The sequence below is a fragment of the Schistocerca gregaria genome, chromosome 6 (genome assembly GCF_023897955.1).
Source record: "Schistocerca gregaria isolate iqSchGreg1 chromosome 6, iqSchGreg1.2, whole genome shotgun sequence".
Classification (NCBI taxonomy): domain Eukaryota; kingdom Metazoa; phylum Arthropoda; class Insecta; order Orthoptera; family Acrididae; genus Schistocerca; species Schistocerca gregaria.
In genome coordinates, this window is record NC_064925.1 from 99,642,482 (window position 1) to 99,786,660 (window position 144,179).

Here is a 144,179-nt window from a genome sequence, read left to right on the forward strand (position 1 = left end):
TACCATTCCTAGACCGGCAAGGGAACTTGCTGTTCCAACAGGACAATGCACGTCCGCATGTATCCCGTGCCACCCAACGTGCTCTAGAAGGTGTAAGTCAACTACCCTGGCCAGCAAGATCTCCGGATCTGTCCCCCATTGAGCATGTTTGGGACTGGATGAAGCGTCGTCTCAAGCGGTCTGCATGTCCAGCACGAACGCTGGTCCAACTGAGGTGCCAGGTGGAAATGGCATGGCAAGCCGTTCCACAGGACTACATCCAGCATCTCTACGATCGTCTCCATGGGAGAATAGCAGCCTGCATTGCTGCGAAAGGTGGATATACACTGTACCAGTGCCGACATTGTGCATGCTCTGTTGCCTGTGTCTATGTGCCTGTGGTTCTGTCAGTGTGATCATGTGATGTATCTGACCCCAGGAATGTGTCAATAAAGTTTCCCCTTCCTGGGACAATGAATTCACGGTGTTCTTATTTCAATTTCCAGGAGTGTAGAATGCCCTAACCTTGTCAGATTAAATAAGTAATTTTTTTCTTGCTTCGTTAACAATAGGGGCATGAAAGAACAGGTAGCGCACTGACACCAATCTATCCCAGAGTATGGGAGGTACAAATAAACTTGTCCGACACATTACTTAGCTATGTTGCAATTTGAAGAAACGTTCCTTACTGTAGAATACTCTGGTAAATCTCGATTCACAGTTGATGGAATGAAACGGAACAATGAAACATTCCACAGTAGTTTTCAAATGGCGACATTCACACAGGTCGTCAGCGGAACACCAGTGAACGGAACGTCAACATTAATGTTTCTTGGGAACAATTAGATTTTACACTACAATACTGGGACAAGGAAAGGCCTAAACCATGCGTAAATAACAACTTACATTAATAAAAATATTTTTTACATGAAAGTAGTTCCAATAGTGAAAAATTATGCACTTCTAAAGAAGAAAAACAACACAACTTACGTTTGACGTAATGGTAGGCGTGATGGAATAACTTTGGTAGCGACACTAGTTTCGTTCGATGGAGGGTTAGCTATTTCTGTATATTTCAGCTTCATGCTGCAGAGAAATTATCTAAGCTATTAGCATCTAAAAATATCAGCATCGGAATCAATGTTGTCCCACCAACATAATGTCTGGTAGCGTAGGGAACATCCGTGACGTACTGCCATACTCCATGGCATACGGTCGGCCACGACGTGCGAAACTCCACGCGTGCCGGGTGTGTGGGCATGGGCCAAGGTTCGAACCACCTGGTCTTTGTTCGGGTCATCTCGGCGAAAGTGCTTGGCACAGCGCGACATTTCATTTAATATTGTGGGGTAGCATTTTTCGGTCGGAACGACTCTCTTGAGTTCGGCAGAATCGTGGTGTCAGCAGTGTTTACCCATCGCTATTTTTTCTTTGTATGAAAGACAATCACAGATCCAGTGGTTGTTTGCAGACATTGACTCTAGCGATCTATCGTCACAAGCGTTAAAAAATGACTGGGAATGACAGAAGAGACGGATGACAATTTTCAGTACGTGTTATGCAGTCGCATATGTGACGTGCACTGAAAATTTGCAATGAAACAATATTACAATACCATCCAGAAAGAATTTGAAGATCTACTTGACAACGAAAGAGTAAAAAATTACAGTGCTCAACGGACGGGATTTATCGTTCTCTACATCAAGAAGCACTTTTTGCTAAATTAGCAGGCATACAGCACTTGAAGAAATTAGTTGCTCGCATTATTCCACTGTCAGTTGCAACAGTTGTCGATGGAGATGAACGATGAGTATTTTCACTGCAAAGCACGTTGGTTCAGTCAAGGGCCATGCCTGGACGATTTTTCAGTTTAAAACCTGTTATTGTTGAATTTATGAAGGAAAAAAGAGTGCAGGAAATAATATTAGAAAATCCGGAAGACATTGCAGACCTTCCATACTGCCCACAGTAAGACACTGCAAGGGGAGTATTTTAAAAGAAAATCGAGTTATAAAAGGGACATAAAAGGGACATATTCTGACAAGCACAGTACAGATCCCTAAGCTCACTGCCAGTAAAGAATAGGGGAGAGCTAAAGAATTCATTGCAGCCTTGAAAGAATTAGGACAGTTCCGTAAAAGTTTTGAGGACACTACCAATGTTTTCAAGACCATTCACCACCTCAGTTGATAGTGCACCTGTACGTGTGCATAGGCCTATTTAACTGACTGACCTGCAAGGTAATTCCTGCTTTAATGGCAAATGCTTTTACATCAAAACAATCCAGGATGCCTACTTTGCTTTCCTCGGGTAAAGGTTCCTATGTATCCATAAATAGGTTGCAAATGTGCTACATTACTTCGATCGACATATTTTTGTGAAAGACATTTTTTTGATAATGCAAGTAAAAAAGTCACAACTATGTGAGTGCGAAAATCTGTGATATTTTCCTATCTGTCCATGAAGCTTATAGAGGATAATAATTATGTTATGTCTTGAGCCTGCCAAAAACAGGTAAATAATGCTGAAAATTTGTTTTGCCGTGATCTATGTTGTTGTGAAATATGAAATATAAAAAAACCGTCATGTATAGTGGGGCTGCATTGCCATTTAAATGTGGCGCACTTAAAGTTTCCCACTCTTCCCTCTCCTTGCGCTCAGACAACCTGCTGTGGTGGTGGGGGAAACGTGCCGTGACGCTGGGCGCTATGCCACTCGTGCCAGAGCACGGCTAGTGAGCCGAAGTTTTGGTCGTTCCTGAACTAAATAAAGTAGAATGCCGTCCACAAATAACTTGTAGCGATGACGACACAGCCAATCGCCGAGTGCTTGAAATTACACACAAATCTGACATGACAACAAACTCATGAAACATTTATTCAAGAATGTCGTCACGAGCAACTGTGTTCTGACATTTTCTTACTGCTTCATTTCTCGATAGTTCAGTACGCAAACTTTAAGGAAATCAGTTGTGAATTTTGCTTTGGCCCTTATTTCTTTACCATTGTGGGACCTCAGATTCTCTCAATGTATAACATGTTCGAACAATTTATGAGAATGCTTCCCGGTGACGTCTTCGACCACCACCGATGTTTGGACAGGTGGACACTGATTTATTTCCAAGGCAAAAGTGCAATGAGGGAGCGCTGCATAAGGCAATTTAAGACCTTGATGTGTGGGGCTATTCTGAGCAAGAATCATATTACAGCATATGCAGAAAGACAAAACGCTGTCTCTCTCTCTCTCTCTCTCTCTCTCTCTCTCTCTCACGCACACACACACACACACACACACACACACACACACACACAAACGTGCCTGGGCGCACGCATCCACCCACACACAGTAAACAAATTCTACCACCACACAGTCTAAACTAGTGTTATTTATTGTGAATGTGTGTCACCATCACATGAGCAGCTAGGATTAATTCTGGCGCTCTGTTTCTTGCCAGGCAGAGAGCTAGATTACAAACGACCATTTCCTTCAATCTGGTACTATATTCTGTCTTTTTGTACCATATATTATATGTAATAAACGTAGTTTGACTGTTGGGCACTGTGCTAAACGAAGTGACGTTGTATTTCTACACCATTAAATGTAAATGCAGTGTGAAATGGACAACCAACTCGAACTCGGATTTCCTACCCATAGTGAGCAGTCATCTTGCCATTTCTAGTTGTGCACGCATTATGGCCAGACTCAAACTTCCATACATTGTCAACTATGCGACTACAGCCTGTACTTGTACATACGTTATGTATATTCTCATACAGGTGAGACATGATAGCTGAAAGTAGCTTGCGCATTGGGAGGCAGTGTCGGCGGATACATACGATATTACAGTGTCTGTGTTATTCAGAATACGATAGAAAAGTACCCTCGCAACTGTGAATACATCTATTGTACTTCATAACGGCTGCAGACGCTGCAGTGTCTTTTCCTTTGGACATGCATGCATGCTCAAAGGAACTTTGCATCGTAATTCCCAATAACACAGGCACTGCAGTATCGTTTTTGTCCGCCGACATCGGGCAAACGACCTTCAAGTAACACCTCTCAGCTGTACGGGAATGTACATAACGGATGTACGAATACAGGTTGTAGACACGTAGCTCACGACATATGGAAGTCCGGGTCTGGCAGTGAGTCACGCGTGAATGACCAAATGGCAAGGCGACCGCTCGCAAGTAGGAAAACCGCGTTCCGGCACAAATTTTACTGGCGTCAATCCATTTAGAACATTTAGAAGCTGATTGTTGTCCATATTCGCAATTTCGTCACATTTAATGTGTTTCATAACGGCTGTAGTCGCCACAGTGCCTATTCCTTTGGACATGCTTTCATGTCCAAAGGAACCGTGCAGCATAATTCAGAATAACACAGGCACTGCCATATCGTATTCCTGTTCCGTCTAGTGTGAAGACACCATTCAGGGGCGATCCGCTGACGTCCAGTGTGAATCGACTGCAAAACCGTAAGGGCAACTGAAAGTTTGCAGCTACGGGGGCCACTCCAAAAGAAATGCACACTATTTTTGTAAAAATACAGTTTTCATATTGCATGTGTGAAAGTTTTACAATGTGTAGATACATCCTTCCCGCTTGTTTTCAAACTTAGTTCAACCTGTTCCCGTTAGTGGCGCCGTCACAGCATGTCTTCAAGTTGGCTGCTGCACTTGACGTTCGTCAGAAGCAACGTGCTATTATAGAATTCCTGTGCTGTGAAAACGAGACAGTGGGAAACATCCACAAGAGGTTGAAAAAGGTGTATGGAGATGCTGCTGTCGATAGCAGTACAGTTAGTCGATGGGCAAGCAGGTAATGTGATGAAAGCGGGCACGGCAATATTGAGGATTGTTCTCGCAGCGGCAGGCCTCGTACTGCACACACTCCAGACAATGTGCAGAGAGATAACGAATTGGTGACTGCCGACAGATGCATCACACTGAAAGAATTGTCACGCTACGTTGGGATAGGGGAAGGAAGTGTTTGCAGAATACTGAAAGTGTTCGGGTTAAAAAAGGTTTGTGCCAGGTAAGTTCCCAGGATGTTGACAGTGGCTCACAAAGAAAGAAGAAAAACGGTATACAGCGAAACTTTGGAACAGTACGAGAATGGTGGAGATGAATTTCTTGGAAGAAATGTGATGGCTGATATCAGGGCTCCATCATTTTTTGCCAGAGACGAAGAGGCAATCAATGGAGTGGCATCATGCAAATTCACCCAAGAAAAAAAGAGCACACCTTTTGCTGGAAAAGTTATGGTTAGGGTGTTCTTCGATTCCGAAGGACTCTTGCTTGTGGTCATCATGACAAGTGCAACCGCCATAAATTCTGATGCTTATGTGACGACACTGAAGAAACTTCAAGCTCGACTGAGTCGTGTTCGACCACATCGGCAAAAGCAGGATGTTTTGCTGTTGGACGACAATGCACGGCCACATGTCAGTCAAAAAGCAACAGAAGCGATCACAAAACTCGGATGGACAACACTGAAACACCCGCCTTACAGACCTGACGTGGCTCCATGTGACTATCATCTATTTGGGAAACTGAAAGACTCTCTTCGTGGAACAAGGTTTGAAGATGATCACTCCCTTGTGCAAGCTGCCAAAAAGTGGCTCCAACAGGTTGGTCCAGAATTTTCTCTTTGGGAAACTGAAAGACTCTCTTCGTGGAACAAGGTTTGAAGATGATGACTCCCTTGTACAAGCTGCTAAAAAGTGGCTCCAACAGGTTGGTCCAGAATTTTGCCGTGCAGGTCATACAGGCGCTGGTTCCAAGATGGCGTAGGACAGTTCAGAGGGATGGAAATTATGTGGAGAAATGAAAATATTGTTCCTCAAGGATGTATGTACACACTGTAAACCTTTCGAACATGTAGAATAAAAGATGGATTTAAAAAAAGTGTGCATTTCTTGTAGAGTGACCCTCGTAAATAACTTTTTCGACACAATCTTCTCTCAGACCGAATTGGAAGGAATGTTATCTCGTGGGATGAAAGTAACTCGAAACCCAGTGACTGGCTGGGACACCATTGAAAGCACACTGTCTTCCAGCTCCTCCCTGCTCGTCCCCGGCAGTATACGGTAGCGGCGCAGAACCGTCGCTAGGACGACCTTCATCTGCAAAACTGCGTACCTCTCCCCCACGCACTTGCGCGAACCGATGCCGAATGGGATGTAGCTGTAGGCTTTCCTGGACTCGGCGCTGCCGCCCTCCAGGAACCGGCCAGGGTCGAACTTGTCCGGCTCTGGGAAGAGCTCTGGGTGACGGTGCATGAGGTAGTAGGCGATCAGCAAGGTGGTGCCTCGGGCTGCGATGTACCGGCCACCTGCCAGCGGCACATCTTCGGCCGCCACGTACAGCATGCAGGGCACCGTCGTGAAAAGTCGCCCAGTCTCCTGCCAACACGGAAGAGGGCAGGTACAGCAAAGCAAACATGGGCAGGGTGTCATTGTGGTTAGGACCCCTGAAACGGCATTCATTTAAAGGAGTTTATACGCTTGTAAGCCAAAATTTATGGCTCTGAACACTGCGACGTTGGGTATCACTTGGTGGGCCGGCCGGTGTGACCGTGCGGTTCTAGGCGCTACAGCCTGGAACGGCGTCACCGCTACGGTCGCACGTTCGAATCCTGCCTCGGGCGTGAATGTGTGTGATGTCCTTAGGTTAGTTAGGTTTCTACATCTACATGACTACTCTGCAATTCACATTTAAGTGCTTGGCAGAGGGTTCATCGAACCACAATCATACTATCTCTCTACTATTCCACTCCCGAACAGCGAGCGAGGAAAACGAACACCTAAACCTTTCTGTTCGAACTCTGATTTCTCTTATTTTATTTTGATGATCATTCCTACCTATGTAGGTTGGGCTCAAAAAATATTTTCGCATTCGGAAGAGAAAGTTGGTGACTGAAATTTCGTAAAAAGGTCTCGCCGCGACGAAAAACGTCTATGCTGTAATGACTTCCATCCCAACTCGTGTATCATATCTGCCACACTCTCTCCCCTATAACGTGATAATACAAAACGAGCTGCCCTTTTTTGCACCCTTTCGATGTCCTCCGTCAATCCCACCTGGTAAGGATCCCACACCGCGCAGCAATATTCTAACAGAGGACGAACGAGTGTAGTGTAAGCTGTCTCTTTAGTGGACTTGTTGCATCTTCTAAGTGTCCTGCCAATGAAACGCAACCTTTGGCTCGCCTTCCCGACAATATTATCTATGTGGTCCTTCCAACTGAAGTTGTTCGTAATTTTAACACCCAGGTACTTAGTTGAATTGACAGCCTTGAGAACTGTACTATTTATCGAGTAATCGAATTCCAACGGATTTATTTTGGAACTCATGTGGATCACCTCACACTTTTCGTTATTTAGCGTCAACTGCCACCTGACACATCATACAGCAATCTTTTCTAAATCGCTTTGCAACTGATACTGGTCTTCGGATGACCTTACTAGACGGTAAATTACAGCATCATCTGCGAACAATCTAAGAGAACTGCTCAGATTGTCACCCAGGTCATTTATATAGATCAGGAACAGCAGAGGTCTCAGGACGCTTCCCTGGGGAACACCTGATATCACTTCAGTTTTACTCGATGATTTGCCGTCTATTACTACGAACTGCGACGTTCCTGACAGGAAACTACGAATCCAGTCACACAACTGAGACGATACCCCATATCTCCGCAGCTTGATTAGAAGTCGCTTGTGAGGAACGGTGTCAAAAGCTTTCCGGAAATCTAGAAATACGGAATCAACTTGAGATCCCCTGTCGATAGCGGCCATTACTTCGTGCGAATAAAGAGCTAGCTGCGTTGCACAAGAGCGATGTTTTCTGAAGCCATGCTGATTATGTGTCAATAGATCGTTCCCTTGGAGGTGATTCATAATGTTTGAATACAGTATATCCTCCAAAACCCTACTGCAGACCGACGTCAATGATATAGGTCTGTAGTTAAATGGATTACTCCTACTACCCTTCTTGAACACTGGTGCGACCTGCGCAATTTTCCAATCTGTAGGTACAGATCTATCGGTGAGCGAGCGGTTGTATATGAGTGCTAAGTAGGGAGCTATAGTATCAGTGTAATCTGAAAGGAACCTAATCGGTACACAATCTGGACCTGAAGACTTGCCCGTATCAAGCGATTTGAGTTGCTTCGCAACCACTAAGGTATCTACTTCTAAGAAACTCATGCTAGCAGATGTTCGTGTCTCAAATTCTGGAATATTCCATTCGTCTTCCCTGGTGAAGGAATTTCGGAAAACTGCGTTCAATAACTCCGCTTTAGATGCACAGTCGTCGGTAACAGTACCATCGGCACTGCGCAGCGAAGGTATTGACTGCGTCTTGCCGCTTGTGTACTTTACATACGACCAGAATTTCTTCGGATTATCTACCAAATTTCGAGACAATGTTTCGTTGTGGAACCTATTAAAGGCATCTCGCATCGAAGTACGAGCCAAATTTCGCGCGTCTGTAAGTTTTAGCCCATCTTCGGGATTTCGCGTTCTTCTGAACTTCGCATGCTTTTTCCGTTGCCTCTGCATCAGCGTTCGGACCTTTTTTGTGTACCACGGGGGATCCGTTCCATCTCTTACCAATTTATGAGGTATGAATATCTCAATTGCTGTTGCTACTATATCTTTGAATTTGAACCACATCTCGTCTATATTCGCATAGTCAGTTCGGAAGGAATGGAAATTGTCTTTTAGGAAAGCTTCTAGTGACACTTTATCCGCTTTTTTAAATTAAATTATTTTGCGTTTGTTTCTGATGGATTTGAAAGAAATGGTATTGAGCCTAGCTACAACAACCTTGTGATCACTAATCCCTGTATCAGTCATGATGCTCTCTATCAGCCCTGGATTGTTTGTGGCTAAGAGGTTAAGTGTGTTTTCGCAACCATTTACAATTCGCGTGGGTTCGTGGACTAACTGCTCGAAATAATTTTCGGAGAATGCATTTAGGACAATCTCGGAAGACGTTTTCTGCGTACCACCGGTTTTGAACAAGTATTTTTGCCAACATACCGAGGGTAGGTTGAAGTCCCCACCAACTATAACCGTATGAGTGGGGTATTTATTTGTTACGAGATTCAAACTTTCTCTGAACTGTTCAGCAACTGTATCATCGGAGTCTGGGGGTCGGTAGAAGGAGCCAATTGTTAACTTAATTCGGCTGTTAAGTATAACCTTCACCCATACCAATTCGCACGGAGTATCTACTTCGACTTCACTACAAGATAAACCACTACTGACAGACACAAACACTCCACCACCAATTCTGCCTAATCTATCTTTCCTGAACACTGTCTGAGACTTCGTAAAAATTTCTGCAGAACTTATTTCAGGCTTTAGCCAGCTTTCTGTACCTATAACGATATCTGCTTCTGTGCTCTCTATTAGCGCTTGAAGCTGAGGGACTTTTCCAGCGCAACTACAACAATTTACAACTATAATTCCGACTGTTCCTTGATCCAAGCACGTCCTGTAATTGCCATGCACCCTTTGACATTGCATCCCACCCCGTACTTTCCCGAGGCCTTCTAACCTAAAAAACCGCCCAGTCCACGCCACACAGCCTCCGCTACCCGTGTAGCCGCCAGCTGAGTGTAGTGAACTCCTGACCTATTCAGCGGAACCCGAAACCCCACCACCTTATGGAGCAAGTCAAGGAATCTGCAGCCAACACGGTCGAAAAACCGTCTGAGCCTCTGGTTCAGACCCTCCACCCGCCTCTGCACCAAAGGTCCGCAGTCGGTTCTGTCAACGATGCTGCAGATGGTGAGCTCTGCCTTCATCTCGTAAGCAAGACCGGCAGCCTTCACCAAATCAGATAGCCGCTGGAATCCAGAGAGAATTTCCTCAGATCCAAAGCGACACACGTCATTAGTGCCGACATGTGCCACCACCTGCAGCTGGCTGCACCCTGTGCTCTTCATGGCATCCGGAAGGACCCTTTCCACATCAGGAATGACTCCTCCTGGAATGCACACGGAGTGCACACTGGATTTCTTCCCCTCCTTAGCCGCCGTATCCCTAAGGGGCCCCATTACGCGCCTAACATTGGAGCTCCCAACTACCAGTAAGCCCACCCTCTGCGATTGCCTGGACCTTGAAGGCTGAGAATGATCCTCTGAAACAGGGCAGGCAGCTGCACCTGGCTCAGCCAGAGACAGTGCCTGAAACCGGTTTGTTGGACGCACCGGGGAGGCTTTCTGATCAGCCTCCGGGGACGCCTTTCGCTGCCTGCCACGCCTTGGAACGACTTCCCAATCAACCACAGGCGAGGGCTCAGCCCCACTGCAGGCAGCAACCGGGGCAACCACAGCGGCAGACCGATCTGGGGACAGACGGGACGAGGTTGACATCCCCGTGATACCCAAGTCCGGCTCCCCACAGTGGTGCCCATTGGCAACAGCCTCAAGCTGCGCGACTGAAGTCAGCGCCGAATGCAGCTGTGAGCGAAGGAATGCCAAGTCAGCCCTCATCCGAACACAGCAATCGCAGTCCCTGTCCATTCTAATCTATATTTAACAACAGTTACTGAAACACGAGTCCGTGCCTAGATAACGCAAGCGAAACACGCAAAGAATGTATCAACTAACCTGTACAAATGCCTAACGACTGCGCTACAATCTGCTGAATTTACGATTACAGTAACTAAAACTCGAAATTGCACCTCCTCTACGAAACTCACACGCAATTTAATAAGAATCTACCAAGTAAACACTAAAGCGCGATGCTACCACTGTCAAATACTATAATACGCCCGAAATATATGAATTAAACAATGCAAGTACCCAAAAACACGCAAAGAAATTAATTAAACTATCTAACAAATAAGTAAGCTAGGGTTGTACGATTTGCTGCTGCAGCTGCTTATCCAACGGCGGCAGGGAGTTTAAGTGGTTTTAGGGGACTGATGACCTCAGATGTTAAGTCCCATAGTGCTCAGAGCCATTTGAACCACTTGGTGGCGTTTCGGGCACGTGACGCGTTAGCAAAAGAATATCGGTGGAGCAGACATGGACGGGGGAAGATGTGGGCTACAAATGAGGAAATGCACTGAGGTAAGTGACTTTGACAAAGGCCAGTTTATTATTACACAAAGCCTATGAACGAGTACCTCGAAAGCTGCGAAACTGGTCGAATGTTGAAGTGCTACTGTGGTGAGCATCTGCGGAAAGAGGTAGAAAGACAGTGAAACTATCACTAGGTACTAAATGGTTGGATGTCCAGTACTCATCACGGAACTTGGGGATCGGAGGCTTGTCTGCTCTCTAAAGTGTGATGGATGGTGATCAGTGGCATCTCTGCCGAAAGAGCACAATGCTGGTGAAAGCAAGAGTATTTTGGAGCACACCGTTCACCATACTTCGTTGAACATGGAGCTCTGTAGCGGACCGCCCACTAACAACCCTGCCACAACAAAGGTCAAAAATTAATTATGATTTGTAGTGTTGCTCACGCTGATAAATATTGCATTTTCGAGCAACAACAAAGTTATATTATGTGGCAGGTGTCATTACAGCACAGTTAATAAAGTCGTTTCATGAAATGATGGATAAACTAGGCATTCATCTTTTCGTGTTTCCCACGCTGGTCTCGTTGTAAATTCATGGCTCTATCGTCGAAAATCTAGGTGATGATGATTCCAAGCTCGGGTGCAAAGAGGCCCAGGTTTTATTCCGCGATATTCAAAAGTTTTATAGATGTGTTTCATAAACCTTTCTTGAAGATTAAACCTTTGAAAGTTAGCGCAGTGGTGATGTAAAAAAGTAATCAGCACTCCGAATTTAAGTTATACTTCCTTTTTATTACTTTTGTTACAAAATCACGTTACACACAAAACATCACTTCACAATAGAAAACATACTTGGAAAACATCTTCCTCATTGTTAAATACCTTTTATAAGCTGACTACAATATGCGTCTTTTCAACATGACGTCCAAGACTTGCCTTTCTAGTCTCTAATAACTGCTTACGCGCCCAAAAATCAGAGTTACAAACACGATAAAGAGCATAGTGACAAAAGAGAGAATTCACATAAGAATAATATCATTGCAACATAAACATATCGATGTATCAAAGTACCTCTACATTAATGAAATCAAATCTGAATGTTCTCTCAGAAACACGTTAACTACTTTACGGAAACACAGTAGAATATTGCTGGTATCGAGAGGTTCAGGTGAGCTGCCGTAATGGTTACGTAATTCAAGTACCATTACAGCCCGTACGTGTTAACAGTTGACGCAACAACATCGTATATTACGATTGCAGTCCATTACGAATACCATCAGAATTCGACCGTCGATCAATGGAAACATGTCGGCTGGGTGAATCACATTTTTGCTATGCTAGGTCGATAGTCGTCTCCACGAACGCTGCCATCGAGGTGAATGGAGGCTCTAAACATGCAGCGCGCCAAGAATGCAGGCTCGTGGGAAGTATTGTGCTGTGGGAGACATTCCTGTGCTTAAATGGAACCTGTGGTAGTAATCCCACAGACGCTGACAGCTGTGAATCACCTGTATCCCCTCATTCTTGATGTCTTCCCTGGCGGTGGTGTCATCCTTCAGCAGTATAATGGTCCATGTCTCTGAACCGAAACCGTATTACCGTGGTTTGAGGAGCATTATAGTGAACTCACGTTGTTGTCTCGGTGACCAAATTCGCCTGATGTAAATACCACACAAGCAGCTTGTAATCAAACTGCGTGCTTAAGGAAGATCATCTCAGTTATGCGACTGGATTCGTGATATCCTGTCAAAGCTCGTAGTAACTGACGCAAAGTCATCGAGTACAACAGAAGTAGTTTCTGGAGTTCTCCAAGGTAGTGTTGTAGGCCCTCTGCTGGTCCTAATCGACACTCCTGGAAATGGAAAAAAGAACACATTGACACCGGTGTGTCAGACCCACCATACTTGCTCCGGACACTGCGAGAGGGCTGTACAAGCAATGATCACACGCACGGCACAGCGGACACACCAGGAACCGCGGTGTTGGCCGTCGAATGGCGCTAGCTGCGCAGCATTTGTGCACCGCCGCCGTCAGCCAGTTTGCCGTGGCATACGGAGCTCCATCGCAGTCTTTAACACTGGTAGCATGCCGCGACAGCGTGGACGTGAACCGTATGTGCAGTTGACGGACTTGGAGCGACGGCGTATAGTGGGCATGCGGGAGGCCGGGTGGACGTACCGCCGAATTGCTCAACACGTGGGGCGTGAGGTCTCCACAGTACATCGATGTTGTCGCCAGTGGTCGGCGGAAGGTGCACGTGCCCATCGACCTGGGACCGGACCGCAGCGACGCACGGATGCACGCCAAGACTGTAGGATCCTACGCAGTGCCGTAGGGGACCGCACCGCCACTTCCCAGCAAATTAGGGACACTGTTGCTCCTGGGGTATCGGCGAGGACCATTCGCAACCGTGTCCATGAAGCTGGGCTACGGTCCCGCACACTGCTAGGCCGTCTTCCGCTCACGCCCCAACATCGTGCAGCCCGCCTCCAGTGGTGTCGCGACATGCGTGAATGGATGGACGAATGGAGACGTGTCGTCTTCAGCGATGAGAGTCGCTTCTGCCTTTGTGCCAATGATGGTGGTATGCGTGTTTGGCGCCGTGCAGGTGAGCGCCACAATCAGGACTGCATACGACCGAGGCACACAGGGCCAACACCCGGCATCATGGTGAGGGGAGCGATCTCCTACACTGGCCGTACACCTCTGGTGATCGTCGAGGAGACACTGAATAGTGCACAGTACATACAAACCGTCATCGAACTCATCGTTCTACCATTCCTAGACCGGCAAGGGAACTTGCTGTTCCAACAGGACAATGCACATCCGCATGTATCCCGTGCCAACCAACGTGCTCGAGAAGGTGTAAGTCAATCTTGCGATTTCCGGATCTGTCCCCCATTGAGCATGTTTGGGACTGGATGAAGCGTCGTCTCACGGGGTCTGCACGTCCAGCACGAACGCTGGTCCAACTGAGGCGCCAGGTGGAAATGGCATGGCAAGCCGTTCCACAGGACTACATCCAGCATCTCTACGATAGTCTCCATGGGAGAATAGCAGCCTGCATTGCTGTGAAAGGTGGATATACACTGTACTAGTGCCGACATTGTGCATGCTCTGTTGCCTGTGTCTATGTGCCTGTGGTTCTGTCAGTGTGATCATGTGATGTATCTGACCCCAGGAATGTGTCAATAAAGTTTCCCCTTCCTGGGACAATGAATTCACTGTGTTCTTATTTCAATTTCCAGGAGTGTATATAAACGATTCAGGAGACAATTTGAGATTATTTGAGGATGATACTGTGCTTTATCGTCTAGTAAAGTCATCAGAAGATCGAAACGAATTGCAAAGCGATTTATAAAACATATATGTATGGTGCCAAATTGATAACTGACGCTAAATAATGAAAAGTGTGATTTCATCCTCATGAGTGCTAAAGGAAACCTGTTAAACATCGGTTACTCGATAAATCAGTAAAATCAAAAGGCCGTAAATTCAACAGAATACCTAGGAATTACAATTACAACAACCCAAATTGATTGGCAGAACATTACTAGATGTAACAGGTCTCTTACAAAGACTGCCTAAATTACGCTTGACTGTCCTCTTTTGGGGTACTGCTGCGCGGTGTGGAATCCTTACCAGGTAGGACTAACGTAATACATCGAGAAAGCCCAAAGAAGGGCAGCGTTTTGTATTTCCGAGAAATAGCGGCGAATGTTTCATGGATGTGATACAGGATGTGGGGTGGACATCATTAAAACTAAGGGGTTTCTCGATGTGGCGGGATCTTCTCACGAAATTTCAATGGCCAACTTTCTCTTCCGAATGCCAAAATATGTTTTTTGAGACAGGCCCACACAGGGAGAAACGATCAGCGTAATAAAATAAAGGAAATCGGAGCTGGCACGGAAAGATATACGTGCTCGTTTTTTCCTCGCCGTGTTCCAGAATGGAATAATAGAGAATTATTGTGAAGCTGATTCGATGAACCCGTGCCAGACACGTAAATGTTATCTGCTGAGTATTCATGTAGATGTAGATGTAAATGTAGATGTAGACAGAAATTGCAAAAATTTTTCAAATCCGTATTTACTGTATTTTTCATTACAATGACATTTTGAAACCTGTGTACAGTTGAGATCTCTTATTATTCCACACATGATTTTTGTGTTAGGAAGGTAGTGCTTGGATCCGCCATGGCGTAGTTAGTTGCTTGAAGTGATTTTTTGGAATTAAAATGTTGCAGAGTGTGACTATATCAGTGAAGGTTTTGTGTGTATTTCGAGTTATTGTACGGTATTCAGTCATGGTAATGATGAAACGTATGTGTTGTACAGTACTAGACAGTGATGGCAGTGAAGACAGATACTATAACGGACGTAAAATGTGTGCTATGAATGATATTTGAGTGGATGATGTGAGCTATTCTTATTCTTCACTATTTGTCTGCAATGAATGCGATTCATACTGAATGCATTCTTATGGGCAGCACGCACATCCTGGCAAGAACACTGAAGATTAATGATAGTCAACTCTGTCACCGATGGAAAAAATCATTTTGACGGTGAGAAGAATATGTGTTCCTGATGTACATGTCATGGGCAGTCTTGGGCAGAAAACACAGGAGCCGATATGTCATTATGTCTGACATGCACTTCATTTCGACATCCTGCTACTACTTGTTGGATGGTGGATGAAGTGAGTTGGGCCACGAAGACGTCATGAAGCGCAGTGCGTGTCACAAAGCTGATTGCTGTCACTGGAGATCAATGGCCCATCTTCACCGAGATGCATCCGCGGCCTAGTGTGAGTGAACATTGAACCGTGAAGTATGGATACTCTGCAACTCAGGCTTCGTGTGAACATGTGTGGGTTTTTCTATCAGTGTACCAAAGGCAGTGATTTGTTATATCAGGAGGTGTGCATTTATTACAGTATTCTGTTGTTATTGACGTGTGTTAATTTTAATCATTCATACACCTTAACATTTTTTGGAAATTTATTGTCATATAACACCGATTTGATGAGTGATATAGACCGACCTTACGTAGCTAGCTCCTTAAATTATTGATTATATAATTACATTCTGCTTCTTTTTAATCAATATTGGTACGCAGCATGCTTTTCAAATATTTTATCGCCAGGGATACATGGTGGTCATTCTTTATCCACAAATTTAGGTACCTTTAATTGTGCTTTGGTGTACCTCTAATCATGCTTGCGTGATTCGACATTTCATAGATTTGAATTATTTGATCCTTCATGATAGGGCTTTTATGCAATTTTGTGTGTGACAATGGATTTTTCCCGTCACATTTGGATGTGTTTTTTTCACTGCATTTCATATACATATGAAAGTTTTGTTTGTCATTATGTAGTCATGTATTTAATACACTTTTCTTTAAATGTTTCAATTTTTAAGACGGGTATTATAATGAAGTTTGTTGCAGTAATATCTAGTACTTTGTGTGTTTCCTTTTGATTTCGTTAGTCCATTTTCCGGACCAGATTAATGATTTTCTTGAGTGTCAAGATACTATTCTAGGAATTTTCAGTTCATTTTATCTTACTTGGTGACAAGACTTTCGTAATTCGTTTATATAAAATGTGTTTGAAATTATGTCTCTTTATGCATATATGTTAAATTCTCCTTATAAGTTTCGCTGCGTGGAGTGTTTCTTTTCCTCTGAGTCATACTGCAGTGTACTTTTAGTATGATTAAAAGAATTAATACTTGGTTCCTACATTCACAGCCCTAATTGATGCACTTCAGACAGTTCTAAAATATGTTATGGTTTTGAGGGCACTGTGAAAGAAAGAAATAAGATTTTTTTTCGAAAATGTTTTGAACTATTCTTCCACGGCAAAGCTACTTCCGACGTATTTTCTTTTTGGAAGGTGTGGTGTGAATAGACTACGCTAGCAGAACCAACTCTTGTAAGTCATTCTGCTCCACGTTATCGCTTTCTAACTGTCTGTAAAGGTAATAAGCCTCTGCGAAGCAAATGAATCGATTTATTCTCTATATTCATCTTCATATTTGTGTACCTGTGTCTTTCATATATCCTTTCCATGTTATTCTGTTTGAATGACACGAGTGAATAACAACAGTAGTAATTTCCGTCGGAAGGCAGAACTATTTAACATTACCGTACATCGCTTGCCTGGACATGTATATACTTAAGCTGGCAGGACCGACTGTGATCGTCTCTGGCTACCCACTCCCCACTGAAAAGTGGAAGGCACTCTCTGTTCACCTGCTAAGTCGCTCAGGATTGACCAGGTGTCCTCCAGACACTCTACTAACTGGAGGTATTGTAAAGTATCTACTGTGTAACATTTAACCATCTTTATTTGTGCCATTTTGGACATTTGGGGAAAATTATGTTGTTGACTGCAGGAGACGTTTCAGAGATGAATTTATTATTTCTTGTGCATTTGAGAACATGTACTTTGTGTATGTGTGAATTGCCCGCCACGTAAGATGTAGTACGAGGAAACTTCATTCTCTCATACAGTTACTAAAATCAAAGTGCTTTCAGTGTGTAAAATAAATTCGTGGGTCGTAATTGTGACAAGCATGGGGCTGAACTGCATTTTTTTCATAAGTTTTCGGGATTTGGAAGTAGATGGTTACACTTAGCTTGAATGTCACATTGGCAACCTTAGGATCTAAATTTGCCCTTATTTAACTTTCAGTAAAAGCTTCCACCTTCAGTGCGACAGTGATTTCTACCAACCTGTCTAAATTTAAATTGATTTTTCTTTCGAAAACAAACGGGGTTTCTTTGTGTGAATCATGGCGTGTTACACAATATATTGCTCTGAGTACAGCGTATTGCAGTTCCTTATTAATTATTGGATGGATCTTGGTTTGCAGGGCACACAAATGGTTACATGGTCAACTCTTTCTCATCGTTTCGGAGTAGTGTAATTTATTTTTCGCGGTTTGTGGACTTAGCCAAACTGAGTTCCTTCTTTCGTTAGTTTCGCAGCAAACACTTACGCCTTCAGTATTTATGGGATATTTGGGCATAGAACTAAATTTCAGTTTTATTTTATTCAGGAAGTTATGGGGTTTATTTGTGTCTACAGTGGCATGCTCAATCGCATGTTGTTCGTAGTGCACTGATTTGCAGGTTCTTATAGTTTGTCGGACGGATCTAAATCTGCGAAACGTATGTAGCACCTACACGTGCAAATTATTTTTCTTTTCATTCACTTTATGGAATTTAGTAGATTTCTCTTCGTTTGCCACTGGCTCCAGGTTGAGTTAAGATCCTCTATGCTAAGTTGGCAGTGGGCTCCATAATGGTATCAGCAGTGGAAAGCAATGCTTATCTCTGTTTCTTGAGGCATGAAACGAAGTGTGATTATGGAATTTACATACCACTTCAGGCCTCCTTTGGACTCGTATTCGGAAGGATGATGTTCCGGCCATCCTGATTCCGGTTTTCCGTGACTTTCCCAAATCACTTCAGGCAGATGCCGGAATGGTTCCCTTGAAACCGCACAGCTGATTTCCTTCCCCATCCTTCCCTCATTCGACGGGACCGATGACCTTGCCGTTCGGTCTCCTCCCCCAAATCAACCATCCAGCCCCCATCGCTACTCAATTTGGTGCAGTGATAAACTTAATTTAACTCTCATATGAAGTAATAATCAAAACGATGTAAAATGTTCATAAGTATTCTTTTATTCCCTTTTCGTGGATGTACATAACTTTTGTGGTGAAAAAATCGTTTGAACTGAATGTTTAAGAACTTATCATTCCTGTGTCACTCTCGCATCTCCGCCTTTAATCCATTCGTGGTGGAGTAAGACAAAATTTTTATTAGTGAAATTAGATATTTTGATTATTTGGTTGAAGGAACTGAAGACAGTAAAGCCATTAGTTGCGTTTTCCTAGATCCACTGCCACATTCATCCCATGTATGCTTCAGGAAGACAACTAACAAAAATAAAGAGCAGGAGTATATTACGGTAACGGTTCGATTTTTGACGATACCGTAAAGACATTTCCGTTAGCGACTGTTCCCAAGACTACAGCTTTTTCATATAATGGCGACCTGTGACAAAATCCTGTTATGTGTAGATGTATTTACCTAACAATGGTAATTACTCTCATAGTATTTAACTAAAAGTGTTGTAACACGTGTATATTTCTATTGTCTATTGTCAAACCACAATTTATGAAAGATGTTTATATTTTATTAATAAGATTAAGTAGGAATAATTAATATTTGTCATTTTGGAAATAATTGTGGTAGGAGGGAATGTCTGCACCAATGTATTGTTGGCGGGAGAGACCGCACATTGATATAATTTTAAAAAAGGGCGGGAGAGACCGCGTGTAGATACATTTTAAGAAAAGAGCGGGAGAGACCGCGCATTGATACATTTTGTAATGGTAGCAGGTTTTGTCTGCACCAGAAAGCATTGTTGGCGGGAGAGACCGCACTTTAGCATTCGTAGGAAGTCAGTAGTAAGCGAGATGTGAAGCGAGTCGGTAGCAGGTCTGAAGCGAGAGGTTGACAGAAGCGGTGTGCCTGCCAACCACCAGCTATGATTTACAAGAGATTATATCCGGATGTACAGGGACATCAGCTAAATATTATCATAAGAGGAACTAATATTATTGAATTACTTTTTTTGAGAAACTCAGGACTATTGAAGGTATGTTTGCGCAATTCTAGTTGCAAGATTATTGTAATAAGTAAGTCCCATTTGAACGTTTGTAAAATCGTTTCATTACCAGCAGTAAATATTTGAAGAAACGTTTCCAGAATATAATTAATTTTTGCCAGCAATATTGCATTACTGATTATAATCCATCCCAAAAACAATCAACGTAAAACTGCAAAATTATATTGATGTCAAGAAAAAGTTTAACTATGAATTACGTAACTTCAGTCAAATGAATTAAAGAATAATGTCAGCTTTGCTATTAAAGAATAACGACAGCTTTGGTAATAAATGCAGCCACTTATTATGGCAGCCCACCAGCAGCTAATAGAGTATAGTAAAACAGAGTAAGTATGTTTTCATGTCACAGTTCGATGTAGCAGTCAAATGGAGGTCCAGTAACAGTAAAAAAGGTAACTAACAGTTTTGGGTTATTGCAGGTAATGACTGAGGGCCACGACGACGACACACTCTATGTTTCGTCGAAATAATCAGCAAATCACTTTTAATACGCAGCATTTAAATTTGTATGCGAAGATTGCACTTATTATTATTGAGAAAGAGCATTAATTTCAAAGGGAAGATTTCATTTGTTATTATTAAGCAAGAGATATAAATCCTAAGGTAAGGTTTCATAGGTTCCTGTAGAAGGGAAGGTTGCGTAACAAAAGAGATACAGAGGAGACTGGAAGGTTTCAGTGTCACTTTTGTTATTCTCATAGTATATTTCTTTTCCTTCTGTGCTATACTGTAGCAGTTCTTTCTATGTTTGGTCCAAGTTACACTTTTGGTTTTTGTACCGAAACAAGTGCCATCTCCTCAGAGTCATCTATAAGTTTGTTACCGGAAGGGAGAGAGGACTGTCCATGGCAAAGATTCCTATTTGCTCAAAATATTCACTGTTGAAAAATGTAGGTTAAGTATAGGGCATGATGAAATAGCGTTGTTATATCGGCTTGGAACTTTTTGCTGATAGGGAACGATGAATGCACGCGAGGGACTCTAGCAAAGAGTGAGACGATGTCGGAGCTTACTAATAGGTCGGACTCATTGAGTTGAAGTGACATCACTCTATTAATAAAGTCGCCGGAGTTGTGAATATGATGCCAGAACTTTCCCATCTAAGGTCTCACTTTTAAGTAGACTCCCCCTCACGGGAGCTCTCTGCACAATTTACAGACACATCATGCGAAAGTTAGTGTCGTCTTTAAGTTCTGCGCTCAAGTGTATTTCTGTACTACAGCGTACGAAATTGTTATATACAGTTATTTGCACTCTTTTTGAAATTGCAATTTCATTAAACGACAGAGCATTTAATAATTGCTCACATATCATTACATCCTGTAATATTATTGGCTTCCGTCGTATGAAAGCTGTGAGTACTCTTGGCAAGGCATTCACTTAGCTGTGTATTAAATGATCAACTTATGAGATGAGACCTATTCTTTGAAAGACATTTGTTTTACATAATTTTCGTAACTGTAAAGATGCGAATCTAGCGCGAACACTAATACATGCATTGCGCAGTCAAAGAAACATTTTAACAGAACCTGAACTGAGCGCTCCGCTTCGATCTATATGTAAAAACAACCTTTGTAGATCTTCAGATTTTATAGTACTTCTGCTTGTAATGTGAAAGCGTAAAGAAAGTAGTCCTTAAGCCATAAAAGTCAGCGGCCTTGCCAGCGTGCAGACAACAGTTATTAATCAGTAAAATTCAAGTAATTTATGTTCGATACTGTAAATCGGCAAGTTATGGTTATGAAGGTGTTGAACGGTGCAAGAATTGTCTCGAAGGAAGGAGAAAATTAACGACTGTAATTTGTGACAAAAATGTGAACCAATAAGCTAGCACAGGACAGGCTGAAATCTGATCGCACCATACAGTCAGAAAATTACTTAAGTAAGCTATACTGTCTATAAATAAGCCTTAATTGCTTGTGAGAATTATCTGAATACATTTAGTGTTTACCAGATTTCTTAATCTTTTCTTTTCCTTTATTTTTTTTACCTCAATTTCATATCATTTTTATAAATGTCAAACAGCCTTTACTACAGCAGAGAATACTGCGGCGACCTGGTCGTAGACAAGCCCGCTCCTTGTCTTCTATACAACTCATAGCTGCCCCATTATTGATGATTTAATTTGCAAATGCAATTTTTTCATTGTTCATTGTTAAAGGTCCCTTAGGTGATTATAAATTTCATACTGATTACGTAAAGGAATCCGGGTTGTTCTTTTCCAAATAACAGAAGACTTTGCGTAATCACAAACTAGCCTCCTTCTGACAACGATCAGGAGCCGACCAGAAGACGGACGTCTTCGACCGCTTTCGTGTTTCCTGTGGCAAAGCTGTGCCAAACTGGGAACACAACATTCTAGTATGAAACACAATATATATATAAAACTGAAAAAAATTGAAAAACATTTAATTTATTTAAGGTACTTAATGTGTGATGAGATAAGAACAAGTAATATTTCACGACCATAATTGCTGAAACTGCTTAATTTTGTATGGTTGACATGCGGTAAAACCAACAATAAAATACTGTCTCCACAGTTAGCAGAAAACTGCCCTTGAAATTTACTATTAAAATTTTCGCAAGGAAAGAATCATTAAAATTAACTGAATCCGCGAGTACCTTTAGAATGGCGTCGATGACTTTAAGCTGGGAAAGGTCTGCAGTGGTGACAGGTCGTAAGTAGTCGTCCCCAGTTCCGAAACACTCGTCCAGTTCGCGCTGCGCCATCTCTTGCCACTCTGGGTGGAGCCCGAGCAGAGACAGTGCGTAGCCCATCGTGCTAGTAACGGTCTCGACGCCAACCGTCGCCATTGTCGCTGCCTGAGAGGGGAAAAAGCTGTGAGAATTCACACCGTCACACATGTTGCAGTGCAGAGTTACACACCGGCTGATACTCTTCTACTTCATATAACACATACAAGGTTTCTCAACTCATTTGCTTATATTAGATCGAGGACCAGGGTGTGCTTAATTTCGTGCTGTAGAGTGTGACAGTGACTGTGTGAGGAGGAAAATTTGTTAAACAAAGTAGTCTTCTTTTGCTCCTCTTTACCTCACAATGAGACCCATAAAATAGTTACAATAACAGCGGAAGGATTCCACGTCCTCGAATGAAAGGAGTAAACGCAGTATTTTTTTTTAATCGCCAGCTGATCCCTTAAACATTTTCTGCTTCTTTGTAGAAAGATCTATTTAATTATGCTGAAATCTGCTTACTGAATGTAGATCATTCCTGGAGCGCAATTTGTGCATTTTTATCACTGTTGTTATTGACGTATGGGCTATGCAAACCCTGCAATACCGACCCTTTTGAGTTTATAGGCTTCGAGCTCTGTAATCCCTGCTAAATTTCACCTGCCTTTGTACCGTTTGTCAGACAATTCTAAGCCAAAAAAGGAGTCACCACGAGGGAGTTATACAAATTGGTATTCATACAGGTATCGAGGGCAAATGCAAAATTGTAAATTTTGGCAGCCGATAGATGAAGGTGTGCTGCTGCAGCGCAATTTCACCGCGCAGCTGGCAACGATAGTAAACAATGGACATGGTGATAGCAGGGCGTAAATTCTAGCCGAATTTCATTCCGTGCACTCAGTTGGACAGTAGCTACACCGCCCAAACAGACGCGTAAATAATACACGCACATGTCACCAATTGACCCAGGACATCATAATTTGCCTCCATTCCCTGAGGAGGGCATCTATGAGGGACGTTTGAAAAGTCCGTGCAAAAACAAAAACTACTTACGTGTTTGGGGTAAACCTTTATTACTTTTCGACATAGTCTCCTTTTAGACTTATACACTTCGTTTAACGCTGTCGTAATTGGTTGATCCCTTCCGAATCATACGAATTGTCCAAGTCTGCAAAATAGCTATTAGTTGCTGCAATCACCTCCTTGTTTGAATGAAATCTTTGTCTCGCTAGCCATTTCTTCAAATTTGGGAACAATAATAGTAGTTCGAGAGAGTCAAGTCTGGAGAATAGGGGGGATGTGAAAAGAGTTGGAATCCTATTGCCATTAATTTTATTACCAAAACTGCTGAGGTGTGTGCTGGTGCATTGTCGTGATGGAAAAGGACTTTTTCGGAGTCCAATCACCAGCGTTTTTCTGGCAGCCCGGTTTTCAAACGGTCCAGTAACGATGATTAATTTGCATAGTTTTACCCTTTTCCAGATAGTCGATGAGGATTATCCCTTGTGAATCCCAAAAGACAGTCGCCATAACCTTTGCGGCCGAAGGTCTTCGACTTTTTGGTGAAGATTCTCCCTTGGTAACCCATTGTTTAGATTGTTGTTTGGTCTCAGGAGTATAGTAATGTATCCATATTTCATCCACAGTGACGGAACGGTCTTGCGGATTCTTCCTCAACAGCTGCAAACCATCCTTGCAACACTTCTCACGATTCCGTTTTTGGTCAAGTGTGAGCAATCGCGGAACCCATCTTGCGGATAGCTTTCTCATGCCCAAATGTTTATGCAAAATATTATGTACCCTTTGATTCGAAATGCCCACAGCACTAGCAATCTCATGCACCTTAACTCTTCTGATATCCATCACCATATCACGGATTTTATCAATGATTTCTGGAATCGTAACTTCCACAGGGCGTCCAGAACGTTCAGCATCACTTGTGTCCATATGGCCACTCCGAAACTTTTAAAACCAGTTAGAAACTATTCTAATCGAAGGTGCAGAGTCACCGTAATGTTTCTCAAGCTTCTCTTTAGGGTCCCGAGGCGTTTTGCCTTTCATAATGTTTAATCACCACATGAAATGCTTTTTCGTCAATTACTCGACTTCCTTGAGTCACGCGAATGCCAAACATAAAGAAATAGACGACTATGGCTGAAAATTGGTGTGCGTTTTTTCCAAAGATGCTACTAACCAAACATGACCTCGATACGCGCCGGTGGTTCCATCTCTCGGACTTTGCACGGGCTTTTCAAACGCCCCTCGTAGCAACCTTTGTCAATGAGTGCCAAGCCGAATAACTGCTTGCATAAGAGCGAGAGGTGAACCAACGCGTTATTGACCTGCTCATTTGTGAAGCTCTTTCTCTTCAACAAAGCATTCAGTTTTTCAGAAAATATAACCATTTGAAAAGTGAGAATTTCAGAGACTTTACTGGTCTCATACAGATATGATTTTATACTTATAGTCTGAAACAGAGAGCGAAAATTTGTACCAAGGTCGGGAATCGAACCCAGGTTTCCTGCTTACTACGCTGGTCCGTTAACTGCTAAACCATCTACGCACAGTGGTGCATACAATTGCACTGATTACCCTGACACGCCAGCCTCCTCAATCCAAATTGTCACTGCAGCCCCAGTCTACTTTAAATTCTCCCTTAGACACGAACAGAACTGCCGAGGCTCTCCATTTTCTGGAACAGCACCTCATCATCGAACGTAAATGGGGTTCAAATGGCTCTGAGCACTATGGTACTTAACATCTGAGGTCACCAGTCCCCTAGAACTTAGAAGTGCTTAAACCTAACTAACATTAGGACATCACACACATCCATGCCCGAGGCAGGATTCGAACTTGCGACCGTCGGTCGCGGGGTTCCAGACTGAAGCGCGTAGAACCGTTCGGCCACATCGGCCGGCGTACATTTTATGCACTACCATCGTAGTCTGCGTGCCAATGTTCTCTTTCGCCATAGCAATAATAAATAAATCCTAAGAAGTAACCTAAAAAGATTTATATTAATATGTTTACTGTTTCCTGCTCTACTGATTTTTCTGATATTATTTTGTAGAGGATATCTGAAATTCAAAAGCTGTGGTCGAAAAAGAAATTTTATGCGTCAAATCTATTGTAATGTTATCAGTTGACGTTCAAACAGCTAGCATATTTAGTCAGTTTTTTTGTTTAATTAGCTGCAAATGACACAGTCAAGTGTCGTTGTCTCATAATCAACAAAAATTGTAGAGCCTCACAATGTTACATGACAGGTTTTCTCTAAAACTGACACAACACATTTCAGGATATTATATACTCTGCTACGGTACTGTAGACAAAAAACAGTACCACGAGTACCTGACCAGTCAGTTAATTCTCCTTTTCCCTTCTTTTACTACAGTGAAGGACTGCAGACTTGAAAGCCTTGGAGTTGGTTGGGAAGAGAAAGGTGTTTTCTTAAAGAAACAGTCATCACCATGAACTTATAAGAGATCTGAGCTGCATTTCAGTGCAGGTAGCCAAAACAGCATACACTTTGTACAATTCTCGCACTCTAAAGAACGAACAGGAGCAGCTGTGTGGCAAAAAATAAAACTGTCCGAAGAATCTTCTTAGAAAGATAAAAATCTTAGCCAGGTGTAGCCTTCCAGAGGGCAACATAAGAAACGCTGTTGCATCAGCAGCCACACCACAATCGATAGTTTTGGTTTAAATTTCAGAAGAAAGTATTCCTATTGGCTCGTAGTGTTATTTTCTCTAGGGCACACATTTTCTCGAGTGTGCCTACATGCAAGACTTTCGATAGATTCGCTTCATAATCATATCATAGAGTTAGAGAATTTCCCTGCCTTCATCCCCAGGCCACAGCACAATCGGTTTGTAATAAAGAAAACAGCAAGCATAGGAGTTTGTGCAACTGTATTACAAATTTCTTACTGCATGGAACTCGCATTGCCTGCAACTACTGGTCAGTGCCATTCCGGCTCTGACAGAGACTACCAGGTTCCAAAGGGTAAAGACAGAGAACGCTTGCTTCTAGGTGTTCATGCAATGAAGATTTACAGGCCAACAATAGAAAAGATAACTTATGAGGCGAGCCTGGCTGTCATATAGAAGGATGTTTCCACTTTAATACTGAGTATAGAGGGCAAGGTGAACTCATAACCAAGGTCGCTACTTCTGTTGGCTTCCACATTTATGCTGGCAAAAATATGCCAGTAATCGGTCAGTGTTGCAAGCACTGATGTGGTAGGGACACGATGTGAGTTAATTTTCTACATGAGCCAGCTGCATAGTTTTAACTCTTCGCAGCCAGATAATTGCTTTCATTGTGCACTTTGGCGATTTATTGGTGTTTGTGCCCTTTTTCCGTAGTCTTTCTGTAACCAAACAATCGCTTTTGCATTCATTGTCATATCCACGAATTATTCTCATAATTATGCTGTTATCATGCCCACCAACCCACGCCAAGGTTATATTTCACAATTATAATCCTCTGTATATTCGTTAAATGTTCACTGGTTATTCGTAGTGGGTAATTCAAGTGTTACTGAGCTGCGATAATCAATTTGATTGTTGTCGAGACCGCTTGTTTCCGCTATAGATAGATTATGCCTTCTGTCATTAATATATCTTAGTGTAAGGTGTGGTGCACCGATTTTCATACTTGGGCCTTTGAGAAAGATATTTCCGTTTATATGGCGCTATCATTTCCTTCAAATTAATTTTCTTGACCCTATGGGATGCTTCACTTGTCGGTGGATCACAAGAGATTGGACTGTAGCAACTTAGAAGCAAGCTAAACAGCACAACTGATACCCGATAAAAAGAATGGTGCCTTAACTTTTCAAAAATTCATTGCTTACAAGCCTACCAAAGATAGTTTCTGATATCTAGTTCTGTTCCCTGTTGGACATATAATGCATAAGAACACCACAAACGAGTCACTCTTGTAAGACATGTAACAAGTATGGAAAATTTACTTACATCTCTGGAGTGAGGATACTCACTTCATCATGAAGTTCCTTGTCAGTAAATATAGTTCCTGAATTCTTTTCTTTAAGAATCCAAGCCAAGAGCGTTCTTTCACTGGCCTTTGAACTATCAGGTCTTTTCCTGCCTAAGGCGAATACACGGTCAGTTATGTGTCTGACAACAGTTTTGAATTTTGTCAACATCCGACCTTCTCTAGTCATCCACCTGGTCCAGCTGAATACGGTCATTGGACGGTATAAAATTTCCTGTCAACAAAGACATGTGAGTTTTAGTATTAGAAAAGATCTGTTGCGCTAGGCATTCATATTACTCATCAGTTATAATGGCCCAAAGGGATAATATTGTAACCTGAAGTGATTTATATGAGAAGTTTTGATAGTCTCAACACTGAAATGAATTTGTTTGAAATATTCAGTATTATAAGGAGTATAAAACGAGATACATTTTACATAAACTGTTAACAAATGTTGTTATAAATATGTGTGGATATAAAATATAACTAGAAATCATGTTCTACTTGCCACAGTAGGTTGTAAAAACATGTACTTCTGCAAACAAATAAATATTGTGGAAATAATAATAGAGAAGTTAGGGTAATAGAGAAGTTATGTTCAAAAAGACGCCCTACAAATTTTACCAGAGTATACTAGTGTACTAACTTTTATTTTGGTTAACATGGGTAAAAATAAGCACATGGATTAAAATGAATTAATATACCATCCTTACCTCTATATTTGAATTGTCTCAAATTTAGTATTTGATTTAAAAAAACAGTTCTGTTTTCACAAATAAAATACGTAACTCAAATAATGTGTTATAGACTTGTGCAGTACACCTATAATTATTTATCTGGTCATATTAACGACATTTTCAACACAAACATACTCACTATCAGCTACAAAAAACTTTTCACAATCTTAGTTTCACATAATGTATGATTATCAAAACTCTCATAGCTTGATTTTCTTAATCTTCTTGGTTTCTACGGATTTGTAATTTTTTCTGTATGTATAACTAGTAAGTTGTAATTGTTTCATTGCCCAACAATTCAGTCACAGATAGAAAAAATATATATTGAGGGATTATGTGAAATTGCTGAAAATAGTAGGACTGCTGAATTTGTACTGCAATGAGGTTTCTATATCAAAGCAAGAGAAACTCAAGTGGAATCCATAATTGTGTAGCTTCTGCAGCCAGTGTCATGATGATTAGAATTCTTCTAGGTGTTGTTCGATGTCATTGTATAAAAACCTTTAATTATAAATTGTAAAACTAACGTTTTGACATTGTTACAACCAGGGTAACACTGGCTGACGTATTGATACCGATCGCCCGCCATAAACAGAGACCCCTTTCCCCCACCATAGCAGTCTTGACCTGATGATGGTCATTGTAATACACTTGAAATGTTTTTTTTTACAATTTATAATTAAAGTATTTCATACATTGACATGTTACAACACTCAGAAGAATTTTAATCGTCAAGTGAAATAGTTTACTCAGATAATCGAATTATACAGTATTTCATTAAGTTTTGCAATTAAAGTATCATATTCAAATAAACGTAATAACATCAATATTATTATACAGAAGTCATCTGAAGAAGCTTCAGTACATATTTATTTTTAGGTCCTGTATTAGTGTACTAGATTCTTAATAGATTTTCTAAATTACTCTGACAAAATGGCTTTCGTTCTCCTGTTGCTTTGATATAAACAACGTCTTACAAACATATTCATCTTGCCTGAGTTCATCAGTCATTAAAGTTGTCTCGATTGTCTCTGTTTTTCCTTCTACTGCTCTAAAAGTTTTGCAGTATCGTTCTTTCTAAAAATTGGAAGTTATATATTCTCGCTTATGGTTTTATACACATCATTTCCTTTTTTATTTACATATTTTAATCAATTCTGCACCATGAAGAAATACCATTAAGAAACTAATAAATGTTCACAACATGAGTAAATGTCTTTTGTGTTATCTTGTTTAAGGTGTAAGTAGGCTGTTTAGGTTTTCTTATAGGTAACGCCACATAGCGCTCTATATGAAAAATCACTGGCTGTGCCGTGTGCAGTCTGTGGCTGGTTTGCATTGTTGTCTGCCATTGTAGTGTTGGGCAGGGGCAGCTGGATGCTAACAGCGCGTAGCGTTGCGCAGTTGGAGGTGCGCCGCCAGCAGTGGTGGACGTGGGGAGAGAGATGGCGGAGTTTTGAAATTTGTAAGAATTGGTGTCACGAACTGATATATATACTATGACTATTAAGGTAAATACATTGTTTGTTCTGTATGAAAATATTTCATTTGCTAACTATGCCTATCAGTAGATAGCGCCTTCAGTAGTTTGAATCTTTTATTTAGCTGGCAGTAGTGGCGCTCGCTCTATTGCAGTAGCTTGAGTAACGAAGATTTTTGTGAGGTAAGTGATTTGTGAAACGTATAAGTTAATGCTAGTCAGGGCCATTCTTTCGTAGGGATTTTTGGAAGTCAGATTGCGTTGCGCTAAAGATATTGTGTGTCAGTTTAAGCACAATAATGTATAATTTTCCTAAGGGGACGTTTCATTTGTCGACCCTTAACCAAGGATACCTCACTGGAATCTTCTGATATTTTCCTTGTAGTTTGTGTAATTAGTGTAGATTTTGTTTATTGCTAGCGCGTAATTGTAGAGAGAATCTCCTTTGTAGTTGTAGCCTTTCATTGTTGTACAGTAAAACAGTTGTGGCATGCATGTAGATTTGCACCAAGTATTTCGCAGCTACGCTTGCAATTAACTAGATATTATTTTCAGTGCTATGTTAATGTGTTCTCTTATTTTTGTTCTTCAAATTGTGTTTTTCTGTGTTGTCGTGTGAAAAATTGTGACAATAATGGCGTGTGAAAAACGTAACACTAGGCTCCAAAGTAAACTGAGAAATGACAGTGAAGACGAAAGCAGTGTGTTAGCGTCACCATGTAATGAATTCACTAACGTTCAAAGTAGTAATTTGGTAATAGCGCATAGGGAAATGGAGCGGGTTGCAAATAATGGCGTAGGCAGTGAAACAATTAGTGAACAGGGAAGCACTATCGATCGATCGGTCGGCAACAGCTCGCCTCAGGATTCCGAAATGACAGGGCACAATCTTGCAAATACTGTAGATTCAGATTTTGCGTCCTCACCGTTTTCTCAAATAAATCAAGACACATTTTCCGCTTTTCAAAATGCGAATATTGCTGGTTCAAATGCACTGCCGAAAAGCACTGAGGAACATGTTTCAGACACCAGTGCACTGTTATTACAGTTAATGCAACAAATGGGACAAAGGCTACAAAAGTTAGACACAACGCTTGAACAAAATCAGAAACAAATGGGACAAAATCTTCAAAAGTTAGACACAATGGAACAAAATCTTCAAAAGTTAGACACAATGGAACAAAATCAGAGACAAACACAGCAACAGTTGGACACAATGGAACATAATCTTCAAAAGTTAGACACAATAGAACAAAATCAGAGACAAACACAGCAACAGTTGGACACAATGGAACATAATCTTCGGAAGTTAGACACCACACTTGAACAAACACGTGACGATTTAACTACTGAGTTACATAACATTGAATCGAAATGTCAAAAAATCTGTAATGACGTAAAAACACAAATTTGTGAGCATTTTCAACCTATTTTTTCGCGGCATGAAAACTCATTACAGAATCACGAAGCAGCCATAAAAGAATTGCAAACTGTTGTTCGTGAAAATCACGACACCTTGCAAGCTAAAATGGACTCAGTTGCATCCACCGATTCGGTTACGCAACTTGCAAGAACTCAGGAAAACTTAAAGGACACAGTAGATTCGATTTCAACACAAATGAATCCTCTGAAACTTGGTTCAGAAAAACACACTGAGGAAATGTGTTCACTATCGGAGAAAGTAGCCGAACTTTCGGATCAGTTCACTAATTTATCTACGAAGGTAGATGATAATCTGAATGACACAAAACCGGTAGTCTTTAATGACACAGAAGAGTTCGAACAAATTAGGAAATTCAAACAAAATCAGAATCAAATTAATACGCAACACCAAAGAGAAATCCGGGAAGTACAAGATCAGCTGACACAGGTAATACAAGAATTACGTATTTCAGAGGACACTCGCACTCCAATACGGGAAGAGGGAGATAAGAATACGGAACTGCCACAAAATAACAACACAGGGCACTTTGGAGATTATGAAAGAAATTGGCAAAGTACACCGAATTTTGAGATGGAACCGCCGAAACGACGTAACAATGACCGATATGCGACCCGCCGACACGATGATTTTGACTATAAGCTGTTCATTACTGCACGTAAATTCAAATCATTTAAGAATTCTGGCAACGACATTCATCCACAAGCGTGGCTCCATCAATTCTCTCATTGTTTTCCTCCCAACTGGTCATTAGCGCACAGATTAGAATTTATGTGTGGCTACTTGGAGAATGAACCAGCTGTAAGAATGCGATCGGTCATTCACGATTGTCATAGTGAAGGAGAATTTTATCATGCCTTCCTGTCAGCATATTGGTCTCAAGTTACACAAGACCGAGTAAAACATGGCATCATAATGATGAAACATTTCGAACAATCTGAATTTTCCAGTCTTGTGAAATATTTTGAAGACATGTTGCTTAAGAATCAGTATGTTTCAAACCCATACAGCCCCACAGAACTCATCCACATTTTCTTAATGAAATTGCCTGAACATTTACGACATATGATTTTGGCGGCCGTTGCAAAGATGACATTGAAGCTTTTCAGGGACTCTTACAAGAATTAGAAATTGACACTGACAATCGCGGAACGCGAAAACAGGAACACAACAATTACAGGTCACATCCGTCGCAATTCCGCGATGAAAGAAATGATAACTGGACACGACAAGACTATTCTCACAATACAAATCGTGACCAAAACAGACACCACCCGTATGACAACCGTTGGCAGAGTAGTAATAATTACAGGGAAAGGTCACCTCTCCGCGGTAGTGACTATCACAGACACAATTAGAGAAACAGACAATATGGGAACAAAAATAATTACTATCAAGGGAGACAGAATAACTTTAGACGCAACGGTCCAGCGCGCAGTTACGGTTCAGAGAGAAATTCTCCACCACGTGACCGACAAGAAAGAAACTATGGAATCTACCGACATGATGACAGACGATATGATCGTAACGACAGACCTGAATTGCAGCAGAACTGGCGGGAATCAAACAGAGCAGGGCCCTCTCGGCAAGGTGAATTTGTAGAAGTTAGGTCTCCTAATCCCAATAACGACGCGCGCCAACAAAGAGACAGACAATGACTCGCACCGCAGGCAGCCGCGTGCGTCGGCTGTCTCAGAGAAAAATAACATAAGCTAACCTTGAGCAAAATTCCAGTGTTCCTTACCGACGTAACCACATGATAATTGCTTTTCAGTTGACAGTCTGCGCACTAGGAAGAGTAAAGGTTTACACCACATTTCACATGTAAAACCATTTATTGAAAGATAATCTGCTTTTTAACTTTGTCTTTGCCATAAAGCTGTTCACATCACGTCACTAGTATACTTTGTCACACTAAGAATCTGTCAACATGCAACAATGTTTTGAAGTTAACTATCCAGTCTAGAACTTAGAGAACTTATTTAAACAGTATTTACGAGTGCATTGTTATAGTGAACAGACGTCACACTGTTATTGTGCATGTACATTCTTGCTTGTTAGTTGCACGATTTCGTAACGACGATAAGGCTTACATACTTAGAGCATTTACCAGTACTGCTAATGAGATTTTAATGCAACATTTTGGTTTACTTGAAAACACATTCTTTATTTGAAGTTCATTCGGTGAGATTAAAGATGACTTAGCATTTGGTTTCTCTAATAGCTACACGATTATATCACGACGCTACTAATATGTGACACGATTTACATTGTTGCTTTTGCGGTGTATCTGTTTTATATCTGCACAGTTTTTCTGTATTATTCTAGAAAGTAAAACATGTTTTAGTAGTAACTTTTGTGGTATAGCTACAATGAGACAGCCTTTATCGTAGCACAACAATACGTTACATTATAGTACTTTCTAGATCACGGTAAGGTATGTAATAACTACCATATCTATACGGAAAACATTTCACCTTCGTTTATGACGAGGTAAGTACATTGGCTTCAGCTGAACTTTGCTTACAGAGGACGATAACTACGACAGTTCCACAGAATTATCTTAGAGCAAAACGCACATTTAGCACTACAGGGCACGCATTTGAGTGATTAATTTGGTACTTAAACCATTTATTTATCAATATTGTAGAATTAAAAAGAAAGTTTTTTGTTATACATTTCATTCCATTGCTGTAATCTGCAACACCTGAGGATACAATTGCATTAATCGTCAGGGGGGTACACGCTTACTTTGTGTACCATGTGTTTGGCAAGCACAAGGAGCCCTAGCTAATATGGTATTTGCTTATACAACTTTACACATCGGTACCGTATTACTCTAACACATTAATTATACAGCTATCTGATCATTTAACTGGGAGACACAAACATTCATTTTACTACATCAGTGACAGATGTTTACGTAATTACACAGTTGGATAACTTCACACTTACGAAATTGTATTTTGTCTGTACTTTGTGAACTGTTCATATTTTTTCAGAACCATTGTGATACTATAGGAGCTTTGAATGACATATTTGGTATGAGATAATGATTTTTAAAGTACATTTGAGGCAGATGACACTTGACATGAGCAGAGAATTTTTTTTTTTTTAGGTTTTGAAATTAGTGGAGGAAGCTACGACGATTTTGAGAATTTGACTGAGGTGTTATGATATTGTTATGATGACGATGTGTATTACGCTGTTGCGGTATGTTTATGATCAATAAGCTGATGCTATATGAGTTATTTGGTTATGCTACATATCTGTTATGATGAAATATTGAAGAAGTGTCGACGAATATATATGTGTGTAATAAGGTAAGAAATAATGAGTAGTGGTTAGGGACTCTGATTTGTGAAAAAGGATGTTGGAAACCGAGAATCGTACTTTAAGAGTTATGAAATGAGTGTATATGCGTGAATGTATCACTATGCTGGCGAAAATTATTTGGACACTATTCTATTTAAAGGATTTTGTTTCTACATATTTGTAACGCAAATTCTTGACCTGTGAATTTTTTTATATGGGACTGCCACTGTAGCGGAAACTGGTGTCGTAAATATTTCGATAAGACAGTTAAGTGACCACCTGCATGTAATGCGTCGTGGGCACCCAGCTGCGCGACAACCACCTGACAAAAGAAAGCCATTAGTGTGTGCCTGTCAGAGGCACAGGTGGAGAAAAAAAAGAGGTCATTATCCTCGCTATTGACATTCCTTTGTAGAAAGCACCGCAAATACGACACGCTCATTACTGAGAAAGATACTTACATCTGACACCTGATTATAACAAACGTCTTTCTACGAGAGTTGAGAGAATTCTACTAACTTATGAAATGTCACATGACTATTGAATGATGTTTTTGTGCTTTGTCCATAGTTGCTTATTTCATTTGATATCTGTTTTCCAGCTGTGTTGCATCACTGATTTTATAAAATAAAATTAAATGCATTTGCTAATGTGAACACTTTCTGCCAACAGATCTATTAAATAATAATTTTATGATCCATATTCTTCGAAAAAGGAGCACTTTGAATAGAAAGAACAATAAGAAGGGATTAATCACAGTAACTGAATACAAAATTTTCTTTTCAAGTACACGGTAATATTTTTTTACAATAAATTTTTGTGTTGCACCACTTTAATTACATAGTCATTCAGATGTGATTATAACTTTCCCTTATCTGCATTGTTGTCTTTAGTGCACTATTTTTTCTGCTTGTGGGTTTGTCATGTTTAGGTATAAGCTCTTACATTTATTGCTGCTTGCTTTGGTTACTTGCACTTTTTTGTCATTGCTGTTTGTATTAATTGTTTCTGCTGCATTGCCTCGTCCCTTAGTTTAGCATCTGAGCTCAGTAGGTTTAAGTTAGCTTAAGAGGGGGTAGACTATATAAGAAACTAACTATGATGAATTGGAAGAAAAGCATTGAGAAGCTATAAGAAAATGGTTTGGCCAAAAAAGCAGTGTACAGTGGAGAAAAACTATTTTTCAAAGAGGATGTGAACAGAATACAGAAAGCAGGTTTAGATAGGACTTTTTGGGAATAATGATGAACTAAGGGAGATCTCTATGCAAAATACTGCAGTAAAACAAACCCTGTCCTTTCCTTGTGTTATCCCACTACGTGTTTGTGTACCCTTGTGTATTTGTTTTCTTCCTGTCTCTGTGTGCTGTTTCATAGAATTTTTTCTCTTCCAATACTAAGCTACATTCACTATGATGAGGAATACTGTTATCCTAAAATATAATTTGCGTTAATAACATGTTATTTACTTCGTAAAGATGTTTACACATTATTTATTCTGTTTTGTTCTAATGCTCATGTGTGAAGTTGATGTTTCAAAAGTTATTCTGATCTTTTATGTATGTACTTATGTCGTAATTTTTGATACGCTGATGTATTTGCTATTTCCATTCTTTTGTAAAGCCTATACTACTGCAAATGTTATCTGTATTGTTATGTTCTTTAAAGATGTATTTTGTACCTTTGTTATTGCATTCTTATGTTGTTGTTGTTGTGGTCTTCAGTCCTGAGACTGGTTTGATGCAGCTCTCCATGCTACTCTATCCTGTGCAAGCTTCTTCATCTCCCAGTACCTACTGCAACCTACATCCTTCTGAATCTGCTTAGTGTACTCATCTCTCGGTCTCCCTCTACGATTTTTACCCTCCACACTGCCCTCCAATGCTAAATTTGTGATCCCTTGATGCCTCAAAACATGTCCTACCAACCGATCCCTTCTTCTAGTCAAGTTGTGCCACAAACTTCTCTTCTCCCCAATCCTATTCAATACCTCCTCATTAGTTACGTGATCTATCCACCTTATCTTCAGTATTCTTCTGTAGCACCACATTTTGAAAGCTTCTATTCTCTTCTTGTCCAAACTAGTTATAGTCCATGTTTCACTTCCATACATGGCTACACTCCAAACAAATATTTTCAGAAATGACTTCCTGACACTTAAATCTATATTCGATGTTAACAAATTTCTCTTCTTCAGAAACGCTTTCCTTGCCATTGCCAGTCTACATTTTATATCCTCTCTACTTCGACCATCATCAGTTATTTTGCTCCCCAAATAGCAAAACTCCTTTACTACTTTAAGTGTCTCATTTCCTAATCTAATTCCCTCAGCATCACCCGATTTAATTGGACTACATTCCGTTATCCTCGTTTTGCTTTTGTTAATGTTCATCTTATATCCTCCTTTCAAGACACTGTCCATTCCGTTCAACTGCTCTTCCAAGTCCTTTGCCGTCTGTGACAGAATTAGAATGTCATCGGCGAACCTCAAAGTTTTTACTTCGTCTCCATGAATTTTAATACTTACTCCAAATTATTCTTTTGTTTCCTTTACTGCTTGCTCAGTATACAGATTGAATAACATCGGGGAGAGGCTACAACCCTGTCTCACTCCTTTCCCAACCACTGCTTCCCTTTCATGCCCCTCGACTCTTATGACTGCCATCTGGTTTCTGTACAAATTGTAAATAGCCTTTCGCTCCCTGTATTTTACCCCTACCACCTTTAGAATTTGAAAAAGAGTATTCCAGTCAACATTGTCAAAAGCTTTCTCTAAGTCTACAAATGCTAGAAACGTAGGTTTGCCTTTTCTTAATCTTTCTTCTAAGATAAGTCGTAAGGTCAGTATTGCCTCACGTGTTCCAACATTTCGACAGAATCCAAACTGATCCTCCCCGAGGTCCGCATCTATCAGTTTTTCCATTCGTCTGTAAAGAATTCGCGTTAGTATTTTGCAGCTGTGACTTATTAAACTGATAGTTCGGTAATTTTCACATCTGTCAGCACCTGCTTTCTTTGGGATTGGAATTATTATATTCTTCTTGAAGTCTGATGGTATTTCGCCTGTCTCATACATCTTGCTCACCAGCTGGTAGAGTTTTGTCATGACTGGCTCTCCCAAGGCCGTCAGTAGTTCTAATGGAATGTTGTCTACTCCGGGGGCCTTGTTCCGACTCAGGTCTTTCAGTGCTCTGTCAAACTCTTCACGCAATATCGTATCACCCATTTCGTCTTCATCTACATCCTCTTCCATTTCCATAATATTGTCCTCAAGTACATCACCCTTGTATAAACCTTCTATATACTCCTTCCACCTTTCTGCCTTCCCTTCTTTGCTTAGAACTGGGTTGCCATCTGAGCTCTTGATATTCATACACGTCGTTCTCTTCTCTCCAAAGGTCTCTTTAATTTTCCTGTAGGCAGTATCTATCTTACCCCTAGTGAGATAAGCCTCTATATCCTTACATTTATCCTCTAGCCATCCCTGTTTAGCCATTTTGCACTTCCTGTCGATCTCATTTTTGAGACGTTTGTATTCCTTTTTGCCTGCTTCATTTACTGCATTTTTATATTTTCTCCTTTCATCAATTAAATTCAATATTTCTTCTGTTACCCAAGGATTTCTAGCAGCCCTCGTCTTTTTACCTACTTTATCCTCTGCTGCCTTCACTACTTCATCCCTCAGAGCTACCCATTCTTCTTCTACTGTATTTCTTTCCCGTATTCCTGTCAATTGTTCCCTTATGCTCTCCCTGAAACTCTGTACAACCTCTGGTTCTTTCAGTTTATCCAGGTCCCATCTCCTTAATTTCCCACATTTTTGCAGTTTCTTCAGTTTTAATCTACAGGTCATAACCAATAGATTGTGGTCAGAGTCCACATCTGCCCCTGGAAATGTCTTACAATTTAAAACCTGGTTTCTAAATCTCTGTCTTACCATTATATAATCTATCTGATACCTTTTAGTATCTCCAGGGTTCTTCCACGTATACAACCTTCTTTCATGATTCTTAAACCAAGTGTTACCTATGACTAAGTTGTGCTCTGTACAAAATTCTACTAGGCGGCTTCCTCTTTCATTTCTTAGCCCCAATCCATATTCACCTACTATGTTTCCTTCTCTCCCTTTTCCTACACTCGAATTCCAGTCACCCATTACTATTAAATTTTCGTCTCCCTTCACTATCTGAATAATTTCTTTTATTTCATCGTACATTTCTTCAATTTCTTCGTCATCTGCAGAGCTAGTTGGCATATAAACTTGTACTACTGTAGTAGGTGTGGGCTTCGTATCTATCTTGGCCACAATAATGCGTTCATTATGGTGTTTGTAGTAGCTTACCCGCATTCCTATTTTCCTATTCATTATTAAACCTACTCCTGCATTACCCCTATTTGATTTTGTGTTTATAACCCTGTAATCACCTGACCAGAAGTCTTGTTCCTCCTGCCACCGAACTTCACTAATTCCCACTATATCTAACTTTAACCTATTAATTTCCCTTTTTAAATTTTCTAACCTACCTGCCCGATTAAGGGATCTGACATTCCACGCTCCGATCCGTAGAACGCCAGTTTTCTTTCTCCTGATAACGACATCCTCCTGAGTAGTCCCCGCCCGGAGATCCGAATGGGGGACTATTTTACCTCCGGAATATTTTACCCAAGAGGATGCCATCATCATTTAATCATACAGTAAAGCTGCATGTCCTCGGGAAAAATTAGGGCTGTAGTTTCCCCTTGCTTTCAGCCGTTCGCAGTACCAGCACAGCAAGGCCGTTTTGGTTAATGTTGCAAGGCCAGATCAGTCAATCATCCAGACTGTTGCCCCTGCAACTACTGAAAAGGCTGCTGCCCCTCTTCAGGAACCACACGTTTGTCTGGCCTCTCAACAGATACCCCTCCGTTGTGGTTGCACCTACGGTACGGCCATCTGTATCGCTGAGGCATGCAAGCCTCCCCACCAACGGCAAGGTCCATGGTTCATGGGGGGGGATTCTTATGTTATAAAATAGTAATTGACACCAGTTCATCTAATTAAGTAACATGTAAGCATTCATTTCACTGCACAAACTTCTGTTGGTCGTAGTATCTGCACAATATGTGAGAAGTAGGAACTGATAGTGTTTGCACGTGTGTTAATAATTCAGTAAGGGACTGGATAACAGCATTGCTGGTTCTAAGGACATTTCAAAAACAATTTTTGTGAGTGCACAAGTGGTGGTTATGGACTTGCTATATTATCCGCAATTCTCTTCAATGGTGATTGTGCACCTGCACAGTCAAACAGATGGCTGCTGGCCATCTCTACAAGGACTGCAGTGGGTCTACACCTTTGATGACTCACCAATACCATTATTTCTACAAGGACTGCAATGGGTCTGCACCTCTGGTGGCCCACCAATACCGTAATCTCTACCAGGACTACAGTGGGTCTGCTCTGTGGTGACCTACCTACCGATAGTCTTCAATGTCGACTGACTCTGTTGTGGCCCATTACCTGTCTGCATGTCTTTCGTTGGAAGGACAACACTACTTCTTCAAGACTGCATGGAAATCCACTACTTCCGAGTGCATTTTCTTTTATTGTGCAGTCTTTGAGAAAAACACTGCAATTTTACTTTGATGAATGATCAGGACTGTCTTTATGGACTGTGAGAAAATTTTAGCTTTTGACCAACATTGTATCGATAAGTGTGTGCATTTCATTTCTTTGTCATTGTAATTATGAAAAAATTTTTCAAATCTGTGTTTGCCACTGCCCAAAACAATTTGTAAATTTTTTTGTGGGGAGCATGGGGGCTATGTAAGTAGGCTGTTTAGGTTTTCTTATAGGTAACGCCACATAGCGCTCTGTATGAAAAATCACTGGCTGTGCCGTGTGCAGTCTGTGGCTGGTTTGCATTGTTGTCTGCCATTGTAGTGTTGGGCAGGGGCAGCTGGATGCTAACAGCGCGTAGCGTTGTGCAGTTGGAGGTGAGCCGCCAGCAGTGGTGGACGTGGGGAGAGAGATGGCGGAGTTTTGAAATTTGTAAGAATTGGTGTCACGAACTGATATATATACTATGACTATTAAGGTAAATACATTGTTTGTTCTGTATGAAAATCTTTCATTTGCTAACTATGCCTATCAGTAGATAGCGCCTTCAGTAGTTTGAATCTTTTATTTAGCTGGCAGTAGTGGCGCTCGCTCTATTGCAGTAGCTTGAGTAACGAAGATTTTTGTGAGGTAAGTGATTTGTGAAACGTATAGGTTAATGCTAGTCAGGGCCATTCTTTCGTAGGGATTTTTGGAAGTCAGACTGCGTTGCGCTAAAGATATTGTGTGTCAGTTTAAGCACAATAATGTATAATTTTCCTAAGGGGACGTTTCAAAGGTTTTCAATTGGAGTAAATGAATTGTATATAAATGAAGTATTAAAGTGGACCATACAGTTTTCGTTGCTGCAAGATCATAAACAATCTGCACTGGAAGATAACAGCGCGGATTTTTCATTGGCACCACCACCTCAAAGAAATTTCGTCAGTTGCGAAAACAAAAGGTGAAAGCTAATGTAAAACGTGAGCTAGCCGTCTGAAATGGCTGCTTCTACCGACCCCCAGACTCTGATGATATAGTTGCTGAACAGTTCAGAGAAAATTTGAGTCTCGTAATAAATAAATACCCCACTCATATGGTTATAGTTGGTGGGGACTTCAACCTTCCCTCGATATGTAGGAAAAAATACTTGCTCAAAACCGGTGGTAGGCAGAAAACATCTTCCGAGATTGTCCTAAATGCTTCCTCCGAAAATTATTTCGAGCAGTTAGTCCACGAACCCACGCGAATTGTAAATGGTTGAGAAAACCTCCTTGACCTCTTAACCACAAACAATCCAGAGCTAATAGAGAGCATCATGACTGATACAGGGATTGGTGATCACAAGGTCGTTGTAGCTAGGCTCGATACCATTTCTTCCAAATCCACCAGAAACAAACGCAAAATAATTTTATGTAAAAAAGCGGATAAAGTGTCACTAGAAGCCTTCCTAAGAGACAATCTCCATTCCTTCCGAACTGACTATGCAAATGTAGACGAGTTCTGACTCAAATTCAAAGATATAATAGCAACAGGAATTGAGAGATTCATACCTCATAAATTGGTAAGAGATGGAACTGATCCCCCATGGTACACAAAACAGGTCCGAACGCTGTTGCTGAGGCAACGGAAAAAGCATGCGAAGTTCAGTAGAGGGCGAAATCCCGAAGATTGGCTAAAATTTACAGACGCGCGAAATTTGGCACGGACTTCAATGCGAGATACCTTTAATAGGTTCCACAACGAAACGTTTTCTCGAATTTTGGTAGAAAATCCGAAGCAATTCTGGATGTATGTAAAGTACACAAGCGGAAAGACGCAGTCAATACCTTCGCTGCGCAGTGCCGATGTTACTGTTACCGATGACTGTGCCGCTAAAGCGGAGTAATTGAACGCAGTTTTCCGAAATTCCTTCACCAGGGAAGACGAATGGAATATTCCAGAATTTAAAACACGAACATCTGCTAGCATGAGTTTCTTAGAAGTAGATACCTTAGGGATTGCGAAGCAACTCAAATCGCTTGATACGGGCAAGTCTTCAGGTCCAGATTGTATACCGATTAGGTTCCTTTCAGATTACGTGAAACTATAGCTCCCTACTTAGCACTCATATACAACCGCTCGCTCACCGATAGATCTGTACCTACAGATTGGAAAATTGCGCAGGTCGCACCAGTGTTCAAGAAGGGTAGTAGGAGTAATCCATTTAACTACAGACCTATATCATTGACGTCGGTTTGCAGTAGGGTTTTGGAGCATATACTGTATTCATACATTATGAATCACCTCCAAGGGAACGATCTATTGACACATAATCAGCATGGCTTCAGAAAACATCGCTCTTGTGCAACGCAGCTAGCTCTTTATTCGCACGAAGTAATGGCCGCTATCGACAGGGGATCTCAAGTTGATTCCGTATTTCTAGATTTCCGGAAAGCTTTTGACACCGTTCCTCACAAGCGACTTGTAATCAAGCTGTGGAGCTATGGGGTATCGTCTCAGTTGTGCGACTGGATTCGTAATTTCCTGTCAGGAAGGTCGCAGTTCGTAGTAATAGACGGCAAATCATCGAGTAAAACTGAAGTGATATCAGGTGTTCCCCAGGGATGCGTCCTGAGACCTCTGCTGTTCCTGATCTATATAAATGACCTGGGTGACAATCTGAGCAGTTCTCTTAGGTTGTTCGCAGATGATGCTGTAATTTACCATCTAGTATGGTCATCCGAAGACCAGTATCAGTTGCATAGCGATTTAGAAAAGATTGCTGTATGGTGTGTCAGGTGGCAGTTGACGCTAAATAACGAAAAGTGTGAGGTGATCCACATGAGTTCCAAAAGAAATCCGCTGGAATTCGATTACTCGATAAATAGTGCAATTCCCAAAGCTGTCAGTTCAACTAAGTACCTGGGTGTTACAATTATGAACAACTTCAGTTGGAAAGACCACATAGATAATATTGTGGGGAAGGCGAGCCAAAGGTTGCGTTTCATTGGCAGGACACTTAGAAGATGCAACAAGTCCACTAAAGAGACAGCTTACACTACACTCGTTCATCCTCTGTTAGAATATTGCTGCGCGGTGTGGTATCTTTACCAGGTGGGATTGACGGTGGACATGGAAAGGGTGCAAAAAAGGGCAGCTCGTTTTGTATTATCACGTAATAGGGGAGTGAGTGTGGCAGATATGATACGCGAGTTGGGATGAAAGTTATTAAAGCAAAGACGTTTTTCGTCGCGGCGAGATCTATTTACGAAATTTCAGTCACCAACTTTCTCTTCCGAATGCGAAAATATTTTGTTGAGCCCAACCCAAAAATAAAATAAGAGAAATCAGAGCTAGAACAGAAAGGTCTAGGTGTTCGCATAACACGCGCGCTGTTCGGGAGTGGAATGGTAGAGAGATAGTATGATTATGGTTCGATGAACGCTCTGCCAAGCACTTAAATGTGAATTGCAGAGTAATCATGTAAATGTAGATGCAGACGTAGAAGATGAACCGGTCGGTTCGAAACCGGTAAAGGTGCTTTTTAAATAAATAAATAACACTGTAAAAAGGATTGGACGCTGTTATCTTTTAGGTAAGTGTCAACCTACATAGTACATCAATAGTTAAACACCTCATTTTATTGATTCATTCTTTAATAACTCGCTGTGATATAGCTCAGTTAACTACTATAAAATGTTCAACAACTCCTCTTTTATGGCACTGACTTTTTTCTTTTTTAGTGATGTGTCCAGCTTTAAGCAATCTAATGATATTCATATTGAAGTTTTTATAAACTGTTCATGTAGTTACTGTAAATCCTCTGCTAATGAGTGTAGAGCACCACACGTGGAAAATAAGAGACATAGACATACTACTTTGTGTCGTTTTCAACTATTCGGTTCTTTTGCAATTTGGTTTCATCACTGACCAGTTTTAATCATGGGATTATGTTTCAGCATTTCACACTTACTATTACTGAATGTTACAGTTTCTAATCTCTTGCTTATTCATCTTTGTCTTTTGGTTTCTCCTTTAGGAAAGGTGAGCAGATCTAGATTACTTTCGGCTCTCATGTAGCATGCAACTGAAAGAAATGTAGTAATGATCTCTTCATCGGAAAAAGATAGCAGATCAGTAACCTATTTGGATCTCAAGGAGGTAATTGCAGAGGGAGAGGTGAACACGTAGGGGTGGTCCTCTGTGAAGTTCCAGGTTCAACAGTTTCCGACGACACGTGTGCTCCGAAACACTTGTGGGTTCGCCAGCACTGTGCTCTTTCGTCAAAAATGTAACAGATCACAATCTGTTCTACTTTACAGACCAGATAAGTCTCCCAAACCCATGTTCTGTGACGAGTCGTGGAGGTCCAACCGTTAGCACCTAGTAGTAGCCTTACTTTCCTTCTACGTCTTCCGGTAGATGCTCATGAGAGAAGCACGTGAACATTCGACCAGTTTAGCCGTTTTCGAGGTACTAGTTCACAGGAACTGCATAATAATGATCTGCTCTTTGTCAAAGTCGTTTACCTCAATGGATTTCCCCATTTGGAGCCCATATCTTCGGTAGAGTGATCCCCCGTTCGTGTCTGCCCCTCTTAAACTCTTGTTACGGCGTCACGTTCCAACAACGCCACCACGTGGCATCCAACGTCGCGGTGGGCAGTGATCAAATTGTTTTGGCTTATCAGTGTATGGCTCCGGTTGCTCGGAAATTTGTTTATGGAGAAAAGTGTTTGAGAATGGGGTCGGGGTGAATTGTACAGGAAGACAAAGGTTTAACTATAGAGTGCAGCTTCAAACGGTTTATGCAGAGATGAACAGACGTGCGCAAGATAGACTGGCAAGAAGAGCTGAATCATATCAATGTTCACAATAAAGACCATAAGGGCAGCATTACGTCGAGTTGGCAAAAGTTTACATTATGAGCTTGAAATTTAACGGAATGGGGTTGGATAAAACGGAACTACCTATACGTATTCCAACCAGGGATTACAATATTCATCCTGCGTGTTGGGTTAACTCACAGGAGTCAACTTTTGCGGCATATACGTAAGTGTATGATGCAGTAATACATTTATACTGTTGAAACTTGTAATTAAAAAGTACAAAGATCAGAATATTCATTTCTATAACTTTCTAGATAAAAATGAATAGCTAACAAGAACATAGTAAATATACGATATCAAAGAAAGTACTAGGATCGTTTAGTTCACCGTAATGCCACAATAACTCATACTCATATTCCTGTAATTGTTATTGTTTACATAACTGAGAATCGGAACCTCGATGGATTTATGAAATTATTGTGCCGTAAAGACCTTTGGAAACTGCCAATGATATTCTCAACACAAACTTTATTAATTAAGTAAACTGTCAGTGTATTTTCATTAAAAGTAAGAAATTAATAATGTAACATTACCGCAAAAGCGGCGTGGTTGAGGGCATGTCAGCGGTAGTAGTGGTTCGGTTTTCAGAGGCGAAGTCGGCATTGTTGGGCTGTGTAAATTGTTTCGGAAAATATAATTACTTCCAAAATTCTAAAACTTGGCCCCTGTCTGATTCTATAAGTAGATAATGATCCAGAAGCTGTATGGAGACTCCCAGGACATGAAGAGTTCTGCAACGAACAAATACGTTCCACTCGTACAGGCATAAGACGAGAATCAGTCACAAATGAAGTGTGCTGGTTGCAATCGCGTTTTAAACTGCTCTTGGCACTTGCAGTTGTCACGTTACCAGGAATTCTTTTTATCGTTACGTGCTACCGTCTTTTCCTAGCAGAAAGCATTCAAAAGAAAAAAGGTAGGTGTTCCGTGCAACAGAGGCACTGACTGAGCCAATGCATTGTTAGAAAATTCGACAAATGATACGAAAGCTACCAAAATATTCGGGCGTAAACAAGTCGTAACGCCAAGAGTAAGAATTAATTTGCCCGAAACTGTAATTAACTGGCTTTAAATTTTTATGCTGTCGGATTCAGTTTCGAGGATTCTAGTTTGATCTTCAGACGTTACCGTTCACATGAAACAATAAACCAGTGCATACATGAAATAATTCCATTATTTGTTGAATGTGTGTTAACAAATCGTTTGATCTATTCGTGAGTTTATCTAATGTTCTGACGTTAAAGTCAGAAATGTACTTAAATTTTCAATTTCATATAGTCATGCGCTAGGAAAAATAATACAATGATATAGTCCAATGTAGTTATGTAAAGCATCATGTAACGGTGTTACCAGTTAGTTTATGCCTTAAATTGGCAAACACCACAGCGTATGTGGAATACTGCAGCATTGTAACGGGTTTTTGTGCAGAAGCAAAGTCAATACCATATGATTAAACAGGGAAACGTCGTGTTATAAAAGCCCCAGTTGTTAACGTATAGACAATAAGCAGTACAATTGTCTCACGTATTCTGTGTGTTACAGTAATACTGTAATTATATAATGTCAATGGGTACATCAAAAGATGAGGCTGAAATCTTCGGAATACATCATTGTAAAACAAAGTGAAAGAAGCAGTCTGAGGAAAATTCATTCTTACGTTCATTTTATCGTTGAATGACTGCAATCCCGCTGTTCCGTCAGTGATGGAAAATTTAAATATAAGTCAAAGGATATTTCATCAACTTACCGATAAAGCTTTTCCGAAATCAATCCATAGATCAACCACTTCAGACTGCCGCTCCCGATCTGGAAAGATCGAGTTCAGGTCAAGATCGAAAATAGTGGCTATAGCCGAACGGAATGTAGTGTGAACGAGTGAGTGGGACAGTTCAATTTCTGCTCCTTTGCTTTCTGCTAACTGCTCGCACAGGAAGAGCCCAGCGTCGTTGAATTTGTCCATGAATTTCTTCAGCTCCTGTGGAGAAGACAACCAGTATCAGAGACACTAATGCAGTACTGTTTTCAACGACTAATAGACAGTTCGAAATTTGTGACCTTGCCATGTAAGTCTATTGTCGCCGTGCTTCACATGTTTCTCCTATTAATATTTATTTGATGTTGAATACGTAGCGTAAAGTACCTAAAACACCAATTTCGTAGAAACTAGCATGCATGTCTAAATGAACAGACACTGATGTCGATCCACAGCCGTACGAAATTAATTTCAAAATTATTACGCTGACTGCGAATTTCTAGTCATCTGTATCAGGTACAGATTTACCACTCGATAGTGACACATGAAAATTTGTGCTGGACCAGGACTGTAGCCCTTATTTCTGTCGCCGTAGCTCCTTTTTTCCTCTCACATCTCCCATTATACACTGAAGCGCCAAAGAAACTAGTATAAGCATACGTGTACGAATACAGATATGTCTAGACAGGGAGAACACGGCGCTGCGGTCGGCAACGACTATATAAGACAAGCGTCTGGCGCATTTGTTACATCGGTTACTGCTACTACAATGGCAGGTTACCAAGATGTGGACACAGTATCTCCAAGGAAGCGACGAAGTGGGGACTTTCTCCCACGTCAGTTTCACGAATGTACCGTGAATATCAGGAATTCGGTAAAACATCAAACCTCCGGCAGCGCTGCGGCCGGAAAAAGATCCTGCAAGAACGGGACCAATAACGACTGAAGAGAATCGTTCAACTTCTGCAAACTGTTGCAGATTTCATTGCTAGTCCATCAACACGTGTCAGCGGGCGAACCATTCAAATGAAATATCAGCGATATGAGCTTTCGGAGCCCAAGGCCCACTAGTATATCCTTGATGACTGCACGACAGAAAACTTTACGCCTCGACTGGGCCCGTCAGTGCCGACATTGGACGGTTAATGACTGGAAACATGTTTCCTGGTCGGATGAGTCTGTTTTCAGATTGTATTGAGCGGATGAACATGTACTGGTATGGAGACAACCTCATGTCAGCAGGGGATTATAATGACGTGGGGCGTGTGCAGTGGGTCCTCCATGTGCAAACTGCCAGTTAAAAGTAAATTTATAAATACTTATCCTGTGTAAGCAAGTGCCATAATATAAAACTAACTGTAGAATCTATAATTCAGAACAGTAGTAACCTACATAAGAGAATAGCAATCACTTAATAAACAATGATGAAAAGCAATTTCGTATTAAATAGGATCCTTCAGCTCACATAAATATTTTTAACGAATAACATTCCAATATGTCACACAGCGCCCCTTGTGCTTCGCGTGGTAGAACGAACGACTTTACAAGAGATCAGACAGTTCTGTTTGCGTTTCCCGCGTTATTACCGTCTACTGCGCGTGTGCGCCAGATATATTCTGCGTGAACCAGTATGTACTTACAGATGTGCCAGCTTGGGATGCTGGTCCATAGGGTTATGGTTTAGGTGCATCTTGTAATAGGAGCTTCTACAGGAGGCCGCTGGACGCCCCAGTCGCACTGCTGTCGCAATGTTGAACAACGATGGGGAGCCATAATACAGGTAGATACCTTAGTATTTCTGGCTGTTTGTCTGGCGCTGTACGGCGCCTCTTGCACTCCTCTACCTCCAGACATCTTCAGAGGATTCGTCAGACCACCAAACTATTTCTCTATCGTTCGGATCTCGGAAAGTGTGCTGGAAAACCGAACACACAAATGTTTTTGTTGTGAGTACTGATTTCTGCATGCTCCCGACTCCATCTCCTCAAGCTTGTTTCCAGCTGCACATGGGGTCTGCACCCCTCCACTATCCTCCACACCTATAAATCCCTCATCCGCCCTATCCTCTGCTACGCCCATCCCACCTGGACCTCCGTCCCTCCTACCTTTTACAAATCCCTTCAAATCCTACAACGCCATGTGCTCCGCCTTGTATATCGTATCTGTCTCCCCTCCCCAATGCGGATCCTGTATGACCTCATCCCATTCCCGGCCTACCTCTTCTTCCTCGAATGGATATGGATCCTCTACACCTCCCGCAAACTTCATCCCCCTTACCCGCTTGTCTCTCCCATCCTCTTCCACTCCCTTCCACTGCCACACCTGTTTACCCACATCCCACCTGCTCTCCATCTCTCCACTCTACATACCCTCGCCCAAGGTGGCTTCTGCCAACTCCCCCTCCCTGATGATGCCCTCATCCCTCCATCTACCCCTCCTACCAACTTTGATCCTCCCCATCCACCCACTGTGTTTTCTCCCAAGCACACCCTCTTTCCCTTCTCTCCCTCCTCCCTTCTCCCCTCCCTCCTCTCCCCCAGGCTTCCCTACCCCCTACATTCTGTCCTCCCCCTCCCCTCTCCTCTGCCATTGGCATCAACACCCGCCCCTCTCCCTCCTCCCCCACCTTTTCCCCTTTGGCAGATCCCCAGACTCATGCACAAACGCCGGCCGGAGTGGCTGTGCCTTTCTGGGCGCTACAGTCTGCAACCGAGCGACCGCTACGGTCGCAGGTTCGAATCCAGCCTCGGGCATGGATGTGTGTGATGTCCTTAGGTTAGTTAGGTTTAATTAGTTCTAAGTTCTAGGCGACTAATGACCTCAGAAGTTAAGTCGCATAGTGCTCAGAGCCATTTGAGCCAACCATACACAAACAGTGAACATTCGTGTGCTGGAGATCATCGCCTAGTGTTTGTGTGTGCCATCGTGTTACTGATTCAGTGTTTCGTCGCTTGTGCTCCATCGTTCACGTGTGTCATTTCTGTCGTCTGTGTTCGTGTCTGAGTGCTGAACGTTTTTTATTTGGACATTGCACATGTGAACGACTTCATGTATTTTAATTTTGTCTGTCTACTGTGGTTTATCCACTGTGTTTGTTTCTTTTTTTTTATGTCTCCTCTTATACTGAATGTCTTATCTGTGGCCGAAGAGTGGCATAGTTCTGCCGCTGCCGGCCTACCTTGTATGAGGTTTCAAAATGACAATACAGAAAGAAAAGCACTGATTTTTCTTGTTATGATGATCGTTTCTCCCTACGTGGTTGGGTGTCAACAAAATATTTTCTCATTCAAAGGAGGAAGTTAGTGATCGAAATTTCGTGAAAAGATGTTGCAAGAACGCCTTTGTTTTAATGATTACCACTCGAAGTCGCTTATCACATCTATGACTCTCTGTCTGTCTGTCTGTCTGTCTGTCTGTCTCTCTCTCTCTCTCCAATTTCGCGATAGTACAAAACGAGGTGGCCTTTTTTTGAAATTTTTCAGCGTCCTCCGTCAATCCTGTCTGATACAGATCCCATACCGCGCAGCAGTACTCCAGAAGAGGACGGACCATGGTAGTGTGGGCAGTCTTTTTAGTAGACCTAATACATTTTCTAAGTGTTCTACCTACAAAACGCAGCCTTTAGTTCACCTTCCTCACATCATCATCTATGTGATCGTTCCAGTTTAAGTTGTTGTTAATTGTAATTCTCAGCCGGCCGCTATGGCCGATCGGTTCGAAGCACTTCAGGCCGGAACGACACGGCTGCTACGGTCGCAGGTTCGAATCCTGGCTCGGGGATGGATGTGTGTGATGTTCTTAGGTTAGTTAGGTTTAAGTATTTCTAAGTCTGGGGGACTGATGGCCTCAGAAGTTAAGTGCCATAGTGCTTAGAGTCACTTGAATTGTGCAATTTAACTAAATTGAGAGCTTTTAAATTTGTGTAATTTATTCTTCAGCAGATTCCTTTCAGTACTCATGTGGATGATGAAACTCTCCCTATTAAACCCACCATTATTGACTAGTGGATTATAGCCTAACAGTTTAAATTAGTTTGACCATATGCAACTGATAAACGGTGATTGGTTAATATTTGCACGGGAGTTGTTTCGTATCAAATCCAACAAAGCTAACTAGGATGTCAGGTAGGAATAATCGATACATACTTTATGGTTAATGTTCTATACCTTTTGTCTAAAAACCGCGAACGGTGCAGTTACTCCCTTCGTCTGGTAAAGTAATAGCGGTTAACTCATCACAGGTCGCCTGTTAATGCGAATGGTGCAGTTACTCCCTTCGTCTGGTAAAGTAATAACGGTTAACTCATCACAGGTCACCTGTTAATGCCTTCACACGTCAATATTCTTCACGTGGCGCTGAATGTAGTCCTCACGGCAGTCCAAATCGTGGATGTCCGGCGCGATTGTCGCGTAATCACGGTGCACAAATGAACACTTAAGCACATCAGGCAAATCACTCAATTAACGCCATTTACGTATTTGCTGGAGGTCAGACCCACGGCTTTGTGTGACACACACAGCCACTAAATAACTGTAAACGCGGTCGGCCGTCCTGCCGAATTCCGCCCTTCTCGCTTAGCAGCCAACAACTTATTAGCTCAGAGTCTCAACACTGACTAGCCTCTGGCACTCGACTACCGATGGTACCTACTGCAGCCTGCGTGAGGCAAAGATATATTGTTCTCAATACGTATAAAGTCGTTGATCCCTTGCAATAACTTCACACTTTTAGTTATTTTGTGTCATTTACACTTTTCACACGATACAGATACCTCGTATAAGTCATTGTGCAATTCGCTTTGATCAAATCATCACCTTACAAAACGGTAAATGACAGCATCAGCTCCAACCAATCTAAGGGGGCTGCTCATATTTTGTCCTAACCCGGTTTTGTAGATCAGGAACAACAGAGGGCCCACAACACTTCCTTGGAGAACGCCAGTATTTGCTTCTTGTTACTCGATGACATTCCGTCAGTTACTACAAACCGTTATCTTCCTGATATGAAATCAGGATTCCAGTCTCACAAGTGAAACGATACTCCGTAGGCACGCAATTTGCTTATAAGACGCTTGTGAGAAACAGTGTCAAAAGCCTTGTACCGTCCCCAGTGAAATATTACAACTTGGAAATGATAGCGAAAGAAAAAAAAACATTTTAATATTAGATTATAAGTGAACACTAACCGTTCAGGCGAGAAATAATTTTCTCTCGTCCGTATTATTATTATATAAAATTCTGTGAATCATAACCGCTCAGGCGAGAAATAGTTTTCTCTCATCCCTATTATTATTATTATTATATAAAATTCTGTGAATCATTTTCGAGTGCAGAGAATAAAAAATGCACTCGAAACAAGAATGGACCAGACAGCTGAAAAAGGAGCTATCATTTGTGTTATTTTAACCGTTATCACTTCTTCTCTTGTCTTCGTTGCGAGTAGACGGACATCTTGTCGAGTGCCGTTGAATGTAAGCAATACTGTATCTTTAATCAAATAATATATTAATATTTTCTGTTAAAAACAGTCTTGATCACGATTTATTTATTTAGGTGACCGGTTTCGACCACTACTGTGGTCATCTTCAGACCATTGAGTAGGAACCTCTTTCTGCTGGAGAATCTCTACTAATTTCTCAGATGTTTCTCAGATACAGCGTGCATAACATTAGTACTTCGATAGCTGTACTACGAACATTATTCTCGTTTATTTTAGTTGTTCAAAAATGGCTCTGAGCACTATGGGATTTAACTTCTGAGGTCATCAGTCCCCTAGAACTTAGAACTACTTAAACCTAACTAAGGACGTCACACACATCCATGTCCGTGGCAGGATTCGAACCTGCGGCCGTGGCGGTCGCACGGTTCCAGACTGTAGCGCCTAGAACCGCTCGGCCACTCCGGCCGGCCTATTTTAGTTGTGACCTTCTGATTTAAGTAGAGTGCTTGACATCTGACCACAGGTCACGACTAAATGATGAAGGAAGACGAGAGTTTGTACTGTGTCTAATGTACCACAATTGGGTTATATTATACATTTCGCTCGATAATAAGAAATAATTTTCTCTCTACTTTTAACTGCCACTCCTTTCAGCTCTGCCGCTCTGTGTATAAAATAATTTTGTCTCACTGTGATGCCAAATTGTGGCTATCTATTAACATTATGTCTCTTAACTGGCGGCCATTTTGACGACCTCTGTGATCACTTTCAACTGACTGACCTCTATGACAGTTTTGGGTGTGCGTTGGGAAAACCCACCACTATGTTACAGACGCTATTAAGGGAACGAGACCAATGATCAGGAGAAGACGTGTTTGTTTGGTACTGAAGCACCAAAAAGCAGAATTTTGTAGACGCAAGCGTTTCTGCAGAGAACACAAAGACAACTGTAGCCAAAGTACTGATAAAAACGTCACATGTGTTATGTCGTTTATCTGACTAGTTTTGCTCATGAGACGCACCTGCGGAAGTTCGTTGCTCTGTAGGCAGTGAGTTAGATGCTGAAGGCACCGATCGACACCATCATCAACACGAAGCCGATGTTCGCGCCTTCAACCCCTAACGTGTTGCGACTAAGACGATGATACATGAGGATGCTCGCGTCCAATGAGCGAAACTAGTCATGTAAATCAACCTGTGGCGGTTTATAGCTACAGTGAAAGTATAATGCTCCTGGGAAGTAGTGACAGATTCAGCAGTACCAACTTGATCAGGGTAGTAGTGACAGATTCAACAACAGCAATTTGATCGGGGTAAAAGGGAATGTAGTACTGCACAAGTAGGTTATTGGCAGAGACAGTTTTGAAACTAGACTCGAGTGGGAAAGATATGAAGACTGGATATCGAAGGACAAAGTGGTGCTGACAGTGACAAATTGTGACTGATCGATACTGGAGACTACGGTACGTGATGGGAAAAGTATCGCGCTATGTTGTCATAATTAATGTCACTCAACGAAAAATACATTGATGAGCCAAAGTTGTACACATAAGAAACGTTCCGACGACCCAGCCGGTCACTCTTTGGCCCCCCATCCCTCTGTCTTTGGTGTAAACATCGGCGAACGCATCAAGCACGAAGGAATGCAGGAGCTTCGCAGTGATGTTCACGAAAGTCACAGCTGTAATACTGTCTTCTATTACTGCCATAGGTGCCATTGAAAACCAGGTCAACGTACCTCCACAGCAATAACACTGCTCCCACTGTCTTGCGCCCGTGGCACGGTGCATGTTTCCCGCAGCTGTTCGCTTAGTTGACGGCGTATCTGGACGTGACCATCGAATTGGTGTAACTAGAAACTTGAGTCATCCGACCTGGTGAAACGTTTCGTTGATCCATTGTCCAATCTCTATGATCTCAAGTCCACTGACGAAGTCATTCTGTCAACATGGGAACACAAAATGCTGCGGACTCTCGATTTAAACAATGAGCGAGGAACAGTTTGTTCTGAAACGCTTGCGCCTTGGTTCAGCATTGCATCCTGCCGTCAGATCATCCATACACTGCCACCTGTCTTACTTTACAAAGCGGGAAAGCTTCCGACATCCAAGTTCTCTGTGATGAGCCATGGACGTCCAACACTTTGCGCCTGTTGATGATTTCACCGTCTTTCAACCACTTTCCACACATGCTCACATCAGCAACAAGCTAACAGCCGATCAGCTTCGCCGCTTTCGAGGTGCTCGTTCCCTGCGAAGGGATGTAAAAATGCATCCTTGGTCAACGTTGCTTACATCAGTGAGGTTTCCCATCTGCAAACCGCATGGTCGCTAGAATGTTTTTCCATTTGTCTCTTCTCCGCTCGTACACTTTCCTTAAGAGGGGACGTTCATGAAACTCATCCAGAACTCATGAATAATACCCTCACAAAGTTGCAACGATGAAATCGCATCCGACGTGCCATAAAAATAATTAACCCTTTCAGACCCAAATTTTTTCAGGAGGAAGGAAATTTTTCTTTATACTCTAATTCTCTTAGGTGACTTTAATAAGAAGAGGTTCAAAATATCAGCCAACCAGTTGCAAAACAAAAGTTTGTTAGCCCTTGAAACAGGGTTCGCCAAAAATACCTTATCCAGAAGGAGTGCGCCCTAAAAATGTATATAACCAGTTACAAAAATTATTTTACACACGTAACAAAATATTAATAATAGGAAAATATTTCTGAGGTAAGCATACTCACTTGTTACATCACATGATGGTACATTAGATTAGCTAGAGCCGAGCGGCTCCTGTCATATACACTCCTGGAAATTGAAATAAGAACACCGTGAATTCATTGTCCCAGGAAGGGGAAACTTTATTGACACATTCCTGGGGTCAGATACATCACATGATCACACTGACAGAACCACAGGCACATAGACACAGGCAACAGAGCATGCACAATGTCGGCACTAGTACAGTGTATATCCACCTTTCGCAGCAATGCAGGCTGCTATTCTCCCATGGAGACGATCGTAGAGATGCTGGATGTAGTCCTGTGGAACGGCTTGCCATGCCATTGCCACCTGGCGCCTCAGTTGGACCAGCGTTCGTGCTGGACGTGCAGACCGCGTGAGACGACGCTTCATCCAGTCCCAAACATGCTCAATGGGGGACAGATCCGGAGATCTTGCTGGCCAGGGTAGTTGACTTACACCTTCTAGAGCACGTTGGGTGGCACGGGATACATGCGGACGTGCATTGTCCTGTTGGAACAGCAAGTTCCCTTGCCGGTCTACGAATGGTAGAACGATGGGTTCGATGACGGTTTGGATGTACCGTGCACTATTCAGTGTCCCCTCGATGATCACCAGAGGTGTACGGCCAGTGTAGGAGATCGCTCCCCACACTATGATGCCAGGTGTTGGCCCTGTGCGCCTTGGTCGTATGCAGTCCTGATTGTGGCGCTCACCTGCACGGCGCCAAACACGCATACGACCATCATTGGCACCAAGGCAGAAGCGGCTCTCATTGCTGAAGACGACAAGTCTCCATTCGTCCCTCCATTCACGCCTGTCGCGACACCACTGGAGGCGGGCTGCACGATGTTGGGGCGTGAGCGGAAGACGGCCTAACGGTGTGCGGGACCGTAGCCCAGCTTCATGGAGACGGTTGCGAATGGTCCTCGCCAACCCCAGGAGCAACAGTGTCCCTAATTTGCTGGGAAGTGGCGGTGCGGTCCCCTGCGGCACTGCGTAGGATTCTACGGTCTTGGCGTGCATCCGTGCGTCGCTGCGGTCCGGTCCCAGGTCGACGGGCACGTGCACCTTCCGCCGACCACTGGCGACAACATCGATGTACTGTGGAGACCTCACGCCCCACGTGTTGAGCAATTCGGCGGTACGTCCACCCGGCCTCCCGCATGCCCACTATACGCCCTCGCTCAAAGTCCGTCAACTGCACATACGGTTCACGTCCACGCTGTCGCGGCATGCTGCCAGTGTTAAAGACTGCGATGGAGCTCCGTATGCCACGGCAAACTGGCTGACACTGACGGCGGCGGTGCACAAATGCTGCGCAGCTAGCGCCATTCGACGGCCAACACCGCGGTTCCTGGTGTGTCCGCTGTGCCGTGCGTGTGATCATTGCTTGTACAGCTCTCTCGCTGTGTCCGGAGCAAGTGTGGTGGGTCTGACACACCGGTGTCAGTGTGTTCTTTTTTCCATTTCCAGGATTGTATAAAACTGCCATAAAAACAAGAATTATCATTGTTGTGGCTGTAGATAATAGCCAGATTACATTTAACTTACTTCAGAATAAATGCCCGCTGGTAAATGCCCACTGATATAGGCCCTTGACAGCATAAAAGTATAACAGGAGTCGTAGGACAAAATATTTGCTTAAGTTAAATGTACATCATGTCAGAGACAAAGACCAACTATAAAAATATATAGCCTCAAGCGGCCATGATAAATTGGGCTTCAGACGACGCTAAATACATGCGCGTAAGAACGGCGCCTTGCTTGTGTTAAATAACAGCATTTGACACTGGTGTAAGCATGCGCGATAATTTTAGAGGTACACATTAAGTATACAATCATCTGTAAAACATTTATGTTGCAACATGATTTTGCAAGTAGATTTAGTGTGCCGAAGATGACTATTATAAAAAAATTACTTCTGTTACCAGAAAGGGTGGGGGACAAGCCAAAATGAATAAAGTTATATCGTCACGTAAAAGTGAAAACCTTTTGCGTAACTGTACCAATACTAGTTTTGGAATATCTACTATAGGAACATGTGTTCATAAGGCCACGAAAAATGAAACCCGATGATAGGAAATGTCAGTAGCTCAACAGTAGAGAACAAATATTTTGGGGAAAATGTCACATTCGCCGATATTTGTGGAGATCGAAAAATACGTTTTATCTGGCCGTTCTTAAATTGCTTCAAATGACTCTGAGCACTATGGGAATTGGGTCATCACTCCCCTAGAACTTAAAACTACTTAAACCTAACTAGCCTAAGGACAACACACACATCCATGCTCGAGGCAGGATTCGAACCTGCGACCGTAGCAGCAGTGCGGTTCCAGACTGAAGCGCCTAGAAACGCTCGGTCATAGCGGCCGGCTATGTGACCATGAGCAGCGGTTTAAATCCATCAAGAAAGTGCTTAGTCTCGAACTGCAACTGATCGTTCAAAATGTTACCGTCTCTCTTAGAAAGATATTTGTAAAATTCAAGTTCTTCTAATATACATTTATATATGACAAGAGCCGCTCGGCTTCAGCTAATCTATTGTACCACCATGTGATGTAACAAGTGAGTATGCTAACCTAAATGTTTTTCTAGTATTATTATTATTTATGTTTGTAAAAATAATTTTTGTAACTGGTTATATGCATTTTTAGGGCCCACTCCTTCCGCAGAAGGTTTTTTTAGAAGTATCGAAACCTAGGTCAACCTTTGTTTTGCAACTGGTTGGCAAATTTTTTCAACCTCTTCAGATTTATACAGTTGCTGATTCGCAGATATATTTAACTTTCTGATTTTTTAATGATTTTAGATACATCATGCATACCAATGAAAGCAGGCGTTTTCAGTAGATACTTTGAACATTTGGCTTCTTTTTATGGACTAAAATAAGTAATTTTGAAATATTCCCTATTGTAATAAATAAACTGATAATTCGATAATTACCATGCAAAATAACAATAATAATAATATTTAATTATACAGAGGAGTGTAACTAACAAAACAACTTCCATGAATTCTGGCAGTCAGAAGCTGCTCCGCACTACTACATTCATTTATTGATATTTTTGCAATGATGCCCAACAGATGGAAGCACTTGTGCATGATGAAGAAACTGAACATTCATAGATGCGTACGTGAGGTTCCCATTAAGGAACAATATTTCTGTTGCACCTAATACAAACTAAATGTTAATCTGCACTATTGTAGCCAATGGATTTGACAGGGATAAATGTGTGGTGCGACATTCCTGCTGCACCCACTTTCTAGAGCAACGTTGCAGTACTAGGTCGGTGAACAATGATCCTGTGGATCACTTTCAAGCATGTGTCTAGAAGGCTACTCTTTGGTTTTATAGATCATCTGTGACCGTGTTGCGTATCTTAGAAATAATAACAAATCAGCTTTTTTGTTTATGAAGAAGTAAGTCTTGTTTTCCCTTGTGCTAATGACGGAGATTTACGCAAGTGTTCGATTATTTTATTATTCAATAATGCAACGGTCACAAAGGGTGTATAGAGTGGTGGGTTCGTAGGAAGGATGAAGGTATTAGAGAGAATGGACTTTAATATAGGAAATTTCACTGAAGACATGTTGAGAAAAAATTAACAGCGCGTCTCCACAGCTGAAAAGTCAGTTGAAGACCCGGTATAGGAAAGAAGGCAGAAAACAAGAAACTAAGAGAGAAACCTTGAAAGGAAATAGAACAATGAGTACAAATCTGGGGCAACAAGAAGAGGTTATATAAGAAAAAACGTTAAGTTCAACGTTAAACTGCATTTTCTGAAAATTGTGTTGAAAGTTTTTTCTCATTATCTGCGAAGGTTAGAATTATGAAATTTTGTACACTTATTTCTATAAAGCCAATAAATGTTGTCTCACGAGTAAATTTTGAATTTCTGAGTGTATGCTGAGATATGCGGCAAAGTCCTTGGAATTGTGCATGCATTTTATATTATATTTAAAGAATTATAATTAAAGAATTTTTAAAATTCTCCTATTCGATATATTCAAGAAAACCACATGAGAGAAGATTGCTGTATGCAAAGAGGTTAAACAGAGAAAATTGTGTATAAATCTCTTGAATAGCTTCTGAGAAAAAGGTACATATTTAATTTTTTAAAATAATTTTCAAATTTCGCAAAAAGGTCAAGTGTTGATACTCCAAGGAACTTAATAGTAAATGTGTTGATTCCGTGTAAAGGATAGTGCAAAATTTTATTGCCGTTTCTTCAAAATTGTGGTTTTGGTATATCTTTTAAATAGTGTATGTGTTTCAGAGCGTCACCTCCTCCCCCCTCAATTCATGCTTCATGTGCCGGCAACGGCTCCAGACGAAATACAGCCCCGAAGAGTGCAATAGTCACAAAATTTTAGCCAAGTGTTCTCCTCCATAGCTGTCATATGTTTGTGCTGCAAATAGAAGTGTATTAGCGATTTATACTCAGTATGCGCTCTTACTTCGTCTGACAACTAATTTCTTGAGTGCGAGATGGCAAAAGGCCAGCGATGTTTACGACCGTCAGCGTCTCACACATTATCTACCATGCAACCACAATATTGACTGCTAATGGCAACGGGGGGGGGGGGGGGGGGGGGGGGGGAGATTCGATTTAACCAATGGAGAACACAGCATGAATGAATGAATGATTACGGAGCATAGTTGAACTGCTTAGTCTACGAGTATATCACAACAGTGCTACATACAGAGATTTTGATACAGAGGAGGGCAATTGTACCGATAAACAAAGCAAACACTGCACTACTTCTGCAGCAACACTTGCCGAAGTAGACACTTCGTCTGAAAGAAACCCGAGGAATTTCGCAGAATGTGAAAGATATGGCACGTGATATATTGGCGCTTCTGCAAGATAAGTCAATCGAATGTGTGGTGTTGTATACGTTCGATTGTGCGGACAATGTATATGAGGAGTAAAATGATGACGATGCGAGCTTAACAAGTGAAAGTGATACTGAAGCAGGGGTCGAAACACATAGTTCATCATTCTTGTCGAACTGGGAGCCACAAATCCCGTCTCGGGTGAAACGTGGTAAAGGACAATCGTTGTCCAAGGAGCGGGTACCAAACATAATTACGTACCCAGAAGATCATCCGCAGCATAGTAAAATAATAAATATGAAGAAATTTCAAATACGTCCGTAGCAATATGACCGTGTATCGGCATAAGAATACCTATGGATGTTCAACGGAGGGCATAGTGCACTTGTCACAACAACTGGTGTCCGCGTGTTTCAGGATGCTCGATACAATTTACAGGATGTCATGAGTGTCACCCACTACGTTATGCACATTAAGTTGCGCGTGACTAGGTTACAATGATTTCGATGGGAGCAGTGGGTGACTGCACAACTTTAAACAGTGCTACGGAATTGGAAGACGTAAGATAATGGAATTTCAAACAAAGCATCAACACACAGAAAACTGTAGAAAGGATCCGAAAATATGTAGATGAGATAAACAAACTTATCCCATCGTTCAGTGAGGAATGTTTTTCAGATCCGACCAAACGGGATTTGAAGAGATGCCTACGAAAGTAGCCTTGGAAATTAGAGGTACCAAGAGAGTTGTATGAAGAGCAACTAAAATCAGTGCCTATATACATTTGTATACAACTATGCCGAGTGTTAATTTGGATGGTAAATCCGCTGGAAAGTTACTTATTGTGCTGCGAGAAGCAGGAGGTGCACTGCCCCCTACGATACATTCTGGTGTGTGTGATCTTGCAAGGACTGCAGAGAATATAAATTATGAATAATCCGCCTCGACTGCGAAAATTCCCGGTGTTTACCCAGGTTTCAACGTGGATAACCACGCCTTCTTCAGAACAAAATAAAAAACAGCTTGCCTAAATGGGCATAGTCAATTCCTAAAATGAACACCCACAACGGCAGGTCCCCATAAAATTTATTAATATTACACGGTACATCCGTACCAAGTCAATGACACTACTTAACTGTGTGTGCTGCCTCGCCCCAGCCAACGTGCGATGGATCACAGGCTCTCCACTGCACTCACTCCAGTGAAAGTTCTTGCAGAGAATATTTTCGTCACAGAAAGCAAGAGTGGGATAATGGGCGTAAGAGAACTACAACTGTGGTATCAATACTGTTTGTGGGCAATAGCTGGTCAAAGTAACTTGCTATTGCTTGGGTCCTGATCTGCGAATGAAAATCATACCCCTTTAGAGCAAACTATCCCTGCTAAAAAGAGTGTGACATTGTAATTCATATAACCTGGAACCACTTGACGAATTCAGCGTCTGGATGTTTTTTGTTGCTATCCATAAAACATATTATCGCAATATCTGAAACTACGTTTTAAGGAATAGCCATTCTCACTATAAGCTCCACGACAGACTGTTTCGCGTTCGATTACATGCCATCACATTCGATCAGTTCTCACCAACCCGTTACAGCAATATGATTCTATGTGCACACCTAGCTGAACGTCCTGCGCGATTTGTAACTCACAAGGATTTCGCCTTCGATCTTGATTGAGCGAAACTTTATGATCACTATGGGGCGCCAGTTTTCAATCGGTGTTCATGGTACAAGTTAGTTTTGAACATTTCCTGAGTGTGGACGACGTCCATTATGTGAAGTGTACTAATTACAGCCCAAGGAAGGTTGACCTCTGCGTCTTCCGGACACGTATCAGCTAAATTTTTTCCTGTCGTAATTGTTAACATTACACTTTCAAATGAGCTGTAAGTAGGCTGTTTAGGTTTTTATGTTGGTAAAGCCACGTAGCGCTCTGTATAAAAATCACTGACTGTGCTGCGTGCAGTCTGTGGCTGGTTGGCATTGTTGGAATATTCGCTATTGTAGTATTGGGCGGTTGGATGTGAACAGCGCGTAGCGTTGGGCAGTTGGAGGTGAGCCGCCAGCAGTGGTGGATGTGGAGAGAGAGATGCCAGAGTTTTGAGAGGTTGTTATAAGCCGACGATCTGGACGTGTGTCCGCCAGAAAAACGAAATATGTAAAGATGGATGTCATATATATATATATATATATATATATATATATATATATATATATATATATATGACTTTTGAACACTATTAAGGTAAATACATTGTTTGTTCTCTACAAAATCATTTGCTAACTATGCCTATCAGCATTTAGTCCCTTCAATAGTTGGAAAGTTTTATTTAGCTGGCAGTATTGGCGCTTGCTGTATTGCAGCAGTTCGAGTAACGAAGGTTTTTGTGAGGTAAGTGATTCATCAAAGGTATAGGTTATTGTTAGTCAGGGCCATTCTTTTGTAGGGCTTATTGAAAGTTAGATTGCATTGCGCAAAAAATATTGTGTGTCATTTTAGTGATGGTCAGAATAAGTAAAGAGAGAAATGTCTGAGTACGTTCAGTTTTGCTGAGCTGTTTGAAAAGCAAATAACGTAGTTTACCAGCATAGTCATTCATAATTTTCCTAAGGTGACGTTACAGAGCCTTACTACGTATTGAACTTGCGATCTCGCACTCACGGGGTTCCTTGCGAGTGTTAGTTCAGATTTCGGCCAGATTAGCTTCAACCTGATAATTTTAAGTACCTTGAGCTCGTCTCGACTAGGAGTTATGACAATGACAAGGAAATAACTGTCTCAGTTGTAGCCGAGCGGTTCTGGGCGCTTCAGTCCGGAACTACGCGGCTGCTACGGTCGCAGGTTCGAATCCTGCCTCGGGCATGGTTGTGTGTTATGTCGTTAGGTTAGTTAGGTTTGAGTAGTTCTAAGTCTAGGGGACTGATGACCTCAGATGTTAAGTCCCATAGTGCTCAGAGCCATTTGAAGCATTTTGAACTGTCTCAACGCAACACCTGTATCGGTAGGCTGGCAAGGGAGGAAGGTGTGATATGTAGTGTGACAATGGAACGTTCGCACTGCGTACTTTCTGCTTAAGCGATTAAGAGTGAGAAGACCCTTTAATACCATAATGTATTATAGGTAAGAGAATCGTACACCAAATTCGACTTACTTCTATATGAAATACTCGTTCGATGTGCTTCCGGTGCCTTTTCCATCGTTCACCCTGGACGCCGATTAGCCCGTCTCCCAGAAATGTACGGAAGGTGTACGTGACGAAAGGTTCACGTTCACGTGGCATATTTTCTCGTGATTTGCCGCCCAGCAGCACCCTCTGGATGTCTTCTGGTTGCGTCAGCACGACCACCAGCCTCGAGCCTATGTAGAACCTGCAACAGGGTGTTTTGTAAGTAATAAATCAAAGCAGTTAGCAGACTGCAATGCACAGTTGTGCACCTCAACCAGTAGAGATAATTAACGTCTTGGAACCGTTAGCTACCTGATTTCTGCTGTTGATTTTCGCAGCAAAACTTGCACAGATAACAGAACACTAGCAGACAACACATATGCAAGCGAAAAGTTCATCAATGATATAACTGAATTAACTGATAGAACACTGCATCAGTGACGTTTTTTCTTGCATGACATGAGACGCTTCTAGAATTTATTCCTATTTTAAAGCGCTGCAGTTTATTAGTACTGTATGTGACATCTGGGTGGGTTACGTTCTGCTTCTCTTGTCCTACAGTACTCTCTTTATCTGTTCAGTACAATCCATAAACACATATCTTGTTATTTTAGAAGCTAGTGTTATAAGATAGTATTTCTTGTGTACTAGTTGTAGATACCGTGCATCCTTCATTCGGCAAAATTCACACACTCACTCACTCACACACACACACACACACACACACATGCTGTCAATAGATCAAATTATTCCATTACGTAAAAGCTTAAGATAGTACGAAGGTATTGCGACACGATAGCTTCCCTAAGAATTGCTCAGTCAGAGGCGTTCTGTTTTAGTGGATAATATTATTATTACAATACACTGTTACTGTTTACCCGCCAGGGTAGCCGAGAGCACTAACGCGCTGCTTCCTGGACTCAGGTAGGCGTGCCGGCCCCGAATCGAATCCGCCCTGCGGATTAACGACGAGGGCCGGTGTGCCGGCCAGCCTGGTTGTGGTTTTTAGGCGGTTTTCCACATCCTGCTAGGTGAATGCCAGGCTGGTCCACACGTTCCGCCTCAGTTCCACGCGTCGCAGACATTTGAAACAAGTCCACACTATTTCACGATTTACACTAGATGTAGACAGTTGGGATACACTGATTCCATCCTGGGGGTACGGGGTGGTGGCAGGAAGGGCATCCGGCCTTCCTTAAAAGAAAAATTGCCAAATCCGTTGTCACGCGGACCCTGCGATCGCTGCAGGACTATGCCGTAAGCGAAAGAAGAAAGAAACACTGTTACTGTTTGTGTTCGTAACTATTTTATTATAACGTAACTCCTCAGGTGTACATGACTGAATCAGAATGATGTATAGAAACTGAGAATGTGTTTGTACGAGGGCTGTTCCGATTAAGGTCCAATCGGTAGCGAAATGAAAAACCACAACGAAAATCCAAAATTTTTTATTCGCGATAGTTATCCACAGCTTCCAGCTACCTCTCTAAATAGTCACCGCCCCGATTTCGAGATTTGTCGTGGCATTGTACAAACATTCCAGTACTCTTGTCACATAATGCAGCCGCCTGTGCTTTCTGTCAATTCTCTACAATGGTCTGCCTTTCGTTGTTTTGTTCAAATGGTTCAAATTGCTCTAAGCACTATGGGACTTAACATCTGAGGTCATCAGTCCCCTAGACTTAGAACTACTGAAACCTAACGAGCCTAAGGACAACACACACATCCATGCTCGAGGCAGGATTCGAACCTGCGACCGAAGCAGCAGTGCGGTTCCAGACTGAAGCGCCTAGAACCGTTCGACCACAACGGCGGGCTTCGTTGTTTGTGCCAGAATGTTGTCCTCATAGCCAGCGGTTCATGCCAGCAGAGATGAACAACGGAGTGAGTCAATTAAGTGCTGTATTGTGGGCGATCAAACACTGCCCATCGAAAACCCTGCAGAAGCGTCTTCATGGCCCCTGCAGAATATGGCTGAAAATTGTCTTGAAGAAAGAAACGAATAACATTTATGTTATGAGGGCTGCATAGCTTCAGGCGAAATCTTTCAGCAGATCCACATACTTGGCGGGAGACACTTTTGTTTTAGGCATTTCTGTGTGATCACTTTGCGTTCTGAACTGAAACGAGCGACTTGAAGCGATCAACAGGCACACTAAAGACACTGCCCAACACATCTGTGCCAAGTTCCATCGGATTTTCACAGTGGTTTCCATTTCGCGCCTAATCGTATCTTACTTTTCGAAAATGCCTCACAATATTTTTTATGTATGTTGTTTCTAGTCCAATATAAGACAGCGACACAAGGTCCTAATCTGCCCAATCTAACTAAAAAAAATAATGAAATAAAATAAATAATTATGAGCAGAACATCCAGGACCTATTAAATCTCATGACATACCGAAATCTAACACGGAATACGAATCGGTTAATCAAGGCGTCTTCTCTCTCGGCGAACATACAGAGGAACCGGCCCAACACAGAAGCCTTACCACCTCATCTGTATGGGTTACCAAAGATAGATAAGCCTAATGTTCCGTCAAGACCGATGTTAGCGCCCCTGGCTCAGCGAGGTATAAATTGGCAAAGCAACTCTCTGCTCTTCCTGCACATGACAAAGACTGACCCATACATAAAGGATTCAGGACATTTAACTGAGAAACTGAAGAAAGTAAAGCTTGGACCAAACAAGTCCTGATCAGCTTTGTTGTTATTTCTTAGTTTACCGAAGTGCCACCCAATAATTATCTAGAGTATATCGGTTCCATTTTCCCGTCTCTCCGGCCTCTTTCGCACATGTCAAACCAGGAGATATTTCTTGTGGAATGGCAACTTCTACGATCGGCTGGAAGGCTTCACCAAGACTAGTCCACTTAGTCTGGTGGTGACGGAGTTCTTCAAGCAACATTTCGAAGCAGAGGAACTAGAATTGGCACCTTGTAAACCTAAAGTGTGGTACAGATACGCCGACAATTTCTTCGTTGTGTGGAGCCATGGTGGTGAACGGTGATTTACTAAGACATCTTAATAGTCGCCATGCCAAAATAAAAATTACCATGGAGGTACAAAAGGACGGACAGCTACCTTTTGCAGACGCAATAGTGACAAGGGCTGCTGAAAACCTGGGACACACTGTGTATCGAAAACAGATACAAGCGGACCGATACCTACCCATGCCAGAATAGAGCCATGATTAATACGCTCGTAAAGCGAACGAGACGAGTAGGTGAGCCGCTGAACCTCAGACGCGAGATGCAATACTTAGGGTTTTGGGGAGCACTGGGTACCGCACCAGTTACGTAAGAACTGTCAAGAGTCAAACACTCAGCAAGGTGACAGGTCGGAATAAGAAGTGTCACGTACGGCCTTTATGCCTAACATTTCCAGAGTTACAGACAGAATAGGACGTGTATTGTGTAAATACAGCACGAAGACTATTTGTAAACCGACAAAGAAGATCAAAAAGTGTCTCAGATCGGCAAAAGCGAAAGAAGACTCACTTGAATTGTCGGGAATATGTCGCCTACCGTACCGCATACCACGTACATTTGGAAAAGTATATGCTGGAATGACTGGACCATTAATCAACACCAGAATCACCGAACGTAAGCGGATCGGCCTGTGTGAGACAGACCACACAGTAAAATTCGTCTAACGGATTTCTTGCTGTAGAGAAGAGTATCGCAGCCACTTGTTCAATCAAGCTACAGAAATACATAAACATGACAATAGTTTCAACAGGAAAGAAGAAAGCCTCAACAAAGTGAACGGATCTTGACTTCCTGTGCCGCAGCGAACGACCATTGGGGGCAGCGCGGTGAGAACTGTAATGGTGAAGTCCACCGAAAAACCCTTGGACGTTGGCGCGCCATGTACATAATACACTCCTGGAAATGGAAAAAAGAACACATTGACACCGGTGTGTCAGACCCACCATACTTGCTCCGGACACTGCGAGAGGGCTGTACAAGCAATGATCACACGCACGGCACAGCGGACACACCAGGAACCGCGGTGTTGGCCGTCGAATGGCGCTAGCTGCGCAGCATTTGTGCACCGCCGCCGTCAGTGTCAGCCAGTTTGCCGTGGCATACGGAGCTCCATCGCAGTCTTTAACACTGGTAGCATGCCGCGACAGCGTGGACGTGAACCGTATGTGCAGTTGACGGACTTTGAGCGAGGGCATATAGTGGGCATGCGGGAGGCCGGGTGGACGTACCGCCGAATTGCTCAACACGTGGGGCGTGAGGTCTCCACTGTACATCGATGTCGTCGCCAGTGGTCGGCGGAAGGTGCACGTGCCCGTCGACCTGGGACCGGACCGCAGCGACGCACGGATGCACGCCAAGACCGTAGGATCCTACGCAGTGCCGTAGGGGACCGCACCGCCACTTCCCAGCAAATTAGGGACACTGTTGCTTCTGGGGTTGGCGAGGACCATTCGCAACCGTCTCCATGAAGCTGGCTACGGTCCCGCACACCCTTAGGCCGTCTTCCGCTCACGCCCCAACATCGTGCAGCCCGCCTCCAGTGGTGTCGCGACAGGCGTGAATGGAGGGACGAATGGAGACTTGTCGTCTTCAGCGATGAGAGTCGCTTCTGCCATGGTGCCAATGATGGTCGTATGCGTGTTTGGCGCCGTGCAGGTGAGCGCCACAATCAGGACTGCATACGACGGAGGCACACAGGGCCAACACCTGGCATCATAGTGTGGGGAGCGATCTCCTACACTGGCCGTACACCTCTGGTGATCGTCGAGGGGACACTGAATAGTGCACGGTACATCCAAACCGTCATCGAACCCATCGTCTACCATTCCTAGACCGGCAAGGGAACTTGCTGTTCCATCAGGACAATGCACGTCCGCATGTATCCTGTGCCACCCAACGTGCTCTAGAAGGTGTAAGTCAACTACCCTGGCCAGCAAGATCTCCGGATCTGTCCCCCATTGAGCATGTTTGGGACTGGATGAAGCGTCGTCTCACGCGGTCTGCACGTCCAGCACGAACGCTGGTCCAACTGAGGCGCCAGGTGGAAATGGCATGGCAAGCCGTTCCACAGGACTACATCCAGCATCTCTACGATCGTCTCCATGGGAGAATAGCAGCCTGCATTGCTGCGAAAGGTGGATATACATTGTACTAGTGCCGACATTGTGCATGCTCTGTTGCCTGTGTCTATGTGCCTGTGGTTCTGTCAGTGTGATCATGTGATGTATCTGACTCCAGGAATGTGTCAATAAAGTTTCCCTTTCCTGGGACAATGAATTCACAGTGTTCTTATTTCAATTTCCAGGAGTGTATAATCTGCGGCCGCGAGGTCGACTCCAGTCCACCAACAGCAGTGAAAGGTGAAGTTTTGGCAATACCAGCTACTCAGGCTCGCGAAAAGTCAGAAAAATCATCAAACGTACGTCAGCCCAAGAACCTGAGACAGAAACCAACAGGCATTTTGTCAACAAGTGACCACGAAAGTCTTCACAATTTTGTAATAAATAAATTGTCTATTGCAACTATTATCATTAGAGCAGTTACTATTTAAATTAACAGTTATGCTTCGTATCCTGTTCCTCTACTGCTTTGTAGCAAATATTGAAACAAATGTTCGAGAGGATGAACATATTTATATGATTTACTGTAGTTATTATAAACAAGAGAAATATTTGAAGAAATTAATCGATCCACTGTATAGCTTGTCACTAAGAACTTTTACCCCTGATATTTTGTGGTGTACAAAACTTTCTGGCTCGTCCGTTGTAATATTTCTGACTTAGTCAGCCATCATATTAGGCTCCAAGGAGCTGTTCCCAGAGCAGTGGAGATGCAAGAAGTATATAGATGATGAAATGTGAGGTACCTGTGACAGATGTTAGATTCGGTACCATTCCTGTGAGAAATACTGCCTGCATAATGCTACTGCTCTGTGGTTGACTGCTGTGTTCGGAGCAATTGCGCCAAAACGTGAAAGTATAGTTATTATTATTAGTTAAACTACTCATTGGAATGACTTCTCTTTTTAATATAAATATCTCTCAACAACTGACTATCAATCAGTCATTTTAGAATTATTAAAAACATTTTAAATCAAAAACAAAAGACTGACGAAACTGCAGACGAAGCACTTCGGAAGCGTTCGGATCACGGCTTTTCTGGTATGACGTGCGAAGTGTTTCAGGCTGTTTGTCACTCTGGATTAGGCGGTCGAGAAGAACAGACATGCTGTATGTCGTAGGATGTGTTTCCAATTTTTATTTAAGTTCCTGTTCGTCACTCTGGATGTGGCAGACGAGATGTACAGTCATGCTGTCTGGGGCAGGATGTGTTTGCCAGTATTCAGTATTTAAAACATTTTCATAAACATTGTGCTGGATCATGTACTTTTCTGTATCAGAAGGTGTTGTATTAAGATCATGTAGTCTTCTCCTGTGGCTACATTAAAATATGTGAGTAGCATCCCAAAGAAGTGATAGATTATTTCAGAACAGAACCTCGCTGAAAGTCAGTTTCAGCCTCAAACACGTCATCAGCAGTAGTGCAGAGGACGTAAAGGAGGATGATCGTTATAAACATCAACAATCAATTCATTCTTCCTTTCTTGCCGTACCGTTTAGCCATTGTATGTGATTTTTGATGAAGGGATGGTGTACCTTAAGATCTTCCTCTATTGACACAGTTGTAGGCTTTCAAAACATCCAGTATGATTATCGAAATTAAAAAGATATAGATTTTTACCTAGTCGTGAATGGCCTCACTGATCATTTATTTTGTAACTTACCGACGATATTCTGTCAAAAAGCGCGCCAGAGTGGAAGTGAGATACTACAGAACCAGCCCCAGGAATCAAAATACAGACAAGAGGCGTTGCGAAGCAGAGCTAGCAGGGCCCAGTGTAGCAACAGCCGACATTACAATATGCTAGCAAAAGGACAGAATCCTTTCGTCACTTGCCACCACGAAAGTGTTTAGGGTATATGCCTCAAGCTCTAAACGGACATAGTCTGGAGCGCGTAAGTACACAGCCATTTGTGTACTAACATATTCTCGTCTTAGTATCACAGCCTAGACCACGAGCCTGTGTCACGTGGAGCAACATCCCTTACTAAAGTACAGGGTCCGCTGTTGTATCACAGGGCGGGGCAGCCTGCCCTGAGGCACGAGAGTAGCCACCACAGGAGCAGAGAGCCACCTACTCGCTTGCGGGAGATCAACAGCGGTCCCTGTGGTGTAGCCAGCAGTGGCGTCGCGCTGTCATCACGGTTACAGCCGGAGGCGTCGCTGACAGGGGCTTTAGAGTGATGCCACGCTCGGCCCTTCTCTTTGCGCTGTCAGCAATGCCGGACGTCTATTACTTCCCATGAGAGGCAACCCGACGCCTCCACCAAACTGTTGCTGTTGCGCTATGACCGATAGTCGGAACAAAGAAGCTAATGAAGCAAATCTACTGTCTTCCTGACGTCTTATTTCACTCTCCAGAGGTGACAGTCCATGGGCCATCTAACAGTGGTGTCAGATCATTGACGTCAGCTTTTTAGAGCAATGTAAGGACCTACAGCCTACAATACAGTCAGTGCAAAAAAATTTAATTTTATTTTGGCCGGCCATGGAGAAGAGGTTTGACAGTAGTGAACTTTATGAAGTAGATTTTATTGAGAGCAGAAAACCAGTGGGTATGTCAAGTTTTGGAGGTAACGGAAGTCAAGTTAGTGCCTGTTAGATGTGCACGGTGAAACTTTTAGGGCCACTCAGCGCCGTGTATGGAATCAGTTCCGGTAAAATATTATACGTGTTATCGTTGAGGGCATATGGCTACTCAATGCCGGGAGTCAAGATGGCTCATGATTAGACGTAAGAATTAAGTTAATGTATTTTGTTTTCCTGTCTTTTGAGTGTCAGTTCTGAAAATAAATTTTTTCAGTGACAGAACTTCGACGGAACATGAGACGCAAGATGTGTCAGAGCAGGAAGCAGTATGAATATTGTTAGGAAAGGTAGCACAGTTAATATAGAACTGTGCGGGTTGATAGAATCGCGATCGTCACAGTGGTGTGTAGATTTGTCAATCGAAAGTTCAATTGCTCCTCTTCGGGTAAGGCAACCGAGGATGTATAGGCCTTTGTGGGAAACCTTGGAAATCTTGCTGAGATATAAGATTGCTCTGAAAAGAAATTACTGAGTGTTGTAAAATTAAGACACATTCGAAGAATTTAAAGAAGGTTTAATTGAGAGATGTACGAAACGAAATAGTCTCAGACACTATACTGAGCAATTAGGAGTAATATCTAAGAGAAATATGGGAAATGTGGAACAATGTGTGGGTAGGATAAGGAAAATTAATGGATTTACCTATGAATTAGGACAGTATGCTCCAGTCGCTGAAATTATTCGCAAGAAGCTGAACAGAGGGCGCTCGATGCTTTTTTAAGAGGGTTGCATGCGGAAATGCTAAGATGTGTATCGACAGGGTCAGACGGGTTTGTGCACAGCAGTACAGTTAGCTAAAGAGCATAACGAGATCGATTTGTCGACTGGCGTGCAGGTAAACGAACAATGTTTGCAACTAATATAAAAGTTTCAGGTGTGGACGAATGTGGCATGTAAGGTGGCAGTGTCGCAGCCTCAGGGTGATGTGAATAAAGCAAGATGAAGTAATCGTTTTAGAAGTAGAGGACGGGGAAGAAGAAGGTGTTAAACACTAACGAGAACACCAGGCGCACCTATGGGCATTTCCAGTAAGAGTGAGGTGGATCTGTGATAAGGGGAATAGTTGGAGAAAAGGGTTGCGGGATATTATTGGACATAGGTGCACTTGTACATGTACATGGAGCAGGCGAGAAGTTAGGGACTGAGATGACCAAGGCACTGGGGAGTATTCCACATACGTGAAGGAAAAGCGATTGGATTGATGCTTATAAAAACAATATTTGGCACTGATGATGAGGAAGACATTCGAAGGGTGAACGGCATCGTAGGTTAAGCAGTGGGCAAAAAGAAACAAAGCCGTGAGTGATTGGCACACTGAGCAGACTGCAAGTTTAGGGAAGAACGTATCGAATAACATACGACTACTACGAAAACTGGCTGGAGAAGTAATCCAGTATGCCAGATCTGCTGAAGAGATCAGGGAACTACAAATGGAAATGTAAGTCTTAGAGAGGAACGTAGTAACGACAAAATGGTTGGAGCCCGTAGATGATACTGTTTGAGAATCACGAGGGAGATTAACAGAACTACAGGAGGCTTTGTACCAGGCTGTAAGAGATTAGCTAGGGCTAAACTTGCTGTCGCCAGACCAATACTTAGAGAGTCCAAGGAAAGTACAAAAGGAACTACCGCTGGAGTTGGGATTGGTTTTACAAGCCGAGCCCATACCTTACCTTTTTATTTCAAGGTAGCGACAGTATCGGTAAATATTGGTGATGCGAAAGTTTACATTTCTGTTTCTGTACTAGTAGGAGGGAAACAAGCGCATTACAAGTGTTACATACACACATCAAAAAAAGTTTTGCGTCACCTCGGTTCCGCCTTTTTTGCTGCTCATGAAAACCACACATTGCATGTTGTACCACCAAACAGCGAGACCTTCAGAGGTAGTGGTGCAGAATTCTGTACACACGTACCTCTAATACCCAGTAGCACGTTCTCTTGCATTGATGCATGCCTGTATTCGTCGTGGCATACTACCCACAAGTTCATCAAGGCACTGTTGGTCCAGATTATCCCACACCTCAACGGGGATTCGGCGTAGATCCCTCAGAGTGATTGATGGGTCACGTCGCTCATAAACAGCCCTTTTGAATCTATCCCAAGCATATTCGATAAGGTTCATGTCTGGAAATATGCTGGCAACTCTAGTCGAGCGATATCGTTATCCTCAATGAAGTCATTCACAAGATGTGCACGAAGGGGGTGCGAATTGTCATCCATGAAAACGAATGCCTCGCCAATATGCTGCCGATATAGTTGCACTATCGGTCGGAGGATGGCATTCACGTACCCTACAGCCGTTACGGCGCCTTCCATGACCACCAGCGGCCCCACATAATGCCACCCCAAAACAGCAGAGAAACTCCACCTTTCTGCATTCGCTAGGCAATATGTCAAAGGCGTTCAGCCTGACCGGATTGTCTCCAAACACGTCTCAGACGATTATGTGGTTAAGGGTATATGCGATACTCGTCGGTGAAGAGAACATGATGTCAATCCTGAGCTGTCCATTCGGCATGTTGCTAGACCAATCTGTACCGCGCTGCACGGGGTCGTGGTTGCAAAGATGGACCTCGCCATGGACGTTAGGAGTGAAGTTGCGCTTCATGCAGCCTATTGCGCACAGTTTGAGTCGCAACATGATGTCCTGTGGCTGCACGAAAAGCATTATTCAACCTGGTGGCATTGCTGTCAGGATTACTACGAGCCATAATCCGTAGATAGCGGTCATCCATTGCAGTAGTAGCCCTTGGGCGGCCTGAGCGAGGCATGTCATTGACCGTTCCTGTCTCTATCTCCTCGATGTCGGAGCAACAACGCTTTGGTTGACTCCGAGACGCCACGACACTTCCCTTGTTGAGAGCCCTTCCTGGCACAAAGTAACGATGTGGAATCTATCGAACGGCGGTATTGACCATCTAGGCATGGCTGAACTATAGACAACACGAGCCTTGTGCCTCTTTCCTGGTGGAATGATTGCAACTGGTCGGCAGTCGGACCCCCTCCATCTAATAGGGGGTGCTCATGCATGGTTGTTTACTTCTTTGCGTGGGTTTCTCTAAACAGTAAAAGGAACTGTGTCTGTGATACAATAACCACAGTCAACCTCTATCTTCAGGAGTTCTGAGAACCAGGGTGATGCAAAACTTTTTTTGAAGTGTACTGTTCACTCTTATACTGCCAAGTGGGGGATATTGATGAAATTTATGAGTAGAAACGCAGGACGTATTGTTAATTGCCAAAGACAACGGCAGATATGTAGAAATGGAGAAAGCAAAGTTAGAAAAATTCTACCGGGCAAAACAGTCTGTCCGAACACGGTAATAAGAGAGGTCGAGGATTCTTGCAAAGTGTAACTGCTAATGGGATGAAAGGAGGTAAGAGAACGCAATAAAGAAGTGACCGAGCAAGAATTGTACTTTCAGCAGATCGAGGGGCTGTGGTTGTATACTACCTTTCACTAGACGGTAGCAGTGGTTAGTTGTTTCGACCAGGGGACGCTAACGTCAGCAAAGAGGCTCGAATTAAACAGGAGAGCTTTATTATTAAATGGAGCAGAGTGCGAGATAATGTGGCCTACTTTTCATTCATCCGCCCCCATATTGGGATAACTCACCTGAATATTTGGCATCGTCATTTGTATTTGCCAGAGGAGCCCATCGAAGTGTTCCTGCCACAAATCTAACAAGCTTAAATTAAGCTCTAAGGCTGGAATTAATGTAGTATATGAACACATCTCTGAACCAGCAGGAGGGACGAGTCTCCCTGAAAATCTTATTGCAGCATGTAAATTTATATAGCGAAAATCAGTACCCAAAAGAGACAACATTGACTATTGTCATACCGCTCACAGTGATGGCACTTGCTCTGATGAGCATAGTTTTTAATCTGTAGAAGACGAAGCACAAGATTGAGTTCAGACCCAGCTGTCATCGAGATTCCAGTGGGTTGGATACCTGTGCATAAAAGCAGCAGAAAGAAGATTGTAATAGGATGACTGGAGCGGGTGACGTGGTCGGGGTTGTAGGGCGTGGCTGTGTAGAAGAAGGTGGCTGTTTTTAGCAATCTTCCTCTTTACTGTTGGTTCTTCCAATACATTTTCCGGTAGCTCAGCCACACCGCTCGTGCCGTGGTGGAGACATGCTGATGCTAACTGCTCGGGAAACGTGACGCTGTGCTCGGTCAGTGGCTGTGCAGGCAGTAGGAGGTTAGCAGCACGAGTTCCAGCATAGCTTGCCTCCTGCAAACGCTGCGGCTCGTGACGACGCCGGGAGTCGCCGGTGCAGCAACAGGCAACACCCTCCGCCGGCCGGTCCTCAGGGACAGCGTCACTGATGACGACGACGTAACAGCGACCTAACGCCCAATCGGTTGAACCACGCCGACACCCACCCCTGATGCCCAAACAGGGTAGAAGGGCCAGTCGCCTGGAACTGTAGTACAAAGGATAATCTAGTTTGGTCGACCCATGCGACTGGGACTTCATAAAAAGTATGGCAGTGTAACATACCGACCGTATTTGATCAAAAGGTACCCCAGAGCGGAAGTGGGTTGGAATAGAGCTAGCCACAGGCAGGCAAGAATGTTAAGCGTTCTCATGTAAAACATGGCAGACAGGCGTTCCAAAGCAGAGCCAGCTGGGCGCATTGTAGCAACATCTGAGGTTGCAATACACTAGCAGAAGGATGGAAGCCTGTCGACACTTGCCACCATGGAAGTGTTTAGACTATGTGCCTTAAGACCTAAACAAACATAGTCTGGAGCATTTAAGTACTCAGCCATTCGTGTACTAAGATGTTCTCGTTTCAGTTCACAGTCTACACGATGAACCTGTGACACACAGAGCAACATCCCGTAACGCAGTACGGGATCTGCTGTTTGATCACGGGAAGAGGCAGCCTGCCTACGGTACCAAGAGACCAGCTACCGCCAGAGGAGAGAGCCGCCTGCCTGCTGGAGGCCTGGAGGACCGGAGGGAGGTCACGATGGGATCGCCAGCGGCGCCGCCTTGCTGTTACCACAGCCAGCTGGAGTCGTCGCAGACAGTGGCATTCGAGTGATATCATGCTTGGTCCCACTCTTTGTGTTGTCAGCAATGACAGTCTACTTTTTCGCTTGAGAGGCACCTAGAAGCCTCCGGCGAACCGTTTCTCATGTACTACGGCCAATGGCTAAAATAATATTGTTGTTGTTGTGGCCTTCAGTCCTGAGACTGGTTTGATGCAGCTCTCCATGCTACTCCGTCCTGTGCAAGCTTCTTCATCTCCCAGTACCTACTGCAACCTACATCATTCTGAATCTGGTTAGTGTATTCATCTCTTGGACTCCCTCTACGATTTTTACCCTCCACGCTGCCCTCCAATGCTAAATTTGTGATCCCTTGATGCCTCAAAACATGTCCTACCAACCTATCCCTTCTTCTAGTCAAGTTGTGCGACAAACTTCTCTTCTCCTCAATCCTATTTAATACCTCCTCATTAGTTACGTGATCTATCCACCTTATCTTCAGCATTCTTCTGTAGCACCACATTTCGAAAGCTTCTATTCTCTTCTTGTCCAAACTAGTTATCCTCCATGTTTCACTTCCATACATGGCTACACTCCATACAAATACTTTCAGAAACGACTTCCTGATACATAAATCTATACTCGATGTTAACAAATTTCTCTTCTTCAGAAACGCTTTCCTTGTCATTGCCAGTCTACATTTTATATCCTCTCTACGTCGAACATCATCAGTTATTTTACTTCCTAAATAGCAAAACTCCTTTACTACTTTAAGTGTCTCATTTCCTAATCTAATTCCCTCAGCATCACCCGATTTAATTTGACTACATTCCATTATCCTCGTTTTGCTTTTGTTGATGTTCATCTTATATCCTCCTTTCAAGACATTGTCCATTCCGTTCAACTGCTCTTCCAGGTCCTTTGCTGTCTCCGACAGAATTACAATGTCATCGGCGAACCTCAAAGTTTTTATTTCTTCTCCATGAATTATAATACCTACTCCGAATTTTTCTTTTGTTTCCTTTACTGCTTGTTCAATATACAGATTGAATAACATCGGGGAGAGGCTACAACCCTGTCTCACTCCTTTCCCAACCACTGCTTCCCTTTCATGGCCCTCGGCTCTTATAACTGCCATCTGGTTTCTGTACAAATTGTAAATAGCCTTTCGCTCCCTGTATTTTATCCCTGCCACCGTCACAATTTGAAAGAGAGTATTCCAGTCAACATTATCAAAAGCCTTCTCTAAGTCTACAAATGCTAGAAACGTAGGTTTGCCTTTCCTTAATCTAGCTTCTAAGATAAGTCGTAGGGTCAGTATTGCCTCACGTGTTCCAACATTTCTACGGAATCCAAACTGATCTTCCCCGAGGTCGGCTTCTACCAGCTTTTCCATTCGTCTGTAAAGAATTCGCGTTACTATTTTGCATCCGTGACGTATTAAACTGATTGTTCGGTAATTTTCACATCTGTCAGCACCTGCTTTCTTTGAGATTGGAATTATTATATTCTTCTTGAAGTCTGAGGGTATTTCGCCTGTCTCATACATCTTGCTCACCAGATGGTAGAGTTTTGTCATGACTGGCTCTCCCAAGGCCGTCAGTAGTTCTAATGGAATGTTGTCTACTCCCGGTGCTTTGTTTCGACTCAGGTCTTTCAGTGCTCCGTCAAACTCTTCACGCAGTATCTTATCTCCCATTTCGTCTTCATCTACATCTTCTTCCATTTCCGTAATATTGTCCTTAAGTACATCGCCCTTGTATAAACCCTCTATATACTCCTTCCACCTTTCTGCCTTCCCTTCTTTGCTTAGAACTGGGTTGCCATCTGAGCTCTTGTAATTCATACATGTGGTTCTCTTCTCTCCAAAGGTCTCTTTAATTTTCCTGTAGGCAGTATCTATCTTACCCCTAGTGAGATAAGCTTCTACATCCTTACATTTGTCCTCTAGCCATGCCTGCTTAGCCATTTTGCACTTCCTGTCGATCTCATTTTTGAGACGTTTGTATTCCTTTTTGCCTGCTTCATTTACTGCATTTTTATATTTTCTCCTTTCATCAATTAAATTCAATATTTCTTCTGTTACCCAAGGATTTCTAGCAGCCCTCGTCTTTTTACCTACTTTATCCTCAGCTGCCTTCACTACTTCATCCCTCAGAGCTACCCATTCTTCTTCTACTGTGTTTCTTTCCCCCATTCCTGTCGATTGTTCCCTTATGCTCTCCTTGAAACTCTGTACAACCTCTGGTTCTTTCAGCTTATCCAGATCCCATGTCCTTAAATTCCCACCTTTTTACAGTTTCTTCAGTTTTAATCTACAGGTCATAACCAATAGATTGTGGTCAGAGTCCACATCTGCCCCTGGAAATGTCCTACAATTTAAAACCTGGTTCCTAAATCTCTGTCTTACCATTATATAATCTATCTGATACCTTTTAGTATCTGCAGGATTCTTCCATGTATACAACCTTCTTTTATGATTCTTGAACCAAGTGTTAGCTATGATTAAGTTATGCTCTGTGCAAAATTCTACCAGACGGCTTCCTCTTTCATTTCTTAGCCACAATCCATATTCACCCACTATGTTTCCTTCCCTCCCTTTCCCTACTGACGAATTCCAGTCACCCATGACTATTAAAATGTTCGTCTCCCTTCACTACCTGAATAATTTCTTTTATCTCATCAAACATTTCACCAATTTCTTCATCATCTGCAGTGCTAGTTGGAATATAAACTTGTACTACTGTAGTAGGCATGGGCTTTGTGTTTATCTTGGCCACAATAATGCGTTCACTATGCTGTTTGTAGTAGCTTACCCGCACTCCTATTTTTTATTCATTATTAAACCTACTCCTGCATTACCCCTATTTGATTTTGTGTTTATAAACCTGTAGTCACCTGACCAGAAGTCTTGTTCCTCCTGCCACCGAACTTCACTAATTCCCACTATATCTAACTTTAACCTATCCATTTCCCTCTTTAAATTTTCTAACCTGCCTGCCCGATTAAGGGATCTGACATTCCACGCTCCGATTCGTAGAACGCCAGTTTTCTTTCTCTTGATAAAGACGTCCTCCTGAGTAGTCCCCGCTCAGAGATCCGAATGGGGGACTATTTTACCTCCGGAATATTTTACCCAAGAGCACGCCATCATCATTTAATCATACAGTAAAGCTGTATGTCCTCGGGAAAAATTACGACTGTAGTTTCCCCTTGCTTTCAGCCGTTCGCAGTACCAGCACAGCAAGGCCGTTTTGGTTAATGTTGCAAGGCCAGATCAGTCAATGATCCAGACTGTTGCCCCTGCAACTACTGAAAAGGCTGCTGCTCCTCTTCAGGAACCACACCTTTGTCTGGCCTCTCAACAGATTCCCCTTCGTTGTGGTTGCACCTACGGTACGGCCATCTGTATCGCTGAGGCACGCAAGCCTCCCCACCAACGGCAAGGTCCATAGTTCATGGGGGGAGGCCAATGATAAATGATAAAGACCAAATGATAAAGATATTTAAATAAACCTACTGTTTTCCTGACTGTTATTTCACCCACCATGGGTGATGATCCGTGGGTCATCTGACAACCCACAGTGCCAGGACCATTGTTTTCACACAACTTCGCGAATTTATTTTCTTTAACTTAGTTGCAGAATGTCTTAGCTGTTGCCACAGCTGTCTTTACACCTAAGAGACAGAGATCGTGTACGTCGCCTGTCTATGGATCATCTAAACTTTGTTGTATGTGTTATGGAATTTTAGCTGTCTCCACCTTGTATTTTCTGAGCCAGGTGTTGGAGATCATCTCAGGAACTGTCTAAAGCAGGGTGGAAAACCGTCTAAAAGCCACACCAACTGACCTTAATCCGCCACGCGCATTTGATCCAAGTTTGACGCACCTCCCTGTATTGCAAGCGCACATGCTGTCCGTTACACTACACTAGATGGTTAACGGTGATAAAAAACAAGCACTATTTAATAACTGAAAAGACCCATGTTATTTGGTACTTTCTGTCATTTGTTGTCTGAGTCGGAAAAATTGAACTTATTCAACGTACATTTTTGTAAACTACGTTTCATGTTTTGGTTTGGGCACAAACACGAATATATTTTGTGGGTGTCCAACACGCAAACAGTCACACACAGTCGTATTTTTAGTATTTTATCCGCCTTCAGCAACTCTAATCAGGTACATCATAGTAATCAGCAACATTTAAACAGCTGCTCACAACTACAATTAGTCAATCTTTTACTGTTTAGTACATTTGTCACGTATACTTACTTTTTTATCTTTTTTACACAAAGTTTTGATCATATATAGTTACAGGTTGTTAGGCCTCTACAGTTATGATAGTGAAGCATTTTCCGTTCTATGTGATTAGTCACTTTCATTATAAGGTAGTCAACCATTTAGTATTGCAGGTACTAAACCATCAACAACCTACAGGTGGTTAGCTATTTGTAACCAGCGACCTATAGACATTCTGTTCTTAGAGTTTACAGATGCTCTACTTTAAGGTTACAAGTTGAGTCAACGGTTAGTAAGCAATTTTAATCATTCACGGTCATGCACTGAAACGTAGTGTACTCGTTTCACATAACTTTTGGGAATATCGCTACTTACATTCATTTCACGAAGCGTATTTAGGACTTTGTACACATTTCTGAACTGGTTATTCCATTGTAACAGAATGTATACATCGATGCCCAGGATTCCTTTCCCTTATAATATTTCTTACTCTTTATTTTAGTCAGTGACTAGAAATTGTTCCTCCATTTATTCCAGTTGTTGCTTCTCGCCTCTTGGTGTATCTCGCGCGCTATTTGAATGGCCGTATTTCTTCGTACCATGTTGTTGACATCTTACAACAGTTCAATGCTGTGTTTTAAGACCTACGGTACCATAGAATTGATATGAATACCGCTAGTTACAAGTCTTTCACGAATTATCGCTGCTTATATCCAATACTGGTAGTTTCACTATAATGCAATTGTGCACACACTTCATTTCTTCTATACTCACTTTCCAACACTTAATAATACTATAAGTATCTACACTTCAATAAATGGAAACGAATTTACGAAGAGATATTGCTGTCAGTCAACGAAGTATGTTACTGTAGCTCACAACCTTTTATTGGCTGCGAAATACGTTAAGCACGTCACTCGAAACCTTTTGGCCGAGCGGTTTTAGGCGCTACAGTTTGGAACCGCGCGACCGCTACGGTCGCAGGTTCGAATCCTGCCTCGGGCATGGATGTGTGTGATGTACTTAGGTTAGTTAGGTTTAAGTAGTTCTGAGTTTTAGGGGACTGATGACCTCAGATGTAAGTCCGATAGTGCTCAGAGCCATTTGAACCATTTGAATCTCCCCCCCCCCCCCCACCCTCTCTCTGTCCATTTTCCCTCAACCCTCTTTTTACCTTCTTCTTCTCCCCTCTACCTCTTTCCGTCATCTCCTCCTCCTTCTCTATTTCCTCCTCACACTTCTCTGTATCCATTTGTCCCCTCCTCCTCCCTCTCCATCTCCTCTTCTCCCCTTCCTCTAACCTTGAGCCTTGTTTAGTATTATCACAAGCGAAACTTTGATTGGGAACTGGAGTCACTTGCACTGAAACGACAATGAAACTATTACAGGCATGCGTGTTCAAATACAGATATACGAGTATGTAAACAGGCAGAATACGGCGCTGCGGTCGGCAACGCCTATATAAAATAAGTGTCTGGCGCAGTTGTTAGATCGGCTACTGCTGCTACAATGGCAGGTAATCAAGATTTAAGTGAGTTTTAACGTGGCGTTATAGCCGGCCCACAAGCGACTGAATAAAGCATTCCTGAGGTAGCAATGAAGTGTGGATTTTCCCGTAATCCGATAAAACATCAAATCTCCGTTATTGCTACGGCGAGAAAAAGATCATGTAAGAACGGGACCAACGACGACTGTAGAAAAACGTTCAATGCGACAGATGTGCAACCCTTCCCCAAATTGCTGCAGATTTCAGTGCTGGGCCATCAACAAGTGTCAGCGCGCGAAACATTCACGGAAGCATTATCGACATGGGCCTTCGGAACCGAAGACCCACTCGTTTACCTTTGATGCACGACACAAAGGCTTATGCCCCTCCTGAGCCTGTCAACACTGGCAGTGGATTGTTAATGACTGGAAACATGTTGCCTCGTCGGACGAGTCTCGTTTCAAATTGTATCAAACGCATAGAAGCGCACAGGTATGGAGACCACCTCATGAATCCGTGGATCGTACATGTCAGTAGGGGACTGTTCAACCCGGTGAAGGCTCTGTAATGGCGAGCGGCGCGTGTAGATCGAGTGATATGGGATCCATGATACGTACAGATATGACTCTGACAGGCGACACGTACATAAGCATCCTGTCTCATCACGTGCTTCCAGTCATGTCCATTGTGAATTCCGACGGAGTTGGGCAATTCCAGCAGGACAATGGGACACCCCACACGTCCAGAATTGCTATAGAATGGCTTCAGAAACACACTTCTAAGTTTAAACACTTTTGTTGACTACCAAATTCCCCAGAGATGAACATTAGGGAGCATATCTGGGATGCCTTGCAACGTGCTGTTGAGAAGATATCTCCACCCCGTCGTCCTCTTACGGATTTATGGATAGCCCTGCCGGATTCATGGTGGCAGATCCCCCCAGCACTACTTCAGACATTAGTCGACTCCATGCCACGTCGTGTTGCGGCACATCTGCGTACTTGGGGCGGCTCTGCACGATATAAGGCAGGTGCCAGTTTCATTGGCTCTTCATTGTAAAAGGAATAGGTAAATCTGTTGGAATCATTAGTGTACTGGTTATGACAGGACCTCCTCAGCTGCTGGATAAGTGAGAACAGAAGCCTCAGTGACTGGATTTTGCACAGTATTAATCTGTGAATGGGTAGAATTACGCTAGTAATTGATTTCGAACGACTCAGATTCTATAGTAGTAATCAAATAATAAACCGTTTACCTGTAAATATAACTTCCCAATTTTCTGAGAAAAAACGACAGCGAAGAAGAAAACAGACTAACATATAATTTTTGTTTGAAATTTTATTTATGGAGAAAGATTATATATGGGAGAAACTATTGTCTCATGGTTTACATGGACGGCTATCGTAGTGAAATCTGTGAGAAAAATAGAGAAACCGCATATTTTTACATCACAACATGTACAAAAAAAGTATGTTCATTATCGTTTAAAACAATATACAACGTACGTCCTTCCAAAAGCTTAATTGTGTAACGTGTAAAAATTTGAAGTGCGATGATCAAGTACTTTTCGAGATTTTTGGCAACTACGTCAAACAACGACTTGTCTTTATGTAGCAGTACACGTTCACATAAATACATTGTGAAATCATGTGGAAACGATTTCTGAATGAGGGCACAGCCATCAAAAACTGTACTAACACATAATTATGTAGTTTACAACCGAGAATATACAGGTAGTAGGAGATTTGCGTGGCTCTTGCAAATATAAAACTTTGAAAGGTGGCTACACTGAGTCAGAGCGCCAGAGATTGCGCCAAAGAGTATTATTCAGCCGCCACCACTGGCAGTTGCCGCTGAGAAGTTGGAGAGAGTAGTACTAGTTCTGAAGTAGGCGTGATCTGTGCTTGTTGAGACGTCGATAGAGTACTAGTTACGAAAGAAAGTCAAACAACTTGAAGGCGAAATCGTAGGAAAAGACAGCAGAAGAAATGTAGAATCACAGATAGCAGAGAGGTTTGAAGAAAATAATTTATTTCATTTACGAGAAGCAACAAGAGAGCGCCAGGAGCGCGAACTTGACAATAATCGACATTGGGACTGGAACAGACGCGGTAGGTCTTTGTCGCCACGAGGCGAAAACTTTGATTATAAACACTTTTTAACTGTTCGGAAATTTAAAATCTTTCCCAATTCTAAGAATGACATACTTCCATGATCATGGTTAGATCAATTTATGTACGCACTTCCACCAAACTGGCCACTAAGTCACAAACTGGGATTTATGTGTGGATATTTAGAAACCGAACCGGCGACGCGGATGCGCGAACTTATTAGAGATTGTAATAATGTAAATGATTTTTATCATGCAGTTCTATCGGCATATTGGTCCGAAAACACGCAAGACAGAGTCAAACATAGTCTTATTATGCAGCGTAATTTTAAACAGTCTGAGTTCCGCAAGCCGGCCGAATACTTTGGAGACATGATTCGAAAGAATCAGTTCCTTTCCAACCCTTATAGCCCAACTGAATTAATTCGCATTTGCTTAATTAAGCTGCCACAATCGATAAGACAAATTGCTTTAGCCGGAAGATGTAAAGACGACATTGAGACTTTTAAGACGTTGCTACAAGAACCTGAGTATGACAACGACGACGGGACTTCTTGTAATTTTTTCAGTAACAGTAATTACAATAGATTTTCAGAGAAAAGGGATAGTGATCGCAACAGACGTTATAGCGGTAATTTTGAAAATGACAGACGTAACACAGGACAATAGATACCAGCCTTATGACAATAACAGACGTTCTAACAGAAATTACACAGACAATTATAATAACGGAAATTCCTATCGGAATGATCAATCATACGGAAACAGTAATCGGTATCATCAAGACAGAAATTATTCATACTGTAATAGAAATTCTTACTACAGAAATAACCAGGGTAGTAGATATAACAATAATTTCAGAAGTGACAGTCGAAATTACACAAGAAGCAGCCATGCAGATAGACAGGAAAATAGAAATTTTAATAACAGACACAACCAAGAATTTACATCTAACAGACAGGAGGGACTTAATTGGCATCCTCCGCGTGACAGAAATTCAGAGAGACAAGTGCAAATCGTAGAAATTGATCCGCGAAATGACGGGTATAATCAAAGACTTGTAGCTTCGGCTTCTGGCAGCAATATAGACGGTTCAGAAAGTAATGACACTACGACTTTACACTACGTACGCCTGGAAGATATGAGAGACATTTTGCTAGACGAAAAGGAAAATAATGTAGACGCATTTTTACATCCTGTTATTGAAGTATGTGTGGATAAGAATAAGTTCACTGCAGTTTTAGATTCTGGGAGCCCATTGAATGTCATTAGTGAATCAGTTTTTCGTATATGTATAAGAACTATTGCTTGTCCTGTGTTACCTGTTTCTAAAACTACAATTTGAGGAGCTATTCCTGGAAAAAGTGTGGAAGTCAAACAACAGACCAACTTAAATTTCATTTGCCAAGGATATGAATTTTTTGCTAATTTGATTATTGTTCCATTACTCAGTACACAAATTATATTAGGTATGGAGTTACTTAACACACATAAGGCAATTTTAAACTTTAAGGAATCAGACACAAAATGTTTAAGGTTTCTTAATTCTGATATTTTCGCTGAGCATTATGACGACAATGTGTTCATTCATGACAACTACAATAGATACAGAGACGTGATGGATGATATAATTAATAGCGAAGAATTAATTAATGAAAAGGTTGAGAAAGCTGAAGTGCCAGATGACGTTGCAAGAGAAGAACTGCACCAAATTTTGACGTCACATGCTACAGTATTTAGTCATCACACAGGAACTATACAAGGTTTCCAATATTTATTTAAAGCAAAAGAACACACACCATTTCGAGGAAAAACGTACGCTATTCCTTTGGCTTATAGAGACAAGGTTAAGAGTGAACTTCAATGCATGTTAGATCAAGGCATTATTGAGCCAGCAGTCAGTCCTTATACCAGCCCATTACACGTCGTTCTTAAAAAGGATGGGTCAATTCGTTTGGTTCTGGATTCCAGACAGATAAATATCATCATTCCTGAAACTGACCGTCCACAAAATCTAGATGAACTTCTTCAACATTTCCATGGAATTAAAGTTTTATCCACGATTGATATGCGCGCAAGTTTTTTGCAAATAGAACTTCACCCTGATTGTAGAATATACACTGCCTTTTTAGCCTTTGGTAAATGTTATCAATTTCGGAAATTACCATTTGGACTTACTGTATCTTCCGCAGCATTCATTTATAGTTTAAACGAAATTTTAGCGGTTTATCTTCGTGACAGTATTACTTCATATGTTGACGATATTCTTATTGCTAAACGTTCTTGGAGTGAGCACAACAAAATTTTGGATTTATTATTACGTATTTTTGCAAGAGTTGGCATTACAGTGAACTTGAAAAAATCTGAATTCGGTCGTTCTCAGGTGAAATTTCTTGGTCTTATTATTTCTACAGAAGGTATTCTTCCTGATCCAGAGAAACTAGCCGCTATTCGTAATTAAGCTGTTCCTACTACAAAACGTGATGTTCGTAGTTTCCTTGGTGTCTGTAATTTTCTTACACGCTTTGTTAGATTGGATAATTTGGCCACACCTCGCTTGTGTGAACTATCTGGAAAGAATTCTAATTGGTGTTGGGATGAGGAAGCTCAATCAGAATTTGAACAACTTCGTGATGCTTTAGTTGCTGCTCCACTTCTTTCACATACGGATTTATCTAAAGATTTTTGTTTGGCGACGGACTCATCATACAAAGGCCTTGGTGCACACTTATTTCAAGAGATAGAAGAAAACGGCGTTGTAGTACAGAAAACTATTGCATTTGGAAGTCGTGTTCTCTCTAAATCAGAAAAGAATTATTCGATTACTGAACGTGAAGCCCTCACTGTTGTTTGCGCTTTCACAAAATTTCGCATCTTTTTGTATGGCAGACATACTAAGGTTTACACCGATCATCGAGGTCTGGAATTTCTTATGTCAGCAAAATTAACACATGGAAGATTGTCACGATGGGTGCTGTATCTACAGGAATTTGACTTTAGTATTGTTTACATACAGGGTTCTTCAAATATTATTGTGGGTGCTTTATCAAGTGCACCTATGGATTTGAAACAAAGTGCTGAGGAGGACTACAAAGAAAAACATTATTGTTTGATGTATTTCAAGGTGCTGCGTTTGAAAATTTTATTTCGTCTTCGCTTCAGGACATCGCTAAGGAGCAAAATAAGGATCCAATCTGGAAGGACATTAAGGAGAAGTGGAGGAGAAAGGAAAGTGTATAGGTTAGACAGTATTATTTAGTTCGCAATTATATTCTTTTTAAACGAAAATCGGTCGACAACTCAGTTTGGTTAGTTTGCATTCCGGATGAGTGGGTTAATAAATTGATTTGGTATACACATTTCAGTTATGCATACTTTGGTCCTAGAAAATGCTTTCATAAATTACGAGAAAATTGCTACTTCAGTAACATGGAAAAACGTATTCGATCTGTTCTTGCCAAATGCAAATTATGTCTAAAGGCTAAGCCGCCAACTATTTCTCACAGAGCACCGTTGTTTCCTATCATTCCAGCGAAATTAAAGACATGGCTGCAGTCGATTTGTTCAGTCTAGTGGTTCGTTCTACTACTGGTTTTGCGTACATTTTGGTAGCAGTGGATCTGACATCAAAATATGTGTGTTTTACACCTTTACGCAAAGCAACAGCTCGTTCAGGGTCTAATGCTTTCATCAAACATTTTCTTAAAGAAGTGGGACATGTTGATAAGGTTATATCAGATAATGGATCACAGTTTCGCTCTAAAATTTGGCTTCGTACTCTACGGCGTCGTAAGATTAAACCAATTTTCATTTCACTTTTTCACCCTCAATCTAACGCTTCAGAGAGATGGATGAAGGAAATCAATAAATTGTGTCGACTTTATTGTCATCAGAATCACAGAACGTGGGATCAGTATCTTCATATTTTTCAAAACATTCTGAATGAACTCTCTAATGATTCAACCTCTTTACCGCCTATATTAATATTAAAAAATAAAGTACCGACAAATCGCATTTCTGAAATCGTTCCTTTTCCGCCTACACGGAAACTGCGGCATTCTGAAGTTGTCAACCTGGCTCTACAAATTATTGCATCTGCAGCTGCTAGAAGAGAGAAATCAGCTAAACGTCCTGGTCGTTTAAAAACTTTGTCAGTTGGTCAGAAGGTGTTAATTAAATCTCATCGTTTGTCTCACAAAGGGAAAGCCTTGTGTCGCAAATTTTTTCTGCTTTATAACGGTCCATATAGGGTTCGCAAAATTATTCATGATAACACTGTCGAAGTAGAAACTCTTAAATCACAGCGCTCTAAGGGAATACATCATATATCGAACGTTAAAATTTTTGTGGAATGACATACTTTTGAGAAACTTAACAGTTATACGTAAACACGCAGAGAACACAAGGATACCGCGCCGTGTTCTGGCGGCGGCACATACTCAAAGCACAGTCAAGTCTGCGCGCCGCACGAGGCAGTCGTTGAGCGCAAACAATTACTTCCTACGTCACGCGTACCTACAGCTGATCGAGCGCTCAGTGCCAATGCACTGATAGCCGTAAACAAATACACAGTCTAATTTCTCTGATTAAATTCAGTACGAAGCTATAGTGACTTGATAAATTATGTTATTAACGTTCAGTATTTTTCAGGATACAGTTGTATAAAATATTTAAGAACTTCAGGTAAATTCTGTGTGTGTCCGACGTTAAGAGGACTTGCTATCGAGAAAATTACAGGAAGAATGTAATTTCGAAGAACAAAGTAATAAACTAAAAAGGTAACTATTAATTGAGTTTATTTTTCAGGTAACATATTTCCACTTAGGTACGAACTTTAGACGTAATTTGCCGCTCACGATTACGTGATTTATACTTTGTGTTAACTGATTTTGACAATGATTGATTAATGAACAGGATTGTTAATTATGTATATTATGCATCGCTTGTCTGCACTGCATTTTCACTGATGTCACATTTCTTTTATTATGTGCCTGCTGTGCTTATTTATTTAAATTGTAATTGTCACCTAATTAATTGTGCTGATATGGTTATGTATGTAAGTTATACTTTGTGATTTATCTCCCTGCGCCTTCATGTTTACTTATTAAGATTACATATGAACATTTATTTGCTTATGCTGGTATGATGCTAATGATCTGTTTATTATGTGAGAGATGTATGTTTGCTGCATTGCATATGGATTGCATATTTACACATTTCTGCTTTGTTGTCATAACTATTCTTTAATTTTGTGTATAGAAATGGTGATGTACGGTGTACGAACATAGAGTTTAGGCCACACTATGGTATTAATTATAGATTGTTCGCTTGGCAGAGCCTCGTTATAGGGATTGTGCTACATCCACTTGTTGACATTCTGTTCTCTACTGGTACATTTACTCGCTATTGCATGTTTTGCTTACGCTCAGTGCCTTATATTTTAAGATAAGAAAATGATCTGCTATAATTCTACGAACGACATTGGTACAAGAAACTTCATTGAAGTCACATGAGCTGGAGCTTTCATGGAAGCTGTATAAATTTATGCTAATAGGAAGGAAGCTAACGACATGACATACCAACACTAGTTTTAGACCATTGACAGTTATTACAATGCATTCTTCGTGAGCAATTGAAACAGCAAGTGACACTTGACACAAGAAATACTCCACATGTTTGGTTCTGTTTTGCCCTGATTCTTGATGTAGTGTACACACTGTGAATTATTACGATCATTCACACTCCGTACTCGTACTTACTTACTGAAAGTTATTCAAACTAAAGGCTGTTAGAGGTCATGTATGCATTTCTTTTATTTAAGGATGGAAAAGGTAACCAAAATGTAATTTATAATTTATAATGAGTAGATGATTTGGGCCAGGTGGATTACACAGAGGCTGTGTGTGGACATTGTGTCTTCGGATTGTATGGGATGATGAATTGAAGTTTGGACTAGGATTTTATCTGTACTTGTTCGAGAAGACTGACTAGAGGAAAGAGTTGTTACGGAAGTGAAATGATATTGGTGATAAGGTTTATATTTATCGACGTATTGAAGAGGTATTATTGAAGTATTAAGGTTATGTGATGCTGATGATTATTGGAGTTTTGGTGGATAAGAGGTAAAGTAAGTGAGGAGCATTTTTTTTTTTTTTTGTTGGTTTACATGGAACAAGGAGGATGAAGATGGCAGACTAGAACACTAGAAAATTGTCTACACACACACACGTTGTTAAATCAATAAGCAGTATATACTTTTTTTTTTGGAGAGATGAAGTAATTGCATATCTTGGCACACTGACAGTTGTTCAGCAACCGTACATTTTGATTTGGCTTAGCAAACATTGGTCTTGACATGATGACTATGACGTTGACTAACTATTACTGACTTTTGTACACTGTACCACTCCTACTTGATACACATATTGAGCATCAGATTATGACAGAATTGCATTTACGCAGTTGACAGTATTCAATTACACAGTAGTACTTAAATGTGGATGAAAGATGAGCGAGTGTGTTTTGTGTGTTTTCCTTTCCCAATCCCAAAAAATTGGTACCGACCTACCTCCTAAATATTATTTTACTTGTTTGTTGTGGCTTACACTGACACCCATAAATATTATAGGTTTACTGATATTTATGTATTTGTAATAGTTAATATGACAATTATCTGATATCATTTGTGTGTTTGTATCATTTTTATATTTAGTGTAATAACAATTTTGTAAAAGCAATTGTGTGTGCATTCAAACTGTTGTTTGTGCTTGCACCTATCATCATTCATGGGTGCCACTTGGAAATGTTTAATTTCTGCTGATGAACTCTGATGAACTGTCTAATTAGTGATAGTGAATGTTATGGACTGTTACCTGCACCTGCTCAACATTGCTGTGTGCCACTGATGGTACTGCTTCTACTGAGATAATGTTAATTGTCGCTGTCTGCACCTGTTCAACATTGCTGGGTGCCATTGATGGACTGCTTCTACTGAGATAATGTCACTTGTTGGTGTCTGCACTTGTTCAACATTGCTGGGTGCCACTGATGGAACTACTTCTACTGAGATGATGTCACTTGTTGGTGTCTGCACCTGTTCAACATTGCTGGATGCCACTGATGGAATTGCTTCTACTGAGATGATGTCACTTGTAGCTGTCTGCACCTGTTCAACATTGCCTTAGTGCCACTGATGGAACTGCTTCTACTGAGATGATGTCACTTGTTGCTGTCTGCACCTGCTCAACATTGCTGGATGCCACTGATGGAACTGCTGCTACTGAGATAATGTCACTTGATGTTGTCTGCGCCTGCTCGCCATTTCTGGGTGCCACTGTTGGAGCTGTTTAAGTACTGCTGATGAAATGCTATGAGATTCCTATTTGCACCTGTTGACCATTGCTGGGTGCTACTGCTGGAACTGTCAACTACTCTGAGGAGTCCTACTTGTTTATTGAACTATTGCAAGGATTTTATGTGAATATTTGTATAAACTGATTTTTTGTGTATTTACTATGTATGAAATGTCATGAGACTCTTACCTGCACCTATCCGTCATTGCTGGCGCTATTGATTGAATTGTTTAACCACATGATACTTGTGTAAACTATTATGTAAAATCATATGTATGCAAGCATTTGTATTCCTTACTGTATTTTATATATTAGGTTATTGAAGGGTCAGTGCAAAGCCAAAATTTATTTAGTTATGTGGTATTTACTTATTTAATATTATCTTTTATTTTTGTCTGTATTTTTTTGAACGAATTTGGTGGTATTTTCACCACCAATGCTGGCAAAAATACCATCAAATTCTAGCCTGTGGAGGAGGGGCATATGAAAGGTGGCTACACTGAGTCAGAGCGCCAGAGATTGCGCCAAAGAGTATTATTCAGCCGCCTGCACTGGCAGTTGCCGCTGAGAAGTTGGAGAGAGTAGCAGTAGTTCTGAGGTAGGCGTGATGTGTGCTTGTTGAGACGTCGATAGAGTGCTAGTTGTTCTGTTGGGTAAGGCACCATATGTTATTCGACTGGGGATGTTGTAATGACCAGAGTGTATTTTTCATCAATATATATGAAGGTAACGAATTTTTTATTTTTATTTATTTCAAACTTCCTAACTAACAATGCCCCTTACTCACAGGTTCAGTCAACAAAGCATCTGGCTTGTGTTCATGTATTAGAGTGTAATTCTGGTTTCCATGTGCAGTCATAGTGTTTCTGGTTTTCTTAAAATTATTTCATTGTAAATGGCGTTTAAAGCATCTGATCGCATTGAGGAAGAACCGTGCCAGATGTGTATGCTGAATCACACTTCTACACACAGAACAGTTACACTGATACTTCGTGGTTCAGTAGCTTTTATAATTGCTGGGGACTTAATTAATTAATTGTATTAACGGAAATTTCCGTTCATTCGTTGTTGTAATTCTGTGCAGTCAGATTGCGTACTAATATTATTCAGGGCCAACCAGTTACGAGACTGCGTAACCGGACAAACAGCGATTAAAATTAAAATAATTTGCATTCTATTTAATTAAGCCCCCATAGAACTTACATAATCAAAGATATATAATGGACAACAAACGACTGCTGAAATAGAGAAAATCGCAGAGCACCAATAAAGCATGTTCTCTGGCTATGGTGGCTAACTATGCAATCTGTAGTTGACACCTCATTCGCGATAACGCAATGTGTCCACTCTGTGAGGAAATTTTCGATTTAGTTACAAACCTTATTACATATTCCACAGGAGAATGCTTCCTTTACAAGATGTCGCTTTGATGCTGAATGAATGGCTATTTGATTTTTTATATTCCCCTACTGAGTATATCATGTGTGAAGACCGCGAATTAGATGATCGATACCTCCAGAACACGCCCTAATAATACCTAACGACATTTTTTATTCCAGGTGCTCATATTTGAGCTTAGAATCTGTTCTGGCTTTAGTGAGAATGGCGGGGGCGTTCCTTTGAACACGAGACGACATATTTCCCTTCCTATCCTTGATGGATATGAATTATACCTTCATATCTGAAAATGTCACCAGACGTGAAATTATAATCTTTATGCCTTCTTTTTCTTCAGACTGACACTGAAAATCTACCATCGTCTTTAAAAAGTCACTAAATGTTCAGTGAAAAGATTCAAACCAGTTTTTCCTTGATTCTCTGCCAATTTTCAGGCCTGCTTGCTCTATAACACAATGTGACTCGCAAAGTTTAATGACAACGCAACAATAATTTCATTCAAAAGTTTCCAAAATAAATGTATTAGTAAGCTCAACAGGGAATGGTGCTGCACTAATGAATAGCTGTGTAATAACTCCCACCTTATAGATGAAACGCGTGCAAAACAATGAACTTGCCATTTGCGCGTTCTGAGGCTAAGCACTCACGACAACAACTTTCAAATCTTGACAGACGATGACTAAATTTATGCTGAAGAGTCGGAGGCAGATCTACTTGCGTCGTTGTTCCGAACTGCATACGTGACCAAACTACAGTTACCTTTAGTTCATTCATTCATGTTCTCATGTGTGATGTAATATTTACCAGTAGATCTCGAGGAGTGTCTAGCTGACAGTATTTTGTTGCTTATTTAGCACCGCCTATGGAACACGCGCACTGCAGTTAGGCGGTTATACACTGAAGAGCCAAAGAAATTGGCACAACTGCCTAATACCGTGTAGGGCCATCGCGGGTACGCAGAAGTGCCTCAAGGCGACGTGGCATGGACTCGACCAATGTTTGAAGTAGTGCCGGAGGGAAATCGCACCATGAAACCTGTAGGACTCTCAATAAATGCGCAAGAGTATGAGGGGGTGGTGATCTCTTCTGAACAGCACATTGCAGGCGTCCCAGATGTGCTCAATAATGTCCTGCTGGAGTAGCCCAAGTCCACCGGAATGCACATATCACTTCAAATACACACGCCGAATACCAGTACAAAGCCTCCACCAGCTTGAACAGTCCCCTGCTGACATGCAGGGTCCATGGATTCACTAGGTTGTCTCCATACCAGTACACATCCACCCGCTCGATGGAATTTGAATCGAGACAGGCAACATGTTTCCAGTCGTGAACAATCCAATGTCGGCGTTGACGGGCTCAGGCGAGGATTAAAGCTTTGTGTCGTGCAGTCATCAAGGGTAGACGAGTGGGCCTTCGCTTCGAATGCCCATGTGGACGACGTTTCATTGTATGGTTCGCACGCTGATACTTGTTGATGGCCCAGCACTGAAATCTGCGGAAGGGTTGCACTTCTGTCACGTTGAACGATTCTCTTCAGTCGTCGTTGGTGCCGTTCTTGTAGGATCTTTTTTCGCCCTCAGTGAAGCCAGAGATATGATGTTTTACCGGATTTCTGATAGTCACGGTACATTCGTGAAACGGTCCCAAGGGAAAATACCCACTTCATCGCTACCTCGGAGATATTGTGTCCCATCGCTCGTGCGCCGACTATAACACCACGTTCAAAGTCACTTAAATCCTGACAACCTGCCATTTTAGCAACAGTAACCAATCCAAAAACTGCGCCAAAAATATGGTTCGAATAGCTCTGAGAAATATGGGACTTAATATCTGCGGTCACCCGTCCCCTAGAACTTAGAACTCGTACTAACCTAAGGACATGACACAAATCCACGCCCAAGGCAGGATTCGAACCTGCGACCGTTGTGGTCGTGCGGTTCCAGACTGAAGCCCAACTGCGCCAGACACTTGTTTCTTATATAGGCGTTGCCAAACCCAGCGACGTATTGTACCTGTTTACATATTTCTGTATTTCAATATGGATGCCTATACTGGTTTCTTTGGCGCTTCAATGTACCTGCAGACGTGAGCGACAGGATCTGTCATGGGGCCTTATCTTCAGTTCGTTCATGACAGACTTGCCTGGAACTACATCAAGAAAGTTTGGGTGTGCTGTAGACTTGGAACTCTCAAAGAGGCACAGAGATCTTGAAGTTACCGAGTCCGTATTCTCCAATAAATGACCAATAATTGGTAAATATTTCTGCAATTGAGGGTTGGAGCCAAGCGCCGCTAAAACAGAAGTCTCAACGTTTCACCTAGGCGACAAATTGACCAACAAAGAGCCAACCACTTCGAAGAAAGGCTACTGAGATATATGTAAGTGCTCGCTTGACAGGACCCCCAGTTGCAGGGAACTTCTATAAAGAAAAGCTGTGCAAATATGAACTCTCAATAACGTTCTCCAGAAACACTGTTGCACATCTGCGGATCCTCGAAATCGACACCTCGTACTTCAGCTCTGAGATTGGTCTACCCTATTGGGGGGAAATGGCTCCTCAGCTTGGATGAATACTACTCACGCAAAACTTGTTGACGCACAGTCTCATAAATGACACAATGAGATCTACATCTACCTTCTGGCTACCTATTGTATTGTATTGTATTGTAACCGGGGACCTAGAAACGACGGAGAGGCTCCGTCCCCGCCTCATCCGCAGTGGTCCACAACCCCACGACGACTACCGCAGTCCACTTCACCCCTCCGCCGCCCCACACCGAATCCAGGATTATTGTACGGTTCGGCCCCGGTGGACCCCCAGGAAACGTCTCACACCAGAAGAGTGTAAACTGTATGTTTGCGTGGTGAGTAATGGTGGTGTACGCGTACGTGGAGAACTTGTTTGCGCAGCAATCGCCCACATAGAGTAACTGAGGCGGAAGCCCGCATTCGCCGAGGAAGATGGAAAATCGCCTAAAACCATCCACGGACTGCCTGGTTCACCGGACCTCGACACAAATCCGCCGAGCGGATTCGTGCTGGGGACCAGGTCCTCCTCCCCTCCCGGAAAGCCGTGTGTTAGACCGCACGGCCAACCGGGCGGGCGTGGCTACCCATACTTAGCCACATACCACCTCCATCTCTGCTGCAAGAAGAAATAATTATCAGCAGTTTCTGCTGACGACAAGGCAAAAAATAATACAATGTAATCATTGCCCCTACTTTAAGCGGATAGTGAGAGAGAGAGACTGATTTGTTCGAGTACTAGCGAATGTGAGAAGCACAGGTAGATATCAGTATCTACGTGGCCCATGTTTCCTCTCCCAACGCAAGACAATATTGTGTTCCAATCAGATTAACACATTATGCGAGAAATCACTTAATGATAAACATAATAAACAATAACACTTCGTGTCAGAACAGTAAGTAAAGCACACTTGGGAACATGGTGTAAGCCAAGAGCGTAAATAAGTCCCACCGTAGTAAGTACAGCATGATGAAACTTGAGATTAGATTCAACATAATGCAACGGCCAAGTCCCCACTCGCTCCACCATGTTGGACGTAAACGGAATTTTGGGGACACGGCCTCTGTCTAGCTCTCACAGGACAAAGACTTCACCCTTTGCAAGACATACAATGCGACGCTGTACAGCGAATGTTTTTGTAAGTACTGCACATGAGAAGACATCCTACGAAACATTACTAAATGCGAAAACTAATGGCAACAAATTAATGCCGGACGTAGTGGCCGAGCGGTTCTAGGCGCTACAGTCTGGAACCGCGAGACCGCTACGGTCGCAGGTTCGAATCCTGCCTCGGGCATGCATGTGTGTGATGTCCTTAGGTTAGTTAGGTTTAACTAGTTCTGAGTTCTAGGGGACTGATGACCTCAGAACTTAAGTCCCATAGTGCTCAGAACCATTTGAACCATTTTTTGAACAAATTAATCACTTCAAACATCCGGTTTGAGGACGTCGATGATATGACACTGATATCACTGATCATGCGGCTATTGTAGCAGCAATGGACCTCCAACGCAACAGTGAGATTTACACGTTCCCAATGTGTCATTTTTCAAAGAAGATCTCAGAACATTTACATCTGGGCAGGAGCATGTGGAAAAGCGGCCTTAAGTTTAAAAGAATTGTTGACCATGCAGAACAGATCATAATACGATGAATTCACCTTGACATAGAGTCAGAGTAAAGAAACTTCTAAAGAAACAGTGACCTCATAATAAGTGTAAAATAGATCATAGAGCTATCAAGAGAGCAATGCTTGAAGAGTTTAATGACCATTGTAGAAAAATCTTATCGCTTCGTACCTCACAAGACACTAGTAATTAGGACAGTACGTAAAGGCTGTCAGCTGCACCACAGAGGTAGTGTCCGTATGCTCGTGGATGACACAGGAAACGAAACTAAGAACAGAAAAGCAAAATCGGAAAAAATGAACTCCGATTTCAAATGTTCGTTTATTAAGGAGTATACAGGAATATTGTCTCTGTTTATATTTGCACCATTACATATACGAGTGATACAAATGTTAGTGTCTGTGGCTAAAATCGCTAAAATTAAATAAGGCACCAGGCTCTGACAGCATATCAGATTCTATAAAGAATTTGCTGCTTTGCTCCGATTACAACCGTAATATACCATAGTCCCCCTGAGCAAAAATATCTACACATTGATTCTAAAAAGCCAAGCTATGATGAGAGAAGCAAAAGTGATGGACAAAAGTACTTTCATATCTCACTGACGTCCATCTGTTATAGGCTCATAGAACATACAGTGAGCTCAAAGAAAAAAGGGCTATCTTGAAAAGAATTGCCTCCGCCGTGCGAACCAGTATAAATTCTGATAACATCGTTCATGCTAAACCTAACTTCTCTCGTGTGATCCTAAAAGCCACGGACCATGATAGTCTGGCGAGTGCAATATTTCTTGACTTCCGCAACGGATTTACAGGAAACTATACCAGTAACTACTACTAAAAAATTTTGTGATTACACTGGTTATTAAACGAATTTGTCACAGAGTTTAGAATTCCTTTTTAGGGAGGACGCAGCATGTGTTTTGGGTGGAGAGCCATCGACAGAAGTAGTTTTAGACCTTAGGGACGTGTGTTGGGACCCTATTAACGACCTGGCAGACAATATTAATCTAAGAAATTTCGCAGATGATGCAGTCGTCTACTTGAAAAAGAAAGTGAAAATGATGAGGCAGACCTTGATAAGAATTCAAAATGGAGCAAAGATGGGTAACTACTTTTATACGTGGACTATCTGGGTAGACTGCGTTGCCCGTGAATGCATGTATTCAAATCTTCTATTAGTTCCTCTTCTCCTTACCCCTTTGTCCATCTTCTCCTCTCCCCCCTCCTCCCTGTCTGTGCACATCTCTTTCCCTCTCTATGTCTGTCCATCTGCTTCTCCCCAATTCTGTCTCCGAATTATCGTACTTACCCCAACAGTAGGCGGATAGTTCTTATCCGCGCAGTACTTGTTTCCAAATCGTATCTAATATGTGTACTAAATTTGACTGAAGTCGTTCCAGGGGTTTCGGATGAGCTTTTTACCCGTGTCTGTGCCCGCGTATACACATGTCAAATATATTTCACAAATATTTAACATGTTTGACACCTAATTTTACAAGTATTTTACGTGTGCCTCTAGAGAGTTTCTCCCTGTAATTTTCGTATAACTCAATGTTTATGACGTCGTATCCACTGAACTACATATGTGTACTAAATTTGACTGAAGTCGATCCAGGGGTTTCGGATGAGATTTTTACCCGTGTCTGTACTCGCGTATACACATGTCAAATATATTTCACAAATATTTAACACGTTTGACACCTAATTTTACAAGTATTTTACGTGTGCCTCTAGAGAATTTCGCCCTGTAATTTTCGTATAACTCAATGTTTATGACGTCGTATCCACTGAACTACATATGTGTACTGAATTTGACTGAAGTCGTTCCAGGGGTTTCGGATGAGATTTTTACCCGTGTCTGTACTCGCGTATACACATGTCAAATATATTTCACAAATATTTAACACGTTTGACACCTAATTTTACAAGTATTTTACGTGTGCCTCTAGAGAATTTCGCCCTGTAATTTTCGTATAACTCAATGTTTATGACGTCGTATCCACTGAACTACATATGTGTACTAAATTTGACTGAAGTCGTTCCAGGGGTTTCGGATGAGATTTTTACCCGTGTATGTGCCCGCGTATACACATGTCAAATATATTTCACAAATATTTAACATGTTTGACACCTAATTTTACAAGTATTTTACGTGTGCCTCTAGAGAGTTTCGCCCTGTAATTTTCGTATAACTCAATGTTTATGACGTCGTATCCACTGAACTACATATGTGTACTAAATTTGACTGAAGTCGATCCAGGGGTTTCGGATGAGATTTTTACCCGTGTCTGTGCTCGTGTATACACATGTCAAATATATTTCACAAATATTTAACATGTTTGACACCTAATTTTACAAGTATTTTTCGTGTGCCTCTAGAGAATTTCGCCCTGTAATTTTCGTATAACTCAATGTTTATGAAGTCGTATCCACTGGACTACATATAGTATAATGATGTGATTTGCAGGTAACTCCAGTATTATACGTGACTGCTGTCTAAGAAATGTTTTTTGCAGCAAAGAAATAATAAACTGAAATGTCATGCATGACAAGGTAATATCCGGAGTACCACAGGGAAGTGTGATAGGACTATTGCTGTTTATAGTATATACAAATGATGTAGTAGAAAGCGTTGGATGCTCTTTGCTATTCGCAGATGATGAAGTTGTCTATACCATAGTAGCAACGCCAGAAGATAGTAAGAATATGCAGCACGACCTGCAGAGAATTGATGATTGGTGCAGACTCTGGCAAAATGTAATATATTGTGGATATATAGGAAAAGAAATTCACTACTGTACAGCTACACTATGGATGACAAACAGCTGGAGACCGCGTCTGCCATGATATATCTAGGCGTAACTATCCAGAGCGACCTCAAGTGGAATGACCATATAAAACAGATAGTGGGAAAAGCAGACACCAGACTCAGATTCAGCGAAAGAATCTCAAGCAAATGTAACTCATCCAGAAAAGAAGTGGCTTATAAAGCTCTTGTTCGCCCGATTCTTGAGTACTGTTCATCTATCTGGGATCCCTATCAGGTAGGAACGATAGAGGAAATAGAGAAGATCCAGCGAAGAGAGGCACGTTTCGTCAAGGGACCGTTTAATTGGCGAGAGATTGTTTACCATCTACCATCTACTCCACTGGCAGACGTTACAAGAGAGGCGTTATGCATCAGGGGGAGAGTTACTATTGAAATTTCGGCACATGTCGCGTCTTGACCACGAGGAGAAAATTGGAGAAATTGAAGCCTTAACACGCACTATTCGCGAGTCGAACAGGTTTGGAGGGGTCAGGGTTGGAGGGATCAGAGCCATTAGGTGGCTTGCGGAGTATGATGTAGATGTAGATGCGTCAGTTTTTCACATACCTCAATTTATGACAACGTATCTCCAGAAGAACACTATGTAATCAAAAGTATCCGAACACCCCCAAAAACATACATTTTTCATATTCCGTGCATCGTGCTGCCTCCTAGTGCCAGGTACTCCTTACATCGATCTCGGTAGTCATCAATCGTGAGAGAGCAGAAAGGGGCGTTCCGCGGAACTCACGGACTTCTAACGTGGTCATTTGATTGGGTGTCATTTGTGTCATACGTCTGTACGCGAGATTTCCACACTCCTAAACATCCCTAGGTCCACTGTTTCCGATGTGATAGTGAAGCAGAAACGTGAAGGGACACGTACAGCACAAAAGCGCACAGGTCGACCTCGCCTGTTGACTGACAGAGACCGCTGACAGTTGAAGACGGTCGTAATGTGTAATAGGCAAACATCTACCCAGACCACCACACAAGAATTAAAAACTGCATCAGGATCCACTGCAAGCACTATGACAATTAGGCGGGAGTTGAGAAAACTTGGATTTCATGGTCGAGAGGCAGCTCATAAGCCACACACCACGCCGGTAAATGCCAAACGACGCCTCGATTGGTATAAGGAGCGTAAACATTGGACGACTGGACAGTGGAAAAACGTTATGTGCAGTGACGAATCACGGTACACAATGCGGCGATCCGATGGCAGGTGTGGGTATGGCAAATGGTCTGTAATGGACTGGCCTGCACAGAATAGTGACCTGAACCCCACAGAACACCTTTGGAATGTTTTGGAACGCCGACGTCGTGCCAGGCCTCACCGACCGACATCGATACCTTTCCTCAGTGCAGCACTTCGTGAAGAATGGGCTGCCATTCCCCAAGAAACCTTCCAGTACCTGACTGAACGTAAGCCTGCGAGAGTAGAAGCTGTCATCAAGTCTAAGGATGGGCCCACGCCATACTGAATTCCAGCATTACCGATGGAGGGCGCCACGAACTTGTAAGTCATTTTCAGCCAGGTGTCCGGATACTTTTGATCACATAGTGTATGTGTCGTACAATCATATACTTACGGTGGTACATTTTGAGGTATTTGTGAATACTGTCTGCAGAACGTGTCATGAATGCCGTTAACAGTAAATAAGTAATACATTAAAACGTTAGGCATCATACTGCAGTTTTGTTGCATGAACAATGAACCGTCTGATAAACTTTTTACCTTTCACCATTCTGTAAGGTTTGTCAGCGAGGAAAAGTTTCGTAAAGGTTTTAAATTATGTGTAAAGTTTGTTGCAAGTCATTAAGTGCTCTCATTGTCAAATATTGGATGAAGAATGAACGGATATTCGCGCGTTGTGGGCTACATCGCTTTTTTACCCCTACACCCATCCCTTTGATAGGTAGGTAGTTCTCACCCCCCACAGCGACTCTTTTCAAACAGCAGTTGACGTGTGTACAAAGTTTGGTCGAAGTCCGTCCAGTGGTTTAGGAGGAGATGTATATACACGCATAAATTTGAACGTACATTCTTTTCTCGTATAATGAAATGAAATGTCGTGTGACGAGGGCCTCCCGTCGGGTAGACCGTTCGCCTGGTGCAAGTCTTTCGATTTGACGCCACTTCGGCGACTTGCGCGTCGATGGGGATGAAATGATGATGATTAGGACAACACAACACCAAGTCCCTGAATGGAGAAAATCTCCGACCCAGCCGGGAATCGAACCCGGGCCCTTTGGATTGACAATCTGTCGCGCTCGTAATATGTAGGGATAGATGTAAAGTCGTTCCCTTCAAAAAATTTAGAAAAATAGCATGCTAGAACCTGAATGAATCACAAATGGAAACAGTCGACTCTTACAAGTAGTTTTTGTAGTGATATAAAATGGAATGATCACATAGGTTGAAATGGCTCTGAGAACTATGGGACTTAACTTCTGAGGTCATCAGTCCCCTAGAACTTAGAACTACTTAAACATAACTAACCTAAGGACATCACACGCATCCATGCCCGAAGATGGACCGTAGCGGTCGCGCGGTTCCAGACTGTAGCACCTAGAACCGCTCGGCCACCCCGGCCGGCGATCACATAGATTCAGTCGTAGGTAGTACAGCTTGGAAAATACATTCATTGTACAAAGGAGACTGCTTACATATCACTCGTGCGTCCCATCTTAGAACTGCTGAAGCATGTGGAAATCACCGCAAAGATGAATGATGTACTCAGAGAAGGGTGGCACGAAGTGTCATAGGTATGTTTGACTCAGGGGAGAGCCTGAACTGGCGCACGTTTGAACATAGACGCCAGATGTCCTCGAAAGTGTGCTTACAAAGATTCGAGTGTCAATATCAAATTAAAAATCTATAAAAATATGTGATTTCTCTGAGCATCACTCCCGGAGGGTCGTGCAGATCGGGTTCGGCAAAAGACACCAAACACAGAGGTATTTATACAGTCATTCTTCCCGCGCTCCACACTCGATCGGGAGCAGAAGAAACGCTAAAATGTTGTAGCATCCTAAGTACTCTCTGCCACACACTTCAGAGCTCAGTGCTTTGCATAGTGTGCATGAATATGTATATTATGATGAGTTGCGTGTTAGTGGTCGAGAAAGTGCCTGTACTGGATGTATGACGATTTTTTGGCGTCAGTATGTTCTTTCGGACATACACGCCTGGAAATGGAAAAAAGAACACATTGACACCGGTGTGTCAGACCCACCATACTTGCTCCGGACACTGCGAGAGGGCTGTACGAGCAATGATCACACGCACTGCACAGCGGACACACCAGGAACCGCGGTGTTGGCCGTCGAATGGCGCTAGCTGCGCAGCATTTGTGCACCGCCGCCGTCAGTGTCAGCCAGTTTGCCGTGGCGTACGGAGCTCCATCGCAGTCTTTAACACTGGTAGCATGCCGCGACAGCGTGGACGTGAACCGTATGTGCAGTTGACGGACTTTGAGCGAGGGCGTATAGTGGGCATGCGGGAGGCCGGGTGGACGTACCGCCGAATTGCTCAACACGTGGGGCGTGAGGTCTCCACAGTACATCGATGTTGTCGCCAGTGGTCGGCGGAAGGTGCACGTGCCCGTCGACCTGGGACCGGACCGCAGCGACGCACGGATGCACGCCAAGACCGTAGGATCCTACGCAGTGCCGTAGGGGACCGCACCGCCACTTCCCAGCAAATTAGGGACACTGTTGGTCCTGGGGTATCGGCGAGGACCATTCGCAACCGTCTCCATGAAGCTGGGCTACGGTCCCGCACACCGTTAGGCCGTCTTCCGCTCACTCCCCAACATCGTGCAGCCCGCCTCCAGTGGTGTCGCGACAGGCGTGAATGGAGGGACGAATGGAGACGTGTCGTCTTCAGCGATGAGAGTCGCTTCTGTCTTGGTGCCAATGATGGTCGTATGCGTGTTTGGCGCCGTGCAGGTGAGCGCCACAATCAGGACTGCATACGACCGAGGCACACAGGGCCAACACCCGGCATCATGGTGTGGGAGCGATCTCCTACACTGGCCGTACACCTCTGGTGATCGTCGAGGGGACACTGAATAGTGCACGGTACATCCAGACCCTCATCGAACCCATCGTTCTACCATTCCTAGACCGGCAAGGGAAATTGCTGTTCCAACAGGACAGTGCACGTCCGCATGTATCTCGTGCCACCCAACGTGCTCTAGAAGGTGTAAGTCAACTACCCTGGCCCGCAAGATCTCCGGATCTGTCCCCCATTGAGCATGTTTGGGACTGGATGAAGCGTCGTCTCACGCGGTCTGCACGTCCAGCACGAACGCTGGTCCAACTGAGGCGCCAGGTGGAAATGGCATGGCAAGCCGTTCCACAGGACTACATCCAGCATCTGTACGATCGTCTCCATTGGAGAATAGCAGCCTGAATTGCTGCGAAAGGTGGATATACACTGTACTAGTGCCGACATTGTGCATGCTCTGTTGCCTGTGTCTATGTGCCTGTGGTTCTGTCAGTGTGATCATGTGATGTATCTGACCCCAGGAATGTGTCAATAAAGTTTCCCCTTCCTGGGACAATGAATTGACGGTGTTCTTATTTCAATTTCCATGAGTGTATATAAATTACAGTCAACACACAAACCTCTGCAAGGTCTGCAGGAGAGCTCCTGTGAAGTTGGGAATATAGTAGACGATGTACTGGCAGAATTAATGCTGTGCCGACGGGTCCTGAAACACGCTTGGGTAGCGCAGATGGCAGAGGTAAAGGTCCCGTGTTCGAGTCTGGGTCCGGCACACAGTTTTAATCTGCCAGGAAGTTTCAAGACACAGGTGGATTATTGACATTTACCTGCCACTGGGTACCGATTCATATCAGTGAGGAAGGTTGAAAATTTGTGCTGGATCAGGATTCGAACCCAAGTCTCCTGCTCACTGGGAAAACGACTGTTGAGCCATCAGGACAGACTGGTCAGAGCACCTGCACGGACTGTCGTAGTTCGACTCCCGTCACACGCAAATTATCCAAGTTATCCAAGCATCCTATATAGTTTCTAGCATTTGTAGACTTAGAGAAAGCTTTTGACAATGTTGACTGGAATACTCTCTTTCAAATTCTGAAGGTGGCAGGGGTAACATAAAGGGAGCGAAAGGCTATTTACAATTTGTAAAGAAACCAGGTGGCAGTTATAAGGGTCGAGGGACATGAAAGGGAAGCAGTGGTTGGGAAGGGAGTGAGACAGGGTTGTAGCCTCTCCCCGATGTTATTCAATCTGTGTATTGATCAAACAGTGAAGGAAACAAAAGAAAAATTCGAGGTAGGTATTAAAATCCATGGAGAAGAAATAAAAACTTTGAGTTTCGCCGATGACATTGTAGTTCTATCAGAGATAGCAAAGGACTTGGAAGAACAGTTGAACGGAATGGATGGTGTCCTGAAAGGAGGATATAAGATGAAGCAACACGAGGATAATGGAATGTAGTCGAATTAAGTCGGGTGATGCTGAGGGAATTAGGTTAGGAAATGAGACACTTAAAGTAGTAAAGGTGGTTTGCTATTTGGGGAGCAAAATAACTGATGATGGTCGAAGTAGAGGGGATATAAAATATAGACTGGCAATGGCAAGGAAAGCGTTTCTGAAGAAGAGAAATTTGTTGATATCGAGTATAGATTTAAGTGTGAGGAAGTCGTTTCTAAAAGTATTTGTATGGAGCGTAGCCATGTATGGAAGTGAAACATGGACGATAACTAGTTTGGACAAGAAGAGAGTAGAAACTTTCGAAATGTGGTGCTACAGAAGAATGCTGAAGATTTGATGGGCAGATCACATAACTAATGAGGAGGTACTGAAGAGGATTGGCGAGAAGAGAAGTTTGTGGTACAACTTGACTAGAAGAAGGGATCGGTTGGTAGGACATGTTCTGAGGCATCAAGGGATCACCAATTTAGTATTGGAGGGCAGCGTGGAGGGTAAAAATCGTAGAGGGAGACTAAGAGATGAATACACTAAGCAGATTCAGAAGGGTGTAGGTTGCAGTAGGCACTGGGAGATGAAGAAGCTTTCACAGGTTAGAGTAGCATAGAGAGCTGCATCAAATCAGTCTCAGGACTGAAGACCACAACAACAAATACATACACGCTAGACTCTTATGAGAATCGGCGAAACGCCGCGGTTAATGAGGATAATGGCACTACGTCAGTAGTTTCCGGATAAGTTGAGAATTTGGGTTGTCGGGAGGCGTATTACGGTAGTCTGAGCAGTTGCGATGATCACTGTGTCTGGATAGCTTAGTGGTTAGAGCATCTGCCTCGTCAGCAAGAGATCCGGTTTCCAATCGCGTTCCAGCACAAATTTCCAACATTCTCCATTCACCTAAATCAGCAGCGAAATGTCGGTAATTGTGTCTTTATTTAACGTTTTCTTCGCGTGTCAGAGGTTTCGCGTACGATCTACGTGCCGCACACTTCACTTTTTCGTGTTTCCTGATAGAACCACTGTATTATAATTGTACAATCGCATTGATTGCAGAGCACAACAACAGAACTTCTTGTAATTTTCTCGTCCCTCCTCCCGCACCCAACACCTCACTTTCTCACGAGTAGCGACTGATTCAAGATCGTACCAGACAGTTCATATGCATAAAGTAATAAACGCCTGATGACGAAAAAAGAAGCTTGAAACGCGTAGCAACGAGTTAAATTACAAGCTAAATAAACAATTTGACCAGTAGCAGAACAAAACAAATAACTTTTTCATGACAGTCACGGTACCAACACTTACAAGGGGAGGCCACGACGTTTGGAACGCGGATTTACTGCAAACTTCGTACACTCGTAGTATTCCACGAGGGCAACAAAATGTGTAAGCAGTTGCGCGCACTTTGAAGCGTTATGGAGAGAATTAACGGATCATCGAACTAACTGAACGGGTGTCATCGGACGTCCGCCCTGAACAAATTCAACGAACGACATAGAACAATTTTTTTTTTTTGAAAACGGATCGAGTTCCGTTCGTCAGTTTTTTCTTTTTTTTTCAACACAGTCATTATCTTTATTATTTATATTACAGTTGATATAATGGGGAAAATACGTGTAATCGGATGAACTTTTATTAAATTTATAATGTTATTTGGCAGTCTACTAATTTTTATTATCACAAATAATGTAAGATATCGACTAGTAAACGCGCATAAAGTGATACTGAAAATGTATGCTTGTCCGTGATTTGAGAAATCCCTTATACCTGGAAGGAGCCCGAAACGACTTGTTAACTCCAAGTTTTGACCGGCACAGACGGCTTTCGAAAGACGTACAAGTAATCGTCGCTTTTGACATTACGAGCACAAGTTGCAGGATGGTATTTTTCGTAAAAACGTAGAAAACATAAAGTTAAACGGCACCAGCTGCGTTGAATAAATGCTATGTTTCCGCATACGCAAGGTCTTTTGACGTTTTCCGTGGAAAAACAAACCTCGTTAACATTTTCAAAAACCTCTCGTTCAGACGATAGTTTGGAAGCAAACTAAGCATAACGCAATATTTCCTTAAAAATCGGCGCTGATAATTGGTTTTGTAGTACTGAGTGTATTTTAATAGCGTCTTCCGAGAAAGCCGGCCGCTGGTGGCCGAGCGGTTCTGGCGCTACAGCCTGGAACCGCGCGACCGCTACTGTCGCAGGTTCGAATCCTGCCTCGGGCATGGATGTGTGTGTTGTCCTTAGGTTAGTTAGGTTTAAGTAGTTCTAAGTTCTAGGGGACTTATGACTTCAACAGTTGAGTCCCATAGTGCTCAGAGCCATTTGAACCATTTCTTCCGAGAAGCAATTTCTCGTTCCCTTTCGATTAAGTACGAACAGTTTTGGAGACACGGACAAGACTACATTTTCAATATCACTTTACGCGTTTGGTCGTTTACTAGTCAATAGATACGAATACTATATTATTTGTGAAAATAATATTTAGTACACTGCCAAATAACATTTGTAAATTTAATAAAAGTTCATCAAATTACACGTATTTTTCCCATTATACCAATTGTAATATAAATAGTAAAGAAAATGACTGAGTTGAAAATAAAAAAGAAACCTGACCAACGGAACTCAATCCAGCGATCCAGTGGCTTGAACGCCAACCACTTTTTTTTAAACATTTTGTTCTATATTGTTCGTCGAATTTGTGCAGGGCGGACGTCCGATGACACCCGTTCAATTCGTTCGTTCATACCTCCGCTCACTTGATTTTTATTAGAAAGGGTAGCAACGCTCTGACCGAACACGCTGAGCTACCGTGTCATCACCATTCGGCTGCCGCCAATTCATGGTTAAAATGGCCACGCACAGCCACATATATTGGACGACCGAAATTATCTTGCGATTTTCTCAGAAACGCCTGAGAAGTAAGCGCTACTGCTTACACATTTTGTTGTCCTCGTGGAGTACTACGAGTGTACGAAGTTAACAGTAAATCCGCGTTCCAAACGTAGTGGCCTCCCCTTGTTAGTCAGTACGGCCACTGTCATTCCCCATTGAAAAAGAGTAAAAATATCTCATGGGCGTTATGATGTTTCTTAGATTCAACTGCGAACCAATATTCACTTTCTAAATGCATCACGGGGACTCTGCATACAGACGTACAACGGTGGTCGTCTTTTCCAAACACTACAGTGGGCCGCGTCAGTGCGTCGACCTGCAGGACGGTACCTCACCTGAAGATGTCCCCGTAGCGACTGTGCATCGCCCAGAGGCGGTCCCACAACACGGGCACTTTGTAGAAGCTGAATCCATTTCCCGCAAGCGGCAGTGTCGGGGGTCCTGGGATAGCCGTCCGACGGCGGTTGGCCCACAGCCAGGCAGCGACTGCCAGTAGCCCCGCAAACAGAGAAACCAGGACCACACAGGCAGCGAACACCACACACATGATTCAGCGTCTAGGGAGCTGCGCCACCGCCCTTCCCCTATTTATACGCTCTTGTCTCCCCACCAACTATCGTTCCAGGGCCTCTCCTGAAACAGATTGCCTATCCGAGTTCACACGTTTAAGATACTATTGCTTATTTTGGAAACCGCTACTAAAGTTATGCAACAAACTTTACTTCAAGGCCTCTCATCTCTCGTCCTTGAAAACAGCTTCCCAGTTCCTCTGACATTGGCCTACGTCTGGCACAAACACGTGCTCTGCCTCCTCGGTCAGTGACCCACATATGGGAGACACCACAGGTTAACGAGAGCGATTGCTTAAGAGAGGTACCTGTGTAACTCGACCGTAAACAATAAGTTGCGATGCCGGCGAACTGTGTTCAATTGCTTACCTAAGTTGCTGCATCTTAATCCATGCTCCGCAAGCCAACTTACCATGTCTGGCGCAGCGTTCCGTTTCGCACCATCCTTGCTCCATTTGCGAATGGATCATGAGAGGAATGACTGCCGATAATCCTCTGTATGAGATCTAATTTCTCTGATTTGCTCCTTGCGCTCATTTTGCGAGGGTTATGTTGGATGAAGTAAAACCCGACTTATCAGGGATCGTACTGTCCGCCCCCGGTAGCTGAGTGGTAGTCGGCACGGTAGCTCTGCGTGCTCGGTCAGAGGGTTAGCTACCCTCTGTAATAAAAAAGCTGAGTGAACGGATCAACAAAGAACCTGAACGAGTGTCATCAGACGTCCGCCCCGAACACATTCAACGAACGGTATCGAAGAAAATGAGCTCACAATATATGGTCAGCGCGACGGACTGTCGATCCTAAGGGCCTGGGTTCGATTCCCGACGGGGTCGGAGATTTTCTCCGCTCAGGGACTGGGTGTTGTGTTGTCCTAAACATCATCATTTCATCCCCTTCGACGCGCAAGTCACCGAAGTGGCGTCAAATCGAAAGACTTGCACTAAGCGAGCGGTCTACCTAACGGGAGTCCCTCGTCACACGCCATTATGTTATTATTATTATGGATCATAATCTATTGAAATTTGAGTAGTAAATCCCTTCGTGATGTACAACACCTCCCTTGTAGCGTCTGCCAATGGAATTTGTTGAGCATCTCTGTAACGCTCTTGAGACGACTAAAGGATCCTGTCACGAAAGGCGGCGCTCTCCCTCGGGTCTTCTCTATGTCTTTTATTAAACGCTCTTCATAATGGCCACAGACTGGTGTGCAACAATAAAGAATCCTTCGGGGAAGCGACTTGTGAACCATTTCTTTCGTAGACGGAGTACATTTCTTTCAGCGAATCTCGCCCTGATATGTGCTTTTCGGACACTTTATGATGTCATTCCTCTTGAGGTCACTGCAGATGGTTAATCGCACATGTCTTACTGCAGTTCCAGTGATTTGCCGCCAATAGTGTAATCGAGCAATGCAGGATTTCTTGTCCTATTTAGGTTTAATATGTCGATCTGTTTCGCTGGACCGCGACGGTCGCAGGTTCGAATCCTGCTCGGGCATGGATGTATGTGATGCCCTTAGGTTAGTTAGGTTTAAGTAGTTCTAAGTTCTAGGGGACTGATGACCTCAGCTGTTAAGTCCTATAGTGCCCAGAGACATTTTTTTGTTTACCTGCAAGTGCCTGCCTCTATCACCGATTTTCTGCAAGTGATCTTGCTGTACACTACAGACCTCTGTCGTTGCCACCTTCTTGTAAACAACTACATCATCGTTTAGCAGCGTCATGAGGCTTCAGACGCCTTCTGTTAGCTCTCTTATGAACATTTTAAACAGCAATTACATTTACATCTGTCGATTTTGTTCCGTTAAAAGCGACGCGTCGAAATGTTTCTGTAAGGAAGTCTAAATACGAGGGTTATCCAGAAAGCCAAGAACGACTGCGTACCACAACCAGCGCCGATCCCCTAACACTGCAATCGCAAGCGAATGAGTTAGCTTCCTTCCACGTCTTAGGGTGAGTCGAGTTTTGGCAGGCGTCTTTGTTGTGTGATCCTTCAACACAGCAGCACCCACTGAAAATGTCTCCAAGTGCGAAGGCATGGTGTCACTCGTTTCCTGAATGCAGAGAATGCTCAGTCTATCGACGATGTTTGGTTTGTGGATCGCTCACATGCGCGGTCATCAGCGCCCGTACAAAGTCCCAATTTTTACACACTCCTATTTTTTACACAGTCCATTCTAGTCAACGACACGAATGATGATGATGAAATGATGAGGACAACACAAGCACCCGGTCCCCGGGCAAACAAAATCCCCATCCTGGCTGGGAATCGAACCCGGGAGCCCGTGATCCAGAGGCAGCAACGCTAACTACTAGACCACGAGCTGCGGCCTCCGTCTATCGAAATTTAAGATTGTTTACGGTGTTAGTGCAATGGACGAGTCTTCGATGACATGGAATGTTGTGGGCAAAAGTGTCTTCGATTCATGACAATGCGCGGCCTCAAGCATCAGCTCAAAGACAGCAAGAGCCTCAACGTCTAAATGGGAAATGTTGGATATAGTACTTACAGTTCGGACTTGGGATTAAAATATTTTCACTTGTCCCCCCCCCCCCCCAAAAAAAAAAAGAAATGAGTTTTTCGTTGGGAAACCACAAACGACGAAAACCTCGAACAAGTAATGACATCATGGCTCATATATTTACGGTAGGGTTAACCTCTGTGGCCGAGCGGTTCTAGGCGCTTCAGTCTGGAACCGCGCGACCGCCACGGTCGCAGGTCCAAATCCTGCCTCTGGCATGGATGTGTGTGATGTCCTTAGGTTAGTTAGGTTTAAGTAGTTCTAAGTTCTAGGGGACTAATGACCTTAGATGTTAAGTCTCATAGTGCGCAGAACCATTTGAACCATTTTTTGCGGTAGAGGAGTACAACATACGAATTGGGAAACTGGTCCTATCTCACAACTGCTTTGATAGTAATGGCGACTACAGTGAAAAATAGATAATGTACTGTAGCTTTCAAATAGAATTTTGTGTTGATAACTTTCGCTTTTACTTCGTTACGCCAAAAGCTTCTTTTGTTTCTGGAGTACTCTCCTAAGACCACAAATTTGGATGAAACTAGGAATGCTCCTGTTTTCTTCACGACAATGCGAATCTCCATAAAATGTCTTGTTGAAGTCAAGGAACACAGCATCAACCTCGGCGTCTTCCCCTACGGCGATTTGGATCTCACGAACGAACGGAAAGTACTGAATTTTACAAGATCCATTCGTACTGAAAAGATGTTTATTTTTGTAGAGGAGATGTTAGTTCTCTAAACGCATCGTAATATGTGAGAATAAAGCAGATGCAAAATTCTACAGCAGAATGACGCCGTCGATTTAGGTTTGTTCATCTGTCCTACAACCCTCTTGAAAACCGCAGTAGCCCTTTTCCCAGTCCGCTACACGAATTCGTTACTCTGGCGACCTACGACAAACTACTGCTAGAAGGGGAGCAAGTTCTCTCGCGTAATCTCCGCAGAATCTGACAGGTAGATGCCTTCCCACTACTGTGCAATTTTAGTTGATTTTCCAATCCGCGATCAAGTATCTGAATTTCTGCCATTTGTGGGTACGTGCGATGACTGAAAGGAGAAACTGTTATCACGATCTTCCGCGACGGAACTGTTTCGGAGGCCCTAACTCTTTCGGCTTTATGTGTGTCACCTTCCATTTCGGTAATACTATGGTGAGTGTGACAGTGAACAGATAATGACTTGCAAACAACAAATCATTTTTTACAATTTTTCTGTTTGCTGTTCATTTCCACCTACAGCGCGTTACTTGTGGTTTTGCTTTTGTGCTTTTTCTCCTTAATTGTATGAAGGGAACACATACACACACACACATACACACACACACACACACACACACACCCACACACACACACACACACACACGACTTGAACATCACAAAGTTCAACCGCACGTCATATCCCAAACAAACATGACAGAAAACAAACGAAAACCACATAGTCAAAACAACAAGTAATGGCGACAAGAACTCTGTGTCTGGTGCACAAATCTGATGTAAAATATTTGATTGTAATCGATGTTCTTACAAACGGAAACATTTTGTACCGAAATTTCATATAACCCACATGTTGTTGTTGTTGTCTTCAGTCCTGAGACTGGTTTGATGCAGCTCTCCATGCTACTCTATCCTGTGCAAGCTGCTTCATCTCCCAGTACCTACTGCAACCTACATCCTTCTGAATCTGCTTAGTGTACTCATCTCTCGGTCTCCCTCTACGATTTTTACCCTCCACGCTGCCCTCCAATGCTAAATTTGTGATCCCTTGATGCCTCAAAACATGTCCTACCAACCGATCCCTTCTTCTAGTCAAGTTGTGCCACAAACTTCTCTTCTCCCCAATCCTATTCAATACCTCCTCATTAGTTACGTGATCTATCCACCTTATCTTCAGTATTCTTCTGTAGCACCACATTTCGAAAGCTTCTATTCTCTTCTTGTCCAAACTAGTTATCGTCCATGTTTCACTTCCATACATGGCTACACTCCAAACAAATACTTTCAGAAACGACTTCCTGATACATAAATCTATATTCGATGTTAACAAATTTCTCTTCTTCAGAAACGCTTTCCTTGCCACATAAGAGGTTGATATGTAGTAACAGTTCTGCAGAAACCCACAGAAGATAACACAATAAACTGCAGAAACATGTATGGTTGAAAACAAAACTACAAGACGGTGCGTTGCATAAGACGGAATTCCTCTCCTTGGGATAAACTGCATAATCATAGACATACCGTAGTTCCCCATTAAATGTCGGGGTACAGTTTGTCTTTTAATCAGGATTACAGTCTTCTGTCATTAAGGCATCGCTGCTGAGGGGGGAGGGTAGAAGCCATGGGTCGGTGGTCGGATAGCTATAACCTGTGCGTAGCTTAATTTTTATAGCGTGTGCTAGTATATGCGAAACTCTGATTTTTTTTGTTTGTAATATGTTACAATACAGCATCACCGGTCTATTGCAGTCTAATTGTGTTGGTGAAGCACTCAATTTATCCACAGGGCAGTGACTGCGTCACTGCAATTCACTTTGGAGGTGTGGCGGTGGGACTTGTAGTCCCGTACCAGCCTCTGACGGTGACAGTACTACATGTGTCAAGCAGAAAAAATTAGCCTAACGTGGGTAGGTATGGTTGGAAAGTATTGGACGTAGAATGGGGGCTGGTCCCGCCAAAGGATGCGTCCGTGGTGGGCGTGCCAGGCCTATCGTTAGTCATGGTTGGAATCCGATTCCGCTAGGATGGTTAGGGGAACCGGATGACGATGCCAGCGTGGTGGAAGTGTGGTCCCAGCGTGGCGTAACCCATGGGGAGTGTCCCGCAAGGCATCGACTTTCTCATAGAGTCGCCGATCATTGTTAGGTACGGTCATCTTCAGGGGGACGATATCCGCTTCCTCGTGGGGAGTGACAATTCTCGTGAGTGACAGGGCGTGCAGGCTCCACCTGAACACCTTGTTCTGCAGGCGCTGCAATGTTTACATCCAGGCAACACTAATTGTGACCCATGCATCGCATCTACACGATTAGGATGCGACGAATTGATATAGTAGTGAAAGGCATATACCGACTGCGAGAATCGGACGTTCTGTGCTACGAACGTGTCTCTGTGTCTTACCGAACCAAATATTTTGTTTTAAGGACTCTGTGAAGAAAATACAAGGATTGAGTGTGTGAGACGAGGAGAGAGATTCAATTGTTGTGAGATGACATTACGGTATACAGTAAATGTTCAAATCGTTTTTTTTTTTTGCAAAAAATAAACGAATAACTAACCAAGTATTCAAGGTGTGTACACCATACCGAAATTAGTTTATTATCACGGTACAGATATTACGTGACGTAGATCACTCGGAGGTGAAGTGCGAACCTACATTTTCCACGGTCATAATTCGTCGAGAGATTATCTCCGAATTAATAAGCTATAACTTCCTAAATTGTTGGCTCTATCATCCAGACTCATCGAACAACATAGCACACAGTTGTGCCGAACGATTTGCGTAGCGAATAAACGTTTTAGAGATTTCAGGTGAAGCAGATAACGATGAGGAACTTCCGCGAAATCAACGCTGCGGAATACATCTCTTGCTCTCTTGTAGTACTTAAAACATTTATATTTTCCAGGTTTTCAGGAGAGTAAAGATAAAAGGAAATAAGGAACTAAGCTAAAATAAAAGCACACACAAAGAATATTTATTTATAATAATAAATATAGAATATTTTTAACTAACTAAATGATAAAAATGTATTGAACTCCGCAGAGCCCAACTGGAAACAGGGTCCGGACAGCCTACAGCGGCTATCGCCCTACATGGCTCAGCGGAGACGATACGACGTACATTCGTCGTCGTCCTGTACAAGGTTCACAAATCTGAAAACATTGTCCTACGATACGGAAGCTCTGTCTCAGACACAGTTGATCTTGGAAACAGGAACTGTTGTGTAAGCACCTTTATGTAATGACACAAGCGTCTAGCAGCAGTTATCACCCCTACTGAGTAATTCCTAAGGTGCTTCCGTGTTAACTACTCACTCGTTTGTAATAGCCTGATAAGATACTGCGTCTGCCCTCGCACCATACGCCGCATTTTGACGAAACATATTGTTGTGTGATAAACTGACGTTTCGCTTCTGCCCCATGCGGGCGCACATGTATTAATGAAGTGATACTGTGTGGGAAGTCTCTCCTAAGAGCCGTCACGCGCTTTTTCTCTCGTTTTACGGCGAACACATGCAATTAGGTTTCTGTTACGTGCAGCTGGAGTCAACCAAAACAGATACCGCTCATTAAGTGTTTCACCCGTCGCCCAGTGTCAATGGCAACAGTCGGTTTGTTTCCCGTTGCAAACTCTTTAGTTTAAACATTTTGTTGATACTGCACCAGCAACGTTTCTTATTATTTCATCAAGCGTTTGTTAACAAATCTGCCACAGTTGGAGTACATATGTCTGGCGATTAGTTTCTAAGCAACTGCTTCATTGTCAAGTCGGGTCTACTAATGCTGCAAAAATAGTACATATTTGTCAGTGAATAGAAGGTATGGAATTACGATATAAACAGTTCAAAACTAACAGGAATAAATTACTAGGATTCAGGCATACTTGCACTGAATAATAAGAAACGTTGCTGGTGCAGTATCAACAAAATGTTTAGACTGAAGAGTTTGCAACGGGAAACAAAACCGACTGTTGATGACGAACATCAAACGGCAATACCCGCTTTACAGAGTGGTCGTAGATGACAGTCACAATCAACATGTGTGTGATTACTGGAGGTTACCACAGCCGACAGCACCGGGTAATGTTCGATGGCGCTTGTGTAACGCCTCATACACAAGCGCACGTCCGCAGCCAATGGCGTGTCGCGTTTTAAACGTGGATGCGTCTAAGCACCTTTATTAACTAATCATAGTAAATATAAAATGACTACAAAAAAATAAAAAAAATTAAAGTACATTTTTTTGCTTTTTTTACAAATGTACAGGCAGTTATGTAAAAAATTACGTACATAAATTATTTCAAAAAATACATATTGTTTATTTAGAAATAAGCTTTTCCAAAAAAAAAAAAAAAAACAGGCGTATCGTTCTAATAAGACAGTGTCTCATGGCACAGAACTATTATGACAGTTTACCATAGCGACCACATTGAGAGCGCATTGTCCTATAATCGTAGTGCGTATTCGTTTCTGCTAATCCTATTACGGTAAATTACAGAGGACGAATACTGAAATGCGGATGGTCAAGCATTTTAACAAATTTAAATAATTGTGCATTACTGGTCATACATGCTGAATGGGCAATGTTAATACACTCCTGGAATTGAAATAAGAACACCGTGAATTCATTGTCCCAGGAAGGGGAAACTTTATTGACACATTCCTGGGGTCAGATACATCACATGATCACAATGACAGAACCACAGGCACACAGACACAGGCAACAGAGCATGCACAATGTCGGCACTAGTACAGTGTATATCCACCTTTCGCAGCAATGCAGGCTGCTATTCTCCCATGGAGACGATCGTAGAAATACTGGATGTAGTCCTGTGGAACGGCTTGCCATGCCATTTCCACCTGGCGCCTCAGTTGGACCAGCGTTCGTGCTGGACGTGCAGACCGCGTGAGACGACGCTTCATCCAGTCCCAAACATGCTCAATGGGGGACAGATCCGGAGATCTTGCTGGCCAGGGTAGTTGACTTACACCTTCTAGAGCACGTTGGGTGGCACGGGATACATGCGGACGTGCATTGTCCTGTTGGAACAGCAAGTTCCCTTGAAGTCTAGGAATGGTAGAACGATGGGTTCGATGACGGTTTGGATGTACCGTGCACTATTCAGTGTCCTCTCGACGATCACCAGAGGTGTACGGCCAGTGTAGGAGATTGCTCCCCACACCATGATGCCGGGTGTTGGCCCTGTGTGCCTCGGTCGTATGCAGTCCTGATTGTGGCGCTCACCTGCACGGCGCCAAACACGCATACGACCATCATTGGCACCAAGGCAGAAGCGACACTCATCGCTGAAGACGACACTTCTCCATTCGTCCCTCCATTCACGCCTGTCGCGACACCACTGGAGGCTGGCTGCACGATGTTGGGGCGTGAGCGGAAGACGGCCTAACGATGTGCGGGACCGTAGCCCAGCTTCATGGAGACGGTTGCGAATGGTCCTCGCCGATACCCCAGGAGCAACAGTGTCCCTAATTTGCTGGGAAGTGGCGGTGCGGTCCCCTACGGCACTGCGTAGGATCCTACGGTCTTGGCGTGCATCCGTGCGTCGCTGCGGTCCGGTCCCAGGTCGACGGGCACGTGCACCTTCCGCCGACCACTGGCGACAACATCGATGTACTGTGGAGACCTCACGCCCCACGTGTTGAGCAATTCGGCGGTACGTCCACCTGGCCTCCCGCATGCCCACTATACGCCCTCGCTCAAAGTCCGTCAACTGCACATACGGTTCACGTCCACGCTGTCGCGGCATGCTACCAGTGTTAAAGACTGCGATGGAGCTCCGTATTCCACGGCAAACTGGCTGACACTGACGGCGGCGGTGCACAAATGCTGCGCAGCTAGCGCCATTCGACGGCCAACACCGCGGTTCCTGGTGTGTCCGCTGTGCCGTGCGTGTGATCATTGCTTGTACAGCCCTCTCGCAGTGTCCGGAGCAAGTATGGTGGGTCTGACACACCGGTGTCAATGTGCTCTTTCTTCCATTTCCAGGAGTGTATAATGCCTCCATATATTAAAGCACCTGCCAACTTGAAACATCATGACCTGACAATTTTATTGGATGGGCATGTTTTGTTTGGGATATCGTGCTGAGACAATCTGACAGGTGCTGTAAAACACATATTCATTTTACATGATAAAGCTCACTTGTAACTGACTAATGACGGTTCCTAGTACCCCACCGAATATCACAGAACAGGAATATTCAAGAGGAGTTTAGGGGAGCTTGGGCGCCGCTTGGGTTGTGAGCGCTCCCAGTAAAAGGCGGTGGTCAGACGTCATAGTGTAGCGCAAGGGAAGTGCAAACTGATCGCTGTCTTCAGAGGAATGATCCTATGTTACGTTCGCCGTGGCCTTAGACGCAGGCGTATATACTCGTACTTAATGGCGCACAGAGTCAAGTGGAGAGTAGCTTTTTGTAAATCGATGAAAAGTACCATTATGGCCGGATTCGGAACTTGAAAGCATCAATAAGCAGACAGCAGTTTACAAGATGTCAGTGCAGGACGGTTAGCTACATTTATAACTCACAGACATACAGTGTCACAGGTATCTGCGTACTAAGATTGGTAATAAAGTAAGTCTTGCAGACACATATCAAAATTATCCTTGTCATAAATTTGCATGACTTCATAAGTTTACCGTTCGAATATGTCTATGTACGGAGCTACGTAACCGTGCGAGCAACTATTTTCCTCAATGAAGAGAACGAAATCCGCCCACAGAAACTCACTCACAGACAACTGCTTCAGAGCTTATCTTCGCATTCACAATGCTCAGAAGTGATACCGGACATTGTTAGTAAAAAACTAAATAAGTAAAATTCATTGAAATCCAGTGTATTTTGCTTAACATGTGAATAAAGTGATTATGAAATACAAGTTGAAGTCAGTTTAAACTTCGTCCGAAAAAGAAGTTCATGATAAGGTTGCGTCAGCCGTAGGAAATACCGTATTTCTTACATTGCTTCCTCATGTTCTTGGCCTCAATAATCAGGGGCGGTGGGGGGGGGGGGGGGTGAGGCTATGGGGCTATAGCCTCTCCCCCCCCCCCCAATGGAGTGTGTCATATTACACTGGTTAAAATGACTTCAGAAATCAGCGAATATATCACTCCAACAGATTCAATCTTTTTTTTATATAATTATGTAGCAATATAGGTTGCAATGTATTTCAAACACATTTTACGAAATCAATGAGAGCGGCAAATAGCTTACTATCTAAACCAATAAATATGATTTAACTTAAAATCGGCGTCTTATTACTTACTAATACACATTTTTTTTGCCTTGAACTCCAAAACTAACTACTTTCAGCAACACCAAATTTTACCAATTTGTTGGTGGAGGACCCCAACTTTCCTATTGTTAAGCGATATTCCATTCCCCCCAAGCCCCCTCCCCACCCCCCTCCAACCCCACTTGACTGACTTCTAGAACACCCCTGTCAACAATTAAAATAAATGTAAGCTCCATTCCACTGTCGTTACTCATCAATACAGTAGTCTCAGGAGATCAGTTTCTCGCAAAAGGCATCGGTTAGCCAAAATGAAGCGATACTTGTCCGTAGAGCTAACATTAATGTTGTAGAATAGCTACGTTCGTTGGCAATGGTTCCGATTCCTCTTCCTCTCCCCTCCTCTTGCGACACCATTACTCGACGTGAGCCGGTCGCTTGCTCATTGTCGCGGCGTGAGAAGAAGTGAAAGAAGCAATTTCAAAATAGTGCTAGTACAGTCATTACTAATAAATGGCTCTGAGCACTATGGGACTTAGAACTACTTAAACCTAACTAACCTAAGGACATCACACACATCCATGCCCGAGGCAGGATTCGAACCTGCGACCGTAGCGGTCACGCGGTTCCAGACTGAAGCGCCTAGAACTGCACGGCCTCACCGGCGTATATTGTCGTATTGGTCGAACAGTTTCTGCAGTATCAATTCGCTTTTCGGGGTTGGTGACATTCCAAGTAAAGAAATGAAATGATTGTATGGCATTGCTGGAAGGGGGGCCCCATCCGGGGAAGTTCGGCCGCCACACTGAGCGACTTGCGTGCCGGTGATGGGGGTGAAATGATGACGAGACAACACAACACCCACTCCACGAGCGGAGAAAATCAACCCAGCCGGGAATCGAACCCTGGCCCGCTGCATTATTCAGAGTACAAATACGCTGTTACGGCCGCTACGTTTTGCAGGCAGTGTGACTGTGTGGGAAGCTATATTTCTGCTGTAAGTCTACTAGTCTAGTAAATTTGGAAGCTTGGAACAGAACGGATTCTTAACAAGTGTGGAGTGGCGAAGTGTGTTTATTACATACGGTTGGCGGCTACGGCTCTGCTGATCCTGAAAGCGAAAGTGGACCCCGGCGGCCGACTGTGGCCTCACCCTAACACGTAGGCGAGCGGTTTCTGAAGGAAAGAATCCTCCACACGGGGAGCCGACAAGCGATCACTGTGCACTTTCTGCCTGTATTAGATCAATGGACATTGTTGCGCTTGTTACCAGCCCATACAGGAAGAACCAACGGCCGAGGGTAGAAATCACTGTTTTAGCAAAAGTGCCATAGGTGTTTGCCCTAAAACATGAGGAAACTATGACTTCGTATTGGATTTTTGGAGTGGAAACCTCTGTTCGCTCGTCAGTCAAAATACCGTCCGACTTGAATCACTAAAAACTACGAGACTCATAATACGTAAACAATGATTCAGCCTACAATGGATGGATCATGTATGTATTTGTTTGTTTCGCAGTACTTGTTTTACATTTGACGTCATCGTACCTGTGTAGGTGCACGCTCGTGACTGTTTCGAATCAGCTAATGTCAAGTTACGGTCTGGTCTACTGTGGAGACATTTTTATTTCTGACACTGATTCGGGCGTCATTATCAAAGTTTGCGTATCACCACTAGGACCCAAAGTGAGACAATAAAATTATTAGCGAGAACAGAAGTAAAATCGGTATTAAATGGAAAATTACAATATAACGAAAGATAAGGTGTCATATGACTCGTAATTATTAGTTATTGTTGGAAGCATAGAAAATGCAAGTCAAAGAAAATCTCACGTCCAAAGCAATTCCAATGGCCTAGAAAGTACAGTGACGAGTGAAAATCGAACCCTGTAGCTGCATCTAAACGGCACGCAAAGCGAATTCATAGCTGGTCATTCGGACACACAGGGGTCAGCAACAGTCCAAATTTCTGGTGTAGCTGTTCTGTAACAATCGTACCGCTCTGTGTAAGCATTGTATTAAAGACATTGACCTTAAAAATAAATACTGAAATTAAATCATCAATTGGCTTTATTGTCCAGGAGACCTCCATCTGGGGTTGTCGGGCGCCTGAAGCAAATCTTATATTTTGACACAACTCCGGCGACTTTCATGTTTATGAAGATGAGATGAAAACATTTGTTTCTTCTTTGAGTGATCAGCCTTCTGAGTGATTTGATGATGTTCGCCACATATTCCTCTGCTGTACCAACCTCTTAATCTCACACGAACTCTTGCAAGCAAGGTCGTCAATTATTTGCTGGACGTATTCCAATCTCTGCCTCCCTCTACAGTTTTGACGTTCTACAACTCCCTCTAGTAGCATAGAAGTTCTCCCTGATGTCGTAACAGATGATCTACCATCCATCCCTTCTTCTTGTCTGTGTTTTCCACATATTTCTTTCCTCACCGATATTACGTGGAACCTCCTCATTGTTTAACTTGACAGTCCACTTAATTTTCAATATTTGTCTGCAGAATCACATGGCGAACGCATCGATTCTCTTTTGTTCCGATTTTTCCACTACCCAAGTTCCACTGTCATACAGTTCTGTGCACTAAACGTGTAACCTCAGAAATTTCTTCCTCAAATTAAGGCTCATGCTTGACAACAGTAGGCTGCTCTTGGCCAAGCATGTCCTCTTTGCCTGTGCTAGTCTGCTTCTTATGTCGTCCTTGCTTCGTCCGGTACTGGTAATTTTGCTCCCAAGTGAGGAGAATTCTTTCTCTTTGTCTAAGTCTTGATTCCCATTTCTGATCTTAAGTTTCTCGCTGTTCTCATTTCTACTAGTTCTCGTTACTATCCTCTTTCTTCGCTTTACTCTCAGTCCATATTCTGTATCCATTAGACCATTCATTCCATGGAAGAGATCCTGAACTACTTCTCCTCTTTCTCTGGGGTAGCAATGTCATCAGTGATGGTCTGGGTTTTTCTTCCATCCTTCCATGTGTGATGATACGAGGAGAAAGTTTTGACACTGAGATTAGTAGGCCATTTGCTAATGTCATAAGTTAATCTAGTTTTGTTGCATTCACTTATGTAATAATAGTAATAAACAGGGGCAAAAGCTCAAAATCCTCTAATAAAAATTTGATTTTATTAGAGGATTTTGAGCTTTTGCCTCTGTTTATTATTATTATTCTGCCTGGACGGTCTAACTAAGGGTGCAAAAAAGGGTAGCTCGTTTTGTATTATCATGTAATAGGGGAGAGAGTAGCAGATACGATACGCGAATTGGGATGGAAGTCATTACAGCAAAGACGTTTTTCGTCGCGGCGAGATCATTTTACGAAATTTCAGTCACCAACTTTCTCTTCTGAATGCGAAAATATTTTGTTGAGCCCAACCTACATAGGTAGGAATGATCATCAAAATAAAATAAGAGAAATCAGAGCTCGAACAGAAAGGTTTAGGTGTTCGTTTTTCCCGCGTGCTGTTAGGGAGTGGAATGGTAGAGAGGTAGTATGATTGTGGTTCGATGAACCCTCTGCCAAGCACTTAAATGTGAACTGCAGAGTAGTCATGTAGATGTAGATGTAGATGTACCAATTTCAGTTCCTTACTCGTTGTTCTGTTCTTTCCTTCCAGGATTTGTCCACCAGTTCGCTTCGTTTTTTTCTTCCTCCTTTTTCACGATTTTTTTCACTCTCCTTGATTTTTTCATATTCAATACATTTTCCGTGAACAATTGTGTCAGTTCTTTTCTCAGGATTTTTATTAGTTTTTTCTAATTCTTTTTTACATAATCGATCCAACTTCTTGCTGACGTTTCGCTCCATAAACGTTTCAAAACACTTTTGGTTAATCTACTGTCTTGCATTCGATCTAAGTATCGAAATATTTCATTCCTATTTTTCTCATTATTCCTAATGTTTTCTGTATTTGGATATATTTCATTATTAGTTCATAATTTCAAATCATCCTCAGTTTTTCATGGGCCTAATAATTTCATAACGATGCTCCTTTCTAGCTTTTTTAATTTACCTACATTATAGTTTAATTCTAGACATTAGCTTGTATGTAGACATTCTGGTTCCACTATTGTGATGTAAAGCCTTAATTTTTCATTTTTAGAGAGGCACTTTTACTATGTGAAAGTCTTTAGCCATGCTATATGTCATTCCCATTTTATGTATCCTCCCTTTTTTAACAGTTTTCTCCAATCCATTTTCCTGGATTATCTCCTCAAGGTATTAAATTTCGTATTGGTCAACATCTGTTTCGACAAATTTCATTGCATTTTTAATGTTTGTCACATTTTTTTTGTGCAGAAACTTTTAAGCCAGTCCTACTGCCCAATACTTACAAAAGATCAGTTTTTATCACAGCAGATGCCACATTTTGGGAAAATACAGCAAAGTCATCTGCAAATGTGAGACTGTTTATTCCAGTACAGTGTGTAAACTTTTAGATGGCAGACCTATCCCTAGTCCTGAATCGGTTGAAGTCGGTAAACGTCGGGAGGCTTCGGTAGGCACGCAGTTTCGACTGCTGCCAACATTACGTAGCTGACTGTGTTGTACAAGGTAGCCATTGTCGTCTGCTTCGTTATTGTTTGCGCTGTACTGTTCTGCGTGTTTTTATTGTGCAGTTGTGCTAAACATTATCCAAATGAGTGAAGAGGCAGTTGCTGGCCCATCTCGGGAGTCGCCAACAACCCCTTCCGGTAGGCCTAGGGTTAGAAGGAAACCAGTATTACGTAGCGATGCTCGCAAAATTATATTGCGTGTGACTGAATGCTGCGAAAGGGAAAGGGAGCAAAAAAAAAAAAATTGCTTCACCCATTTACAAATCTTCAGTGAGAGCTGCTACATACACAGGACAAAGGATGCGTAGCATTGGAAGATTCAGCTTCCCAAGAATCATTCTGGCGCATCACCACAAACGCTTGGCAAGGAAAAGTAAGTTTCCATTTCAGATTTTTTATTTGCGATCACTTTGAAGGAGCCCCCTGTTTCGTCCGGATTACCTTATATTTCATTTTTAATAGTTTAGCATTGTGAGGAATGAAATAAAAAATTGCGATCAGAGGGAATCGAACGCGGGTCTGCTGCATGACAAGCCTTTACCTAGTCAATAGCGATACGCATGCGACGGTGAGCGAATCGTTGAAACATTGCTATTACTCTTCTCGGGCGTTCGGAAAACAACTCACCAGTTTCATTGCAATCGGATGAATGGTTTATGAGCGCATAGCATATATATATATATATATATATATATATATATATATATATATATATATATATATGACGATTTCAGTTTCGTTTACGAACAACATTTAAAGCGAGTTTTACTTCCAAGCCTTTCGTACGCTTTCGTGTAAGCATGACACGCAATTTGTAATGCCAGCACTCTAACTGGTAGGCGTGTCTTGTCCCCCCCCCCCCCCCCCCCCAACCACCAACGGCTTCTCGCCCACGCCAGCAGATGCTTGCTTCCTCCTCTCCCCGCACCGCATTCCCATCACAACTCTGCCGTCTTAGAGTTAACACACTGTACTTTTGTTTCCTTTTTCCCAATGTTTTTAACAACCAATGAAATTCACTTTAAGAGAAGCTTAAAGGATTTATTGGTGGCCAACTCCTTCTACGCCATTGATGAATTTCTCAGTAAAACCAACTGATATTGTGTGTGTGTGTGTGTGTGTGTGTTCATTGTAAATAAGTATTATAGTAGTTCTATTACACGTTTATTACTTTATAAATAAATAAACTTTTTATTTTAAATTCAATGCATTAGTATTTGTAAAATGACACTTTCATATAGTGTTCATTAAAAAATGACGATCATTCCACTTGGGACCTGTGGAATGGTACTTTAGCTTATTTGTTTTAATTGTAAATATTTGTCATGTATTGTTGTTTTTCTGACATGTTCTACATCCTGGAGGACTTCCTCGCTGCAGATCAATTGGAATGAAAGTAAATCTAATCTAATATAATCTAATTGGTGAAATATTATATTCATTCAGTTCTTCATTTCAAATTTTCATTTTTTTTTCTAGAACAACCAAAAAGAATTGTGAATAATCTATGATCTTGCCATGCACCTGCCTTTTTCTCTAAGTGTTGACATTTCTTCCATAAGCTTGTCTTTATATACAGCATGTCAGTTATAAGTGAAGACACTGAAATATCTCGAAAGTTGCACAGCGGATCAAAATAGTTGTAATTCCAACTTGTTTGTCTCGAAGGACGGCATCCAACGATACCATACTCGCCCCCCGCCCCCTCCCAAACCCCACCCCACGCGTGGATGGCAGAGAGCGACTTTAACCTCTTCTATGCAACCCCCGTTTGTATTGCAGGTTACGGTTCAACGGCAAAATCTACATACGTTTTGTCTGAAGCATTTCCATCGTTGCGCCCCAGACGGTGCTGTAATCGCAGGAATAGAAGTGGGTACACAATTGTAATTTACGACATTCCACTCAGTGGGTTTTGAATATTCAGTAGCATGTGGGACGACACCTGCAGCTGCCAGGGTAGCACATGCAATTATTTCACAGCTTCTAATTGGGAAACCCATTTGCAACATTGTATTCTTCTGACATATCGAACAGGCGACCACTCGATGCGCCACCTGGCCGTGCAGCGAGCTACGACTTATCATAACAAGCAGTACAGACACTACGATAGCGGCGCACGTATCGTGCAGATGTAGAACAGTTACAGGGTCTATAAGTTAAAATCCTTGCGCAGTGTTTATTGCCTTCAAAACTACCTTTGAGAACAGACGCTCAAGTAGAAGAAGAAAAAATTTAAATAATTCTGATTTACAGAGAACATAGGAGAAATGTTACGGCCGCTGTTGCGTTGTATGCAGAGCGTTTTCCAGAGAAAGCTCGCTCTGGTTCGTTCTTTGACAAGGCTGTGGACGGACGCCTTTATGCCTAATGACAGCGTACAGATCGGCCAAAGGAAACGAAGCAGATGCGTTCCTGCGGAAGCTAATGAAACAGCTGTGGCAGCGGCAGTGCACCGTAACCCAACGATAAGCAGCCGGCAGTTACACCACGATTCCAGTTTGTCCGTAGGTAGTGTTGTCGCAACACCGCATCGTCATAGGTATCGTCCACACCACGTGTCAATGCGTCAAGAACTTCGTGGCCCTGATTTCCATAACCAGGTAGTGTTTTGTGAATGGGTACATCAACAAATGCAAACGGCCCCCATTGTTCTTTGCCGAGGTACTATATTCCGGTGAGTCTACATTCATGGTAGCGTTAACCGGCATAGCATGCATTACTGGCCTGTGGACAATTTTCAATGGTTACTTCAAGCTGAACAAAAACGTCGTTGGTAGGTTAATGGAAGGGTGTGCCATCACGGGGAACAAACTCATTGGTCTGTTTTTTATCGACGGCACGTTGATGGACGCAAATATCAAATGTTTTTCGAACAGGAACTACGATACTACTGCAGGATGTTGCCCTGGCCGTTTGACAACATATGTGGTTTCAGCTTGACGGTTACACAACTGAAGCACGGGATCTATTAGACCGGTTTACAGTTTTCGGTGGATCGGAAGAAGTGTTAATTGCCCCTCTAGGTCACCGTATCTGACTTACTGGCTTTCTCTGCGTGGGGATATTTTAAAGATAAGGTGTGTCAGCAGGTGCCATCGGGCCGTGAAGACCTGCTCGACCGCATAAGAAACGCGTGTGCTGATATTCCCGTAGATGTGCTTCTGTCCAATGTACGGTCATTTGAAAAGTGGGTCACTAAGTGAATTGAAGTTGTCGGTACTATGTTTGAACACTTACTCTAATTGGTAAAGTAGAGTAACATTCGTCTCGGATCACGGCCACAGTGGCGCTTCGATTTGCCTCAAAAGTTGGTTCAAAATGGTTCAAATGGCTCTAAGCACTATGGGACTTAACATCTGAGGTCATCAGTCTCCTAGAACTTAGAACTTCTTAAATCTAACTAACCTAAGGACATCACACACATCCATGCCCGAGGCAGGATTCGAAGCTGCGACCGCAGCAGCAGCGCGTTTCCCGACTGAAGCACCTAGAACCGCTCGGCCACATCGACCGGCCCTCAAAAAGTTGCAAATGGGGTTTACAATAACTACGACATGCTACTCGACAGCCGTTGAATATCCAATAAATATTCAACGGCCGTCGAGTAGCATCTAAATTACGTTTGTGTAACCATTCCTATTCCTCCAATTAAAGCGCCATTTGTGGCGAAAAGAAGAAAACGCTTCAGACACAACTTGTGAAGATTTTGCCATAGAATCTTGATCTGCAACATAAAATGGGGGGGTTCCCATTGTAGATTTGCGATTGTGATATCAATTGATGTCCCCCTCGGAGACACACAACTCGGAATTGTATCTTTATTTTGATCGGGTGTGTAGGTTTGAACATACTTCAATATTTTCAGTTAAAATCTACATCCTGTATACAGTGCAGCTTTGTATTTCACTTATTAGTTCTGCCAGTTAAGAACTCATAGCAAATTATTGTACTGGTTCACCTCTGTTATTTATATATGAAATAGCTGCAGAAGAGAATAAATTTTGCGCCTTCTCCGTAGACCTTGCCCATCAACGATTTTATTAGTTCCTTTGAACAAGGTATCTTGAAACTTCCCAGTGAGACTACTGAAGAAATAAGGCGAGAGACTTACAGGGCTATAATTAGGATGCCCGCCCCAAGCAGAACATTAACTTAGAAGAAAGAAAAGCGCTCCGTTCCTTAAGAGAAGACACAGAAGCAGTAATTTTACGTTCTGACAAGGGAAAAGCTACTGTTCTTTTGCTGTATCTTCTTCCGTCGGCAAGATAACGGATTTACTGCAGAACCCGGTCAATCGTCGTCTCCAGAAGTGTGTAAGTGATGCAGTACAATGGAAGACGTCCGTGATCATTAAATCCTGCCAGTTTTCTGAGTATGTTAACAAGAGTTTAAGAGTATAAGCGCCAGTTCCACCACGTCTCTATAGACTGCCTAAGATACATAAGAAAGAGGTTCTGCTTCGCCAAATTGTTAGCAACATAGGAGCCCAAACATATTACCTAGCAAAACATCTGGCTTGTCTGCTGAGTCCTTTGGTAGGAGAATGTGAACATCATATTCGAAACTCAGTAAATTTTATACAGCAACTGAAGACTTTGCGTTGCGAAGCAGCTGACACATCAGTGAGCTTCAATGTAGTCTCTTCGCTCACACAAGTAGGTCTGGAAGATTCACTACAATTTAGAGGAGCTAAGTTGGAGGAAGGCCTTACATGTCTTGGTCTGCAGAAAAAGAAGGTGGTTCCTTGGGTCACAGTGTGTTCCGTCAACCAACTCATACTGACCTCTTTCTATGAGCTACAAGCTGCTATCATTCATCTCAGTGCAGTGGGGTATTACGGACTTGATTTTAATTTTAACAATCAAGAGCCTCAGTTGCACCGTTTACTTAGAATTTACATAGGTTTCAGTCGGGATAAAAAATGGTTCAAATGGCTCTAAGCACTATGAAACTTAACGTCTATGGTCATCAGTCCTCTAGAACTTAGAACTACTTAAACCTAACTAACCTAAGGACAAGCTTACAGGATTTATTGGTGGCCAACTCCTTCTACGCCATTGATGAATTTCTCAGTAAAACCAACTGATATTGTGTGTGTGTGTGTGTTTCAGTCGGGATAACTTACAGTTCCAGTACAGCACTCGTGGCTGCAGCATCGCGGTCTCGAAGTGGGGCCGAGGCAGTTTCAGATAAGTTTTTACAGTCTGACGATAATTTATGGATTTGTAGTTTTAGCTTGACGATGTCCAATATGGACAAATGGTAGTTACTGTTATTCTGAAGAAGGTTGGGTTATCCCGACTGAGCCCGCATCTCGTGGTCGTGCGGTAGCGCTCTCGCTTCCCGCGCCAGGGTTCCCGGGTTCGATTCCCGGGGTGGGGGGGGGGGGGGGGGGGGGGGAGGTCGGGGCTTTTCTCTGCCTCGTGATGGCTGGGTGTTGTGTGTTGTCCTTAGGTTAGTTAGGTTTAAGTAGTTCTAAGTTCTAGGGGACTGATGACCATAGACGTTAAGTCCCATAGTGCTTAGAGCCATTTGAACCATTTTTTATCCCGACTGAAACCTTGGTAAATTCTAGGTAAACGGTGCAACTGAGGCGGTTGATTATTAAAATTAAAATTAATATTTATGCAGTTGCCGACAGGGCAGCGAAATGTTGAAAATATTTAAGTATTACGGGCTCTCGTTGATAGGACTAGAGTTATCTCAGATTCAGGGAGCTTATCAGCAGAGCTTAGCTATCTTGGGTCTACGATTGTACAAAAAGGTACTCTGATAAACAGATTCCCAACTCATTTCAACCCGCGCTCACTAAGCGCAAAGAAGACCCAGAAGCAGCGGACAAGTCCAGGGGGATGGCTTTTCTACTCTATGTTGGTGACGTGTCCTTTAAGATCCGTAGGCTGTTCAAGAAACATCAAACAAAATATGTTTTCCGACCTCCAGCGCGAGTACAAACGATGTTTGGTTCTGTTAAAGATAACCAAGGTAGAGGAGACCAGGGATATACAGAATCCCATACCACTGTGGGAAATCATACATTGGCCAAACGTGTCGCACTGTTAAAGATTGATGCGCTGAGCATCGACGCCACACCAGATTGGCTCACATGGCTCTGACTTAACATCTGACGTCATTAGTTCCCTAGAACTGAGAACTACTTAAACCTTACTAACCTAAGGACATGCCCGAGGCAGGATTCGAACCTGCGACCGTAGCAGTCGCGCGGTTCCGGACTGAAGCGCCTAGAACAGCTCGGTCACCGCGGCCGGCCACCAGATTGAGTCAGCCATAAAAGTCTACTGTTGCTTAACACTGTCTTGACATGGGACATAACATGAACTATGGAGAGACGAAGATCCTTTCGTCTGCCACCACGTAATGGGAATCTGTCATTAAAGAAGAGTCGAAATACGTTTGAGTAAAGACCTGGTCAATAGCGACATGGGATTTCAGCTTGGTAAGGCATGACAACCAGCACAGGCGGCACTAAGGGATCGACGGCTGCAGAGGACCGAACCCGAGTCAACACAGCCGGGGAATCGGAGTCCACACTCTTAAACTGGGCGCCAATACCCTGCCCGCGTGCACACTGGAAAGCGATTTGCGGCCGCGTGTTTGCCACGTCGCGCCTGCGAAGACCGTGGGCCGTTTCTCCTACAGGGGCACTGGATGTCGCCGATGACTAACCCCCAGCCCTCGGAGCCTGCGATTTTCTAGCGAGCCAGTGTATATATTGGCGAGCCACTGCACCAACACGTCTGTGAGCACCCGAAGATTACGAGCAGCTGACTCGTTGAAAATAGTGCAGCTTTTACAGAATTATCCAGCATGACGCCCGTGAACCAATGAAGCAGTTATTACGTCCGGATTGTCTCAGAAAGCACAGGAAGACACCTCGAAATTAATGTTGGACCATAATTTTTCATGCATGACCTCCTTAGAGTTGAGCTGTGGCTGGCGGAATCCATGAAAACCGCCTTTAGAGACATAGCGGGCATCCATGTTTCACATGTGAAGTTTATTTTGTGTGTAGAGATGAACAGAACTGAGCTTTCTTACAAAATAGTTCAGAGTTGCTGCGGGGGGATGAAATTCAAACATAGCGATAGAAACGTGAGTGAAGTTACTGTGACCCATACAGGTCTTGGCCTTCGCAGTATCAGAATTTTCAAACTTTCGTTCTAAATAACCACTGAGCAATTAAATGCACAGTGATTTCTTCATATGGAAGAGTGAGACTCAACTTTGCTGAGTAGTTTCAGTTTCAAATGGGGACACACAGCTCGAAGTAGAATTGCTGAACCACATCCCATATATACAGGGTGTTACAAAGAGGTACGGCCAAACTTTCAGAAAACATTCCTCACACACAAAGAAAGAAAATATGTTATGTGGACATGTGTCCGGACACGCTTAATTTCCATGTTAGAGCTCGTTTCATTACTTCTCTTCAAATCACATTAATCATGGAATGGAAACACACAGCAACAGAACGTACCAGCGTGACTTCAAACACTTTTGTTACAGGAAATGTTCAAAATGTCCTCCGTTAGCGAGAATACATCGATCCACCCTCTGTCGCATTGAATCCTTGATGCGCTGATGCAGCCCTGGAGAATGGCGTATTGTATCACAGCCGTCCACAATACGAGCACGATGAGTCTCTACATTTGGTACCGGGGTTGCGTAGACAAGAGCTTTCAAATGCCCCCATAAATGAAAGTCAAGAGGGTTGAGGTCAGGAGAGCGTGGAGGCCATGGAATTGGTCCGCCTCTACCAATCCATCGGTCACCGAATCTGTTGTTGAGAAGCGTACGAACACTTCGACTGAAATGTGCAGGAGCTCCGTCGTGCATGAACCACATGTTGTGTCGTAAAGGCACATGTTCTAGCAGCACAGGTAGTGTATTCCGTATGAAATGATGAAGGTGAATCGAGGAAGTACAGTATATACTGACGAAACTAAAATGAACTCTAACATGGAAATTAAGCGTTTCCAGACACATGTCCACATAACATTTGTTCTTTATTTTTGTGTGAGGAATGTTTCCTGAAAGTTTGGCCGTACCTTTTTGCAACATTCTGTATACTATGTGGTCAATCATGACTGGACACCTGCCTGAAAATGACCTGCAAGTTCGTAGCGCCCTTCCTTAGCCTTGATGACAGCTTCCACTCTCGGAGGCATACGTTCAATCAGGTGCAGTAAGGTTTCTTGGGGAATGGCAGCTCATTCTTCATACAGTGCTGCACTGAGGAGAGGTATCGATGTCAGTTGGTGAGACCTGGCACGAAGTCGGGGTTCCAAAACATCCCCCTGCATGGAAAACACGACCACACCATAACACCACCGCTTCCGAATTGTGGTGTTTGCACTACACATGCTGGCAGATGACGTTCACTGGGAATTTGTCATACCCACACCACGCCATCGAATAGCCACATTGTGTACCATGATTCATCACTTCACAGAACGTTTGTCCACTGTTCGATAGTCCAATGTTTACGCTCTTTACACTAAGCGAGGAGCCGTTTGGCATCTACTGGCGTGATGTGTAGCTTATGAGCAGCTGCTCGACAATGAAATCCAAGTTTTTTCACCTCCTTCCTAATTGTCATAGTACTTACAGTGTATCCTGACGCAGTTTGTAATTCCTGTGTGATGGTCTGGACAGATGTCTGCCTATTATGCATTACGACCCTCTTCAAATGTCGGTAGTCTCTGTCAGTCGACAGACGAGGTCGGCCTGTACGCTTTTGTGCTGTACGTGTCCCTTCACGTTTCCACTTCACTATCACATCGGAAACAGTGGACCTAGGGATGTTTAGGAGTGTGGAAATCTCTCGTACAGACGTATGACAAAGTGAGACCCAATCACCTGACCACATTCAAAGTCCGTGAGTGCTGCATTCTGCTCTCTGACTTGGTCTAATGACTACTGAGGTCGCTGATATGAGTACCTGACACTAGGTGGCAACCCAATGCACATAATATGAAAAACGTAGGCATTTGGGGTGTCCGGGTACTTTGATCACATTGTGTATATAGCCCACCCGGCTAGCCGCGCAGTCTAATGCGTTGCTTCCCAAACGGGAAGGCGTGCCGGTCTGCGGCACGAATACGCCCGGCGATTAGTATCGGAGTCTGGTGTGCCTGTGGATGGTTTTTAGGCAGTTTTCCATCTACCTTGGCGAATGCCGGCTTGTTTCCCCTTATTCCGCCTCAGTTACAGTATGTCGGCGATTGCTGTGCGAACACTGTCTCCACGTATGCGTACACCACAATTACTCTACCACGCAAACATCTGGGGTTACACTCGTCTGGTATGAGGTTTTCCGGGGGTGAACCGCACAATAACCCTGAGTTCGGTGTGGGGTGGCGGTGGGGTGGGTGGACTGATGTGGTCTTTCTGATTTCCTTTTTTTTTTTGTTATGATTTTAGGACGCAAAACTGCTACCGTCATTAGCGCCCGGTCTGTGGCTTAGGGAAAGGTAAAAGAACCAAACTGGAAATCAGCAGCAATGGGAGCGAAACTCAAAAAAGTGGGTAAACTAAAAAACACAAGGTAAGCTTAGAAAACCACTATAGAATGGGGGGGAGGTTGTTTGACCCCAAAAAGAGCTTCACATGACTGAGGTCAACTCACTGATACTAATAAACTCGAGAACGCAATCGGCTTAGCGTGTGTCATCTGCTAAAATTGAAGATATATCAGGCGACAGTTGTATATGGACGCGTAACGGAGTAAAATAGGGGCACTCAAGCAAAAAGTGTCTCACCGTCCACAGTTGAGAGCAGTGGGTACAAAGCGGGGAAGGATCGCCACTTAAAAGATGCCGAGGGCTGAAAAGACAGTGCCCTATCCGGAGTCTAGTTAAAATTACCTCCTCCCGACGACGAGTTCGGGGGGAAGAGGTCCAAAGACAGGGAAGATCTCTCAAGTCCTGCAATTTATTATTGGGAAGTGTAGACCAATGTGCGTGCCATAAAAGAGCAACACGACGACATAAAACATTCTGTAGACTGGCGAAGCTAACCATGCGAACAGCAGGCTGAAGAAGAGAGACTCAGCCTTGGCCGTTATATCGGCCGCCTCGTTTCCACGGTTACCAACGTGTCCTGGGATCCAGAAGAACGCCACAGAGACGCCCCCCCCCCTCCAAGTGGAGCAAGTGGAGGCAATCCTGAATGCGGTGGACCAGAGGGTGGACAGGGTAGAAAGCTTGGAGGCTGAGGAGAGAGCTGAGCGAATCTGAGCATATAATATACCGTACCCGCTGATGGCGACGGATTTATTGCACAGCCTGAAGAACAGCGTATAGCTCAGCAGTAAAAAGCGAACACTGGTCGGGAAGCCGAAATTGATTAGGAGAGTCGCCAACAATATAGGCACTCCCTACACCAAATGATGTTTTTGAGTAGTCAGTGTAAATAAATGTGGCATCCTTCACTTGTGCGCATAGAGCAGCAAATGCCTGACGATAAACGAGAGAGGGGGTACCACCCTTGGGAAACTGACAAAAGTCAAGGAGCAGGCAGGTCTGAGAACGGAGCGCTACCCCAAGTTGTCAAGAAAGTTTTAGGAAAGTGGAAGGAAAGAGAACGTAGCAATTGACGGAAGCGGGTTTTTCTGATGTTGTGAACCACTGAGGCCTATGACGGGACGAATCCTCTCCGTCGTGTTTCTAGGTACGTGGTTTAAAAACACTATGTGTGTGTGTGGGGGGGGGGGGGGGAGGGTGGATGGGAAGGTGTGTGGGGGTGTGTGGTTACTGTGCAGTCGTCATGTATGTCGCGTTAGCCACAAAACTGCCAGGTATGTGGTTAAAAAAAAATGGCTGTGACCACTATGGGACTTAACATCTGAGGTCATCAATCCCCTAGAACTTAGAACTACTTAAACCTAACAAAACTACGGATGTCAAACACATCCATGCCCGAGGCAGGATTCGAATCTGCGACCGTAGTGGTCGCGCGGTTCCAGACAGAAGCGCCTAGAACCGCTCGGCCGCACCGGCCGCCTCTACTGTTGTGACTGCACAAGAAAGGCCGTAGCCAGAATGGCTTCCAGTGGGTTCAGATACCCCTATCACCTAAATGAAATTACACACTACTTGGTTGCCGCGTAGTGATGTTGAAAGATATTTTGATTTTAAATCGTACGACGAAAAGGGAATGCCCGCTATCGACAGTAAGCAAAGCCAACGATAGATTTAAATTATCTATACTTCCATTGTATTCTCTTGTATGGAACTGGGGACCTATAAACGACGGAGAGGCTTCGTTCCCGCTGTAGCCCGCAGTGGTACACAACCCCCCAAAAGACTACAGCAGTCCACTCGCCCCACCGCCGCCCCACACCGATCCCAGGGTTATTGTACTGTTGTTCGGCCCCCATTCGAACGCCCCCCCCCCTTCCCCCCGAGGAACTCCACGCACTACATGAGTGTAACCCCAATGTTTTGGTGATAGAGTAATTACGGTTTACGCAGTGGAGGCAGTGTTTGCGCAGCAGTCGCCGACTTAGTGTAACTGAGGCGGAATAAGGGGAACTAGCCCGCTGAGGCAGATGAAAAACCGCCTTAAAAACCATCCACATACTGGGCAACATATCGGACCTCGACACTAATCCGCCAGGCGGATTCGTGGTGGGGGCCGCACGGCTACCGCAGTGGTATACATCCATAGTACTATCGGCTATCCCCCATCCCTATTTAAGCCAAGATCAATTGTTGGTCTTGATTGAGATTAGTTATTGTTTTGTTGACCAGCTCAGTTCTTACACGATGCTGAATTTAATGTAAATGCTAACATTTATTGTTTTTGTGCTATGTGCTGCTATGATAGTTTATAATTATGGATAGGTCTGTAAAACGGACGAAGAGAAATATCTATTCTGATTTATGCGCTAGCGTTACGGTAAGTTGAAAATATGTACGCACTACTATAATAGCCCAATCACCTACCATAGCAATTTAAAGCCAGCAATGGATTCGCTATTTGGAGGCTGGTAGAACTTTGTGGTTGCAATTTACCAGTTCTTCACAAGGCAGCGGTGCTGTAAGTATCATTACAATAACATTACATTAAAATCAGTGCATAAAAAACATTTTTAATTGGTCTGTATCTCCCAGAAATCGACGTTGATTAGTAAAAAAATATCGCCCAAGCGCCGATGGCTGCATTTCTTTGAAAAAAAGGTGCTCAATATTGTATCGTTAGTAGTTGAAGTGGCAGAATATCGCCCAATCTGGTCATCTGGTTGGTATCAGTTATCAAAACCCGTTCTAATACAGAACTGAAACTAGCAATTCCTTGCACAATTGAATCTTGAAACATGCATGCTTTCATGCACTATAAAACGATTAAACACGCACAATTACAGGAAAAACATGCAATGTCAGAGTTCAGTATTTTGTTGTGATAAACTTTATGTTATTTTAAAACAATGTTGAACAACCAGTTTTTCCAAATTCTCCACTGACTTCGAGTGGCTCTGCGTTTTGTGCCGCTGAGATAGCGATCCCTGCAATCCCGAGGCGAGTTGGCTTGACTCCATCCGCCAGCAACCTGGAAAATGGTTATCTGCGGTTCCCACTTATAGATTAGGCAAATTCCAGGGTTGGTCCCTCACTGCCGGCCACATTCAGTTCCTTCAAAGTACCCTTTTCTCCTGAAAGACTCCAGTTCCCTTAAAGATGCAGCCCATCCGCTTACATGAAAAAAACTGCATTGAGGGCGAGCCGATCACCTCTTTGGCGAATCCCGGCGCTGAAAACCACATCATAAATAAACAATAATCCAAATTCTGCTCATTTAGGCTTGCATTTGTCTGCAACTTTCAGCCCTTGTTGACGAGCGTCACTTTGCAGTTGTAGTCTTTCATTGTTGTACAGTAAAACAGGTGTGGCACGCATGTAAATTTGCACAAAGTATTTCGCAGCTGCGCTTGCAATTAACTAGATATTATTTTCAGTGCTATGTTAATGTGTTCTCTTATTTTTGCTCTTCAAATTGTGTTGTTCTGTGTTGTCGTGTGAAATATTGTGACAATAATGGCGTGTGAAAAACGTAATACTAGGCTCCAAAGTAAACTGAGAAATGACAGTGAAGACGAAAGCAGTGTGTTAGCGCCAGCATGTAATGAATCAACTAATGTTCAAAGTAGTAATTTGGTAATTGTGCATAGGGAAATCGAGCGGGCTGCAAATAATGGCGTAGACAGTGAAACAATTAGTGAACAGGGAAGCATTATCGATCGATCGGTCGGCAACAGCTCGCCTCAGGATTCCGAAATGACAGGACACTATCTTGCAAATGCTGTAGAGTCAGGTTTTGCGTCGTTTTCTCAAATAAATCAAGACACATTTTCTGCTATTCAAAATGCGATTATTGCCGGTTCAAATGCACTGCCGAATAGCACTGAGGAACATGTTTCAGACACCAGTGTACTGTTATTACAGTTAATGCAACAAATGGGACAAAGGCTACAAAAGTTAGACACAACGCTGGAACAAAATCAGAGACAAACACAGCAAAAGCTCCAAAAGTTAGACACAATGGAGCAAAATCAGAGACAAACACAGCAAAAGCTTCAAACGTTAGACACAATGGAACAAAATCTTCGGAAGTTGGACACCACGCTTGAACAAACATGTGAAGATTTAACTACTGAGTTACATAACATTGAATCGAAATGTCAAAAAGTCTGCAATGACGTAAAAACACAAATTTGTGATCATTTTCAACATATTTTTTCGCGGCATGAAAATGTATTATAGAATCACGAAGCAGCCTTAAAACAACTGCAAACTATTGTTCATGAAAATCATGAGACCTTGCAAGCTAAAATTGACTCAGTTGCATCTACCGATTCGGTTACGCAAATTGCAAAAACTCAGGAAAACTTAAAGGACACAGTAGATACGATTTCAACACAAATGCACACTCTGAAACTTGGTTCATAAAAACACACAAAGGAAATAATTTCACTATCACTAAGTAGCCAAACTTTCAGATCAGTTCACTAACTTATCTACAAAGGAAGATGATGATCTGAATGACCCAAGACCTGTAGCCTTCACTGACACTGAAGAGTATGAACAAATTAGAAAATTCAAACAAAATCAAAATCAAATCAATACACAGTACAAAAGAGAAATCCGGGAAGTACAAGATCAGTTGGCACAAGTAATACAAGAATTACATATTTCACAGGACAATCGCTCTCCAGTACGGGAAGAGGGACATAGAAATACAGAACAACCACAAAATAATAACACAGGACACTTCGGAAATTATGAAAGAAATTGGCAAGGCGCATTGGATTTTGAGATGGAACCGCCGAAACGAAGTAACAGTGAGCGATGTGCGACTCGCCGACACGATGATTTTGACTATAAGCTGTTCATTACTACACGTAAATTCAAAACATTAAAGAATTCTGACAACGACTTTCATCCACAAGCGTGGCTTCATCAATTCTCTCATTGTTTTCTCCCAACTGGTCATTGGAGCACAGGTTAGAATTTATGTGTGGCTACTTGGAGAATGAACCAGCTGTAAGAATGCGATCGGTCATTCACGATTGTCACAGTGAAGGAGAATTTTCTCATGCCTTCCTCTCAGCGTATTGGCCTGAAGCTACACAAGACCGAGTAACGCATAGCATCATAATGATGAAACGTTTCGAACAATCTGAATTTTCCAGTCTTATAAAATATTTTGAAGACATGTTGCATAAGAATCAGTATCTTTCAAACCCATACAGCCCCTCAGAACTCATCCGCATTTGCTTAATCAAACTGCCTGAACATTTACGACATATTATTTTAGCAGGACGATGCAAAGACGACATTGAAGATTTTCAGGGACTGTTACAAGAACTGGAAATTGACACTGACAATCGCGGAACGCGAAAGCAGGAGCACAACAATTACAGGTCACACCTGTCACAATTCCGCGATTACAGAAATAATACAAGACAATCTATTCGTACAACGTAAATCGTGGCCAAAACAGAAACCACCCGTATAACAACCGTTGGCAGAGTAAAAATAATTACAGAGAAAGATCGCATTTACATAGTAATGACTATCACAGAGACTACCATAGAAACAGACAATATGGGAACCAAAACAATTATTATTACGGGAGACAAAATAACTTCAGACGCAACGGTCCACCGTGCAGTGATAATTCAGGGAGAAATTCTCCACCACGTGACCGACAAGAAATCAATTACAGAAATTACCATCACTGCAATAAGCGTATCCTCAGGGGGGTACACGCTTACTTTGTGTATCATGTGTTTGGCAAGCAGAAGGAGCGTTAGCTAATATGATATGTGCTTATACAATTTTACACATCGGTACCATGTTTCTCTAACACACAATTACACAGCTATCTGATAATTTGACAGAGAACAAACAACTTTTTACCACGTCAGTGACACATGGTTACGCAATTACGCAGGTGGATAACTTCACACTTATGAAATTGTATTTTGTCTGTACTTTGTGAACTGCTCATACATTTTGGAACCATTGTGATACTATGAGAGCTTTGAATGACGTATTTGGTATTGGATCATGATTTTAAAAGATTTGCAGAATAATAGTAACTGTAATCGATATTTGAATTCAGGACTCTTGGTACCTTTGCGCAAGTTCATACGGAAGTACTCTATTTAATATTGGTCAAATAGAGGTGCCAGTTCCATGAATCGACAGAGGACGTAATGAAGTTTCGGTTGATGTGTAACAAGTGGGGTTTTTGGAAACAAAGCTTTTCCTCAAAAATGGAAAATCGCAAAGCCCTGAGTGTATTCACATTTTATCTCGCATTCGCTGTACTCTTAAAACTGCGTTTCCTAGCATGCATTTTGTATTTTTCATGATGTAGATGTGTATCAGGATAAAGGACGTTCGATTTGCTGAATAATAGTACCTGTAATCGATATTTGAATTCAGGACTCTTTGTACCATTGCCCAAGTTCAGACGGAAATACTCTGCGTTCTATTTGTCACATAGAGGTGTCAGTTCCATGCATCGACAGTGGACGTAATGATGTTTCGCTTGATGTGTAACAAGTGGGGTTTTTGGAAATAAAGTTTTTCCTCAAATATGGAAAATCGCAAAGCCCTGGGAGTATTCACATTTATTCCTCGAATACGCTGTACTCTTAAAACAGCGTTTCGTAGCATCCATTTTGTAGTTTTCATCATGTAGACGTGTATCAGGATAAAGAACGTTCGATTTGCTGAATAATAGTACCTGTAATCGATATTTGAATTCAGGACTCTTGGTACCTTTGCGCATGTTCAGACAGAAGTACTGTGCGTACTACACTCCTGGAAATGGAAAAAAGAACACATTGACACCGGTGTGTCAGACCCACCATACTTGCTCCGGACACTGCGAGAGGGCTGTAAAAGCAATGATCACACGCACGGCACAGCGGGCACACCAGGAACCGCGGTGTTGGCCGTCGAATGGCACTAGCTGCGCAGCATTTGTGCACCGCCGCCGTCAGTGTCAGCCAGTTTGCCGTGGCATACGGAGCTCCATCGCAGTCTTTAACACTGGTAGCATGCCGCGACAGCGTGGACGTGAACCGTATGTGTAGTTGACGGACTTTGAGCGAGGGCGTATAGTAGGCATGCGGGAGGCCGGGTGGACGTACCGCCGAATTGCTCAACATGTGGGGCGTGAGGTCTACACAGTACATCGATGTTGTCGCCAGTGGTCGGCGGAAGGTGCACGTGCCCGTCGACCTGGGACCGGACCGCAGCGACGCACGGATGCACGCCAAGACCGTAGGATCCTACGCAGTGCCGTAGGGGACCGCACCGCCACTTCCCAGCAAATTAGGGACGCTGTTGCTCCTGGGGTATCAGCGAGGACCATTCGCAAACGTCTCCATGAAGCTGGGCTACGGTCCCGCACACCGTTAGGCCGTCTTCCGCTCACGCCCCAACATCGTGCAGCCCGCCTCCAGTGGTGTCGCGACAGGCGTGAATGGAGGGACGAATGGAGACGTGTCGTCTTCAGCGATGAGAGTCGCTTCTACCTTGGTGCCAATGATGGTCGTATGCGTGTTTGGCGCCGTGCAGGTGAGCGCCACAATCAGGACTGCATACGACCGAGGCACACAGGGCCAACACCCGGCATCATGGTGTGGGGAGCGATCTCCTACACTGGCCGTACACCTCAGGTGATCGTCGAGGGGACACTGAATAGTGCACGGTACATCCAAACCGTCATCGAACCCATCGTTCTACCATTCCTAGACCGGCAAGGGAACTTGCTGTTCCAACACGACAATGCACGTCCGCATGTATCCTGTGCCACCCAACGTGCTCTATAATGTATAAGTCAACTACCCTGGCCAGCAAGATCTCCGGATCTGTCCCCCACTGAGCATGTTTGGGACTGGATGGAGCGTCGTCTCACGCGGTCTGCACGTCCAGCACGAACGCTGGTCCAACTGAGGCGCCAGGTGGAAATGGCATGGCAAGCCGTTCCACAGGACTACATCCAGCATCTCTACGATCGTCTCCATGGGAGAATAGCAGCCTGCATTGCTGCGAAAGGTGGATATATACTGTACTAGTGCCGACATTATCCATGCTCTGTTGCCTGTGTCTATGTGCCTGTGGTTCTGTCAGTGTGATCATGTGATGTATCTGACCCCAGGAATGTGTCAATAAAGTTTCCCCTTCCTGGGACAATGAATTCACGGTGTTCTTATTTCAATTTCCAGGAGTGTATTTGTCACATAGAGGTGCCAGTTCCATGAATCGACAGTGGATGTAATGAAGTTTCGGTTGATGTGTAACAAGTGGGGTTTTTGGAAACAAACCTTTGCTCAAATATCTAAAATCGCAAAACCCAGGGTGTATCCACAATTTTTCCTCGAATTCGCTGTACTCTTAAAACTGCGTTTCCTAACATGCATTTTGTAGTTTTCACTATGTAGATGTGTATCACGATAAAGAACGTTCGCTTTTGCTGATTAATAGTACCTGTAATCGAAATTTGAATTCAGGACTCTTTCGAGCTTAGCGCATGTTCAGGCGGAAATACTCTGCGTTCTATTTGTCACATAGAGGTGCCAGTTCCATGAATCGACAGTAGATGTAATGAAGTTTCGTTTGATGTGTAAGAAGTGGGGTATTTGGAAACAATGTTTTTCCTCAAATATGGAAAAAGCTCTGGGTGTATTCACATTTATTCCTTGAAATTCACTGTACTCTTAAAACTGCGTTTCCTAGCATGCATTTTGTAGTTTTCATGATGTAGATGTGTACCAGGATAAAGAACGTTCGTTTTGCTGATTAATAGTACCTGTAATCGAAATTTGAATTCAGGACTCTTTGTACCTTTGCGCATATTCAGACGGAAATAGACTGCGTACTATTTGTCACATAGAGGTGCCCGTTCCTTGAATCGACGGAGGATGTAATTAAGTTTCGCTTGATGTGTAACAAGTGGGGTTTTGGAAACAAAGCTTTTCCTGAAATATGGAAAAATCGCAAAACACCGAGGCTATTCACATTTGTTCCTCGAATTCACTGTACTCTTAAAACTGCGTTGCCTAGCATGTATTTTGTAATTTTCATCATGTAGATATGTACCAGGATAAAGAAGGTTCGATTTGAATAATAATAGTACCTGTAATCGATATTTGAATTCAGGACTCTTTCTACCTTTTGCGCATATTCAGACGGAAGTAGAGTGCATACTATTTGTCACATAGAGGTGACAGTTCCATGAATCGACAGTGGCTGTAATGAAGTTTCGCTTGATGTGTAACAAGTGGGTTTTTTGGAAACAAAGCTTTTCCTCAAATATGATAAAATCGCAGAGCCCTAGGTGTATTCACATTTTTTCCCCGAATTCGCTGTACTCTTAAAACTGCGTTTCCTAGCATGCATTTTGTAGTTTTCATGATGTAGACGTGTACCATGATGAAGAACGTTCGATTTGCTGAATAATAGTACCTGTAATAGATATTTGAAGTCAGGAGTCTTTATACTTTTACGAATGTTCAGACGGAAGTACTCTGCGTACTATTTGTCACATAGAGGTGCCAGTTCCATGAATCGACAGAGGATGTAATGAAGTTTCGCTTGATGTGTAACAAGTGGGGGTTTTAGAAAATTTAGATTTTCCTCAAATATGGAAAACTCGCAACGCCCTGGGTGTATTCATATTTTTTCCTCTAACTTCCTGTACTGTTAGAACTGCGTTTCCTTGCACGCATTTTGTAGTTCTCATCAAGTTGATATGCACCAGGGTGATGAACGTTCTATTTGCTAAATATTAGTACCTTTAATCGATATTTGAATTGAGGGCTCTTTGTGCCTTTGCCCATGTTCAGATGGAAGTAGCCTGCATACTATTTGTCACGCAGATGTGTCGGTTCCATTAAACGACAGAGGATGTAATTACGTTTCCCTTGATGTGTAACAAGTGTGGTTTTAGAAAATTAGGTTTTTCCTCAAATATGGAAAAATCGCAGAGCTCGGGGTGTATTCACATTTTCTCCTCTAATTTCCTGAACTCTTAGAACTGCGTTTCTTTGCATGAATTTTGTAGTTCTCATCATGTTGATATGCACCAGGGTGATTAACGTTCTATTTGCTAAATACTAGTACTTTTAATCGATATTGGAATTCAGGGCTCTTTGTAACTTTGCCCATATTCAGACGGATGTAGGCTGCATACTATGCGTCACTTAGATGTGTCGGTTCCATTAATCGGCAGAGGATATAATTACGTTTGGCTTGATGTGTAACAAGTGTGGTTTTAGAAAATTAAGCTTTTTCTCAAATATGGAAAAATCGCAAAGCCCCGGGTGTATTCACATTTTTTCCTCTAATTTCCTGTACTCTTAAAAGTGCGTTTCTTTGTATGCAATTTGTAGTTCTCATCATGTTGATATGCACCAGGCTGATGAATGTTCTATTTGCTAAATAGTAGTAGCTTTAATCGATATTTGTTTTCAGGGCTCTTTGTACCTTTGCCCATGTTCAGACAGAAGTAGCCTGCATACTATTTGTCACGTAAATGTGTCGGTTCCATTAATCGACAGAGGATGTAATTACGTTTCGCTTCATCTGTAACAATTGTGGTTTTAGAAAATTAAGTTTTTCCTTAAACACTGAAAAATCGCTGAGCTCCGGGTGTATTCACATTTTTTCCTCTAATTTCTGTACTCTTAGAACTGCGTTCCTTTGCATGAATTTTGTAGTTCTCATCATGTTGATATGCACCAGGGTGATAAACGTTCTATTTGCTAAATTCTAGTATTTTTAATCGATATTTGAATTCACGGATCTTTCTACGTCTACCCATGTTCAGACGGAAGTAGCCTGTATACTATTTGTCATGTAGATATGTCTATTCCATTATTCACAGAGGATGTAATTACGTTTCCCTTGATGTGAAACAAGTGTGGTTTTAGAAAATAAGTTTTTCCTCAAATATGGAAAAATCGCAGAGCTCGAGTGTATGCACATTTTTTTCTCTAATTTCCTGAACACGTAGAACTGCGTTTCTTTGCATGAATTTTGTAGATCTCATCATGTTGATATGCACCACGGTGATGAACGTTCTATTTGCTAAGTACTAGTACCTTTAATCGATATTTGTTTTCAGGGCTCTTTATACCTTTGCCCATGTTCAGACGGATGTAGGCTGCATACTATTAGTCACATAGATGTGTCAGTTCAATTAATTGGCAGAGTATGTAATTATGTTTCGCTTGATGTGTAACAAGTGTGGTTTTAGAAAATTAAGTTTTTCCTCAAATATGGAAAAATCACAAAGCATTCACATTTTTTCCTGTAATTTTCTGTACTCTTAGCATGCCTTTCCTTGCATGCCTTTTGTAGTTCTCATCATGTTGATATGCACCAGGGTGATGAACGTTCTATTTGCTAAATATTAGTACCTTTAATCGATATTTGAATTGAGGTTTTTTTTACCTTTTCCCATGTTCAGATGGGTGTAGCGTGCATACTGACTGTCACTAGAATGTGTCGGTTTCATTTATCGACAGAGTATGTAATTCGTTTCACTTGATGTGTAACAAGCGTGTTTTTAGAAAGTTAAGTTTTTCCACAAATAT

The 144,179-nt window shown here is 42.7% G+C and overlaps 1 protein-coding gene across 1 annotated transcript; it reads right to left on the minus strand.

Annotated features, from left to right (window-relative positions):
• Window positions 1–3,346: 3,346 nt before the first annotated feature.
• Window positions 3,347–107,965, minus strand: LOC126278086 (cytochrome P450 4g1-like). The gene is made up of 6 exons (XM_049977930.1): window positions 107,754–107,965; window positions 62,779–62,995; window positions 46,599–46,826; window positions 27,433–27,663; window positions 22,355–22,555; window positions 3,347–6,384 (listed from the first exon to the last, which is right to left on the minus strand). Exons 1-6 carry the CDS (start codon window positions 107,963–107,965, stop codon window positions 5,944–5,946), a joined length of 1,530 nt encoding a protein of 509 aa, XP_049833887.1. The 3' UTR covers window positions 3,347–5,943.
• Window positions 107,966–144,179: the final 36,214 nt, after the last annotated feature.

Bases quoted from the DNA above. Each gene is read 5' to 3' on its own strand.
- LOC126278086 (XM_049977930.1), bottom strand. From the start codon at position 107,965: ATGTGTGTGGTGTTCGCTGCCTGTGTGGTCCTGGTTTCTCTGTTTGCG. The intron at 27,664-46,598 runs GTAAGTTGATGA...CTTTGTTGACAG, and splicing joins ATTTCGGAAAAGCTTTATCG to GAAATTTTATACCGTCCAAT. The intron at 22,556-27,432 runs GTGAGTATCCTC...TTCCCCTCTCAG, and splicing joins ACAAGGAACTTCATGATGAA to GCAGCGACAATGGCGACGGT.